Source organism: Mastigoproctus giganteus, chromosome 4 (assembly GCF_048544385.1).
Source record: "Mastigoproctus giganteus isolate SK-2022 chromosome 4, ASM4854438v1, whole genome shotgun sequence".
Taxonomy (NCBI): Eukaryota; Metazoa; Arthropoda; class Arachnida; order Uropygi; family Thelyphonidae; genus Mastigoproctus; species Mastigoproctus giganteus.
The window spans coordinates 101,075,912-101,220,090 of record NC_143578.1 but is presented as its reverse complement, the minus strand read 5'-3'; the positions used below and the strand labels follow the sequence as shown (position 1 = coordinate 101,220,090).

At 38.5% G+C, this 144,179-nt stretch overlaps 2 protein-coding genes across 2 annotated transcripts in view; both read left to right on the top strand.

Moving 5' to 3' along the window:
- The first annotated feature begins 76,961 nt into the window (after positions 1-76,961).
- LOC150086954 (uncharacterized) lies at positions 76,962-120,081 on the top strand. Its single transcript, XM_090372334.1, has 3 exons — positions 76,962-77,058; positions 93,727-93,974; positions 119,731-120,081. The coding sequence occupies exons 1-3, from the start codon at positions 76,962-76,964 to the stop codon at positions 120,079-120,081; spliced, it is 696 nt and encodes a 231-aa protein (XP_090228460.1).
- Positions 120,082-128,842: 8,761 nt separating this feature from the next.
- Positions 128,843-144,179, top strand: part of LOC150086952 (uncharacterized) — a 232,040-nt gene continuing 216,703 nt past the window's right edge. Inside the window, exons 1-2 of the mRNA XM_090372333.1 lie at positions 128,843-128,884; positions 129,065-129,256. Of these exons, the coding sequence (XP_090228459.1) occupies positions 128,843-128,884; positions 129,065-129,256 (234 nt within the window). The remainder of the gene's footprint in view (positions 128,885-129,064; positions 129,257-144,179) is intronic.

The following is a 144,179-nucleotide window of genomic DNA, read 5'->3' as shown; positions in this document are numbered from 1 at the left end:
TTTCAGTGGCTAAGATCAGATTTTAGAATGAGATTATCGTTATATCTTGAGCAGTGGTTGTAATTTTAAGAGCGTAAGGTTGTTCGCTGATAACTTGTTCTAGGGCCAAATAGATCGGGCAATAATAAAAAAATAAAAAAACCCGTTGTCTAAGAGAAAAGTAAGGGAAGAGGCAGAAGACTGGAGGGTAGGAAACAGAAGGGGCCGACAGGGAAGATGGCCCCTGGTGACAGTGTGGCATGCCCAGTGCCCCACCAGAGGGAGGATTGGGGTGGCGGAGGGGATGAAACCACTTACACAAAAAAATAAAATAAAAGCCATTGTGTAAGAGAAAAGTAAGGGGGGGCAAAAGACCGGATGGTAGGAAACAGAAGAGGCCGACAGGGAAGATGGCCCCCGCTAACAGTGTGGCATGCCCAATGCCTCACCAGAGGAGAGTGGGTTGGTGGGGTTGAAACCCCCCCAAAAAAGAGATACCCCGCAAGCACGTCCAGTCAATAGGAGCAGACAACTTGGTGGAAATTCAGCAGCATGACTGTTGCTATGGTGGATGGGTCATGTTCGGGAAGGTCTAGGCCAGGTGTCGTCATTGGGACTCCATTCGATGAGTCTGTGTCGCATCCAGACTGAAAGCTGGTCCAGTAGTCCATGATAATGAATAGTTGGAAGGTCAAAACCAGGAGTCCAAGATAGGATGGTCAAGTCCAGGGACCGATGTTAGGTCTCTTTTTGATGAGATGTCACATCCTGTGCAGGAAGTTGGTCCAGGAGTCAATGATGAGGAATTTGTTAGGTATGTGAGGACCCTGTCTTTGATTGCACCGCTAGTGTTATCCCAACCAAGTGGGGAGACCAATTGACTACTTGAGATGTGAGGGGTAAAGTTGGGTTCTGTACTCCGGATGGTTTGTTGGTCGAGTTGGTCCAAGGCGTTAGCATCCATGGCTCAGCAATGTGCAGCAGCAATTGGCAGCCATGGTTGTTTTGACCCATTCATTCAGATACTGTGGTGGTGGTGGTAGCGGTAGCGCTTTCTGCCTGGTGAATAGGTCCATTACAAATTAGTGAGGGCTCGGTAAGTTTCTTCATTCTGTAGGGTGATTCTTGAATTTGGTAGTTGAAGCGTAGTTTCGCTATTAGGATCCTCAAGTCCTGGTAGATTTCACAGCTGTGGGCAAGGTGCTCTCATGTCTTATCCTCTCCACAGTGGCAGCAGGTTAAGTCTGTAATTCCGAAGTATAATGCAGTTTATTTTCTAGAAGGAGCCATGTCCAGTGAGGAGGTAGGTAGCATAGAGTCCCGGTGAAAACCAGCCAGGGGTAAGAGGCCCTGACGTCTGGGAGGAATACTTTGGTGACAGCGCCTTTAAATGAACATCTAACAGACATCTTTCTTGCCAGGTATCTGTTAGATGTTCATTAAGTTTCTTCTTTTCAGTGTTTCTATTATTTGATGGGTAAGCGGTGAAACCGGCGCAGGTAATTGCTCTTCCTTTGGCCAATCCATGACGAACAATTTCCATGTCCAGGGGAAGAGATCCAGTGAGGACCTGGAGCACATGGGTGCTGACAGTGCGACAGGCATGCGAGGACAGAAGGAGAGGAAAGCGCTGGATAGTTCCTAGGCGCGATTTGTTTACAACTGTATCGGCCTTCTTGTACCAGACTCCAGAGGCATAGGCGATAACCGGAATGAAATCTGCCTTATAGAAGAAGGAGAACGTTCTCATCTTCAGGTCTGTCCTTCCGGGCAACTCTTGAGACTTGGGCAGCTTACTTCCTCATGTGAATCCTGAGTTGATCTAGATGAGGGGTGAAGGAAAGGTTTTTGTCTAAGATCAAACCTAGATATTTAAGCTCTGTTTTTAGTTTGACTGTGACACCATTGACCTTGATTTAGAGTGGTCTTCTCAGATCAAGGGTACCTTTTCAGTAAGATCGAATTAATTTTATCCGGGGAGATGTATAGGTTGTTATGCTCTCCCCAAGCTTCAAGGGTAGAGATGGCCTGGTTGGCATTCGCTTCCAGTTCGGTTCTGTTATTGACAGAAAAGAGCATGGCCAGATCATCCACCTAGACGTGGGTCTGTACATTGTTGAGTTTGGTATTCATGAAATCATCCAGCACCAGATTCCAGCGGGAGGCACCAGGACAGACCCCTGAGGGCATCCCCTGAAGACTGGTCTGGAGACATGGTGATGGGTAGTGGACACGACAACGCGCCGAAAATTGGAGGTAGGTCGTGATGCATCTATGTAGGTTTTCTGGCAGTTGCGCCCTCTGGAGCCTGCCCAGGACGCTAGGCCACCAGACGGAATCGAAAGCACCAGCAAAGTTGAAGGAGATTAGTTATTATTTTTTTTTTTATGGAAACCCCAAACACGAGAGGTATTAGAACCTATAGTACTTAGTACCGAGCTTGGGTTGGAAGTTGAGAAGACAAAAGAAGATATTTGTTGACATTGGACTTGAACTTCTGTAGACTGTAATTTTCAGGAAATACATATGAAGGAAAAGTTGTTCCAGAAAACGGCAGTTGAATGAATAAATGAGGAAGATAAAAAGTTGGTTCTGTGAGTTTGAAATTTGACAGTAAATGGATGTTGGCTGGTGGCGGCACGTGTTCAGACTGTTTTGAAAGAGAGCAGGAATTATAGAAGCCAATTCAGAAGAACAGTGCCCATGGAAGTATCTGTAGAAAAGGCATGCAGCGGAAACAGTACGTCTATGAGACAGCGAGTGGAGAGAGACTCTGTTAGAGATGAATCATTAATTAACCTAACTGCCCTCTTCTGAATGGAATCAAGAAGCCTGAGCGAGGTTTTGAGGGCACCAGCCCAGATGTGGGAACAATATTCCATGGCAGACCGAATTTGCGATTTATACAGAGTGAGCAGATGTTTGGAAGAAAAGTAACGCCGAGAGCGAAAGAGAAAACCAAAAAATGTTTTTTAGATGCAGAGGAAGCAATATTTGTAATGTGCTTATGCCAAGAGAGATTAGAAGTCAGGGTAATCCCCAAAAGAGATATATCATTTTGCCTAGAAATCGGAGTGTCACTAAACATAAGCATAGGAGCAGAAGAATCCTTTTTTGCTAGATATAAGACAAGACTGAGTTTTAGAAGGGTTGAAATCAACTAAGTTGTCTTTGCCCCACTGGAGAATTACCTGAAGATCGGCATTTAAGGAATTGGTAGCAGATTTTCGAGAAGTTGAAGCTGATTGAGCAGGACAAGGGGTCTCAAAATGGAAAGTGGAATGCAATGTGCTATCATCGGCAAAACTATGGATAGGATTTCCAGTCAATGGAAGAAGGTCATTAATATACAAGAGGGAAAGAACTGAACCTTGGGGGAAGTCGGCATTAGTGGAGAAGTTAGAAGACAGAGAGCCATCTACCGTCACCCTAAGTGAGCGATCAGAGAGAGAGAGAACTGGATAACCAATTACTAAAAACAGTTCGCAAACCATATGATGGAAGAGCCAACCGGGTTAGCCAGGTGGGTAAAGTGCCTGTCTGGTAACCCAAAGGTCGAGGGTTCGAATCCCGCCTCGGGCTTGGATCAAAGTACTGCAAAAACCTTGGGAAGTGCATTATGGCCACAGAAGCCGATGCGTCAACAACTACCAAAAAAAAATAAAAAAATAAAAAATATATATGATGGAAGCTTGTTTAGAAGACCTTTATGCCAAACACGATCGAAAGCCTTTGAGATGTCAAGAGCAATTACTTGTTTCACCGAACCTTTCCATTGAATTAGTCCATGAATGGGTAACATAAGCCAGAATATCACCAGTGGAACGACACTGACGGAATCCATACTGGCGATCGTTGATCAGATGGACTGTTTCTAGGTAGTGTAAGAGTTGGCTGTTAAATGATTTCTCCATTACTTTAGAAAGAGTAGAAGTAATTGCAATGGGACGATAATTAGATGGGAGGGATTTGTCACCCTTTTGAGGAACTGGCTGGATATGAGCGAATTTCCAAGCAGAAGCAAAAACACCTTTGGAATAAGAAAGTGAAATAAGGCGGTAAAGAATAGGAGTAAGTTCAGGAGCACAGGTTTTGAGAACAAGTGGAGAAATACCATCGGGACCGGGAACTTTCTTAGCATCAAAATTCGTCAAAATCCTGGCTAGAACCAGATTTGAGAATGAGATTATCGCTATTTCTTGAGCAACGGTTGTAATTTTAAGAGCGTACGGTTGAGCGTAGGTTTGACGGAAGACACAGGAGGCATTGAATGGAGCGTGTTGGGAAATGTGGGAGGTGTTTTATCAAGATCATTAATACATGAGTTGGAAGAAAAATGGGATGCTAGCAGGTCAGCTTTATCCTTGGTTGAAGTGACAATAGAACCATCTGGTTTGGACAGAGGTGGTAGCAGAGATGGGCAAAAGTTGCGGCCAATAGCTTTGGTAAGAGACCAGAATGCTCGGCTACCATTATGGCAAGAAGCAAGTTTTCTACTCTTAGCCTGTTCAAACTCTAGTTTGGACTGATTAATAACTCCTTTACAATTGTTGCGAGCTTTGGTGTAGGCAGAAAATGAAACTAAAGAATTAGAAACAAGCCAATTACGATATGCAACATTCTTCTCTTGAACAGCCTTAGCATTTATTGGAAAACCAAGGTTTAGGTAAAGGACGAGATTTTAAAGTGGAGTGGGATAAAGGATTCCATTCCTGCAAGAATAATTTCAGACACGATCTGAGCAAACGTTGACATCAGAAGTTTTGAAACAGTAATCCGACCAAGAAAAAGAAGAAAAGAAGTCTCGCAGGTCATCCCATTTTGCATTCTTGTAATGCCAAACAGCACGAGGTTGGGAATAGCCATGAGATAGAGGTTCCTTTGGAGAAGAGACAATCGCCAAGTTGTGATTTGAAGTGCCCAAAGGACCTCTCATTTCGACTGTGTACTTAGAAGGGTTTGTTTGTGAGAAAAAGATGAAGCATATTGGCTGTATGATTAGGATTATCCGTTATTCTTGTAAGTAAATGAACAATCTGTGCAAGGTCATTAGTAATTGCAAAAGCCTCAGCATCTCGACCAGCTGGGTCGGTGTGACTAGAAAACTGAAGCCAGCTGGAATTGTGAACATTAAAATCCCCAAGGAAAATTACCTCACTGTTAGGAAAGTTGGACTGGAGAAAGTCAAGTTGCAAAGAGAGGAAGTCAAAGAGCTCCAAGTGATTAGTGGAGTTGGGAGAAATGTAGAGAGATTTTAAGCCAGAGAAGATCAAAGAGAGGAGTTTCCAAGTCTCTGACAGGGAATATCAGAACGGACATGTGCACCAGTACCACCTTTGAGGCGAAAGGAATCATACAGCGAATAATTTGGGCATCGGAGATGAGCAGTAGTTGAATCAACCAATAACTGAAATTCTTTTAGAAAAAGTACATGGGGTTTGGCAGACTGCAAGTGGAAATGAGAATAGAGACGACGTATATTTGTGAAATGAATTAGGTAGTGCTTGGGAGGTTTAGATCTTTTCGTTCGCAGATAAGCTTGCTCTATTAGTTTGACAATTCATGGTGTATTCAATAGTAAGAAAAAGTGAGTGGGACATGCTGTATGAAGTAATGAAATTTTTGGATATGGCGTATACGTGGTAAGAATATACCTAGATCCTTGACATATCGTGACCTCGACAATGCTCCCCGCATACAGACTACTTGGACTCCCTCCAGTCACTATCTGGTAGAGTAGAGGTAGCAAGATTATACACTAGCTGATCCGGAAGCCTCCTAGAGAGTTAGCAATACGTTCGGTCCGGTGTACTAACTAGCGGCCGGCCTGCGAACACCGTTTTAGAGCTGTACCCTCGAAATGTAAGGAATATTGGATCTCGCCACGATGTTCATCATAACCTCAAAAGTCATCAATCATACTGCATGATGGAAGAGATAGGGAAGGCTTGACCGGAACTTAGCTCTAGAGACTAAACATGGGTTCCACCACTTCAAGCCTCCAGTAAGCAAAGTGGTGATATTGCACCGGTTGAGAAAGTAGTTGGAGTTGCAGTTGGTAGCAGCTTCAATGATTGTTTCCAGTGCATCTACCGTGGAGCGTCCATTCCAAAAACCGTACTGGTTAGGCGAGAAGAGACCAACGTCATTGTAGTTGGCTTCTGTTCTATGGGAGATCATCCGTTTGAGAAGTTTGCTGAAGTCTGGAAGCAGTGCAAAGGACTGGAAAGATTGTGGCACATTATGTGGCTTGGTTGCATTCTTCAATATAAGTCCAGTGGTTGTGTGGGGAAGAATCCTCTGTGGAGACAGCGGTTTAACAGGTTGAGTAGGGTAGTGGGAATAAGTTCAATGGCTTTCTGGACGATTTCTGGGTCGAGCATGTCTCTCCCCTTAGTTTTCTTGTTTCTGATTCTAGATGCAGCTAAGTTGAGCTCGATTGAGGTGAAGGATTCTTCAGTTGCAGTTGTCGATATGTTTCAGTCTCTGTGCAGAGATGTAGCTGTTCCGTTGTGTGTGGTTCAACAGGCTGCTGGAATGTAGCGTCTAGAATATTATTGACAGTGTCTTGCCACGATTTGGTGTAAAGACCGTTCGGTAATTTTGTGGTTGATATGACCTCGCCTCTGGGGAGCTTGTTAGTGGTCACTTTGTACACAACCCCCCCCCCCCCAGGGGTCAGCGTTCCCTTCAATAGTTACCAGGTCTTCCCATGAGCACTTTTTATGCTGTTTTATTGTTCTGGTGTAATGGTTCAGGGTCACTTTATTGCTGCAGCAAAGCCTCTGGTTCTTCTGGAGGCCATGTTCTCCTTGCACAGTGATAGTGTTTTCGTCGGTAAGTGACTTCGCGTCTAAGAGCCTGGAGTTCTGGAGACCACCAGGTGTGAATCTCTTCTTTTTGATAGCCTTGTTTGCAGCATTATTGACGAGCTGTGTAATTGCGCGTTGATGCTGGTCTGGGCTGAGGCCGCTAGGGTTGAAGCAGCTGGCTGCGCTGGTCAATTACTCCTTAAAAAGGTTCCAGTCAGCCTTATTCAGGGCATATCTTCTTGGTTGGTTGAATGACTAGTGAACGGTGCAGTTGGAAGGTCAGTACCCTGTGGTCAGAGGTGGTCCAGTCCTCACCGACTGTCTAGGCAGCAAGGTGCTGGGAAATGGAGCTTGAGGCTAAGGTCACATCTATGGTAGCTTCCCACAGGGTACTAGAGAAGTTGTCAGGCAGTTAGGTTTGTTTAGAATGACCAGATTGCTGTTAGACAAGTAGTCCTCAAGACATTGGCCATTTCTATTTCCCCTGTGATCTTGAGTTTGGCTGTGCCAGACCGGGGACCTGCAGTTAATATCAGCCCCCACAATGAGTTTTGCACTTAGCATTTGTAGCTGGATGGTCTGTAGATATCGGGTGGCAAGAAAAATATATTCTTCCGGTCGACAGTATATCGAAGCTACATAGAATTGTCCCAGTGGTGAAATTACATGCGTGCACACAGCCCAGCTAGTACACAGATCGGTGATTTTGGTGACATTCAGTTCTGGATTGTGAACGACGATCGCTGCCCAGGTTGTGTTACCATCAACGTGGACCACTTTAAATCTCAAAGGGTAGCCTTACCTCCTTATTAGGAGTGTATGGCTCCTGAAGGAGCAGCATATAAGTTCTGTTCTAGGTTTTCTTCATCTGCCCTTTTGACCAGTTGTGCAGCAACAGCTTTGGACTTCTGAGCATTATGTTGTGCTATTTTCACGGTGTGGATATTTAGGTTTGGTCTGTTACTCCTGATATTCTATTCTTGATTTTTGAGCGCTTCTGGCTTTGAGATAAACTGAGCAACTGCTGTCACCTTTAGGGCCTTGCAATCGGCACATGTGGGAGGTTGAGACTTTTTTGGGCATGTAGCGTACTCGTGACCCATTTCGGCACAGTGGCCACAGGTGGATTGATTTTGCCTGCACGTGTGAGTGGTGTGGCAGAAACGCTAGAACCTGAAACATTTGGGGACGGCCACATACTCCCTAAAGCCGTGGCTGCCCCAGTTGATGTAAATTCTTGTTTGCTGGGAGAGGATCTTCCAGGCCTTGGGTGGTAGCTCATAGACCCAGTTAGTGGTGTGCTCAGCTCTGGTTTTAGGGATTATGTGAGAAGTCGGTTCTTCATCTAGGAGTTCCTGTTTTAAGTTGCTGTGGAAAATTACGTTTGCAAGTCCTCTGGGTGGAGATCCTTGACCACGTCTAGTACCAGTATACAAGGGCCCTTTTGTCTGGGGGGGTTCGGCCAGGAGTCCCAGAGATGGTATTTTAGGGTTCTTAACAATCAGTTCAGCATCCTCTTTTTTGGCTGTCTCTATAATTACTCCTGTATTTCGCGTTTTGCGAATTGACTTGATTTTAGTGTTCTTTAAGTCATCTGTCAAGGAGTCCATGACTATCTTCTTGACCTCGCTGGACATACGACCTTCATTGGTGAGAGGTTTAAGTACTACTAGGTTAGATATGGGTGATTGTGTGTTCTTCAGTGTAGTCTGTACGTTGGCACCCGGGTGTTTTTCTGGTAGCCCAGCTCCTGAGATCTGGAAATAAAGTCCAGTAGCAGGTTCCTTAGCGCTTGGGCATATGTGGAGTCGCACTGTCGCATTTGTTTTACTCTACAGTCAGTGTAGGCTTCCAATTTTGCAGTTGCCTTTTCGCTTTCCAGGTGAGTCTGGATAAACATAAACAGCGATTCCCGCTTATTCCATAGGGTGACGATTTCTGCCCTAAGAAGTGTTGTAACCCTGTTAGTCGGCTCTTTGAGAAATTCTCCAGTGCTACTTTGAGTTGTAACGATTGTTGGATAACTGTCCCCTCAGGCATGTTGAGGTCCAGGGTGAGGAAGTCAGGTTGTCTTGTCTGTATACTCGGTTTGGAAGAGGGGGTTCCATGGTCCCTCTGTTTTGAGATTTTGACCTGGTTCCCCGATCAAATTTGGTAGCAATTGGTTTCTTGTTCCTCTTAATTGGTGGGTTTAGTGTGAGATCCTTCATGTTCTTCGTGTTTCTCTGCTATTTCAGTGTTGTCAGTCACTGGCAGGATTGTATTTGCAGCCGATTTCCTCAATTTACCCTCCATTTTGAGCAGATACGAATTGGCGAGTTCACTGTGGATGAACGAGTGGTGAGGCAGTCTCACAGAAGGAGCTCAGAAAATGAGGGCAGATGGTACCCACTGCAAGTTAGTAGGTAAATCAACTTATGAAGTGCCACACAAGAACAGCTGGCAAAACCACTACCTCCAGTGGATGCAGGATTTTAGCGCCCTACTGAGGCGCAGATAGTAGGTAATGTCTGGCTCCACTTGCTTTGGGACGGGCATGAGGCAGCAGTTGCTCGGTGTTGGTTGCTCACATTTCAGATTCTGTAGTCAAGACAGAGACAATTTGTAGAAATGGACCGAGGTCCTGGAGCCGCTACAAACAGGCCACATACATACACGCATACATAAATGTCCTTGAGTCTGCATACATGCATTTCTTTTACTTTTGAGGCCTGAAAGTTTTGTTGCGTTTTACAATTTTGTAAGAGAAGCTCCATTTTCTGCTGCAGTTTCTTACACAGGTTCGAATGATTTTAAATAGTTTTTTTTATTTATATCAATAAATAAAATAAAATAAAATAAAACACACACAAGAACAGCTACCACCAATGGGATTTACAATATAAGTCACGTGCTCTTTGCCCTGGGATGACATCCATATGGTCATTATAATGGTACAGTATTAAGTTAGACCAGTGATCATTATTTATAGCTTGCAAAATTACTCTATTATTACTGTGTCCCGGAGGCACAACATTTTATCCTACATATTCGTACTCATTTGCATATTATGTTGATTGTAGTAGTAGTAGTAGTAGTGGCACATGATACAAAAAAGCAAGTGTAGGAGCTTATGCGGCATCGGCCAAAAAAAAAAAAAAAAAATCACACCATTCCCTCCACATGCCTGTCCAGTTCCTCCTTAAATTTATTTAACCTATCAACTTCCACAACGACAGATGGAAGTTTGTTCCAGCAATTAACCACCCGCTGGCTAAAGGCAAATTTCCGCACATCTATTCTACATCTGTCCTTTCTTAATTTGAACTTATGTCCCCGTAGGTTGGTAATCTGAACAAGTGGAAGGATCCCATCAGAATTCAGCATGCTCAACCCATTCAAGGCCTTATAGACCTTACAGAACTTAAGCCTCTCTTGGTAAGAGAATCCCGTCATTCCCCTCACCAATCGTGTTGCTCTTCTCTGTACACGCTCAAGCAAATCTACATCCTTCCTAAAATGAGGCTTCCAGACCTGTACGCAGTACTCAAGGCGTGGCCTGACCATTGCCTTATACAGAGGGACAATCACCTCCTTTTCCCTGCTAGCAAAATTCCTATATATCATTGACAAAACCCCATGACCGCCCTAGCAGCCTGTCTGAACTGCTCAGAAAACTTCATATCTGACTGCACAATTACTCCCAGGTCTTTTTCATTTTCTACCACCTTAAGTGTAGTACCACACAGTTGGTACGTTTCTCTGGGGTTACTTCTACCCATATGCAGTACTTTGCATTTGTCAAGGTTGAACTTCAGTTGCCACTTCTTAGCCCATCTGCCCAAATTATCTAGATCCTGTTGCAGTAGCACACTGCCATTACTGTCATTAACAACCCTGCCAACCTTTGTGTCATCTGCAAACTTCGACATTAAGCCTGATATACCTTCATCAATATCATTGATAAATACACAAAACAACAGTGGACCCAACACCGAACCCTGTGGGACTCCACTAATAACATTAGTCCACGAAGAGCAGCACCCATTGATTACCACCCTCTGTCTTCTCCCACTTAACCATCCTTTTATCCATTGTAGCAACTTACCCTTAATACCATTCTGCTCCAATTTGTACAGTAGTCTTCCATGCGCAACAGTGTCAAAAGCTTTCCTGAAATCCAAGTATATGATATCAAAATTATTTTTTGCATCCAGTTCCTTTGTGACCACATCATAATAACCCATCAAATTTGTCAGACAAGACTATCAAAGTCAATCGTTATTACCTGGTTTACCTAATTTTCACTGTAGTTATAGTTGGTGATAGATATCAGCCAATGAGGTGTTCAGGTCATGTGATATGACATCAAGAGTTATGACATCAAAACAACAGCAGGGAAAGCCCTTTTGTTCTTGGCACTCGAGGAAGACGATATGGACGCCTCCAAGTGACATAATTATTTCACACATTATTATTATCATTAGCTATATGGTGCAACTAAGCCTGAGGCTTTTGCTGCACCAGCCAAAAAAAAAAAAAATTCCAGAGAGAGAGAGAGAGAGAGAGAGAGAGAGAGAATCAGAAAAAGAAGGGAATCGCAAAGAAAGAGAAGAAAGATGATATCCAGCTCAGGACCCTAGTTGTGCCAAGCCCCATACTCACCAGATGTAAGCCCCTGGGGTGAATATAAGTATAAAACTGAAAAAAACCAGATACAGTATCAATCTTTATAAAAATCATATTTTCAGAATTCGTAAGTTTTTGTCTTCAAATCTGAACTCAATTAAAATTAATTATATTAAAGGAACACAGCCAAAAGCATTTTAAATTCTACAATGTTAACCAATGGACAGCGTATAAAGCGTTGCCATATTGTCTAGCATATGGCGAAATCAAAATTTCGAAATAGTCATATTTTGGTTACCTTTGATGATATAGATGCCTGCAAATAGATCTCGAGTGGAACTCTCAAAACACAATAAAACCAATTCAAACACTTTGGAACACTATTTGACACAATATTCTGAAGAGCAGGGGAATTGTACGTCTGGCCAAGCACCATTGTCAGAGTACTCCCCCGTTGATATTTAGGTGGTGTAGAGTGTATTTAGTGTCAAGTGGCACCAGGGGTTTTCCCCCATCTCCGCATTGCTTTCATTGTAGGTGTGCCAGTTCACTGAAAAGGCCAGAGATTTAAAAGTGTATGGATATTGTATATGTGTAGTGTTATGTACCGTTGTTTTTCTGGCCACTTATCCGCTGGACCCCTGCTCGGCCAAAATTGGCAGCACTCAGCCCTGTGGGGATTTGAAAGGCTGAAACTATTGGCGAACGGTAATTTGGACGTGTAGGGCAATCACTTGCGTACAGATAGAGTAGGGGAGGGAGACTAAAGACTGGGGGAAGAGACAGAAATATGGGGTCAATAGGGAAGGCGACCCCAATAGGTATCAATAGGGCATGCCCCACCAGAGGGAAAAAATGGTGGAAGGGAGGAGACAAGAGAACAGTCTTGTTTAGGTAGGTGGTAGACGTCACAGTGTCTGGCACATGGACGACTGGACCCATTTTCGCTAAAAACATGACACCGCCGCTACCGGCTTGTTTTCGTGACACGGTACATCCAAGCGCCATCACTTCCTCAGGTAAACGACGCACACGTATCCGGTCGTCTATGTGGTGCAACAGGAAACGTGATTCATCGGACCAGATGACCTCCTTCCACTCGCTCAAGGTTCAGTTTCGATGTTCGCATGCCCATTGTAGTCGCTGCCGCCGGTGAAACGTGGTTAGTATGGGCACTCGGAGTGGCCTGCGGCTACACAGCCCTTTTCAGCAGGGTTCGATGTACTGTGTGTTGTGACACATTACTCCCGCCACCAGAATTCCGATTACCGGCGAGTTGCGCCACAGTCTCCCTTCTGTTGCCACGTACCATCTGGGGAGAGCCTTGAGCATCGATGAGCTGTGGTCGTCCAACACCTCACCGGCGGTTCGTGGGTTTTCTCTCCTCGCAGCACTTTCGGTAGATACTAATCACGGCTGACCGTAAGCATCCTACCAGCCGTGCCGTTTTGGATATGCTCTGACCCAGTCGTCTGGCCATTACAATTTTGCCTTTATCAAACTCGCTTGAGTCTGCTGCCTTTCCCATCTGAAGAACAAGAGTAACGCTGATTAATGGAGCTCAGTATCAGGTGTTTTTTATACCGTGTCCCCGCACGCGCCGTGGTTATATGTCAGCAGTTAAAACAACAAAATCGCCGCATTAATTTAATCTTATAAGGATTTGTCTGCATGTTTTTTTTTTTTTTTTTATATATTTTTGGTTAATTTATATTTTTTTTAAACAGTGATATTTCGTCTGAACGTGATTTTTTTTTTCTTTATTTTTTTTCTTTAATAAAAAAATAAAAATAGAAAAGTGAACGTAATTGTTTAATTTCTACAACCATGCAGGTGATTTCTTTACCTATATTATAATCATTCGGTTACCATGCTTTATTACTTTTAAGGAAAATATGGCAAAAAATTTCTTGGCATCCCATTTCGAAAAATTCTGGATACCAGCCTGAATCAAAGGTAGACTATCAACACATTTCTCATAAAACAAGAAAGGATTTCCACAAAAGCACTGCATATTCTTAAATAATTTTGAAAATTAATATGCATAAGTAATGCATATTAATTTTTAATTTAAACAAATTTAAACATATAAACGTATAATTTAAACAAAAACATAACTCGCCGGTGTTTTCAATCGCGGTGGTCTTCAAACGTTACTTGTGCAGCTTTCGTGTTGTCAACATTTGCGGGTTAACGGTATTAAGTCTTCATGAAGATAATGTTGATATTTAAAGGAATTACACTAATAAAATTTAAACAAAATTCATAAATCATATGAACGTTCATAATTTTGCATGAAATTGCGTATTTTGTGCAAGAGAAAATACGTGAATATCTCTCAGTAATGCTAAACCGGTGTGCTTCGCAAAAACTAAAGTAAGAAAACGAAAGGCGGATAGAAGGCACTTGAACTAACGCTGTGGAAGAGAAAGCCTAATGAGTGACCTTGAACCGAATTTTATTTTTCTTCTGTTACAGTGTGGTCGGCGAATTCCTGAAAGTCATTGGTGTAGCCCACGATTACTTCTGAGTTTGGCTTCTCTGCATTAAAGGGGCAAGTCGCAATTAAAAATCGATGCCGTTCGCAGTCAGTTGAGGCTGACAGCTAGAAAAAATTCAAAGGTCAACAGACAGTTATCAACATAAAGAGGGAAGCGTACAATTTTTTTTTTTTTTTTTTGGCGATGCAGCAAAAGCCTGTGGCTTTCTTAAATTATATCGCTAATACTTATAAACCTTGTCTTTTCTTAATGCATATACACTCTCCCTCTCCTGAAAATACAATAACTAGTATTAAGTATTTGTTAATCACATCATTAATCATGCCAACCAACCAGTGACTTTTTACTTTGAGAATAATTGAAACTGTTTTCAAATTTATCAGAGGCTGAACAGCCCCCCACTCTCCGTCTACATTCCATTTTTCACGAAAAATAGGCTCCCATATATGGTGTCCACATTGAGGCACTGTCAATACCAGTACATCTCTCGCACGGGGCTTGCGATTTGGATATCAAAACATGAGGAAGCGGTTCCTACCACTATTTTCGTTCTTGTCTTCTCGAATATTACTAATCACGACAGCGCAGTAAACTTACAGCCCATTCACACATGTTCATCTTCATACCGTTCTTCTACCTGAGTTGTGCAGAAAGCTATAGTACACAGTTAGGGCATCTTACACTTGTAAAGTGGTTTAGTCAGACTTATCTTTACACAGTAGGAGCTAACAGTGTGAAAGGGATGTTTATCCCCGTAATGAAGAAACAGTCGACTATGTTCATAACCGCCAGATCCATTTTTTTTTTTCGCTCGATTCTTTCCATAAGTTTTCATTGGGGCGCAGTGTACGAATATGGAGAGACCATCCTGTGTCATCTCCAAACATATCACATGTTTTTATCTCCTCTTCTCCTTTTCTTTCTGTCTGTTTATTCCTGTTGAATACAGCACTTCTCGTCGGAGAATGTGTAATCTGATAACTCGCATAAACGACCATAGTCACGTTTCTGTGAGTTGACAATTCAACTGTGAAAATGGACAAATTGTTTTTAGTTTTCATTAATGACAAATCTTTGATACTAAGCGGCTAACTTTTCATTGGTTCGAAGTACAGTCGAACCTCCCAAATCTGAAAACTTCTTAAGACCCAATCCTTACTTTATCTTGGAATTTTCTGGATTTCGAGTGGTCGTATTATAGTTATAAAAAGCGAAACTACTTGTACTGCATTTCCAAATGCGCCTTATTCTACGTAGTACTGTACTAGCCTGTTTTCGAGAGAAAAATAACATGCAATATGAAAATGTTTTGGAAGATGATTGCCCCGTGTCGAGCGTCTTTGGAAATAGAACCTTTACTACAATCTATAATAATCACTGTATGCATTTTAAAAAGAATCACATTCCTCTGGGCTAGTGGATGAAAGTTTTCGTATCGGTGTTGTTTACAAACGACAATCTAAAAGTTCTGAAAACATACACTAATTGTGTTCAGTGAATCTCTCCCTTAAGTCGATTTTCACTCTTATGCTTAACGTACGAATCGTTAAATACGAAAAAACTCTAATAATCCATTGGATACTATCAATGAGTCGCTTATCTCGTTCACGAATAGACAATTCCTTAATCTCATAAATTTCTCGATGTAATTTAATTGGCTCTAAGGTGAAATCTCCAACCTGCACACCCTTTTATGGTTCTAAGGTGAAATCTTCACCCTGCACAATCAGCCGAACACTCTGCTTTGGCGATGTCTACTCCGAAAATTAAATTTGCCGATTTTCAGGTGGTTTCTTGGATTCGCCCATTATCTTAGCTGGATAATGGATTGCCAGATCTGGGAAGTACGACTATACCATAAGAGTTGCAGAAGTTTTCCATTGCTTTTCCATAAACCTATGCAGTATCCAGCTGGTCGAACGAGCTGTACACATGTTTGAGTTGACCGAAGTTCTTTACCGCATGACTGCTGAATACGGCGATGTTCTTTTATTCTCTCTATTTTGTAAATTCTTTGCACAGAACATTTATTTTTATAATATTTTGTTACAACCTAAGACAGGGATATTCTTTATTCGTTTTGTACAGTCATCTCTCATCCAATTTTTTTTTTTTTTTTACGAAAACCTCGAAACGAAAGGTATTAGAAAATATAGCATTTAGTACCGTTCATACGGTGGATTTGTAATTTCAGCAAATACATGTGATGGAAGATAGTTCCAGATAATAGAAGTATAAGGGATAAAGGAGGAAGAGGAAAAGTTGGTTCTGTGAATTTGGAATTAGACAATGAATGGATGCTGAGTGGTTGTGGTATATATTCGTACTGGTTTGGAAGAGACTGGGGCAATTACAAATGCTAATTCGGAAGAATAGTCCCCAACGAAGTACAGTATATGTAGAGACTTCATGCAGGAGAAAGAGTGGAGAGATTTTGAAAAAGATGTGTCATTAAAATAGTCTAGAAGCTTTAGAAAGGTTTAGGGGCATTACCCCAGATATGGATATCTGCAGGTCGGCATTTCACGAAGTTAAGAAGTTGAAGCTATTTGTGCAGGTCAAGATTTCTCTAACTGCAAGGTAGAATAGTGTGCTATCATCAGCAGAACTACGGGATAGGATTTCCAGTCAATGGAAGAAAGTTATTAATATAGAAGGAGAAAAGAGTGAGAGAAAGAACTGAACCTTCAGGAACATCGGTATTAGTGTGTAAGTTAAGTTAAAGTCTACTGGCACCCACGGTGATCGGCTAGAGAGAGAACTGGATCAAAAATCTTGCTGAATCTCAGAGCAGTTGTCTTCACATTTCAAACTCTTCCATTCAATTTGTCCAACGATGAGTAACAAGTCAGTATACCGTCAGTACATTGACAGTGACGGAATTTGTAATGGCGTTCACTGATCCGAAGGAAGGGTTCAAGATAGTTTAAGAATTGGCGGTTGATGGCTTTCTCCTCTTACTTTGGAAAGAGTACAAATAAGTGTAATGGGTGGGAGATGGGGGCGGTCGCTCTCTTTAGAAATTAGTTGTGTGTGCCAATTTCCAATCATAAGGAAAAACATCAGTGGGAAAGGAGACACAGAAGAAGAACATAGGTTTTGAAAACAAATGAGGAAATGCCATCAGTACTTGGACATTTCGTAGTATAAAAGATTGTTCAGAATTATTCCAACATCCTTCTGTTGCATTAAGAGGAGTGCGCTGGTTAGGAAAGATTTGCAATAAAAATAGGATGATGGTAGTAGGACAAGGGATAGTAAATGTGCTTCATATTTAGCTGAGGATGCAATAGAGACAACTTTGGCAACTTGTTTCCACAAGTGGAAACGAGTTGTCAAAAGCTTGGCAGAAGTACCATTTGGAGACAGTTTCCGAATAGTCAGTCTGAGACAGTCATTCAAAAGTTAGCATGTGACCTTATCTTTAGATATCGTGAAATACAAATGTATAGTAATTATCTAGAGAATTACTATAAGTATTGTATCGTACGAATTGTAAAAATGGTTAAATTATAGTAGTGTATTTTAAATCCTAAGTCTAGATATGAGGTTTGTAAAAAAAAAAAAAAAAAAAAAAAAAAAGCGTATAAAGGATTTTAATGTAGGCTTTGTTGATCATATAGGCTGCAAATATCGGTTTTAAAAACACCATAATGATAAAATAATGATATATCATCCCAAAGCTTGAATTTCTTAGAATGTTTTAAACAGCTGCGAATATAGAAAATATAACCCAAAATTTATTATCCACCAGGAGTCGTCTTCTTGATATAAACTAATCTTTTGTTTCTTATTTATTTTTTTAGCATTACTTCCTATGCAGCTTAAGGCATAATGACTTATGGGAAGATGGATAACACTGCGAACTGCTGCAATCTGCGAGCAAAGGTTGAAGTCGAGTATAAAATGTGCTAGTAACTGGAACGCCAATTTGCCAGCGAACCCGGTAACATGTGTGGTATGCTTTCAAGTTATTAGTGCAGATATGATTTATACACGGCTAGCTAGTCTCATCAGCTCTTCCCACAGCGATAAAAAGGTAAAGTAAATGTGATAGTTTTCAAACATGAATCCTTTAAACGCCAAGATTTATCTTCAGTAGCAATTCATGACCTATTTAGCTCTTATCTTTTTCATTTATTTTCTACCAGATAGTACACTGACTGAGTCTGTTTTGACTGCAAATAGAAAGATGATATCTTTTTGATTTATAACTAGATATACGAGATTTATATTGAAATAATAGTTAATGTTCATATTCTTCTAAATAAATTGAAACCCTCCTACAACTTGGATATGTATAAATAAGCTACTTCTGCTGCAGCGAGATTTGCACTATCAGCAAGATACATCACGACGAATGGAGCATTGAAGTACTTTTTTCTTCAGTTTCCAAATTACATTTTTACTTCAAATTCAACGTTTTAATTATTTAAACCCTAAGCCTACGCAACAGTCATATCTTGATAAGTTTCTAGTACTACATTGTAATTGAGGATTACACAAATTAAATCTAACCAGAGAGAGAGAGAGAGAGAGATCGACACAAAATTGTAAGGACTTTGGCCTCCTGCTCCGTCTTATATATAAATTATGAGTTATGCTTTTAAATATTTTCATATGAACTAGTGTTACATTTTTTATTTTTTCGAGCCTCTATTTAGGTGTTTTGAAGTGCAGTAGTACTGTTCAGTAGCGGCCTCTGGTGATTTCAACTGGTAGTGCCAAAATGGAGAAAAAGGGGGAATTTTTTTTTTTTTTTCTGGTAGATTATTGCTTTTCCGCATTATTTAAATCAGCTAGAGGTCTACCTGATCATTTAATTTCAAGTTTGTAATCCTATGACAGCGACGAAGAAGTTTTTTTTTTTTTTTTTTTTTTGTCAATGATTTACTTATTTTATTCATTATGTTGAATTCTATGTCCACATCACGTCGTTATGTTGACATAGAATATGAGTAGACAATACCGTAACTACCTATTCTTGCGTCCAGGAATTTTTACGAAAATAAGGCAGGGAATTCAGATATCAAACCATTTTATTAATATTGCAAAAACAAAAAAAAAAAATAATAATAATAAATAAATAAAATTATAATTATTGTACTCTCGTTAATTCTGTTATTAAAAATTGTTTAATTTTTAAAATTATTTCATTGTTGAAATTATGCTTTAATATTTTTATTGAATTTTGCGCCCTGTGCACCTGTCTCACCTGCCTAGTTTCTGCACAGCACATTTAATCATTTATAAAAAGCGACTATAATGGCAATCTTTAATAAACAAAATAAATATAATCAGCAAATACAAAAAGGCGTTTACTTTTATATTTTCAGTGTTGCTGTGGCAGTTCCCTATCTCAATGGCACTTATATATCCAGCCGCCACTGGTAATATTTAGGAAGAGGTATCAAAAAGTTCGTACCCTTACCTAAAAACAATAGTCCTAGAAAGGTGAAACTTCACAGGAACTTTAATCCTTTTCTATGTACTCTCCATGTATAGTAACACATTTCTCCCATCTATGGATCAGTTGTTTAATGCCTTGATCATTGAAGTCCGCACTGTTTGCCTGAAACCGCGATTCCACTTCATTGATGATGTCTCCGGATCATGCTGGTACACCCAGCATTCGTTATTTGCCACCAATCGATCAAAAAAGTTCTCAGCATCGTACGGAGACCTTAGACATGTGCAGATGGTCATTTAAAATGTTGTGGGCAGACCCATAACTAATTCCCACTGCGTTTGCGATGAAATGAATTGTCACACGTCTGTCATTCAACACCAGCTGCTCAACCTTTGCAATCGTCTCACTGTCTGTAGATGTTGGTGGCCTTCCTTCTCTTGGCTCATCAAAGACACTTGTACGACCGCACAGGAACTCCCGTTTCCACTTTTTTTACACTGTCATCAGATGGACCATTCTGTCCATACACAGCTGTCATATCTTGAGTTTTCTTGATTTCAACTTCCTTAGCTTTCTTGCCCTGCAGATGCAGGAACTTAATCACTGCTCGATACTCCACATTGTCAAACATAGCGTCCTTCCTTAGATTCCGGGCTCCACCTCTGGTGTACGATCACAAACGGGAATAAAATTTCACATGTTAGTTATTGAATATGTTGACAACTTATATTAAAAACGGCATAGTATGAACCAGAGCTATAATGCTCAATACATTCTACGGTGATATCAATATTTGTAAAAGAATAATAGGAGTTTACCTCAATATGATACGTAGAACACTTCGGTATGATACTCTCCAAAAATTAAAACGAAAACCATTAAAAAATCGAAAATCTTACATTGTAGGAAATAATTAATTTTGTTCATCATGTGAACATAATTTAGATTTTTAATTGTATTCATTTGATTTTTAATTATTGTTAATTATTTCTTACTGTAATGTAAGACTTTCGTTTAAATTTCTGGAGAGCATGATACGGAAGTGTTCTACGTATCATATTGATGTAAACTTCTCTTATTCTTTTACAAATACAGGAAAATGTTTATTAGACCTATAAGGATACTTGGGGGTCTAATAAACTGATAGATCTTCGACGTGAGATCTATCTCTCAACAATTGAATGTATACATTTGACGCCTTTTTCTACCCCATATCACATATTTAGACGATGTTCTAGTCATTACCGATATTAGCACTATCCAAGAAATTTTACTTTCGTTTAAGGCGCCTCCGTAGCCAAGTGGGCAGGAGCAGCAGTACGTAGCGCACGCTCCTTGATTAGACTAGAGTTCGAGCCCGTGACCACCATAATACGGAGGATGCGGAAAGGTTAGGTAATGACCACAGCCTATCCCTGGAGCAATATGGCCTTAGTTGCTAATGCTCCTAAAAACCAAATAACAACAACATTACTTTCGTTTAATAATATTTATTCTAGACTCAAATTTACATTGGAGAGGGAGAATACGGATACTAAGTCATGAAATTTTTTAAATTTGACGCTTAATCGGGACGCGAATAAAATCCAATTTATCATCTATCGTAACCCTACAAACACCAGTATGCTTTTGCATTATAACAGCTGTTACACGTTCACCTACAAAAGATCGATTATCTTTAATCAATTTCTCAATGCTTATAAATATTCAACGACGGCATCTTTGGAGTCTGAGTCCAAGCATTGGACTCAGAAATACAAACATTAACCAGCAGATTCTTAAACAGGGGTTACTCACTTGCTACAATAGACAGAATTAGGGTACAGGCTAAGGATACAATACAAAAAAATACACTAACCAACAAAGTAATACCAAAAAAATACTTTATTTCTGCCCCATATGTTTAACAGTGGCACAAACAACTTAACAGATTCTTAAAAGATACCGAATTTAAAATTGTAGCCAAGCCAATACGGAAATTATGCACTATACTGAATAATCGCTCAGTCCTTTCCTCGTTCGCAACACAAATAAATGACCTAGGATACGTTTCATGCGGTGATTGAGACGCGTCCTATTAGGGTTCTACGCGATTTCCTCTGAATTTGTGTTCATTAACATGCAGCCTCAGTTCGTGTTTCTTGTTCAGCAACATCAGAATTAGCCTGTCATGCCGTTAATGAAAAACATCCTTTATTTATTTAACGAGGCCTAAATACTTAGTGTCCAACGTAATTATACGAGACTATAAATTGCAGAAACCGCAGAAATGAAATTACATAAGAATTCAGTTAATGTTCTGATTATTGTGTGCCACAGAGCGAAACGGAAAACAATACATAATGACAGGTTTAATACTAATTGTAAAAAACACATACATTAAATACATACAGTATAAAAACTTTCGGTTATTATGGTAACCTTCATCAGTCAAACTGATAGTTAAGAGTGTGGAACTTGAGGGCATGTACTGTCAGTCATGTATATGAAACTGCATGACGCACTAGTTAATTGTTTGATGTTGAAGCATGCGGCTGTGACGTATGTGAACGTTGCCAACGTTTGTCATTCGTCAAAATGGTTGCTTCAATAGCAGGGTGGACACGACATCCACTGCTTCTGTTGACTGAGGTATTATAGCATGTGACGTTAAAACGACTCCAATCAGACGCGTCGCCGGTAGTGGTGGGACCTATCTACAATCACGACATTGTGGCGCGGGTCAATGTCGTGGCGGGTTGATCAGGAGAGTTCTATGTCCGCTAAGCGGATGGCTCTTTTGTGTTCCAAAAAACATTTGCCGAGCCGTCTCCCAGTTTTCCCGAAGTAGCAGCTAGTGCAGTCACGGCAAGAGATGCGGTAGACTAGACCACTTTGTAGTAAGGTGGGAACCGGTGTTTTCACTTTATCCCATGTGATTTTAGGACTCTAGAAACCTGTTGTGATAGGTGTGGGTAGTATGGGATAAAGGCGCTCACGGTTGAGTCATTACCTTGTATTTTCCTGTTGGTTGCTAGGTGGTTACGTATCTGTAGGTCACACCTGTCAATGGTACTGGTGGGATAGCCACACCTCGAAGATCCACCTTGACTTCAGCAATCTCGGTGCACCTCTCATCTACAGGGCTAGAGTGGTCCAGATATGGGTTAACAAGGTCCGTGCAGTGTCAAGAAAGATGGCTGCGTGCGTGTGCTGACCGAAAGTTGGTAAATTGGCCAGTACACATTGGTTTACGGTAGACAGTTGTCTTCAAGTGCGTGCCCTCGCGTCGGACAAGGATATCTAAGTATGGTAGGGTATTATCCGATTCTAGTTCGAAGGAGAATTCTATGAAAGGAGACAGAGAATTGATGTGGTCTAAGAGCCGGTCGCCCAAATCTCTGGGGATAACCACAAACACATCATCCACGTAGAGACACCAAAAGGTGATGGGATCTGGTACATTCGTAAATGCATGACCCTCTAATTCTTCCATCGCGATATTGCGATGGAATATCGCAATATTTCTCGCTATCACTAAAGACACATTCGAACTGTTCATCTTTGCATTTCCCCCCAAGGAACTGGGTTTTTTTCGTCTAGCAAACAGGCAAATCAACCAGCGAACACACGCAATTTACAGACAAAATACATATATGGGTATATATTAGAAATAATGGGTGGCCCTAATATAATAATTTGAAATTTTTTGCTCATCTTTGCAAGTTGCCTTATTTGTGGATCAGTGAAAACGCCTGCCTTAATCTTCTCTGTATGTACGAAGTCTTGTGAATTTCTCTTGCAAGTATGTGAATGCAGGACTTCACTTCCGAAATTTTTAATGAGCTCCAGTTTGATGTAGAGTGGTGGAAGCAAAACTTTATTTGGATCTACCAGAGATTCAAATGCTACGTTCTTCATTCCAGGTGTTAATGATTTTTGTTGAGGGCAAATCCTCTTCTTGTAGTGCATATCCTTGGCACAACTATCCCACTCGCAGAGAAAGCAACAATACTTAGTGTAACCCTTTTGTAGCCCTAATAAAATGGTGATAACCTTTAAATCACCACATATCTGTCACTCATGCTTCTGATAGTGTGCACCTAAGAGGATTTTCGCCATGTTTGCGTATGTTTATTTTTCGTGGACGTATTTCCATTATGTAATAACACAGCCTTAAGGCTAACCTTAGAAGCGTCTATAAATAGTTGACATTCTTCGAACGTGCCGCATGTTCATTGCTGCCATTAGACCAACATCTTTACAAACAGTGAGTTCACCTACTGTTTGGAATTTATCATAGTCTTTATTTCGAGTACGAAATGTCACTTTTATATAGAATGATCTAGAAGATTCCGCTGTTGTAGCCTCGAGGCCAAAAGCTCTGCCTTATTCTCCGGCAGTTCGAGATCCCTGACGAGGTCATTAAGATCACTTACCGTGATCTTATTTGTTCAGGAGGATAAAGGTTTGGACAAAATGGTGGATTCCTTTAACGGCTGCTGTACTTCGTGTATATCAAGTTGTTCATCAGTATCTTCATCAGAGTGTACAGAAAAACGGTCGGGTTGTTTAGGAATAGATGTTACTTCACTGTGAGGCACGGGACGAAATTGCACATGGTATATTTGGATACGTCACTGTCCACTTTTCTTCATTGTCATCCCTTTTCTAATAGGAGGTACCATACAGAAATAAGTCTGTGGTGTGATTTTTTTTTTTTTTTGGCTCCCTCCATATCATGGGCACTGGGAAAGGCATAAAACGTACCTTTCAATTCACCCATGCGTTGAGTTTTGATGAACAGGTAGTGCAGCGTATGTGGAGCCCAGTTCTTGCCCTGGTCGCCTACTAAACACCCCAAGTACAAGAAGTAGGTCTCTTTTAATGGTTCGAGTTAAGGGGCGCTTTCTTGAAGCTAACGTGACTTCTCCACATACGTAACAGAAGTCATCCGGACTATTCACACGACACAAATAATGCGCAAAAAGAAGCAATCTCACAGAGAGCAACCGTTAGCTGAACAAATCACTTAGTACCTAGCCGTATTCGAGGCGACAACTTATCACGTGATGCAGAGCGAGGCGACAGTTCCCGATCACGTGATAAGAGAGCAGTGGTAGTGGTACAGGTGTTGCCATGCAATCTGCTGAGAGCCGTAGTTGATAATGCAGAGTAACCCGTTAATATGAGACCCCAACTGTAATTCGTAAACAAGATCCAATTGACAAATTTTAATGTTATTTTCCTGTTCATCAGCATAAAATTGGTCAAGATTGAGTGGCTCCAAGTGCCAAGCGAGTGACTGTAGCAATTTCTGAGTGATTTTCAAGCGATTTTCTTATATAGTGGCTGATAATTAGTGTTATAATTCTTTCTTTTTTTTTTTTTTTTTTCAGAGTAATTTAATTTTGCTCTTCAAAAGTAAAGGCGTCTTTCCTTTCTGTTAGGTATGCTAACAGAAAGGAAAGACGCCTTTCTTCTTGTGCATAGGACTAACTTACTAACAAATAACCTTACTTCATCGCTTAGTCACTGGTGGCACCGGTCCTGTCTCCACATGTCAGGGCTGGAAACCTGGGAGATGAAAGCCACCCTCCAAGGGCTAAAAGGAGCAACCATGGACAAAAATAAACAGGCTTCGTGTGGATCTTTTGATCCAAATCAAGAAACATAATCCAGATCATGACGACACAAATATATCCTATGCTAAGAGACAATAAAGAAGAAACGGATAATATCACTCTTTTTAATACTACACTCCTCCACAGACCAACCATTGAGTAAGCTGTCCCCATTTTTGATACAGAAATGTCTCGAAAATGTGGCTGGCCTTCCAAAAATGATTCGGCGATTAAGATCCGAAGATTTATTAGTTGAAATGACCGAACATAGATATGCTGAGAGACTATTGAAAGTATCTACTTTTGGTGGAATTCCAACGAAGGTTACCCCACATACCACCTTAAATTCCTCTAAAGGGGTAATAGAATGGGATCTATTAAACGTATCGGAGGATGAACTTGTGCATGAATTAAGAGATCAAAATGTGGAACGCGTCAAAAGAATTGTCATCAAAAAAGATGTAAAGCCTGTCCCTACCCCGACAGTGATACTAACATTTAAAACACCAAATAATAATAAAATTCTTTATTCATAGAAATGTAGGACACGATTCCCGCTAAAAGCAACCAGAAGAATCTTACAATTAACTGGACACATTACATTCAGTACATAAAAAAAAAAACTACGTTGGTATACAGCAAATATCAATTTCTACATAAAATACGTAGAAAGTGCTAATAGATTATATACAGCTTATATTGCATTGTATAGATTTTACCGTTATTATAATAGATTATACAGAGCTTATGTTGTATTATATAGATTTTATAGTTATTATATACAAGCTGCAAATTGAGCAGGAATGCTGGCTGCACTTGACTATGGATTTGCGCTTTTCTTCTCTGTAGGCAGAATCTCTGGACCACACATCCAAATCAATGTTTGCGGAGTTCAGCGCGCCGATGATGCTGTTCGGAAAGTGCCGCTTAAATCTACTTACTACCATAAAAGCTGGTTATCTCAGATGCCAAGTAAGACTATACGTTCCAAATCTAGTCCGGTGCTTGAAATGCCTAAAATTTGGTCATTCCCAAGCTGTCTGCAGAGGTGTAGTCACTTGTGCCACCCGCGGTTCAAAAGAGCATACACACAAAAATGGTAATACTGAAATGCAAAGTTGCCCTAATTGCCATGGTAATCATTCTGCCTTCACTAAAGAATGCCCTCAATGAAAGAGAATCTTCAAAAATATAAGAGCAGAGAAAGTATATCAAGAAGCTAAGAAATATTTTGAAGTATATCAATTAAGTCACCCAACGGCTATGCTCAGTAGCAACTCAGACTGACTGCTCAGTCCCTCTCAATATCTGGTTGGGCTAAATCACTCCTCTCTTCATCAAAGGAACAATCTACTCCCAAATATGCTATTCGGGAAGCGAATATACCTGTAACAATACCTCTAGATAAGAAACCAAAAGAACGAGCCAAGAGCCCTGAAAGAAGCAACAACTAAATTTATATCCGATACCATGGATAAAAGCTCGTCTTTTGAAACACTCAGCCTTTCGGTCCCTAAAATGCAGCACAGAAAAGTATAAACTGAATTTTAATACCGCTCTCCAACGTTCATACAATATGCCACTGGCCATGACTGAATTTCTCAATGCATTCACACGAGAGAAGAACAGTGCTCCAGGTCCTGATGAAATTTATTACGCAATGATTTCCCATTTAGTGAAAGATCGTTAAGTGCTCTTATGACTCTTTAAAAGAATTTTCTTAGAGGAATATTATCCCAATAGCTGGTGCCACTCTTATGTGCTAACCTTCCCGAAACCAGGAAAGGACCACACCGATCCAACAAACTATCGGCTTATCTCCCTAACCAGTTGTTTGGGAAAAAATAGTTAACGCCCGACTAACATGGTTCTTGGAGACCCAAAACATTGAGTCCAAGCCAGTATGGTTTTCCAAGAAGTAGATCGACGCTTGATCTCATTATCAAAGCGGAAGCAAATATTCGGAACACTTTTTTAAGAAATGAGCACTTTGTTATGATATGCGTTGACATCGAAAAAGCATTTGATACAACTTGGCGTTATGGGATTCTTCGTAACTTACATAAATCTTGTCTTCGGGGCCATCTCCCGAAATTTATTCAGAACTTTCTATCTAACAGATTCTTCCAAATTCGATTCAATTCGTCACTTTCTGAAACATGTACAAGAAGATGGAGTTCCTCAGTGCTGAGCACCACACTTTTTGCCACCAGGATCGATTCTATAAACAAGTGTATATACCTAATACAGTTGATGCATACCTGTATGCTGACGATCTTGCCATCTGTCATTCTCAAAATATGCGACTTATTGAGAGACAACTACAAGGCACCATTAATAGAATAAAATAACAATGGCAGTGCACTTCTGTCGTAAACGTACATTACGTCCTGATCCAGACCTTCAGTTAGACTCGCATTGTATTCCATTTCGTATTCCAAGTACTCGTTTTCTTGGTATAATACTTGATAAAAAACTGAACTTCCTAGAACATAAAATATATTCGTACCAGCTGTCTTAAAAAACTAAATATTCTCAGAGTAATCTCCTCTGTCGTGGTTGCAGATCGTTACATGTTGCTACATTTATACCGCTCATTAGTTAAATCCCGGTTAGACTATGCATCTCCTGCATATGCCTCAGCCAGGTCAAGTGTACTGAAATGGCTTGATCCCATACAACACAGTGCACTACGAGTTGCACTGGGGGCCTTTCGTACATCTCCAATTGTAGGTCTATATACGGAATCCCATGTACCGCCGCTAGACCTTCGACGACAAATTCTTCTAAATTATGCCGCTAAAATCAGCAGCCTTCCACATCACCTCATATGGCAATATTTCTTCAGACCAAAATGGGAAGCCTCTGTCGAACTAAATCGCGTCTCAACAAACCATTAGGCTTCAAGCTCTAAACACAAGCTGGGGACTCAACATGAATAACATACTGCAGGATACTAGCATGGAAATCCAGCCATGGCGGCCCGAGTGCCAAGCGTTTTTCTCTGTGCGATTTATAAAGTGCTCTTTGAAAACAATACAGGCTGGCCTCGATTAACGCGATTAATACGTCCCGCGAGCGCATCGCGCAAAACGGAAACGCGTTAATTGAATATATAAATCAATAGGAAAAATTATAATTGGTCCTTGACCTTCTGGAATGTCCATAAAGAATTTTAAAAATACCTTTTAAATAGCTTTTAACTGTATACAATGTAAAAGATAATGAAAATAATTATGGAGTTAAATGTTTATTGCATAAAACAGCGGTTCCCAAACTGCGCCGCGGAATATTTTAAATTTTCGAGAGAAACACAACGATACTCGATATCTGTCGGACACCGCGCGAACTACTAGTTCGATGTAATTCACAGTTTCAGCATTTGGCGCCTCCGTATCCAGGTGGGAAGGAGCAACAGTGCGTAGCACACGCTTCTTGATTAGACCGGGGTTCGAGCCCGTCACCACCAAATACGGAGGATGCGGAAAGGTCAGGGAATGACCACCGCATATCCCGGAGCAATATGGCCTTGGTTGCTAATGCTCCTAAAAACCAAACAACAACAACAGTTTCAGCATTTCTTGGTAAGTTGTTTGGACCTAACTACTAAACGGCACTGTTAGGTATTTCTTTTGGTCTGGGTGCGCCTTGAAAAAATTACTGAGACACTAATTACGTGAACCGAGAAAGTTTGGGAACCTCTGACATAAAATACACAATGAAGAAATGACTGTTGCTGAAATATTTGAACAGTGTTGACTTTCTCTTTTCATCAATCAATTTCCGATAGCCGACAACAATCTTCTCTGGGCCCTGGCGAAATAAATATCGCAGAGAACCTCAAACCTTTTTTTTGAGGTTCTATGCGACACGAAATATTTCATCTAATTCTTTTAACGTCATCTCCTTCGCAGTAACATTTTCATCTGGCTCATTTAACAATTTGAATTTTTATGCAAGTGTGCATTGACTTTATTAGCAGGAGACAAACAAGTAACACTTCTTCTTCCGATGGTTGATGGAACACACCAAGGCGGACAGCAGACAAACGTTTGTTTATTGACCGTACGACTCGCAGTAAGCTTAACGTGCGATTCAAATCTTTTTCAACTATCCCATTAAAAAAAAAAAAAAAAAAATCGCGTTAACTGGAAATTTACATCGTGTAAAGTGAAAAGTGGTATAATTTTTCAAATAGCGTTAACTGAAAATCGCGTTATTCGAACTCGAGTTATGCGAGGCCTGGCTGTATAGTTTTATTTCTTTTCTCGTGTGATTTTCTCCTCTTTTATTCGAATCAAGTGGTTTTTTGCTTGCAAAGTCAGAAGTAAAAACCTAGAAAGGGAATCCACCTTTCTTTTCTTAGTCTTCATATGAAATACTAACCACTCTACTAACTTCAATATCCGCTTGGTCACTGGTGGCACAGCTCCCGCCTCCACGTGGCGAGGCCGGTAACCTGTGGGAAAACCCATCCCTTAGGGCAGAAATGGAAACTGACCTATTTCCACGCTTAGAGCCCAAGAGCTCTGAACATGACAATGACACCGACCATGACTTCTCTCTTTCAAAAAGACTTAAAGACACTAGGAAGCAGGAATCTCCAGCTTTCCTCATAATACACTCTTTGTCATCCCAACCTGTGAGCAAGCTCCCCCCTTTTTTCATCCAGAGATGCTTAGAAAATGCTGCAGGTTCACCAAAAATGGTTAAACGTCTCCAATCAGAAGATTTACTAATAGAGACATCTCACTCAAGACATTCTGAGTTACTACTACAACTTACTTCTTTAAGCGGAATACCGATTCAGGTTACCCCACATAACACACTGAATTCTTCCATGGGAGTGATTTCCGAATGGGATCTATTAAACGTTTCTGAGTAAGAAATTGTCCAAGAGCTAAAGGATCAAAATGTGTCCAAGGAAAACGTATAATGATCAGAAAAGACGGCAACTTAAATCCCACGCGAAATATAATCTTGACTTTCAGTATTTCAAATCTACCGGGTTCTGTCAAAGCAAGTTATTTGATTTGCCGCATTAGGCCATATATCCCAAATCCGCTCAGATGTTATAAATGTCAAAAGTTCGGCCATTCTCAGATAGCATACCGTAGAGACGCTGGATGTCCGAACTGCGGCTGCAAAAATCACACGCAAGCAGAATGCAAAGCTCCAAAACCATGTCCTAATTGTAGTGGCAAACATCTAGCTTACTCCAAAGATTGTGAACTATGGAAGATCAGAAAAATAATATAAAATTGAAAATAGTCTTATCAAGAAGCGAAAAAACAGGTCAACTTAAGTATACCAAAACGCACTTATGCTTCTACCATTCACAGACACGAATCAGTGGCATGTCAGACTGAAGTATCGATCTCTCCAAAAATATCAATATCAGACTGGGCACGATCAGTACTCTTGATCCAGCATCCATCTAAACCAAATTCAGTAGATCAAAGCCACTCACAATTCCATGGCAGAGACCTCCACATTGTCAGGTAGCAGAAAATTTGCAAAGATTGTATCCTGCTGAGACGAAAGAATCATGCCTAACAAGCATGGATACAGATGATACTATCGGTCAAGAAGAACTGCTTGAAATACACGCAGAAGATGATATGGACGATAGCAATGAATCAGGACGTCCCACTTTTCCCCGAAAAGAAAAACCAAAACCAGACCGTCAAACAATCAACTTATAAAAAGTAGTCAGATACATCTTCCACGAACGAAACCAAATAATGGAACACATCATTCAATGGAATTGTAGAGGTTTTCGCAGCAACATCGATGATATCAATGAACCAATTCACTGCTTCAATCCTGTTTCCATGTGCCTACAGGAAACCAACTTGATGCCCCAAGTTTCCACTACAGTCAAAAATTACACTATCTTCAGACAAGATAGATCTGACACTAATAGTGCCCGTGGAGGAGTAGCCATCCTGTTGGACTTAAGAGTTCCCTCCAGATGCATTCCATTGCAAACCTCTTTAGAAGCTGTTGCCACACGCATAGTAATTGGAATCGCTGTTACATTGGTCTCAATTTATCTTCCACCTAATCGTCCATATTCTATTCAGGAAATCGAAGATCTTGTGTTGCAACTACCAGTTCCCTTCTGTCTACTAGGTGACTTTAATGCTCACCACCCCTTATGGGTTCCTCCAGCTTAGACAGGCGTGGAAAGCTTGTTGAAATGTTGATAGATAGATAGGATTTAACATTGTTGAATTCTGGGTCTCCTACCTATGTTCATTTTCCTACCGGATCAACCTCCGCAATAGACCTTTCCATTTTCTCTCCAGTGCTCTATCCACTGGAGAGAAAATGGAATGGTAACTCTTAACGACCCTCACAACAGCAATCATTTCCCGATAATATGCAAAGTTCATTACCAACAGATAATCCAGTAAAATGGAAATTTCCAAAGGCTGACTGGATAAATTACAGCATGCTTGTCTCGTTCGACAACCATATCATACAGTGCTCTTCTATCAACCATGTTACCGAACATATAACAAACCAAATCCTAACCGCTGCAATTCCACAAAACCAAGTCAGGAAAATACGAAAATTAAATTGGTGGAACGAAGAGTGCAACAATGCAAAAAAAAAAAAAAAGAGAGAAAAACAAAGCTTGGCATCAATTCCACAAACATCCAACCACTTCCAATCTTATTAATTCTAAGCGACTTAGAGCAAGAGCCCGTTACATCAGACGGAAAGCAAAAAAGAATCTTGGATTAAATTCGCTTCCTCGGTTAATAAAAATACAGACATCAGACTGATCTGGAATAAGATAAAATTGTTAAATGCAAAATTCCTCCAACGTCTACTCCATTAATTAACTGGAATGGACAGGAACTCTCTACCCCTGCAGAAATCGCAAATGCACTAGGATCTGTATTTTTCTCAGTTGTCCTCAACTGCCTATGGCCAATCATTTCAAAAAATTAAAGGTGTGATTGAAAAATCCAAACTGAATTTCACTGACAGATGTGCACTAACATATAATCAACCATTTACCATGGTTGAATTGCAGCATGCTCTTACCAACACAAGGAACAGTGCCGCTGGCCCTGATGGGATATTTTATATAATGCTCAAAAATTTAGATCCAAAGTCACACTCATTACTGCTATTCTTCTTCAATCGAATCTTCACTGAACATGCATTCCCAAGCTCCTGGCGTTATTCCTACGTTCTGGCTATTCCTAAAACCTGGTAAAGACTATTCTGTTCATAACTACAGACCAATTTCACTTACCAGCTGTCTGAGCAAAACTCTCAAAATGATTCACCACCGTCTGACTTGGTATCTTGAGTCCCAAAATTTAATCAATAACGATCAATTTGGATTCAGAAAAATCAGTCATCATTGGACCTTATGATTAAAGCCGAAGCAAACATCAGAAATGCATTAATCAAAAAGAGCATCTCGTTATGGTCTGTCTGGATATTGAGAAAGCCTGACACCACATGACGTTTCGGCATTTTAAAGGATCTACATTCTCTTGGCCTGAGAGGAAGTTTGCCTTATTTCACGCAAAATTTCTTACAACAAAGATTCTTTCAAGTTCGTTATCGGTGAACTCTCTCCAGAAACTTTGTCCAGAAGGAATCTCTCAAGGGTACGTTCTCAGCGCCACTCTATTCGCAATTAGAATTAATCACTTAACTGAACGCATTCCGAAAACAGTGGACTCATATCTTTATGCCGATGATCTCACAATCTCCTGCCACTCTCAAAACATGAACTATATTAAGAGACAATTGCAGATATCAATAAATCAGATCCAATTTGGATGACACAAAACGGTTACAGACTGTCCAGCCAGAAATCTACTTCCATTCACTTCTGTACCATACGTAAAATGCAGCCTGATCCTGAACTCCAATTAGATAACCATCCTATTCCAATAGCAAATAGTATTTGTCTGCTTGGCTTAATTTTTGACAGTAAGTTAAACTATCAAAAACGCATTGAACATCTCCGGACAGCTTGCCAAAAAAAAAAAAAAAAATGAACATACTCAGAGCCTTATCAGCAACAACCTGGGGAGCAGATCGTTACACCTTGCTTCACTTATATAGATCCATAATTAGATCTCGTCTGGATTATGGCGCACCTGTCTTCGATTCTGCTAGGGAAAGTGCTTTATCTCGCCTCAACCCTTTTCAACATTCAGCTCTAAGAATAGCTCAGGTGCGTTCAGAACATCACCAGTGCAACGTCTCTATGTTGAAGCCTATGAAGCTCCTCTAAACATCAGAAGAAAGATGTTATTACTGAACTACGCAACCAAGATCCAAAGCCAGTCGACCCATCCTCATTGGTCAATATTTAATGATCCGCCACTCACGACCTTTTATAGAAACCAACCACAAGCAACTAGGCCTGCAGGTATTAGGTTAATTGAACTAGCAGAAAACTGGAATATACAACTCAAAGTCCACCAAGAACCTATAGATCACGTTCCTCCATGGTCTGTCATCATTCCGTGTTGTGACAATTATTTCCACCAATGGGGAGGGAAACACTCTTTAACGGGTATTAACATCCAGCAGCTGCACATTTACAATGTTATCCTGACTTCGCTAAAATAGATACTGATGGATCAAAGTCCGAGAGTGGATCAGGTGCAGCAGTGGTATTCCATGACACTATCACTTCTGTATCACCTCCGACAGAATGCAGTAGTTACACCACTGAATTGTATGCCATAAAGCTTGCTCTGGAAAACATTTTCATCTCTCAATCGAAAAGAGCATATTTACACAGACTCGCAAAGTGCCCAATTAGCAATGCAAAAGATTTCCCCACCTACTCATTCATTACTACAGCTAATCAGATCAGAGTTGATTTATCTCCGAGATCATTGGCAAAAGATTGTCTTCTGCTGGATCCCAGGCCATTCTGGAATACCAGGAAACGAAATTGCAGATGATGCTACCAAGCATCCATCCAGCACATCCCCAATGAATTTTCTGGTCCCATTCAGTGATTACAAAATACATATTCGAAATATATGTAAGGAACGATGGACACTACAGTGGCAAACGCATATTCATAACAAACTCCTTGAAATTAAACCTGTACCGCAATTATGGGCCTCCAATTTCCGCACAAACAGAAGAAGAGGTTGTCCTGGCCAGAGCCCGAATAGGCTACACTCATTTGACCCATCTATTCCTGTTATCAGGTAATGACCCTCCACAGTGTTCACATTGCCACAGGCCACAATAAAACACATACTCCTGGAATGCACCTTATATAACAATTCCAGTCTAATTTTATTCACTTCTCTCTCAAACTTACAGGAATTGTCACTTAGCCATATCATAGGCGAAAATTCAAACCTTACAGAATTTTTCTTCTTTCTGAAACGAATAGGTTTACATAACAGTTTTTTCTAACTGCTTCCATAGAAGCCAATAAAATTAGTATTAACTACTATGATAGGTGCAATATGACCTAAGTAGCCTTTACACCAGAAAAATCCAAGCACAATAACCAGCCATGGCAAATACCCACAATACATATTGACAGATATTTTCAGAAATGGGGGAAGAATAATCTTCCATATATTAGAAAATTACATCTGGCCCACTCCACTCAGTTTAGAAGTTAAATACATCTATATACAGATGGATCCAAGACTGCCAATAAAGTTGGTACAGCTGTAGTCTTGCCGGATGCTATCATCGCCAGTCAGCTCCCTTCAGAATGTAATATTTATACCGCAGAGTTATATGGTGTCCTATTAACCCTGGAGAACATAAAAGAAGTCTCATATACTCAATCCACATATATGCCGATTCGTTAAGTGCTGTGAACTGTGTACAATGTAAACGCTCCAGCAATCGTCCTCTGGTACAGAAAATCTGGTCTCAGTTAATGGAAATTCATACACGTGGATACCGCATAATTTTTTGTTCGATTCCTGGACACTTCGTAATCCCAGGAGATAAATAGGCAGATTTAGCTGCCAAAAGTGCTTTAAATCCGATTTCATCCAATTTCAGGACACCATATTCTGACTATAAATCCATTATACAACAGACATTCTAAAGAATGATGGAAACGTATATGGGAAAAAGAAACAAATAATATGCTTTTTGAAATAAAGAACACAAACAGTGGCAGTCCAGTTTAAGAGGAAATAGAAAAGAAGAAACTGTACTAGCACGACTGCGCATTGGTCACACATACATCACTCAGTTACCTATTAAGAAAGAAAGATGCCCCACAATGCAGTAGCTGTTCATGCTCACTCACTGTAAAGCATATCATCATAGAATGCCCGCTATATCTAATAGAACGAAAAACTGCTTCCTCTTCACATTTTAAAAAATTGCAATCAACTAACACTACAGAATGTTCCAAGAGATCGTCAACATATGGATGACTGTTTTGTTTTTCTAAAATCGATTGATAAATATCACCTTGTCTGAACTTTTATATCAGAATCAAAACAAACAAGAAAGATATACTAGTCAAAAATACGTATTTGCATTATAGCCATTGTTGCTGATGCACCAACAACAACAAAATCGAGTGTTTTCATAACATTTTACGTGTTGACCAGTGACTTTTGGAGAACACAATTTTTAAATTAAAAACATTTAATTTTTCGTGTCTCTGCAAGAACTACACGAATGTCTCTACTGACTTGTGGAATTTCATTGAGACTCTCCGGTTCAAAATTCAAATTGCTGCTAACAAGAAATGTATCAAGTATTGTATTATTGATGACCTCATTTTGATGAGCCCAATCATCATCTTGGAATTCTTCATCTTCGCCCATCATTGAGAGGCTGCACTGTTTTCACATAAATCAGGATCACCTAAATGGATTTCATGGTTGTAGCACAACTGAGCCAATTCCAGAATTTTCCTTCCATTTTTACCATTAATGCGGATCCGTCTTCGGTTGATAAGACGAAATCAGAATCCATACAGATTCCAAACTCAGTAAGTCTTTTTTTTATTATTATTATTAGCCATATGGTGCAAGGAAGCCTCAGGCTTGTGCTGCACCAGCCAAAAAAAAAAAAAAAAAAAATTCCTGAGAGACAGAGAGAGAAATAGAAAGGAATCACCAAGAAAGAGAAGAATGATGATATCCAGCTCGGGGCCCTGGGTGTGCCAAGCCCATACTCCCTTCCATTGACTCCAGCTACGGTGGTATAATCACAAGAACCTTTAATAGGAACCAATCCAAAAACGAATTAGATATTGCTGCTGGCTCAGCTGAGTGTACTGTAACATTCGTGTACGTTCAGACATTTACCTTACTCCATTCGTCGACGGAGAGGCTGAACCTTTCCAGTTTTTTTTTTTTTTTTTTGTGAGATGAAACTACTTTCATTTTTCCTTTTCTTCATAGAATTTCATTACTGTTGTTTTGCTTTTAGTCATGTTGTAATTGCGACTTCTTACAAAGTCTCTAATTGCTTCAGATAACGGTATTCCTCTAATGCTAAATCTGCCTTTTGTAGCACATTTCGCTAATATTTAATTCAATGTTTCTCTTCTGACAAAATTCAATATTCTTGCCTGTTTTGGGTTTTTTAGATGGTACCGTAGTATCATCATTCGTTTCGCCCATCTTTTGCTTCAGCAAGGAAACGTTGTGTATTTTTAAGTGGTTAATCATTCCGGTAGTATTGGGTCCTTGACATACACTGTGCTGCCACGTTATTAGGCACACCCCTGCTGTGCACACAAATAGTTTGTCCCACAACGTTGCAAGTCACATCACCACAGTTGTGGATATAAAAGCAGCAGAACCTTTCTAGTATCAGTTAAGCGTACAAACCGTAGCAAGAATGGGGAAAAGGAGTGATCTAACGGACTTCGAACGTGGCATGGTAGTAGGTGCAAGACGTGCTTGACAAAGCATCTCTGAAACGGCAGTTCTCCTGAACTTTTCATACACAACAGTTTCAAGCGTGTATCGAGAATGGTGCAAAGAACAAAACATCCTCTCAACGGCACTCCTGTGGAAGAAAATCGCTTGTTGATGAGAGAGGCCAGAGAAGGATGGCTAGAATTGTGCAAGCAAACAGACGAGCCACAATGTCGCACATCACGTCAGAATACAATCTTGGTGCGCAGAACAAAATATCGCAACTGACCACTAGTCGCACTTTGTCATGAATGGGCTACAACAGCCGACGGCCTTTGTTTATCAGTGAAGAACAAGAGAGTTTGTTCTTCGTTGATAACTCATATTTCGATCTTACGAACTTTTCCGCGACTTCATGAAACATTTTGAAAGTAGAATGTGAGAAAAATGAAATATTTTCAGACTTTATGTCCTGGTTAAATATGTTTAACAACACACACACATACACACGCTGTCAAATAAAGCATATTACAGTATGATATACGCTGGACACAGTTATTCTGAACTGGCAAATGTAATCCCAACTGTTCTTAATCAGTCCGAAAGCGTGCCTCAACCAGGCACGCCGGAAAATATCCATTCATTATCAAATTCCACACTCGCAGAAGGGGAACTAACTTTTCATCTTTCTCGTTTATCTCTTCTACTGCTGTTCTTTGGAGCAACCTTCCTCACATGTATTTCCCGAAAATCACAACCTACAGAAATTCAAGTTTAATGTCAACAAGTGTCTTCTCAACTTTCAACCCCATGCATAGTGGAAATATGAGTTAGAAATTATTAGCTGCATCGAGAACCTAGTTGGAAGTTGATGCTCTAGTATATAAGTCACGAACAAACAGACATTACGTTTAGGTAGCCCTGGTAGATTCAGAGTGCATTTAAGGCACTCGCTTAATTCACTGATTCCCAGCCTTTTTTAGGATAAAATCCATATTCATAATGCATTAAGTTTCGCGACTTAATATGACGATCAATGAAATTATGAAAATATTATATCCAGAGTTAATAACTAAATAAAATTGAACTCCAATTATTTAGAAATGAAAAACTGACAAGCATAGAAGAAACACGCCACGCCATGCATTACTATGATACTTCTGAAAGCAGTAGATGCGCCCATTCGTGATCATTTATTCCTTTTTTCATGGACACACACTGAAACTTTTTAGCACATAAGCAACATAATTTAACTTTTATGATACGTTTTATTATTTGATTAAAATTGTTTTATTTATCAACTTCATATAGGGTTTCAGGCGAATCATTATGAATATGTCGGGGACTCAAAATTGTGTCGCGACTAATAGTTCGGGATACTGCTGTACGCATCATTCTGAATAAATCTTTAGTTGAACAGCGGTGTTGTATAATTTTGGCAGGAACCGCTTAATATAATAAATAATAAATCAGTGGGAAGTCAGCTGCACCAACAGCGTAATGGGTTGCTCGATTCCTATAGATGACTGGAGGAATTTTATAGTCCTTCAATTGAAGCTACAGTAAGTCGACTTGAACAGGAAGGAGTAAGACCCCACAATATGTAAATCGGCCTATGAACACCCAATTCTACAGGAAACTACACTATATACCAGTGGTTTTCAACCGGGGTGCCGCAACAACATTCCAGGGGTGGCATGTAATTTGGGTTTAAGTTACTTAAACTTATTATTTTTTTTAAGGTGTACAGTATCTTTTTAATTTTGTGGTAATCTATAGTTGATGTTTACTTAGTAACTCTATATATTTTTTAATATTTTATATAGACAGAGAATCGAATCTAACAGGCAGAAAATTGAGTAGGGGTGCCCCAAAATAAAATAAATGACTTATGGGTGCCGTTATTAAAAAAAGTTGAAAATCACTGCAATATACGGATATGGACAAGTTCCAGTGCCGTTAAAATAAAATTGTTTGAACAATCCGTGGGCGTTTCATGAGCTTTTATTTCTTCACCTACTGTTCTGATTAGAACAGTAGGTGAAGGTATTGTTCTGAAGGTATCGTTCAGAGCTTTATTTCCACAAAATCTAAAATAAATATTTCAGTGTTTTTAATCTGAAAATATTTTAAAAATTTTATCATCTTAGGCTGTATTTAAAAATGTTAACAAACAAAAAAGAAGCACACGATAATCCTTGGTGTGATCATAATTTATCTTCAAACTGAAGAAACAATTGGAAGCTAGATAAACGTTCGTGTTATTAATCTTAACAAAAAATTAGGTCAAAGTCTGCACAGTTGTATACATTTTCTAGTTCCGCAATCAATACTGTTTGCTTTTCGATTGGAATAATGACTTCATCTTCGTGAAAAATAATCTTATAGTTGCTGTTCAGTTGTAAGGTTCCTTCTCATTGTACGTACAAAGCGTTTAATAACCTCTCACTCAAAAAAATAATAATAAATAAATAGGACGCCAATTCGCTGCTTTTGATTTTAACTTCAGCTCATATCAATAATACTGTACGAGTATGAAACTACAGGCACTCCCCGACTTACGTAATACTCGACTTACGGAAATTCGACTTTACGTAAGTTTTTGCCGGCCGGTGCAAACTTATTTTGCATCCCCTAGGAATAAATGGAGGTATCGTGAAAATATCGTAATGTGAACCCAATAACACAGTTTTTTTTTTGTTTGTAATTCGTTCCAAGTCCTTGGAAGTTAAATTTCGCTATATTACTAAGCTGTTTATCTCTCTAAAAGGTCATATTTATAATGGAAATTGCATTAACCTTTCATCGTTATCATATGTTCCCGTTATAAGAATCAATTTTAAACGCCTTTGTGATATTTTTCTGGAGGTCACGACCATAAAACAGTTTGCACTTTCCGGTTTATTGGGCTTTTCTGTTAGTGCATCTAATTAAAAACTGATAGCAAACTCGATATTTCTGCATTTGCAATAATTCCGATACTGCCACTGTGTGGGTTTTTACGCTATTATGGTGAAATGTGTTCCCCTTCACTGAAATCTCAAACATATAAAAAAATAAATTTTCAGAAACTTCTCTTCATTCCTATTTACATATTACAATGGTGAAGGGAAAGCGACCAACGAAAAAGGGCAAGTGGTTATAGTGTCAGGAAACGAAACAAAATTCATTTAGAAATGATGAAAATGATTAAGAAGTACGAAGCAGGACGACAGTTTGTCATCTATTGCAAGCGAATTAGGTCTCGCTGCTTCAACAGTGAACGCACTTAAGATGAACAGTAATCACAAAACAGCGTTCAGGTGCTATATCGAAGATAGAACAGCTGTTAATAATATGGATGGAAAATCAGATTCAGAAGCGAGTGCCCATGAGTCTAGTTCGTGGCAAGAAACGGGTGATTTAATAGGTTCAAGCATCGCGCTGGTTTTCACTACGTAAAAGTAGGCGGTGAAGTCGCCAGTGCCGATTCTGCAGCTGCAGAGAAATTTTGTGTTGCGTTCGAAAAAATTATTGATGAAGACGACTATTCAAAGCAGCAAATTTTTAACGTTGACGAGATTGCTCTGTATTGGAAAAAAATGCCGGATCTAACATACATTGCCAAAGAGGAAAATACAATGCCAGGTTTCAAGGCGTCAAAAGATAGGGCCACGCTCTTGCTTGGAGCTAATGCAGCGGGAGATTACAGATTAAAACCACTGCTTGTGTACCATTCTGGAAATCCTCTTGCATTTAAAGTCACCCTACCCGTGCATTTCCGATCGAACCAGAGAGTATGGATAACAGTATCTCTCTTTGAGGATTGGTTTAAATGCTGCTTCATTCCCGAGGTTGAAAAATATTGTAAAGACAAATAAAACGTTCCTTTAAGGATTTTGCTTCTATTAGATAATGCTCCTGGACATCCTACGCGTCTAGATGATTTCAATTCGAACGTGAGTCATATTTCTTCCGCCAAACACGACTTCACTCATCCAACCTATGGATCAGGGTGTTATTTCGAATTTAAAAGCATACTATTTACGCACAACATTTGCTCAGGCATTGTCTGCAGAAGACGATGGAAAAAATTATGTTAATTTTATAAACATGAAATTGTAAGATTTCCATAAAAAAAAATTTATGGAAAACTTACAATATTTACCACGCCATCTTAAACATTAAGGCATGGCAAAAATTACTAAAAGTTGTTTAAATGGCGCACGGAAGAAAATATGCCCACGGCACGTAAAAGGCTTCGAAGGATTTGAAAAAGACGAATCATATGAAGCGGTTACAAATAAGATTGTATAGGTTGCAGAGCTACTTCAGTTGGAGGTTGATGCCAAAGACGTGGAGGAGTTAATAGAGGAAGAAGAAGAGAAGGAATTATCTAACGAAGAACTTGTTGACTTTGCAGGCAGCGAAAGTGAAAGAAGAAAATGCTGACGAAGCCCAAGATGAATCAAATGTCCCGAGTTACCCTGAGAGAAAGAGTCAAAAGGGAATCACCAAGAAAGAGAAGAATGATGATATCCACCTCAGGAGGGTGTGCTAAACCCATATTCACCAGATATGAGCCCCTGGGGTTAAAAAAACTTCTCCCATGCTTGCTTGTTACAAAGAAATCTACGATGAAAAGAAAAAATCCACCCATTAATCATCCATTAGTATGATTAATGGGTGATTAATCATACTAATGGATGAATACTATGAATATTTACGAAAGAACATATGGTTAATATATTCTTTCGTAAGGTTGAGCGGCCGACCCCTTCTAAATCTCCGCAGCGGCGTACTTATCAGCCGAAAACGTCGATTCTGGCAAAGAATGCTATAGAGGTAAAACTTATTGACGTTATGTCTGTCTAAATTGCACGTTTTTTTGTAATTATTCCTGCGCATGAGATAAATTAAATAAATACAATAATAATTCTATTTACTTTTCGTCATATATTTATTTTTTGATTCAATCAATTCAGCGAGTGCTGCACAAGCATGGGGGAAATTCCGACTTCCGTAGTGTGCCCCAATAATGGGCACAAACCATAAATCAAAAAGACAGGAAGAAGTAATCCTAGCAAGATTTAGAATGGGACATACAAACATTGTACATCATTGTCCCCGCAGTGCGCTAGGTGTAAGCTATCCTAGCAATCAAGCATATCTAATATAATACCCTAATTATACAAGGGAACGAGCGGTAGCCTTCAAACTACCACCTACATTACATGAATCACGCACACTTAGCACAATCCTATGAAACAAATATAATATAACCGAAGTTTTTCTCTTTCTAAAACAGATAAATTTATACCATCTTATATAGCCTAAAAGAATCCAATGAAATAAAGTGAATTAACAAAGTAAAACTAAATAAAAACAAATTAATACCAAAAGAAAAGAGAGGAGCGAGAAAAAGTCACTTAACACGGAAAAGCAAAATAAATTTATGTAAAAGACTACTCAATCCTAGTGCTTGTGTGTTACATACTTCGCAGTTGATGCGCCGTTAAAACAGAAAGAGAAAAAAAAAAAAAAAAACTTACAAATAATTTTTCTCAGGTGTTATACAAGCGTCTCAAAGTTCCTGCCAATTCTGGAAGTATCGCTGGGAATCTTCGACTGGGAGCTGTTAAGTTCCGCTGTCACATTCTGGGTAGTTAGAATGTCTTAAATCTTCTTCCCTTCAGCTTCATTTCCAGTTTGGAGAACAGAGAAAACAGTCATATGGGACAAGATCAGATGAATATGGAGAACAATGTACTAGAGGAATGTTTTCGGGCCATAATTCTTTGTGTCAAGCAGCTGATGGTGTCTCCTAAATTTTTGCTTCAATCGAATCGGAACCTAATGTTTCGTTTACCATATGACCGATTTGAACAAATTGATACTGAACGATACTCTGCCCCGGAGGCGACGCTGGGGCAATCTTTGACAAATCTTGCTTAGTTAGTGAGTGTGTCAACGCTTATCAACGCTCGTGCGAGTCACAAGTGTTGTGTTGTTCTGAGCCAAAACCAGTGTCCGAGCTCACACCTCCTCGTGGTCCGGGGTGGGCAGGCAGGGGTGATTTTCCCCTGCCTGGCGAAGCTGAGCTAAGACAAGGGGACGAGGTTCTTGTTTTGAGTTTCTCAAAAGGGGGTTTTAAATTTCCCCTTTTGAGGCTTTTTTTGAGCATTTCTGTGCTCCTATTGTGAGTTTGAGTTGAGCTTTTACGCTCTTAAATTAATTTATTGAGCATTTCCGTGCCCTACTTGGAATCGGTTTTGCTTTTGAACAAGGTTGCTCTAGATTACAAAACAGGCCTCTGGGACCTCCTCCCGTTTAACTTGGGCGGAGCTGTTTTTAGAGCACTCATTGAATAGTTTCTGAGTGATTTTAATATTCCATTTTGGCTCTTTGGATTAACGGCACCCTGTTTACTCATATTGCTTGGTGTAAATATTGTAAATAGTTTGCTGATTGTCACTTTGATAATCAGATTTTAATTGTAAATAAATTGTTTTATATTTATATATAATATAATGTCTTCTTCAAGTGAAGAAAATCTTATTTCCATGGATGATAAGGATCTGCTGGCAGCCTCGGGTGAATTAACAGAAGAAGAAGTAGAAGTAATAAAAGAAAAAGTGTTGACAGAAGCACAAGAACTGACAGAATTAGAGTTATTTTGCGGGAAAACCTTGGTAAGAACACCTGTAAAGAAAAGATCATCATCTTTGCCAGATTCTCAACAGAACACGCAAAAAGAATCAAAGAAGAAAGAAAAAGTGAAGAAGGTGAGTGGTAATAAGACTGATAATGCAAGTGATGGCGAAAAAAGAAAGAAGAGAAAGCGAAAAGAAGATAGTGTGGGTGATAAATTGGATATAGAAGGATTTGATTATATTCGACAAGTAAGAAGTGAGTTGCATGCGTTTCTTTGGGACAGACAAACTAGAGTTCCAACAGCTGCAGTAGGAATGATTATGGAAAAGTGGGACAAGTTGGAGAAAAAGGCTCAAGAAGTGCAATTGGAAAACATCTTGTTAAAGGATAGACTAAAACGAAAAGAAGTAAGACAGAGCGAGCAGACATATTCGTCGGTTGTGAAAAGTAACATAATTGACACGGTGCCAAAGGTAATGATAATAAAAGCTGCAACTGACAAGTATAAAACGAGTGAAGAAGTAAAATCGGATATATTGGAGCAAGTAAGACCCATGCTTTCAAGTATTAAAGTGCGTAATTTGAAGCCAATAAGAGACAGAGGTGTGTTAGTAGAGGCAGAGACGAGTGATGATCTTACCAAATTAAAGACTTGTTCAAAAATACAGGAATTGGGATTGAAATATGTTATTCCTAGGCCGATTTTCCCCAAAATAGTTGTGTTTGATGTGCAGCAAGATATAATAAAAGATGATTTTATGCAACAGCTATGGCTCAAGAATTTTAAAGAATCTGGAATTAGTGAACAGAAGTTTAAGGAAGGTGCTGAGTTTATGACTGTTAACATGAATAAAAACACTAAGTTAAATAACTGGATTGTTCAATTATCACCAAATTTATGGCAGGTTGTTAAAAGTAAGAATAGATTATTCATAGGATGGATGGCATACAAATTTAAGGAAGTGTTTTCTGTTACTCAATGTTTTAAGTGCTTAGCTTTTGGCCACGTCGCAAAGTATTGTAAGAGGGATGCTATGTGTGGTCGCTGTGCTGGAGCTCACTTATATAAGGACTGTCCTGATCGTGAGAAAAGTCCTATATGTTGTAATTGTAGAGGTAGAAATAGTGATACTGCTCATGCTGCTGTGGATAAGAAGTGCCCAGAATACAATAAAGCTATGGAAATTTACAAAAGGAAAATTGTTTATGGATAAAAAATTAAAGTTATTACAGTTAAATGCTCAAAAGGCAAAAGCTGTTTCATTACAAATTAATAAGTATATGGAAGAAGAGAATATTTCCGTGGCACTCCTGCAGGAGCCATATGTATTAAATAGTTGTGTTGTTGGATATCCAAAGTCTTATAAAGTTGTCTTGTGGAAAAAATCCTATGACGGCTGTGATAATTAAAGATTTTGATATAGTTGTAACAAAAGTTTTGGTATTGTGTAGTGAGAATTATGTATGTTGTGAAATACAAGGGAAATTTGGTAAATTGTATGTAGTTTCAGTTTATTGTCAGCCATCTGCAAATATTAAACAATATATAGAATATTTGGAAAAGGTTTATAGTATGATTGGCTCTTGTGGGGTTGTAATTGCTCTAGACTCAAATGCTACCTCTCCGCTTTGGGGAGGAGAAGTAACTGACGATAGAGGAATGTTGTTAGAGGAATGTGTAGTTGCCACGGGAATGGAAGTGTTAAATACACCTGGGCATGCACCAACTTATTCCACAGTGCATGGGCAGTCCCACATAGATCTTACCTTAGTAACAAATAGTATAGTGGGAAAGATTAAGAATTGGAAAGTTTGTGAGCAGTGTACCACTAGTGACCACAATGCCATCTCTTTTACTTATGATATGAATGATTTTGTAAGAGTAAGGTATGATATGGATAGATATTTAGATAAAGTTGCGAGGTGGCCAAGATTCGATGATGTATTTTTAAGTAGAGTAAGAGAAATAGATTGGAATTGCCTTTCTTCCAATGATTATGTTGAACAACTTACGTTAATATTAAATGAAGCTTGTATTAAAAGTATGAAAAATAGGCAAGGTGTTATAAGACCTGTATTTTGGTGGACTCCAGAATTAACTGATAAAAGGAAACAGACATTTGTTAGCAGAAGAAAATTTCAGCAGGTGAGAAGGAATGGGAATAACGAGCTGTGTGAAATTTATAAAGAAATATATAAAAATAAAAGAAGGGATTATGTGAGGTCTGTCAGCAGAACCAAACAGCAGATGTGGCAGAAGTATGTGAGTGAACAGGGTTCCAGAGATCCCTGGAAATCAATTTTTAGGCTTATTAACAATAAAAAGAATTTATCAAATATAACGTGTACGATAGGAAGTGGTAATGAACAGACCTTGACGTGGGAAGATTCCGTAAATAAGATTTTAGAGGAGCTCTTTCCAGAAGATAGTGAGCATGGAAATTTATGGCAAAAGCAGGATCCGAGTAATCTAGTTTTGGAAGATAAATTGCAAATTCAAGACATAGATCAAGCAATGGACCAGGCAGGGGATGGCCGGTCACCGGGCCTTGACAAAATAGAAGTGTCAGTTATGAAAAGGACATATGGTATGTTGCCAGAATTGTATCTAGATATGTATAATAGATGTCTGGAAGAGGGAGTATTTCCGGCTGGGTGGAAAAAGGCACGGATATCTCTTTTAATTAAAGATACAGATCGTATGTTAAATGAAGCAAGCTCATATCGACCTATTGCTTTACTTTCTGTGTTAGGAAAAACTTTTGAAAGAATTTGTATTAATCGGCTTATAATGAAACCTAAATATAATGAGATGTCTTCTAGTTGTCAATATGGTTATAAAAAAGAGTTATCAACTGAGGATGCAATTTGTAAATTAATGCAGATGGTAGAAAGAAGTGATGAAAGATATGTGCTTGCTATCTTTGTGGATTTTAAAGGTGCCTTTGACCATCTTTGCTGGAGTAGTGTCCTCTCCAGAATTAGAGATATTAATAATACGAGTTTAAATATAGTCTTTGAAGATTATTTTTGTAATAGGAATGTGGTTGTTAAAACTGGATACAATCAGGTTGTTAAAGAAATAACAAGAGGATGTCCGCAAGGTTCGGTGATCGGTCCCTATGCCTGGAACATTGTGTTTGATGAGTATTTAAACATGGATTCTGATGCTATAAAAATAGCGTATGCCGATGACTTGGTTATTTTAGTGAAAGGAAATGCAAGATCAGTAATTGAGAGTAGGGCTAATGAAGCCCTTGTGATCTTGCAAGAATGGACATTGAAGCATAGACTGCTGATATCAAAAGAGAAGACTGTTCAGATGTTGTTAAAGGGGAAATTAAGTATGAATAGAGTCCCATCTGTGAGGTTGATGGAGAGGCCTGTTCGGTATGCCCGAGTAGTAAAATATTTAGGTCTAAAATTAGAAGAAAGGCTCTTTTTCACCGAGCATGTCAAGTATTTAAAAGAGAAGATCTGTACATTATATGCCAAGCTTCGAAGAGTTATACGGAAAGATTGGGGTATTAAGGGAAGGGCATTAAATTTATTGTACGAATGTTTGTTTGTCCCTATAATATCTTATGGTGCTGGAGCTTGGGTTAATAAATTAAGTAATGTTGTTATTCAAAAATACTTGATACAAGCACAAAGATTCGCTTTGCTTGGTATTACAAGGGCATGCCGGACGGTGTCTTCAGACGCCTTGCAGGTATTAGCTGGAAAGATGCCAGCCTATTATGTAGTACTTGTTGCAGGACTCTCATATTTGACAAAAAGAAATATCAAGAAAACTGTACTTGGTGTGAGCACATGTCCAGATGGTAATAAAGAATATACAAAAGCAGATGTAAAATTAGAGAAGAAAAGATTTGTGAATGAAATTAAGATAAAATGGCAGGAATATTGGGATACATCAGAAAAAGGGAGGCAAACATATATGTTTCTGCCAAGAGTTGATATAGTTGATTTTAGAAATAAGAGCTGGTTACAATTTGGATTACAATCAACATTTTTGGTAACCGGACATGGATTGGCTCATAAACTATATCAACTAAGTCTGCATGATACTGGATTGTGCTCTTGCGGTGAAGAAGAGACATCTGAACATGTCATGATGTATTGCAGTCAATATGCAGATTTAAGGCATACTCTAGAACTATCTTTGGGCATTCTGGAGAAGGAGCTCCTCTATGTTATGTTTAATGACCGGCGTCTCTTTACTTATTTTAATAATTATGTAAATAGCGTATTTAAAAGAAGAATAAGATTGCTGGATAGTAGAGGCACGCCTCCACGTGGCAGGGATGTCAACTCGGGCTATCAAGATCAATAAAGATGAAACTTGAGATTGATTTTCCTAGCACGAGACTAAGTTGCCGAGCGTTATTGTTTTGTTAATATCTTTCTTTATGGTTTATTGCGTTGCAAAATTTAATAATATAATAAAAAGGATTTCAGTATAGACTTTATTTCCCATTTTAGAACTAGCCACGGATGAGCCTCGGCTCAGGTAGTGGTTTCTACAATGGAGGTCAGAATGAACGATACTCTGAATGTCGGAAAAAATGAGCAACATTATTTTTACATTTGACCGAACCTATCGTGCTATTTTGATGAACTACTGGAACTTCGTTTCGGGATTAAACCGTACACTGTTTCATCACATTAAGGCAATTATGGTGGAAAGAAATTCTTTTGGTGGTTGAGGTCATTCGTTAGCTGCCCTCTTTTCTTTCAATATGCCTTTCACCTATATTATTCGTGGTACCGAATGCTTCTGTAAGCAGTGCGTTCCTTCGACCAACACCTTGTTAATGAGAAGGGACGAAAACTATACAATGAATGCGTTGCGGAATGATCTTGGTCCACCGATAAAAATCCTCTACTATAATGAAACTAGGATCCATTTCCACCCTTTACAGCTCCTCGCAAAATTCTTGACGGTGAAATTTGAGTTCAAGTTCAATTTAGAACTAATTTTGCTGGCACTGACGCATGCCAGGTGTTCTGGGCAATGTTGTTGTAGTTTGGTTTTTAGGAGCATTAACAACTAAGGCCATATTGCTCCTGGGATATGCGGTGGTCATTCCCTGACCTTTCCGCATCCTCCGTATTTGGTGATCACGGGCTCGAACCCCGGTCTAATCAAGAAGCGTATGCTACGCACTGCTGCTCCTGTCCACCTGGCTACAGAGGCGCCGTTCTGGGCAAAACGCTTGACATTATCCAAAGGAGATTCTCAGTTCATCAGATATGTTTCGAATAGTTAATCAACCATTAGAACTTGTTTTTTCCATTGCATTTCAGAAACCATTTAATCTTTGCTTGATCTGAACGCTGGTTATCTTCGATATATTTGTCATTCCGGAAACGTCTCATCCACTGATAAACGACAGTCATACTTAAGCAAGAATCACCAAATACCGTTCTTAACATTTGTAGGATTTCCACAGCGTTTTCTCATCCTCGACGCAAAAGGGCATACACAGAAGTTGTTATGCTTTCGTATCCATTACGATTGTAATAAAAACCTAAAGACGTCTTTCTACATACGCTGTTTATTAATGGTTTAGTGTAGTGAGAAACGGCTCGAACCAGATGTGATGACCCTCCCCTCCTGCATCTTGCTTCTTTTTACAAAAGAAGCAGTGGAGGCCCCTTACCTCTACTGCTTCTTTTGTAATATATAAAGTTTTGGAACGTTTTGATCAGATCTCGTATATATTGAACATCCGATTTAGGAACTTTAGATCTTACAAACAAATTTTTAACATCGGACATTCGATCTTACGAACTCCTCCGTGAGTTCATAAATCATTACCTTTGGAAAGTAAAATGGATAAGAAGAAATGCTTCAGCTTTAATGTACTATACTGTACATAAAGGTTATAGTACACTATCTAAACGATATATTTGGAGGAATCACTATTAAGCACACGTAATGAAATTGCCAATTACCAACAGTATAAAAGTGATTTCTGTTTAGAATATTTTAATTAATACATTCTTCGAGAAACTACTACCCATTGCAAAAAACACAGCACTATACTCATTTCTGGCCAAGTCACATCACAGCATTATGGAGTTGAACTAACATTCTGGATTAGCCTTACATATGAACGTCTCCATTCTTAGAGAAACATCTTACTATTCTTTGTGAAGTCATTTCACGTTTCCAGTGAGTTAAAAACGCAAATTTGAGTTTTGTTATATAGCGTCCAGTGTATTATAGCATACATGCGATATCACATCGTCATCTATGCCTACATAAACTTTTAAAAGCGCAGAATCTTTTGATATCTTGTATATTTGTTTAACCTAGTTTTAATTTAAATGACTCGTTATAATATAAAATATCCCATAAATACAATGCACATTTTCTCTGAAGTCGCACTAAGGACCAGTCGAATACTATTTCGTCTCATTTCATATACAAGAAGAAACACATGTAATGTTTTGTTCTCCCATTAGCGCATGGCAGGAAAGATAAATTCTACTCCCCATCTACGAGAGAGAGAGATTTTAGTGTACCACAATGATCGGCGATAATAGATTTTATTATAAGTGCACTCTTGTGTCAGTCACACATGTGCTCTTGTACACACACTCGGTCTCTCCCCCGTGCAAAGAGAGAGAGAGAGAGAGAGAGAGAGAGAGAACGATAACATCTGCTCTTCTGCTGGCAGGGTCCGTACAATCAGCCACCTGCTGCTTAAACAACAATAGGAGGAGAGCTGCTTCACCACGTGTGCGCACGCGGATTTCCCATTACCCCGTGCCGTCTAACCCGTGAAGAACTCGCGATGTGGAGCAGGTCCACGTGATCGCTGCTGAAAAGCTGCAGCAGTTAACAGGCACACTTCGGATTTACAGACAACCTCCACGGTCATGCTTGGGGAGAGTAATGTGACGAAGTTTCAGCGGCGCATTAGCTGACCATCTTTTCAATTCTGTCTGTTCCTGTTCGGAGCTTTAATCGCTGTAATTTTTTTGATAGGGAAGTAAGGGAGAGACAGACTATTGATTCAATGAGAATCGGGGGAAGTGTGCATTGTATGGATGCGCCCTATTAATCTTTCCTGAGCTGTTGACAACTCTCTTCCCGTGTTCCGAGGGTTTTTTTTTTTTTTATCGAATACAGAATATACTAATGAGGAATGGCGCCGCAACCTAGATAGACATCATAACAAGTAATTCACATTTAATTGGATAACCGCTGAGTACAATAAGCATCAAAAATAGCATCTGATTAAATACGGATATTTAATATTCGGTTTTTGTTCAGGATAGAAGATCGCAGGCACGCAAAATGAATTTAAATATGACTGTGTATTTAACACACAACGTTCGGAAGCGTTCATTTATAAAGTATCAATCCGTCTTGTTTATTAAGAGAAATATTTACATGCCACTAACTTTTTCTTCTTTTTTTGCATGTATTTGTGATACATTCGTAGATGAGCAGTAGTTTCTTGTGAAGAGTATCATTTTTAACATCCGAATATCTACTACAGGTTGAAAACTACCCATCATAATAACAGACACATCTGTTCCTCTCTAAGTCATTTTAAATTTCCTTCTTATAAACTTTGTATAACAGTTTCACGTTCTGTTTGTCACTCTCGAAGATTACTTTAACTGATTACTAACATCAACTACTTAACTGGTTGTGAAGCATTTCCACCAGTTACACTTCCTGCCTACATAGCATGATAGATCAAATTATACTCCCCGACCTTATTAAACTTAGTAGCACACATTTATTTCCCTTCTTTCTCCTCCCCTCCCCGGCTCGCCCTCTTTCCCCATTTGGTTGATTCTCTTTTATCTAGTGGCTCGTGCTTTTCTTTGTCTTGCTAGGTGTTAGAAAGACCTGAAATCGAACTATTCTCTGAGGGAAATTCTAATTACCTCAGAGAATATTTACAGTCAAATGACTGTATGCAATGTTTCCTTGAAATAATTTCTATTTTAATTCTAATTGGCCTATGTCACTCGGTTTTGTAAAGTAAGACCAGTGCTTTCTTCAAACCTCTTTCTGGATTTAGAACCGCAACAAAATACTGTAAATGCTAGCCGAAGCAGTTGTCCTGAACTGTACGGGTGGAGTTGCGTAATCAGTAACAGCACCATATTTAGCAGGCCAGGAGCTTGAGCAGCAGTCACTCAAAGCACGTATACTTATTCACCTCTGACCAAATTATACTCATTCAGTTCAGGTTAGAACGGACAACTATTCATCTGGGCCATATTTTAATGTAATTCCTGAAAACTACCGCCTTTAGCAATAATTTTTTCTAGAAAATAGGTTAGGAGGAATAATATGATAAAATATTATGCCAATAAAATATAGTAGGCCCTCGATTTAACTAACTAATTGGGGGAACGGGTGTCCGAAAGTCCGAATGTATTTTAAAAACATATATTAATAACTAGCTTACAATGTACAGGATGTGTTATAATGTATAAGTATGAATAAAATATTATAATGTACATTGAGTAATTTATACACTCCACTAAAACATCTATTATAAAAATTAAATTTACCACAGGAACCAAACTTTATTTTAATTAAACACGTCAAAACTATACAATGTAACTAATGGAGTGTTTCCACCACTTTTTATTTTATTTTTTTCTTAAAGCTCACACAAAGTTGTTTTCAATATGAACATTAGTTTTTTTCATTTAAATCCATTTTAGAGGGGAAAAAATACTTTAAAATTAAACTCCATTGAATAAAAAACATACGAAAAAACGTTAAAGTCAATATTAACTTAATTGAAAGAATCGCAATTTTCAGAGTCAGAAACAACTGTCATATGGAGGAAGAGGTGTTAATTCCTTGCTGGTAGAGGGTTCTGGTGAAACAGGTCCAGTTGAAGTATTCTTGAAGAAATCAAGCTTCAGTTGCCTTACACCTTAGTGTCTTCCTTATTACTGTAGGTCGAAATTCTCTCAAATGTTCATAATAAGGAAGCACATCAGGGTTTGATGATGACTGAATATAATGTATGATGTCATCCATATGTTGTCTAATAACAGACTATTTAGGATGAGGTGCAACTGATTCTTCGTCTTTGTCGTCATCATCGTCCTCATCATTTCCTCCTAGAGGGTCAATTCGCTCTCAATGTAATGTTCCTATTACAATGCAATATCATGAAGTTATCTGACACAATAAAGTCCCAACAAGGTTGTGGTGATCTCCAAGGATCCCGTTGACATGTAGTCCATCATGAAGATTGAAAATAAGAAAGTCTAGACCAGAAATTTCGGTCGCAGTGAAGAGGTCAACTTTTCCTACACTGATGCACGAGTTGCGATTTATGCACTGCTGTTGATTGCTGGAACAAACTTCCATCTGTCGTTGTGGAAGTTGATGGCTCAAATAAATTCAAGGAAGAAGTGGGCAAACTTTTTGAACCAATGGATGGGTGAAATGGGAAGTTTTTTCTTCTTTTTTGGCTGATGCTGTATATAAGCTTGCTTTCTTGCATCATATGCCTCTGCTAATTTAATAGTTACTTAACAGAGAGGTAGGCTATTCGTGAATGAATGGGTAGTTAAGTCATCCCAAAAGTCATCTCTAGTCGTCGTCAGTTAATGCTCAGACCTCTGTCTCTGCTTTTACAGAGATGACTTTTAGTATGATCTAACCACCCATTCACGAATCATTTTCGAATCCTGAAATGATAAAAAGCACTGGGAAGCAAAGAGCAGCGCTACGCACTGTTGAACGAAGCCCGATGTTACACTTTATTTATTCAGTCAACACGGAAGTCTGAAAATACAGTGGCATCGGCATAAATTGCATCGCCCTCTTATCATTTCCTTAACTTCCTCTTATAATTAAAATTTTCAGCTCAAGGCACGATTTTTATCGTCCTGTAAAACTAGTGTGATATTGAATCATTATTCTATAAAATTAGTGTGTTGTTGCATCATTTTTTTTTATAAAAGTATCCACTAGCTGCTATCTGTTTTCCCTTCCTATTCAGCAGCGACATGGCATAGTGCACTCAGAAAGAAGAAAGGCATAATTATTGCTCTATCTCACACTAGAAAATTGCTCTATCTCACACTAGAAAAGTCCTTCCTACCGGAAGGACTTTTCTAGTGTGAGCTTGTATATATGGAAAAGCTGACTGTAAACCAGTCCGGAGATGTTAAAAGAAAATCTGAAACCGAATCGGAAAAGTACTGCAACGCAGTACTGAGTTTTGAAGCGTCTGTGCTTCTGTAATCATCATGCAAGTTGCACAGACCTAAACTCCATGTGGAAGGAACATATTGGGGTAAATGCAAGTGATAGAACTGTTCGACGAAGACTCGTGATCTAAAAAGCATATCGACTTCGTAAGAAACCCTTATTGACAAAATCCATAAGAGGGAAGAAAAAGACTAACTTGGGCTAAAGAACATGCTAATCTTAATCTGTGACAGGGCTGTAATGGAGGGAGGGTATATGCCGTATATCCTCTGGATTTTTTTAGGTGAATAGCATATACCTTTCGGTTTTTGAATGACTTCAAAAAACAAATACAGTATTATTAAAATATTTTCTGAAAATCAAAAAATAAATTTATTACAATTTGATTCTTAGGCAATACTTATAGTTCTATTATTTTTAATATATATTAAATACGGTGTTATACGCCGCATACCCTCCGGAATTCGATTAATAAGTATACTCTCTGCATACGTAACAACATTCATAGAGTATACCTTTTAATTATTTTGCGACTACAGCACTGATCTGTGATATTCTCTAATGAATCCAAATTTAATCTCTACGGATCGGATAATAAATTCTACATTTGGCGTAATCTAACGAAGCTTTTATCACCCCGATTGTAGTCAATCTACAGTAAAACTTCACTGCACATAAATTAGTAGAGCATTATATAATCATGTAAAACGATTTCTAGTATGCCAATTTTAACTTTTTTTTTTCAAACATTGACACTTTCATTTTGCTGAAACCCATCAGACCATGCTGCTGACAGACAACAGCATGGTCTGATGATGGGTATCGGTAAGATGGCTGAAACATCACTTTAAATGTATAGTGGTTTTGGTGATAAGCTTAATAAACTATATTATTAATTTCACGTATACAGGGTGTTTCAGTTAAACGTTTCAGAACTTCTAAGAGGGGTAGGGTACATCCTGACAACTCGAAATCATATAGCAATGTGGGGTCGGAAATGCTTTCCTGAAGCGGTGTTGTACACAGAAGCACCATAAAGAAAAGAGACCGTAAGTGAGAAATCGTTTTAATAATACATGAAAAGAAGCAAAAGGTACATGGATTAAAGTAAGTGTTCGAAGTCTCTTCCACGGGCTACAATGCACACCTCACATCTCCGACGCATGGACATCCGAACATTCTGGAATACTCCAGGCGAATTTCGAATTTCTTCGGCAGCTACTGCGATTCTTGCAACCAGCTCCTCAGCATTGTCAACAGGGGTGTCATAAACTAGCGATTTCATATGACCCCAGAAATAAAAATCAAGACATGATAGGTCGGGTGACCGAGCAGGCCAACGCACGGGACCACCACGTCCGATCCACTGTTGACCAAATGTGACATCCAGGTAGTTACGAACATCTCCGCTATAATGGGCAGGGGCTCCATCGTGTTGGAACCACATTGTCTGTTGCGTCGATGCAGAAATCTGTTCATCTCTCAAAAGTTGTGGCAATACTTGCTGCAGAAAGATCAAGTAGATAGGTCCGGTTAGACGACACGATAACAGGTAAGGTCCGATGAGGTGATTTCCCATAATACCGGCCCATACATTGACCGAAAATCGAATCTGTGCTGCACCACGTCGTATTGCATGCGGGTTCTCGACCGCCCAGATATGGTCGTTATGCGTGTTGAAAATTCCTTCCCTTGTGAAGGATGCCTCATCGGAAAACAACACTTCAGCAGGAAAAAGGGGATTTGTAGCACATTTTCCAAGGTACCACTGTGCGAAAGCAATACGAGGTGCATAATCCTCCGGTTGCTGTGTCTGGACACGCTGCACGTGAAACGGATGCATGTCTTGTTCTCGGAGAATCCTCCAGACGCTGCAATGGGAAACCCCGACTGCGTTTGCTACTCGTGTACTCGTTCTTGGATTCCCCTGTACATGCTGCAGCACATTCTGTTCGACGGCTGGAGTCCGTGCTGTTCTTACCCTGTCCCTGTCAGCTCTTTCAAATGAACCTCTCTCAGCTAACCTCTGGTGCAGTCTTGCAAAGAAATTATGACTGGGAATACGCCTCGTCGGATATCGTTCCGCGTACAAACGCTGTGCCGCTGGCCCACTACAATTTGCAGCCCCGTACGCCAAATGCATATCGGCTAACTCTGCGTTCGTGTAATCATCCATCCTACTAACTTGGTGTTCTTGTTCAAGAAATTCGAAATTCGCCTGGAGTATTCCAGAATGTTCGGATGTCCATGCGTCGGAGATGTGAGGCGTGCATTGTAGCCCGTGGAAGAGACTTCGAACACTTACTTTAATCCATGTACCTTTTGCTTCTTTTCATGTATTATTAAAACGATTTCTCACTTACAGTCTCTTTTCTTTACGGTGCTTCTGTGTACAACACCGCTTCAGGAAAGCATTTCCGACCCCACATTGCTATATGATTTCGAGTTGTCAGGATGTACCCTACCCCTCTTAGAAGTTCTGAAACGTTTAACTGAAACACCCTGTATAAGTGGTTATTAAATATAGTAATTAATCTTCGTGAAAAACAGCCAAGTAATCGTTCGCTAACTATATTGGAATAAATAGTTTATTTTATCGAAAAATCTCTTGGTCTTGCGTGAACAACATATGATATCCGAGTTTGCTATGCTGTAAAAAGTGCAATATAACGCTGAATTATGGCCGAAAGAGAGCTAGCACATACTTACTGGTAGTACAAATCAGCCAAAATTATTGATTAAATTTTGAATTTAGAGCACTCTACTTACCTTTAGTAATACAGTAGACCGTCGAAATAACGGCACATTGAGATCGGATGTGTTCTGGCAGTGCCGAAAAAAAAAAAAAACATCAAGTCACGTGATCACTGCATTTGTCTACGTTCGCAATTTTGAAAGTGAATTCTGTACTGATATCGCGGATTATACTCCTGTTTTACAGTTATTTTAAATTAAAAACCTCTCGCTATAGCTCCTAAAGTTATAAACCTCATAGAGAGAAGAAAAGAACAACCTTAAAGCTTAATGACAAACTTGATATAATCCAAACTTGCATTCGGGTCACCCGGAAAGTTAATTCATATACCCATGTGTGTTATATCTGTAAATTGCGTGTTCTCGGGTCGATTTTCCTGTTTTGTTGGACGAAAAACCTTTATATCTACGCCTGAGACCGACTAACTCATCCACGGAGTGAAAAAAAAGCCCATAAAAGTTCCTTGCGTCGTCAATAGGATTGGAACCTACGCCTTTTCCACCCAGTGTGGGGAGGACGGTGACCCGCTGTGTCAACCGCGCAGACTAGACTTGATATAATAAGAATATAGAACAGGGCATAAGTAGGAGTGTATTAAAGGCAGAAAGCAACATTGGATCGTCAACATGTTTGTTTTTTATGTGCAGTTCATATACATTCTTAATCTCTGTATTTCTTATTTAGCCTCATTTCTACATTAAAAATATTAAAAATAAAACTTTCTAGGTAAATTCGATTATTTCGAAAAATTGAAATAACAGCACCTTGAATCCCCTAAGGTGACGCTATTCTGAAAGTCTGCTGTACTTCATACTTAAATCTTGATTTCACTTCTCTAGTACATGTGCTTCACTTTCCTCCCCAAAAAAAAATTATTATTAAGCAAAAAATTGCTTAATAATAATTTCGAGCCCATCACCACCAAATACGGAGGATGCGGAAAGGTCAGGGAATGACCACCTCATATTCCGGAGCAATATGGCATTAGTTGCTAATGCTCTTAAAAAAAACCCAAATAATAACCTCAGCCAGCGAGTGTTTGATTGCTGGAACAAACTTCCCTCTGTCGTTGTTGGAAGTTGACAGCTTAAATAAACTCAAGGAAGAACTGGACAAACTTTTGAAGCGAAAAGGGCGGTGAATATCTCATTAAACCCATGCACGTTACTAAGTGCTATAGGTTTTGATACCTTTCGTGTTTGGGGTTTTCATAAAAAAATGGGAAGTGGTTGTTTTTTTTTTTTTTTTTTTTGGCTGATGCTGTATAAGTTTGCTTTCTTGCATCATGATATGCCACTACTGATGCTAAATTGCAATCATTGCGAACCAGTGGGCGGAGCTAGATCATGTCTTCACTCTTTGTTGCGAAGATCCAAAAGTAAATTTAAAACTAATAATCTCTGATAACTCTAATGATCTGTAATTGAAGTAGATATCGCATATGGGAGGAAGAGACATAACACAAAAACTGGCAAGGCTCTTCACAAAGTGCATTAGAAAAGGTGTGACGCCTAAGCAGTGGAATAATGCAATCATAGTTTTGCTGCATAAGAAAGGAGATAAATTGGAAATTATAGACCAATTAACTTGTTATCCCACATCTACAAGTTGTTCACAAGGGTCATTACTAACAGATTAGAGAGAATACTTGATGAGAATCAACCGAAAGAGCAAGCTAGCTTTAGGACAGAATTCTCAACTATGGATCACCTTCACGTAATATCACAGCTAATGGAGAAAGCAAATGAATAGAAAACATCATTATGCCTGGAATTTGTGGATTATGAAAAGGCATTTGAGTCCATACAGCATAAGGAAATGTTTCGGGCACTGGAAAGACAAGGCTTAGATACCCCGCATATTATGATTTTGAAGAAAATATATGAGAGTTCTACCCCCTTTATTAGACTAGACAAAGACAGTAGGAAATTTAAACTTGAGAAAGGAGTTCGACGAGACACAATATCTCCGAAGCTGTTTACTGCTGCCCTTGAGGAAGCTTTCAGAAGATCAGACTGGTCGCAGAAAGGAGTCAATGTGAACGGAGAGTACCTAAACCATTTGCGATTTTCAGATGACATTGTGGTCATAAGCCACGATCCCAAAGAATTAGAGGAAAATCTTAATCAGTTATGCACAGTTAGTAAGGATTTTGGACTAAAGATGAATATGGCTAAAACAAAAGTAATGATGAAAAAGTATGCCACAGAAAGGGAAATAATGATTGAAGGAGCAGTAATTGAAAAGGTGGAGTTATATACTTATCTGGGACAAGTTATTAGCTGTAATAATGATAAATGGCTGGAAGTCAAGAGAAGAATAAATTTTGGATAGATAGCATTCAGGAAATATAGTCACATACTGAAGAGCAATATCCCAGTTTGTCTGAAACGTAAAATAATGAACCAATGTATATTCCCCACCATGACTTATGGAAGTGAAACTTGGGCACTCACCAAAAGAATGGAAGAGAAGCTGAGAACTACACAGCGAAAAATGGAACGAATTATACTGGGAATCAGACTGTTAGATAAGAAGAGAAACACGTGGATTAGGCAGCAAACTAAAGTAAAGAACATTCTTATCAAAACTAAAGAACTAAAATGGTCTTGGGCAGGACACATAGCTCGAAGACATGATGACAGATGGACTAAGAAAATAACAGAATGGTACCCAAGAGGAGCTAGAAGAAAACCTGTAAGACAAAGGCGGAGATGGATAGATTAAATTCATGAGTTTATGGGTAGTAAATGGATGGCCAGTGCTCAAAACAGAAGGAACTGGAAAGTTGCTGGAGAAGCCTTCATCCTGCAGTGGATTGAAAATGGCTGATGATGATGATCGCATATCTGTGGCCTCCGTAGCCGAGTGTCAGGAGCGGGAGTGCAGTAACACACGCTCCTTGAGTAGACCGGGCTTCAAGCCCCTGACTGCTAAATATGGTCGATCTGCCAATTCGCACTGGACCAGTGTGGCAGATTATGGTCCATTTCCCTGGACATAAATTGTTGAGGACCCAAAATCTATCTTCCTATGTGGCACAGTTCATCAACAAAATATAGGGTGTGCCAGCTAACCGAAAATTATTTTTAATACTTCTGTTTGTACAACAATTAACAAAAGAAAGTCAAACTGTGCAAATGAAGGTCATTAAAATAATTGATTCAAAACAAGACTAAATGCAATCATTATCATATTTGAGACGCCCAGCCCAAGTTATTATTTTTCATTCAGTTTATTTTGTTGTTGTTCAACCATGGTTTTCGACACGTCTTATTTCCTCCTACCATACACAGTTAAATTTTGTGGCCTCAGGCTGACGTTTTATTATAAAGAACATAAATGAATAGCCTTCTTTATTGCATGTAGTATACTTTCAGGAATCATGTGATAAAAATGCAATTAAGAAAAATTTCTAAATTGTAGTGTTATTCCAACCCCCTTGCTCATCAAAATTCTAATTATAATAGTACGTAAGTAAAATGACAAATGTTATTATATTCAGTTTTTGTTTTGAAATTAATTTACACTGGTCGAAACAATTATCAGATCGCTCAGTGGTATATTTAGATCAGTTTGGTGGCTGGGGTTTTGGATAGCTGCTACAAAACACTTTCTCCATTTAGAATGTATATTTGAACTTTTTGGGATCTCCAAAAATTGGTGGCCCCCCTAGGCGTGTTCCTATGCGTAAATGTGCCACTGGGATTATCGCGTAATCTACTGGACAATCTACCGTATCTATACCCATTCTAGCCACAATGACATCACATGTTTACAAAGTGACGTGCAGATGTAAATTAAGACATTCTCCAAGAAATCCAGAACAACAGAACAGCCATGTCGTGGATGCATCCCATTCGTGTCCTTGTTCTTGTTTCCGTACATTTCCGAAGGATAGCACATCTCTCGATTATAGTGAAGCATCTGAAAATGTCGTGCTGCCCGAGCATACCGATTGGAGAGAGTCATCAGGAGACTGAAGGGGCTTGGGACAGTCACAAGACCAAGTTGTATGATGGCTTGATGTGTCACAGAATCGTCAATAAATTGTGGAATTAGTCTCAAGAAATTGTAACATGATTGTAGGCTATAAATAACGCCACAAACACGATCTCTTCCCCCATCTCCCGTCAAAATCGGTGAACGATACCCAGTTACTCGTACGATTTGCAGCAGCGACAACGATATGTGTACAAACCCAGCTGGAAGTCAAGAGAAGAATAAATTGTAGGAGCTTACACATGGATTTTATGCGAGAAGCCTATGGTGTGGGTTCCATTGAGTGCCCGACAGAGAATAACCAAAAAAGAATACAGTATGGGCATGCGAACATTGTAATTGAATTGACGAGGAATGCTATAATGCTCTCTTCACAGATGAATCAAATAAATAAATATTTTCTTTGATCATATAGACGAGCGAGATCGAACGGAAGTCTCTACAGTAGCTGGAATCTGCAATTATTAACAAGTAACTGGGCAGAGGCATTTGGTTACAAATTGACTTGGAAGATCATAACTTGTTATAAAACAAATTTCTGAACAGAACAGGACTTAATAGCTTGGATCAGGGTTACTGGCACTTTTTTTCAGGTAAAACATATTTTACAATCGGTATTAGGATTTTGTATTCCTACAGTTAACTTTTTTTTTTTGCATATGAATTTTTTTTTTTTTTTCGCATTTTTATTATATGAAATAATATTAGGGTGCCTTAGAAAAGCCAGAGAGATAAAAATCACACTACCCTGACTTTTTGTAGATGGATCTTGCAAAATATTCCTAATTTTTGTTCAGAGTACGTTTTTTTTTCCTCCGATTTTTTTTTCATTCTTCAAGATTTATTTTGTCTCGGTTTTTATCCCAGAAAATCTGTCTCTCCATCCATGTACTTACTAATCTAATTACTAATTGTTCGATAATATGATTCTGGTCGAATTATTTGTCATAATCGAATTCATCCTTGAAGTTTGCCACCGCCTCCTGGCAGGAACACTATGCCCTGTGAGAAGCATGAACACTGCTGAGCCGGTATTGAGTGTTGTGCAGGGATCGTGTTTAGTATGGTGTCATGTTTGTATTGTATGACTGGTCTCTTAGCAATCGTCCAGCAGCAGTTACCAGGAGAGCTGCAGGTTAACTCCCGTTTCTGCCACGAAGAAGCGGAACATCCACTCGACACAGTGAACCTCTGGCTGGAATACCTGCACTCATGTCGAGACAAGAATGCAGGCATTCCAGCCAGCGGTTATGAGAAAGGATGGGATGTTAACATTAGGAAGAGTTTTTGAATGAACTACATATCTAACAAAGATTTCCCATCAGAACGGTGCATAGAAAAGCATACTATACAGAGTACTGTGGTCCAAGTACGAGCATCCGTAAAATTTCTTGCCCAAACCAGTTTTCTGTTTATACTCCAGGACACCACACGGTCAGAGGAGCTTACAAGATAGAGAATACGAGAACCGTCACCATATTTAGTAATCACGCAGGCTCGAACCAATCACTCAAGCGCGTGTATTTATGTACCCATTTGCCTGACCACTCGGCTGCGGTGGCCTTATGCGGGTAATGATCTTCTTTTTTTTTTTTTTTTTTTTTTTTAAAGGACAGGACGCCACACAACTGTATACAAAGGGCATCTGGTTCATAGACCGGGGATCCTTGATATTAAAGATATTGAGGTTAGAACACTGGAAGCAGAAACTTAAAAAATCAAGAAGTATTTGTTTAATTAAGGGAAATTATCAAAACGAGAAATATGAATGAACAGGTTCATGCTTCTACAAAATACTGAGAGGCTACAATTATCCAACTGTGTAATGCGTCCGAGAGCCTGTTACATTTTGTGCTTGATATAAAATGGGAAGTGAAATGACTGGCAGTGAACTATTAAGGTCAATCCTCCGTTGCCCTTCACGGCTGGGAAACTGCAGACTCATGCACGAGTAGCGCTCAAATTGCACACTTCCAGTACCGACCCTGACCTGCACAGAGCCACCGAACTATAACTTAGGTGAGCAAATTATTATCTATGCTTTTATTGTGCTATTTATCTCTGGCGTTGTTAAGTCTAACCTGCGCTTATATTCAGTTAGTTGTCAACAAAAAAATTCAAATAAAATTCAAGGCAATTGTTATTTTATTTATTATTAAAAATGAAATAAGATTACTAGTTTTAAAAAAAAAAATTACAAGCTGTTGAGGTTTGAAAAATTTTTTAAATGTATTTTTTTCTTTCTTTTCAAGATTCTCGGACTGGTAAATTTTGAAAAACGATTGCGCAATGATCCTGAAATAGGTTTTCTTCTGAAACATTGAAAATGCTTGAAAACATTGAAAATACAACATTCAAGACTCATCTGCCCTTCTTGCCAATAACAATTATGCGATTCATTTTGTTTCATCTTACAAATACCCGTGCTCACCTTTTTATAGTACGGGTATTTGAAAATACCCGTATCTCTGGCGTTGTTAAGTCTAACCTGCGCTTATATTTGAAAATACCCGTACAGAAATATTTCTGTTTTCATGTATAGAAAATAAATTTATAAAATGTGTGGAACAGTGGTGTGGACGAAGGGTAATACGGAAGGAAACCCCCTTTCCTCCTCCTCCTGCCGGTTCTTATTTATTTGGTTCGTGGCAGAAATGCGTTTCATATCTTTGACACTGTTTTATTTTCACGTCAGCTTCGTCGCCAAGTTCACGAATATATGCAACAAATCCATCGTTCCTCTGCAAGAAAAATAGATACAAGTAACTCATCTCCTATTACCACTGTAGCACTAGATGCATGTGAACAAATAGGAATTAAGTAAATAAATTTTCTGTTTATACTCCGGCACGACAACCAAGTCAGTAGAGTTTACAATAAATCGTCAATACAAATATTTATCTTATTTAGTAGTCACGGGCTTGAACCCCGGTCCACTCAAGGAATACGTGCTATGCACTCTGGCTCCTGACCAGTCGCTACGTCAGGCCTTATTTGCGTCCATCCATGGGTATCTTTGTCAACATGATCAGTTTTATGCCTGTTCAAAGGGTTCCAAGTTAAGTTCACTCGAACTTGATTCCATGTAGGGTTCATCTGAACTCCCCAGCCTAAAGTGAATTTTAGAAAAGTTTTTTTAGAAAGTTCTCTGAATTTTTGAATTAATTTTTACACTGAAGTATTATTTCTGATTGTATTGATGACAGATTGATTGCCAGTCCTATATAAATATAAATTTGCTGTTTATACTCCAAAACTCCCATAATTTGTAGGAACGCGAAGCGCATGCACATCTGACCCTTTCGCTTGACCATTTGCCTTCAGCGGCCGGGCAAAGCACGTTGCTCATTTGTATTTCATGGGGTTAGTAAAGCACACCCTCCGATAGATTCATCAAAATATTCAGTAAATCAGGAGCACTTTCCGCGCGTCATCTATTTTTTTAAATAAAAAGATAGTTTTAAAATTGTGTACTTCGTGATGTCATTCTTAATTTTAACACTATAATAGACGTATTTAAATCCAAATATTATGGTTTTAAATAAACGTTTTTAAAAATATATAAATACTTTCTTGACACTTAACTTAATTTAAAATAGTTTAATTTAACTGAAGTTATTTTCTATTCCCGAATATACATTATATTTTGGTGTATATAATATAAATTTGTAAATGTTTTAAAAATATTAATAGTCATAAGCAGCTGATAGATAAATGTGCTTTAGATGCAGATGTCTACTCTTGCATTTCGCAATTTGCTATTTAGGCAACGCTTGTGTAACTAAGGTGCCATCCTTAGCGTGTTATAGATTTGTTTAGTTTGATGTTTTTTATATTCTTGGTAATATTAAAACTCGCATTATATATATATTGAACTGATTAAAAGTCACTTTTTCAGACAGAGGTAATTATATATTTAGCTACATAGGAGAAGAATAACTTTAGAAACCAAAAATATATATTTAGGTGTTTATTAGATAATCTGTATTTGCTTTGATGGATCGCGAGCATTGATTGAAATGCTTTTAAAATATTACGAACAATTAATGTGATATTTTCGCTCATATTTAAATACGTATTTTTTTTAAAGCTTAAAGTAGTTCTGTGTAATTTTAAGCAAAATTAAATCATGTAAACCCTAAAGGGTTTCATTTTTAGGTAGTTATACTTGTCGATATACATAAATATTTTCTTGTTTTATTGCGCTGTAGAGCTTGCTGTACAACAGCTGCATAGCGCGAAGTGAATTATCTCCGTAATGCGATTCAAAAGATTAAAAAATGTGAATGCTATTTTGAGGTTTAATGCTTTTACATTACTAACCTATACTTTTTCTCTCTCGCATTGGCGCCACATTGCCAAATGGAGTTAAAGAATAGACTCAGGATAACTGAATTTATACTTAATTTTTAAAATATGACTAATCATTGACCAACTCCATTATGGCACACACAGGGTCCTGAGCTGGATATCATCATTCTTTCCTTTCTTGTTGATTCCTTTCTACTTTCTCTCTCTCTCTCAGGGTAATAGGGAATTTTTTTATTTTTTTGGCTGGTGCAGCATAAGCCTCAGGCTTCCTTGAACTTTTTATATGGCTAATAATAGTAACAAAACCCTATGGTCAGTATGTTTTGATTTCGATTTTTTCTTATTTTTTGTGATCATTGGATATGTACGATAGGTGGAAGTCCAATGATCACTAGTTTCTGGTTTGTTTCGTTTAACCTCGATATACTGCGCTTCGTTTTCAAATCGGGGTTGAGGGATTTTATATCTATCTTGGAGAAGGGGATGCATCACAGGTGCGGCATGAACGTATCTTCAAGACGGATATTAAAAAAAGTATAGTATTTAAAAAAACTTAAGAGAAATTAACAAAAGTAATCTATGCCGAGGGAACCGACGATCTTTTCACCCATAACGCGTGTGTGTGTTTGTAACCACCGCCCTCCCACATCGGTGGAAAAGCTCCTAGTTCGAATTCTTTCAATTATGTGCAGGGCATACAAACGGGGGTCGGAGGCGGGCCATATCTTCAGTGCAAAGGGTGCACTGCACCCGGGCGGCAAAGTTCAAATGGCGCCCGAAAACCTGAAACTTAATGATTTTGTAATAACTGAGAGCAAAGTGGAAGAGAAATTGTTGAAGTTAAACGTAAGAAAAGCACCTGGGGTGGATTGGATCTATCCAGTTATATTAAAGGAGGCGGCAAAGCAACTAAGCAAACCCTTAGCCATAATTATGAGAGCATCCTTGGACTCAGGGGAGGTTCCCATGGACTGGAGATGTGCAAATGTATCCCCAATTCACAAAGGGGGATCGAAGGGTGACACGAGTAAATACAGACCAGTTAGTTTAACTTCTGTTCCGGGTAAAATAATGGAGTCACTGGTTAAAGATGCATTGCAGGATCATCTAGACAAGACTGCAGCAATAATTCAGACACAGCATGGGTTTGTTAAGGGAAAGTCTTGTCTGACAAATTTGGTAAGATATTATGATGTGGTTACAAAGGAACTGGATGCGAAAAATAATTTTGATATCATATACTTGGATTTCAGGAAAGCTTTTGATGCTGTTGCACATAGAAGACTACTGTACAAATTGGAGCAGAATGATATTAAGGGTAAGTTGCTACAATGGATAAAAGGATGGTTAAGTGCTAGAAGACAGAGGGTGGTAATCAATGGGTGCTGCTCTTCTTGGACTAATGTTATTAGTGGAGTCCCACAGGGTTCGGTGTTAGGTCCACTGTTGTTTTGTATATTTATCAATGATATTGATGAAGGTATATCAGGCTTAATGTCGAAGTTTGCAGATGATACAAAGGTTGGCAGGGTTGTTAATGACAGTAATGGCAGTGTGCTACTGCAACAGGATCTAGATAATTTGGGCAGATGGGCTAAGGAGTGGCAACTGAAGTTTAACCTTGACAAATGCAAAGTACTACATATGGGTAGAAGTAACCCCAGAGAAACGTACTAACTGTGTGGTACTACACTTAAGGTGGTAGAAACTGAAAAAGACCTGGGAGTAATTGTGCAGGCAGATATGAAGTTTTCTGAGCAATGCAGACAGGCTGCCAGGGCAGGTCATGGGGTTTTGTCAATGATATATAGGAATTTTGCTAGCAGGGAAAAGGAGGTGATTATCCCTCTGTATAAGGCAATGGTCAGGCCACGGCTTGAGTACTGCGTACAGGTCTGGAGGTCTCATTTTAGAAAGAATGTAGATTTACTTGAGCGTGTACAGAGAAGGGCAACAAGATTGGTGAGGGGAATGAAGGGATCCTCTTACCAAGAGAGGCTTAAGTTCTGCAAATTGCAGTGGCTGGAGACTAGGCACCTGCGTGGTGATCTGATTGAGGTATATAAGGCCTTGAATGGGTTGAGCACGCTGAATTCTGATGGGATCCTTCCACTTGTTCAGATTATGAACCTAAGGGGGCATAAATTCAAATTAAGAAAAGACAGATGTAGAATAGATGTGCTGAAATTTTCCTTTAGCCAGCGGGTGGTTAATTGCTGGAACAAACTTCTATCTGTCGTTGTGGAAGTTGATAGGTTGAATAAATTTAAGGAGGAACTGGACAGGCATTTGGAGGGAATGGTGTGTTTTTTTTTTTTTTTGGCTGATGCTGCATAAGCTCATACATTTGCTTTCTTGCATCACATGCCACTACTACTACTACTACATATGAAAAAAATTTAAGGGATGGCAGAAAATTTCAGTTGGCACCTGGGCACCAAATCGCGATTGGCACCTGGTGCAACATACCCTAGGAATACCCCTGACAGGAGTGCATGGATGCCTGCGCACCAGGTCCCCCAATCGAGGGAGCCATAAAAGTCGCAACATAAATAAACTGTGCCCCTTAACCCCTTTTGCATCCAGGTCCCCCAAGAACCTTTGCGCGGCCCTGATTACTTGAGAACTGTACACTTTTCTCACAACCTGGCGCATAGTGTCCCTTGAGTTTTTCATCCAGCAGACAAAAAAGACCGATTATGTGCAATTACGGACATGATGCCTGATAGACTTAGTTACTGTGGTGTTTAGTGCACAAATAACCTAATATAACATAACCTACCCTACCCTGGGATCAACAAACTGTTTCTGACCACAGAATAACTGTTTGCTGGATGTTATTTGGTTATTGGGACCAATCTTGATATACCCGAGACACAGCAGTATGTGAAAACACCAGCAGGGTTATGTGTCTAAGATAATTAAACTTGTGCATATTGTGCTGACTATTATAATAAGTTCAAAACTATATTGCACTATATCATAACCACTTAAATCTTTTGCCTTGTCCGTTCTCGCACTGAACTGCACATATAAAGGTAAACTGCACAGCCATTATCGATCCATTGCAGGATGAAAACCTTCTTGGCAATTCATGTTGAGGGAAACAGACCATAATCTGCCATGCTGGTCCAGTGCTGGTTAGCAGATCGACTGTATTTAGCAGTCAGGGGTTTGAACCCCAGTCTGCTCAAAGAGCATGTGCTACTCTACCCACCCTGTGTTATATTGCATGGTACTAATGCATGTCACTGTTACTGAAGAAGTGCATCATTTAATGAAAATGGTAGGTGTACCTAATAAAGTGGCCACTTAGTATAAATCTTGTGGATCTGCTTGCACAGCAGCAGTTCCAAGCCAGTATGAGCCATGGCTTAATAATGCTCAATATAAGATAGCTAGATGTTACATAACCAGCCATTTTGTGTGCATAACTCATCTGAACATCCCAGAAGCTACAGTGGCAGATGTTATTCAAAGATAGAAAACCATAGGTGATACTTCGATTTAAAAAAAAAAAAAAAAGCGGAGGGGGGGGGCTGTGCCTTCTGACAAAATTTCAGAACATGTTCAGTGAATCAAGAATATTCGATGATATATCAATTGCCTTGTAGCCTTGCATAGCCTTGGGTGAAATTATCGGGCATCTGCGCATTAGCTCGGTATCACAGTCACCAACGAGAAACACCTTTTGGATTGGTGTTGCTTGCTACGTTCATGGATTCTAAAGCAGTGACAAGGGGGTAGATGGTGCTATGTGGTGAAAAATTAATTCGGTTTTTTTGCCTCGATTGCCAGGTTTTGGTGTAGAATTATTGTTTGAAGAACCAGAGGTGTAACTACCACAGTTCAAGAATTAGCAAGGTGTAAAAACTAATGCGGATTGTGGGAGAGAAGAGGAAAGAGTCTGACCGATGAAATTTTTCATAAATGTTCAAGAAAGAAAACTGTATCCAGTAATATTATATGATGCTAGAAGACTACTATTCATTATCAGCATACCATGCACAGTGGACAGAGCTATAGCATAAAGAAACAAATAACAAACTTTTCCAAATGAAACAGGACCCAAAATTATGGCACTCATGCACTCAGACAGTTCGGCGAGAAGAAGTGGTACTCGAACGGATTAGAATAGGGCATACCCATCTGACTCGCCCCCATTTACTCACCGGCGATGATCCTCCTCAGTGTTCACACTGCTCTGAACATCTAACAGTCAAACATATTTTGATTGACTGTCCATGTTATCAACCACATCGTACTTCAAAATCTGGCTAATCTTCAAGAACCGTGTTGACATTACATCATATCAAAGGAGAGGAGAGGAGGCAAATATTAAGGAACTTTTTTGCTTTTTGAAACAAATTGGAGTGTATAATCTTTTATGAATAGGTTTCATAACTGAAATGAATTTGAACTGCTACGTTCTTAATTATTTTCTGATATAACTACGAATAGGCGCACTATAGCCATAGAAGCTAATGCGCCAATAAACAACCATACCATACCACACCTCACACATTATTCATTATTTCTTATGTGTCTAGTTAGTATTGGCTAGTTGAAAGGTCATTTAGTAAATTAAAAAGAATAATAGACAAGAAAAGTTCAATAGAGCAAACCAGAATAAAAGTGCCAAAATGGGCTTAAAGAACTAATTAATGGTTTGCAAACATAAAGGCAAGGCAGATGACTTTTTACTTAAGAATCAATTTTATAAATTAACCTGTTTATAACATTATAAATTATTAAAATGGTTATTTCAACATTGCCAACTTTGTAACAGTTTTTTTTTAGTGTTTAGGTTTGTTGAATATCACTTAATGTAAATTGGGAGTAAGATTGGCATTTCATGTTAATAAAAATAGAGCAAAGTGTCATTCAGTGGTCATTGCGCAGGGGCCCAAATACTACCAATGCCACTGCAATGACACTTCTTGTCGAAGTGTGAAGTCTCATGAAGTTTGGTGGTCATTTCTGATGGTATTGAGCTGTTTCAGCAGGTTCACTCGGTCCATTTGTTGTAGTAGCCGAAACAATGAAGTCGGTGACCCACTTAGACTTTTTTAGACACTTATGTGCCATAGTACTGCCACATTGTGTCAGTACTATGGAAATGGGCACTGTCAGCACAGTAACATTCATCATACAGCGAGAGTAATATAGGGCTGGTTTGTGGACAGTGATGTCAAAAAGCTGGATCTCAACCCAGAGGCAGACTGGCCATAAGACTTACTGGGGAAGCCCTGGTGACCCAGAGGATGATGGAGGCTGGTGTGAATTTGCCCATAAAAAAAAAATGGCCATAAGCACTAGTATGAGGCTGCTACAGACAGCTTTCCCCAGTAAGAATTTTTGATCCAGTCCGCCTCTGCCTCAATCCCCATTGAACACTTGCGGAATGAATTATAGCAATGGGTTAAGTTGTGGCAAAAACTGTCTTCTTCCAGACTTTGTTTGGCAATAGCTTTGTAGGAGCAATGGAGGAGAAATCCTGTCAACATGTACCAGTAGTTATTAGTGTCCGACCATGTGAAACATGACCCTGAATTCACGTGCACATGAACAAGTTGGCATGGTTGATTTGATGAAAAAGGGTGTTTGGTTAAATGGGTGAATATTTTAAACACCGTTCAAAACTGTACTTATACATACACTCGCCAAAAAAAATAAAAACCTTTATTCAATACTGAATCGGGTGTGAATATTTTAAACACTGTTCGAAACTACTTATACACATACTGGCCAAAAAAATATATAAACCTTTATTCAATATTGAACTGGGCCACCTTTGTTTTGAATAACAGCAAATACACAGCAGGGTATGGAGCAGGTTACAATTAAACCAAAATGCATTTTAATGCATTTTGGTTTAATTGTAATCATTCTTCCAGAAAAATATTGCATATCTGACAAAGTTGAAGGAAGAAGCTTCATTGCTGAATAGCTCTCTCTCCAACATATCCCACACTTTCTCAATTAAACACCGGGGTGAATGTGAGGGGCAGGGAAGATGTTAGAAATCCATGCCACGTTTTCAGAACAATTCTGGCATAACTTGTATTGCATTATCACCCATAATGTGGCTATCACTTTTATTGTAACATTGCAGGGTGCAGTAGATCTGATACAAAATTCAGGTACTCCCTGGATGGACATTCGACTTTCCACTGGTATCAATGCACCCAGCCATTGCCAATAGAATATTCCTATACCATGATACCACCTCTAAATGCTTGTTGTCCTAACATGGTGAGCAGGATCCTTTGCTTCGTATGGGTCTCACCATGCTCTCTGTCTGCCCTCAGTGCAAAACAAAGTATATCGTAATTCTTTTGACCACTTGACTTTCTTCCACTGTCCAATCATGAACTTCTGGGCACCACTGCATGCAGATTTTTCTGTTTTTCTCTGAAACAAGTGATTTCCGAATAGGTAGGCTACTGCCATTTCTTCAATTCCCTGAACATGGTACGGGTTGAAATAGGGCAGTTCTCTGCTTGGTTGAATTCAGTTGTTATTTGTTGCACATTGGATGGCCTATTTTTCTATACAGTTCTCCGTAGAGTACAACAGCTTCACTCTTGAAGTATTCTGTTTTTCTGCCACATTTATGCCTTTGAGATGTGGAAGAACCACTTGCTTTCCAGTCGTTAAAAACCTTTGAAATGGATGTTTTTAAGAAACCAGTTATGTCTTTTGTTTCTTGAATTGTGGCTCTTGCTAAATATTCACTATGATAAGAATGTGTGATCTATTAGACTTTTTCAAAGTCTAATAGATCACACATTTTTCACATTCTTACTTCAGATTGCTGCAGTCGAACAGCTTGTGCAGTCTTTATACTCGAGGAGGAACACATCATCCCACATCAGTTTTCTTTGCATCTATTTTCATTTCTCTGCCTGTAACTGTCTTAATACGAAGGTTCGTATTTTTGTTTGACCAGTGTGTATATGAATGACTGTATTACTGATTCAGTATAAAGTGGACATTTTATTAATAATTTAACAAACATCAGTCTGCTTTTCAGGTTTACAACATTGAATTTCTCATAAATAGAAATAATAGTAGTACCTTCAACAATGGTGTGAATAAATAGACTTCCATTTTTTTCTATTCATCCATTTTATCCTCAGGACTAGTAAGTTCATAAAGTGGGCCGCATAACTGTTTCAGCATAGCATCCTTTCTCCAGTATTCTTATTCCAGATTTGATACACGATCATGATAATTTTTTTAAGTTTCTTCAGCAATCAAATGTATCCAGGATGGTTACAAATGATAAAGGGATGGTTCAGTGGGAGAAGACAGAGTGGTAATCAATGGATACTGCTCTTTGTGGACTAATGTTATTAGTGGAGTCCTCCAGGGTTCAGTGTTGGGTCCATTGTTGTTTTCTGTATTCATCAATCACATTGATGATGGTATATCAGGCTTAATGTCCAAGTTTGCAGACAATACGAAGGTCGGTAGGGTTGTTAATGGCTGTACGCTACTGCAACAGGATCTAGAAAGGTTGAGCAGATGGGCTGAGAGGTGGAAACTGAAGTTTAACATTGACAAATGTAAAGTACTGCATATGGGAAGCAGTAACCCCCGAGTAACCGTATCAACTGTGTGGTGCTACACTGACAGTGGTAGAGAGTGAAAAGGACCTGGGGGTAATTGTGCAGGCAGATATGAAGTTTTCTGAGCAGTGCAGATGGTCTGCAATGATATACAGGAATTTTTCTAGCAGGGATAAGGAGGTGATTATCCCCTTGTATAAGGCAATGGTCAGTCTACACCTTGAGTACTGTATACAGGTCTGGAGGCCTCATTTTAAGAAGGATGTACATCTGTTGGAACGAGTACAAAGAAGGGCAACAAGATTAGTGAAGGGAACAAAGGGTTGGTCTTACGAAGAAAGGCTTAAGTTTTGCAAATTACTGTGTCTGGAGACTAGGCACCTGTGAGGTGATCTGATTAAGGTGTATAAAGTCTTGAATGGTTTGAGCATGCTCAATGCTGATGGGATTCTTCCCCTTGCTCAGAATAATTACCTGAGAGGGCATAAATTCAAATTGAGAAAAGACAGTTGTAGGATGGATGTGTGGAAGTTTGCCTTTAGCCAGTGGGTGGTTGATTGTTGGAACAAACTTCCATTTGTCATAGAAGTTGATAGCTTAAACAGATTCAAGGCAGAACTAGACAAACATTTGGAGTGAGTGGATGGGTGAAATGAGAAGGGTGTGTGTGTTTTTTGGCTGATGCTATATAAGCTTGCTTTATTGCATCATGTGCCCATGGTAATGCTACTTCTCTCTCTCTCTCTCTCAGGATAACTCAGAAAAATTTTTTTGGCTGGTGCAGCATATGCCTCAGGCATCCTTGCAACATATGGCTAATAATAATTACCACAGCCTTTTCTGGAATAAACAAAACAACAGGGAATTAGGTAACAGTTTATCTGATGCCCATTTTTCAAAGGTTTCCAAATTCATCTCAATGTGATAATCCTCTGTTGTTTTGTTTGCCTTGTACACTAAATCTGAATTATGATAAATCCTATTTCTCCCCATGCACATAAAACAATGTCATTTTCAGGCATTTCCTGATTAATAGATGCCACAAATGTTGACTTTGCTAGGATTTACTTAATGCCAAATTGCTATTGATCCAAGTTTCATCAGTACAAATGATAGGCCTACTTTCTCTTCTAATTTGCATTATTTATCACAGATATCTTGCTTGGCCTTTGAAGCATAATTTCATATATATTTTTTTCATTAAAAGCTTTCTTTTGCTTTGAAATATTTTCGAAGACAATCCAATTTAATGAAAAAATTTTCGAAGAGATTCTGTTTTAAATTTGTCTCTTATGTGTTTCAGCTGAGAAAGAGTAAAAATGCTATTAATATTTAGTATAATTAATCCTTTTAAAGCGTTATACATTTCATTTAGGGCACCATGAGATGCGTAGTTTTCAAACTACGTTTTACAGAACCCCCAGTCTTTCTTGGTAAGCTATTTGACCATAGTAAAGTGTCTATGCCATATCTGCACCTAGTAACTACTGCACACTAGGCACATCTGTAAAGAAGTATAACAAGTCAAGCACTGATTTCTGATGTGTTTATTAATTGTTTGTTTGTTTGTTGCATATAGGTATTGATATTTGAAAGAGGAAAATTTGGATTTAAAACAGCCAGGCATTTATAATTAATTCAGAAATGACAATAGAAAGAATGGAAACCTAAAATTAATAATAATTTACATAACAGTCATAAGCTTTATTTTAAAAATAAATTGTAAATTCAGTTATTGGGAGTCATTTCTTTTAAAACTGTTCAGTACTTGGGAGTCATTTCTTTTAAAACTGTTCAGTACTTACATAATTCAGCACCATGGCCAGAAAGTTGCACTTTTTGTACCCAATCGCACTACTGCTTGTACAGGAATAATGTGATCCCATCTCTAGTACCATGTAAAGTATGTATGACCAAAGTAGTCAGTATATCGAGGAACTACTAAACAACCATAACTTATGTAAGTCTCTGGAAGGTGGGTGACAACTCATTTGTTATCCTGAAGCATTCCAGATGGGCTGAGTAGTGGCAACTGAATTTTAACATGACAAATGCAAAGTACTGCATATGGATAGAAGTAACCCCAGAGAAACGTACCAACTGTGTGGTAAATGAAAGAGACCAGGGAGTAATTGTGCAGTCAGATATGAAGTTTTCTGAGTAGTGCAAACAGATTGCCAGAGAAGGTCATAGGGTATTGTCAATGATATACAGGAATTTTGCTAGTAAGGAAAAGGAAGTGATTATCCTTTGGTATAAGGCTATGGTCAGGTAGTGCCTTGAGTACTGTGTACAGGTCTGGAGGCCTCATGTAGAATTGCTTGAGCAAGTCTACATTCAGCGGGTGGTTGAATGCTGGAACAAACTTCCATCTCAATGTGGTAGTTGATAGTTTAAATAAATTGGAGGAACTGGACAAACGTTTGGAGGGAATGGATGTATGAAATGTTTTTTTTTTTTTTTTTTTTTTTTGTGGCTGATTCTATGTAAATTTGATTTCTTGCATCATATGCTTCTACTACTATATATACTTAATTTGGATTCTAGAGAATTTAGGTGTCTACTACTCCATTCAGGAGATATTTTTGCTTTGGAGAAAAGTCCCTATTGGCTATTGTTGCTCTTTGTGTGGGGAGAGAACTGGGACTCTATTGCACACGTGAGAAGTATAATACAGGGTTCAAGGATTCTCAGATCAGCAAGGTCATCTCTCTACCTCACAGCAGTGCAGTCACAGTCCCTCTGTTTAAGATGTGGAAAAACCATAAAGCATTACACATTATGATAGCTCAGACTGAATGTTTATGAACTTTGTGTTGTTATACCAACCAATGTAAATTTATTAAATTTCAGTAGAAAACTTTTTAAACTTTTGATTTTGGAATAGATCACAGAACTGATTAAATGCCAATTTCATTTTAGTAACATGGTTAATTCTTGCACACATTTTTTTTTCTTTTACAGCCTGCCAATAGTAACTCAAGTTGTGGTTTTATGCCTGCCTATAGTGATGCAAACTGTGGGTAAGTTGATGGAATATCATAACTCACTCTGTGTGTAATTAACTGGATTTGCCTTCATGCATAAAATTACATTTTTGAGAGAAATCCCACAGGTTATGCATACAAAAAGTGCATTTTTTTTTTTTTAAAGAGAATACAATAAATGTTTATTTTAAGAATAAACATTATAGGTATTAGAAATTAATTTCAAATTTACTAATAATTGAATTATAAATGAAAAGCAGTAAATATGTAAGATTGAAAAAATATTAAAGATCTTTCCAATTTTTATTTAATTGAATTCAATCCTGGAGGCTATCTTGAAAGTTTCTTCAGTTTTTTTTCAAATGCTATCTATATTTTAATGGCACATCATTTAGACACTTCTAAAATTCAGTTGTTATACACGAAACTGGAACAGATCCCCAAATGTCAGTTATCCAGATATTTCTTTTGTATTCATGTCATCTGTCAGTCGTCCACTGTTCTCAGTTTTCTCTTAGAGGTGATTTAAATGGTTTATTAGTAGCAATATCCAAAGACAATTTCTTAATGAAATTGTGTTTGAATATGATATGCCAACATCAAAAATTTACTTTACCACATCTTTAGTTAAGTCATTTTGTAGGAGTCAATCATTAAAAGCAAAGTTAGCCTGAAAAATTCGCCTTCTCATTCTTCTCCAAACTTTTTCCAAGTTTTTGCATCTACATTTATTTACACCCCCCTTTCATTAGCTTCAATTAGTATTCCCTTTGGAAATGGCTGATTGGCGGTATTTTCTTTTGAAAATAACTATTGGAGATGGTTTAGGGATATCTGACAGTAGATAAACTTACTGTGAAGTGAGATTGTTTTGTGATCCACTGCTTTGACTAACACCACTTTTTACCCTCCTCTCACTTTTGAAATGCACTATTTTTACACAAACAATAGAATGTCAAGCTTTACTTTGACCTCAATCATGTTACTGAAGGGAAGGGTTAAACACCTTTTAAATTTTTTTTCATGTGAAGCCAGAAGCAACATCAGGTCCAGGTTACATGTATATTTACTGATTAACACATTAACTGCATAATGAGACAGATGTGTGTCATGGGATTTTTAATCCACTCGGAGGGAAACTATCTGACTGAGAAAACTATTTCCTTCTGATTTTATGGAAGAAAACAAATATTTTTGTCCAGCAACCTTTATCAGTGGCTGAATAATTCGGCCATAGTGAGAAGAAAGCCAAAAAATGTCTTTACTTTCTGCAATCCAAATTGATTGATCAATCTCAGGTCAGCACGGTCATTAGAAAAGTATGCAGCAAAAGTTTGTGTTTAGTTCCAGTGCAGGTTGAATGATAGTGCAGGATTTCCACCAGAAGATTTTTTTTCCTCTCTTCTTTCCTGTGAGGAAGACTGAAGCAGTCCTGCAGGAACCTCATGATCAGGACCTGAAACCAAATAAGCAATTAGAAAATTCTATGGCAAATTTTTTTCTTGGTAGTGCTGGGAATCTGACATATTAATCTCTTTTGTTAGCAGCAGTACTTTTATCTCCATTTATTCTTTTAAACTTTTTGATGAAATTTATTTGAAATTAAATTAATTAAACATAGCATTCATATTATAAAAAGCAAAATTTTATAGCACCTTCATCTTTGTTACAGTGAAATGTGAATATAGATGAACTTAGTAGGGTTTGCAATTATGAAGCCTAGAATTGATTCACCAGCAGTTGGAGGTGAGAATATAGAAAAAGTTATGGAAGAGGAAAACTTTCTCTTAAAAACAGAGAAATCAAAAGGTAGGATTCATTTTATTAGCAATAAAGTAGAATTACAAATACTGTAGTTGAATTACATTAAGCTGGTAATTCTAATTCCCTTAATAACTAGAAGACAAACAGGACATACATGGCTTAAGGCTACTAATATCAAGATGTAGTCATTAATAACAGTAAGTAACAATGAATATACCTTAATTAGAAATGAAAATGGTTATTTACAAATACAGTAGCGTCAACATTGATTAGCTAGGCACAGAATGCTAACCAATAGGATAGTGAGAACTGAAGTATTATACAGTTATCTCTATGAAGGTTGATTCGATATCCACTTCTGTTGGATCCCCGGCCACATTGGGATTAGTGAAAGTGATTTGGCTGATACTGCAGCCAACTCAGCAACTCCCATGAATAATCTCAGCCTGTCAGTCCCTTTAGCATTAGTAGAGGCATATAATGCAAGAAAGCAAGCTTATGCAGCATCAGCAAAAAAAAAAAAAAAAAACTCTCCCATTTCACCCCTGTGTTCGTTCCAAATACCTGTCCAGCTTAGCCTTAAATTTATTTAGGCTATCAACTTCCACAACAAAGGATGGAAGTCTTTTCCACCAACCAACTACCCGCTGGCTAAAGGCAAACTTCCGCACATCTATCCTACATCTGTCTTTCCTCAATTTGAATTTATGTCCTCTCAGGTGATTATTCTGAGCAAGAGGAAGAATCCCATCAGCACTGAGCATGCTCAAACCATTTAAGGCTTTATACACCTCAATCAGATCACCTCGCAGGTGCCTAGTCTCCAGACTGCTGTAATTTGCAAAACTTAAACCTTTCTTCGTAAGAGCAACCCTTTGTTCCATTCACTAGTCTTGTTGCCCTTCTCTGTACTTATACAGACTACAGGCAAATAATCCATAATAAGATATATTAAGGTATATTTACTGTGGCAAAATTCATAGCATAGGCAGGTAACAAACAAACTGAATCAGATTAAGTCTGTGATCAAACCATGGCAGCTTAGCCTGTTCTTGCCGCCCGGCTGAGCAAACAGTACAGTCATCTGACATATTCCTTTCTGCTGAGAGCTGATGATCCTCCTCTGTGCAAGGAGCATGACACCATTTTTATCTCTTAAGCATGTTTTAATGAAATATACCAATCTTAGAAGTGCATATTTTACTGCTTTTAACCATTTGACTGAACCACAAACACTCAGGCAGATTTTAATTGACAATGACCATGCATCAGTAGTTTAAGTTATTACACACTATTATTCTGTGTATACATATATTAAAAAAAGTTTTTTTTTATTTATGTACCTCTTATTATGTACCTTTTTTGTATGCCTTTTATTTATTTATGTTCATATAACTTTTTGATGAGGTAACATATTTAAAAGGTTACCAAATTCGTTCTTCTTTGGAATTTTGACTTTATCCTGATACATTATAGCTTTAATCATTTTTGCATCATTAAAACAGAAATCCATCTATTCATTAAATTTTTTCTACTGTGGAATATTGTCCCTTCATCTGGGATGGCACTCTCAAACTTATCTAGAACTCTGTCTTTCCCTCTAGAAGAGGGACACTGAAATTAAACAGTGATTTCTCTCTCCTCTCACTGACTCACTCCAGTCCTTATTATGCAAATATTCTGTTTCTGTTTTATATCCCTTTTGTACAAGTATTTCCATGGGAATACTGTTTTCTCTAATTTGCATCTTTCATATATAATCAGTCCAAACATGTTCACAGCTATCTATCCCCTATTACAGTTATATCATAGTTCAGTTCTAAACTGCACAGACTAACTTTTTTCGTTTATAAGTGTTCCAGTGTATAATTACCAAGGGAATAAATTCTTTTGTATTGAGCAGTTTGCTTAATACACATTTCCTGATGCCCCAGGTGCCAAGTGATTTTGTGATCAAGTGCCTTTGCCAGTAATTTTGAGCTTTTATACATTCCTCTGCTGCCTCTTATACATTCCCACCTTGGATACTTCAAATCCTACTGTGTGACCTTTCATTCACAGCATGGGGAAATGCATGTTATCTGAACAGAACCTACTACAAATTTATGCTGCATTGAGAACTCAGCATGAAAATTACATACCAATCTATGCAGATGGATCAAAAACTGACAGTCATGTTGGTGCAGCAGCATTATTTCCAAACATTACCATAATCAAGAAATTCCCTGTTGAATGTAGCAGCTATACTGCCGACCGGGCTAGCCAGGTGAGTAAAGTGCCTGCCTGGCAACCCAAAGGTCGCGGGTTCGAATCCCGCCTTGGGCTTGGATCAAAGTACTGCAAAAACCTTGGGAGGTGCATTATGGCCACAGAAGCTGATGCGCCAACAACTACCAAAAAAAAAAAAAAAAAAAAAGCAGCTATACTGCAGAACTCTGTGCTATCCACATAGCCTTAAATTTTACATGCTAACAAACATTGTGTAGCATTATATATGCAGACTATTAGGGCTATCTAAACTAAACAGCCGAATATGAAGAAAGATAACCCTTCATGCAGACAGATCTGGAATACCCTGACTGAGGTAAATCAGAACAAACAAGAAGTTCTCTTTTGTTGGATCTCTGGTCACATTATAATTGCTGGAAATGAGCATGCCAATCTAGCTGCCAAAACTGCTAAAGATTATATCGATCAATACTTTAGTACATTGGTCTCAGATTACAGTTAATTATAAAGAAGTGATGTGATGTCTTGAACAATGGTAAAGTCAAGTCGAAAACAAGCTACTCTGTATAAAGAAAGCTCAAAATGTGGTAATCTATACGTGAGAACCAGTGATGAGCTGTGAATATTTTAACAATGGGCTCGCAGTTTTTCTGACTTTCTACCGACTAAATTTGATCGGTCACGGAAGTGATGTCATCTGCGGCTTCCACTAGAGGTGCGGATGATGTCACTTAACCATGCGTATAAGTGAATGTGTAAAAAATTCCTAGGTCTATCTAAAAAAAAAAAAAAAAAAAAAAAACTTAAAAACCTGGCTGTCATGCCTCTCGCCTTATGATGATAACTGGATAAAACAGTGTCTGGAGTTCTCACTTTTTAGAATTTTTGAATAGTATGATATCGCAATCATGCTTCCTGAAGTTACTACTGCAGTAAGTATGATTGCAACAATACAAATATTTGTCAATTTCTTTTTTCGTCTCGCATTTTCATTCCATTCCATTGTTAGTTGTCCCTAACAGCTGTGTATGTCGCTTCAACTACAAGATCGCTACATAAATCGGTGCTATTTTACAGAGATATTTAGATACGTTGCACTCGCAAGTATACATCTCTTACTTTAGTTTCCCAACCTCGTATTGTTTGGCATTACAAGAATTCAAAATGGGATGACCTGCAAAATTTATTTTCCTTTGTCGGACTACTGTTTCAAAACTTCTGATGTCAACGTTTGCTCATATCATGTCAGCGAAATTATTCTTGCAGGAATGGAATCCTTTATTCCACACTCCACTCTAAAATCTCGTCCTTTATCTAAACCTTGGTTTTCCAATAAAGTGCTAAGGCTGTTCAAGAGAAGAATGTTAGATATTGTAATTAACTGGTTTCCAATTCTTCAGTTTCATTTTCTGCCTGCACCAATTGTAAAGCAGTCATTAATCAGTCCAAACTAGATTTTAAACAGGCTAAGAGTAGAAAACTTGGGTAGCCAAGCATTTTGGTCTCTTGCCAAAGCTATTGGCTGCAACTTTTGCCCATCTCTGCTCCCACCTCTGTCAAAACCAGATGGTTCTATTGTCACTTCAGCCAAGGATAAAGCTGATCTGCTAGTATCCCATTTCTCTTCCAACTAATGTATTAATGATCTTGGTAAAACATCTCCCACCATTCCCAACATGCTCCATTCAATGCCTCTTGTGGTCTTCCGTCAAAAGGATGTCAGAAGGATTTTGATGAATCTCGATGATAAGAAAGCTCCAGGTCCTGATGGTATTTCTCCACTTGTTCTCAAAACCTGTGCTCCTGAACTTACTCCTGTTCTTTGCCGCCTTTTTTCACTTTCTTATTCCCAAGGTGTTTTTCCTTCTGCTTGGAAATTTGCTCATATCCAGCCAGTTCCTAAAAAGGGTGACAAGAACCTCCCATCCAATTATTGTCCCATTACAATTACTTCTTCTCTTTCTAAAGTAATAGAGAAATCAATTAACCGCCAACTCTTAAACTATCTAGAAACCTTCCATCTGATCAACAATCGCCAGTATGGATTCTGTCAGTGTTGATCCACTGGTGATATTTTGGCTTATGTTACCCATTTATGGACAAATTCAATATGGAAAAGTTTGGCAAAACACAAGCAGTTGCTCTTGACATCTCAAATGCTTTCGATCATGTTTGGCATAAAGGTCTTCTAAACAAGCTTCCATCTTATGATTTGCCAACTGTTTTTTGTAATTGGTTGTCCAGTTTTCTCTCTGATCGCTCACTGAGGGTGATGGTAGATGGCTCTCTCTGTCTTCTAACTTCTCCACTAATGCTGATGTCCCCCAAGGTTCAGTTCTTTCCCCCACTGTTTTCCTCTTGTATATTAATGACCTTCTTCCATTGACTGGAAATCCTATCCATAGTTTTGCCGATGATAGCACATTGCATTCCACTTTCCATTTTGAGAAATCTTGCCCTGCTCAATCAGCTTCAACTTCTCAAATATTATTATTATTATTATTCTAATCCATATGGTGCAAGGAAGCCTGAGGCTTATGCTGCACCAGCCAAAAATCTCCAGTGGGGCAAAGACAACTTTGTTGATTTCAATCCTTCTAAAACTAAGTCTTGCCTCATATCTCGCAAAAAAAGGATTCTTCTGCTTCTATACTTATCCTTGGTGACACTCAGATTTCTAGGCAAAATGATCTCATTTGGGGGATTACTCTGACTTCTAATCTCTCTTGGCACAAGCACATTACAAATATTGCTTCCTCTGCATCTAAAAAAACTTGATTTTCTCTTTCGCTCACAGAGTTATTTTCTTCCAAACAGCTGTTCACTCTGTACAAATCGCAAATCCTCCCTACTATGGAATATTGTTCCCACATCTGGAGTGGTGTCCCCAAAACCTCGCTCAGGCTTCTAGATTCGATTCAGAAGAGGTCAGTTACGTTCATTAATGACTCCTCTTTAATAGAGTCTATCTGCTCTTTCTCATAGACGTACTGTTTCTACTGCATGCCTTTTCTACAGATACTTCCATGGGCACTGTTCTTCTGAACTGGCTTCTATAATTTCCACTTTCTCTTTCAATACAGTCTGTACATGTGCCACCACCATCCAACATCCATTTACTGTCCAACTTCAAACTCACAGAACCAACTTTTCATCTTCCTCGTTTATTCATTCAACTGCCGTTTTCTGGAGCAACCTTCCTTTGTACATATTTCCTGAAAATTACAGTCTACAGAAGTTCAAGTCTAATGTCAACAAATATCTTCTTTCATCTTCTCAACCTTCAACCCAAGCATGGTACTAAGTACTATAGGTTCTAATACCTCTCGTGTTTGGGGTTTTCATAAAAAAAAAAAAAGAAAAAAAAAGTTATAAATCCATTGTATCTGGTCTTCCAGAAATTAAGAAAATCTGCAAATCATCAATAAAAAATTTGCAATAAAAAAGCTCTTATTTTGTAATCGACATATTGGCACATTTTGGCCTCAGCTGCCCTTGTGCCCTTAAACACCAATACCAATCGCAATCAATCGATATATACAAAACAAAATACCTAAAAGAAACGCGAAGGATGTTTTGTATAAACAATCCACCACACGTTGTCACATGCACAACTTTTATATTCGTCTTTTTTTTTTTAACAACTAGGGAAATATAATGGATACATTTTTTTTTCATGATAAAATTTTAATATTGCGAATAAAAAATAACATGAAATATTTCCCATATCACAAATGAACTAATGAGACTCGTGGCAGAGAAGAAAAATTCATGGAATGCATATAAATTATCAGGCAACACAGATGCCTATGGCACCTATAAGCTAGTCTGTAATCAAGTCACAAAGGAGGTTAGGCAAGCGAAGGCAGATTACGAGAAATCTTTGGCAAAGGATGGAAAGAAAAACAGCAAAGAGTTTTTTACTTATGTAAACTCTAGAAGGAAGGTGATGAATCAGATTGGTCCACTTGATATCGATGGTTCAACTGTTGATGATCCTGCTCAGGTAGCTAACAAACCAAATGAATATTTTGCATCTACATTCACACAAAAGGAGTTATTCAGGGAAGGGAAGGCCAGAGGTGTATTCAATTCTGGCAATAACCTAGATAATCTTGTAATAACTGAGAGTAAAGTGGAGGAGAAAAAATTGTTGAAGATAAGCATTAGAAAGGCACCTGGGGTGGATGGGATCTATCCAGTTATATTAAAGGAGGCGGCAAACCAACTAAGCAAACCATTAGCCATAATTATGAGAGCATCCTTGGACTCAGGGGAGGTTCCCACGGACTGGAGATGTGCAAATGTATCCCCAATTCACAAAGGGGGATTGAAGGGTGGTACGAGTAATTACAGACCAGTTCGTTTAACTTCTGTTCCGGGTAAAATAATGGAGTCACTGGTTACAGATGCATTGCAGGATCATCTAGACAAGACTGCAGCAATAATTCAGACACAGCATGGGTTTGTTAAGGGAAAGTCTTGTCTGACAAATTTGATTGGATGTTATGATGTGGTTACAAAGGAACTGAATGCAAAAAATAATTTTGATATCATATACTTGGATTTCAGGAAAGCTTTTTACACTGTCGCATGGAAGACTATTGTACAAATTGGAGCAGAATGGTATTAAGGGTAAGTTGCTACAATGGATAAAAGGGTAGTTGACAAAGGGTGGTAATCAATGGGTGCTGCTCTTTATGGACCACTGTTATTAGTGGAGTCCCACAGGGTTCGGTGTTGGGCCCACTGTTGTTTTGTATATTTATCAATGATATTGATGAAGGTATATCAGGCTTAGTGTCGCAGTTTGCAAATGATACAAAGGTTAGCAGGTTGTTAATGACAGTAATGGCAGTGTGTTACTGCCACAGGATCTAGAAAAATTGGGCAGATGGGCTGAGAAGTGGCAACTAAAGTTTAACCTTGACAAATGAAATGTACTGCATATGGGTAGAAGTAATCCCAGAGAAACGTACCAACTGTGTAATACTACACTTAAGGTGGTAGAAAATGAAAAAGACCTGGGAGCAATTGTGCAGTCAGATATGAAGTTTTCTGAGCAATGTTTTGTCAATGATATACAGGAATTTTGCTAGCAGGGAAAAGGAGGTGATTGTCCCTCTGTATAAGGCAATGGTCAGGCCATGCCTTGAGTACTGCGTACAGGTCTGGAGGCCTCATTTTAGGTAGGATGTAGATTTGCTTGAACGTGTACAGAGAAGGGCAACAAGATTGGTGAGGGGAATGAAGGGATCCTCTTACCAAGAGAGGTTTAAATTTTGCAAATTGCAGTGGCTGGAGACGAGGCACCTGCGATCTGATCTGATTGAGGTGTATGAGGCTTTGAATGGGTTGAGCACGCTGAATTCTGATGGGATTCTTCCACTTGTTCAGATTACAACCTAAGGGGGACATAAATTCAAATTGAGGAAAGACAGATGTTAGAATAGATGTACAGAAATTTGTCTTTAGCCAGCGGGTGGTTAATTGCTGGAACAAACTTCCATCTGTGGTTGTGCAGGTTGATAGGTTAAACAAATTTAAGGAGGAACTGGACAAACATGTAGAGGGAATTTTTTTGTAAAATTTTTTTTTTTGGCTGATGCTGCATAAGCTCACTTGCATACACTTGCTTTCTTGCATCACATGCCCCTACTACTACAAATAACATAAAAACTATCACAAAGCATTGCACAATATAAAAACAAATATATAAAAACAACAGTAATATTACATAAAAAAATAAACCTTCTAGAAAAAGTACACAAAAAAATCAGATTACATAAAAAAAATTATTTCACAAATATTCAAGAAAAATTTATTCTAAAAATTGCCATATAGAATTTACTTCTTTATTGTCGTCTATATATTTGTTGTCGATCTTCTTCTTTGCTCAATAGCTGAGCGATGATTACAGAGGAATGATTTGACATAAAGATCTGGATCAAATTGAAGCAATGGTTTTCCATTTAGATGTATGGTCAACATAATCTGCAACATGTTTAATTGTCACAATATTATTCATTACGCTGAAAGCTCACTCAGCTTCAGCACTGTTAATCGCAATGAATCGTGAAGGGCAATAAAGATTCTCTCTCTCTCTCTCTCTCTCTCTCTCTTGCTCTCTGGTTTCAAAGATATTTATGGCATTCTTAATTGAAAGGGAATTTCACTTGATTTTAAAGATACTGTCTTTGACAAAATCTCTAAAATCATTAATTTTTATTTCATATTTTATCAGAAAACTTAAATTTCTTATTAAGTTTTCACCATCTTGTAACCGAGACGAAAGTTCTTTCGCATTCCACGATTTCAGGTAGCATATGTTTAAAATTTCTTTCAATGGTATCATTATTTTCTTTATTTCATTTAAAATTACCCTATTGCATTAATTACTTATCCTTTAAGGATAAAACAATGCATTTAATAACTTGTCACGAAGTAATTTTTTTACTTTCAATTTTGATTCCTTCAAATTCTTTCAACTTCAACATGCTCTCAATTTTAGCTTATTTTCTTTCAGAATTTTTCAAATTAGCAATAGCATTGAGAGTTCGAATAAATAATTTATATGCTTTTACCATTGTGAATCTGTAAAGTTCCTGAAAGGTAAGAGAGCTCCTGCAGGATGTTGATCATAGTGCTAAATGGTTAAGAAATTCAAAATTTAAAAGTCGATTTAATATTTTACTTCTGATTCAAAATGTTTGCACAAAGCGGGATAATTCCTCCAACCCACAATTGCCGTCCGCAAGCTACAAGCTGCTCATTGTGGCCCGAACACACGACTGATCTTTATAGTCTTCACATCAAGTTCTTTAGCAATCACACTTAATTGCTGTAGTTTTTTGGAGATTGGTGATAGTTTTTTTTTTTTTTTTTTTAATTATTGCCTGTATGCCATTATATTTTAGAACATTTTCTACACAGTGAAAGGCTTAACAAAGTTTCAAAATCTGCCAACATTTCACCTTCGTAAAGTTTTTATATATCTTAGTTGCCTCGATTCCCCCCACCCTCTACATTGCTACTCTCACTAGTTCTTTGAATACAGTGCAAAATGTTGGAATCACACGGATATGCAGCTACTGTGACCATGTAAACATAGACAGGAGAAATTTACTGGTAGGCAAGGATCACTCACTTCTCCGAAAAAACATATGCCCGTTTGTCAGAGTAAAGGGAAACCACAACACAGGTTGACCAGAGGCTATAATCCGTATCAAGAATCTTCTTAATCATCTGACTGGCTATGGAAAGCATAGTGACTAGGGCAACTTCTTGGTATGTGATTGCAGAGGTTTTACTGACACCACTAACATTGTGGAATGGTAATCCCTTTCACCCTTAATTCGCACTTTCTAATTACCTAAATTGCTTAAAGGCCAGAGGTGAGAACACAATGCATACACAGTTGTCTCTCCTGATCCTTTCGTCACATGGGTCTTGGCGCATTATAGCCTTAGTTGCTAATGCACCAATAAAATTCAAACCAAACCAAACCTGATCCTTTCGTCACATGTAAATTTTCTTCGTTCAATGGAAACTATTTAAATTTAATTACCAAAGGGAATCAAAAAAATTAGCTATAAAGAAGTTCGTTAAACAGAGGTCCGACTGTAATTAAATCAAAAATGAAGCAATTTTAATATACATAACTGATTGATTGCGCCATTAAAATGCTGGGAATGGGACACCACTTGCCCCAACATAATTTCGGCTCTGGATACTCAATAATTGCATTCAGGATTTCATTTGTAAAATAAATGATCGTCTCAATAATGGGCTCAAATTTTAAAAAAAAATAACAATGGGCTCTTGCGAGCCCACTATAGCTCACCACTGGTGAGAACAGACGTGAAGAAATCATACTAGCCCAACTACGAATAGGTCACACACATCTAAGACATCTTTATCTGCTTGTGAGCACTACTTCACCATGTTGCCCAAACTGCAACACCCACATTACTGTCCAGCTTGCACCCACTGATTGCCCCATATACAGTAGTAACCAAAAAACTGTTTACTTCACTTCCCACATTAAATGCCTCTCTCCATATTGCTAGATTCCTGGCAGATATGCCACACATGGGCAAAATTTTTACTTTCCCTTAAACGGATAAAAACCCTACCATACAGTCTAAACTATCATGTTCATACAGATAAAACTATGTATTAAGCTGCTTTACCATAATTAGGTTGCAAGGGCAACAAGGCACATTATGGCTTTGTTGCCCTTGAACCTTAAAGTCCATAAATAAACAAACAAAACAAACAATTTCCTAAAATTGCAGCCTACAGAATTCAAGTCAATGTCAAGTGCATTTGATGTATGAGGCTTATTACTTCAGATGATACAAGTTCCATCTGATGCATTAACCCTCATTCATCCCAATCTACAATAATAGTATACATGTGAGTTTTGACATATTTTTATTATTTTATAATAAATTAAAATATTTGGACTCTGTATAAATCCATGTATCAGATTTTCTCTTTAACTCCTTAATAATCTCAACTATTCCTGCTGTATTAATTCAGTTTGTATTCAAAAAGAGTGATCATATTACTGATTTGGGAGTCATTTTCATGAGCATCTTCCAATTTGACAACCACATCAACCATGTATTAATAAAGCTTTTAAAATAATTGGATTCATCAAGAGGAATTGTTTCCACTTTAAAGATTTCAGATCTGCTGCCTTTCTATACAAAACAACTGTTCTTCCATTCATTGGCTATGTCTGGAATTCCTATAGGAAGATTCACTTGAAGAAAGTTCAATTGTTTCGGTATAAGTTTGTAACACGCCTTTCCTCTGGGAATCCTTGTTTTGCCATTACTGTCAGTCACTGTGTTACTATCATCTCAAAACTCTTGATATCAAAAGAACATTAGTTGATCTCAGGTTCCTTTATAAAATTCTCTCTCTCTCTCTCTCTGGGAATTGATTTCTCTGGAACTATTGCAAATGATCAACTTTCATGTCCCTCCTAGGCCAACGAGACATCAGCAGACTTTCTATATCTGTTTATCCAACAGTGATATTAAGAAATATAGTCCTAATGAACAGACTCTCCTCAATTACAAAATAATCATAGTTTAGATTTTTTTGAAAACTCAGTTAATATCCTTAATACAATCAATGTCCTTGCATTTTCCTTTTTGAACTAAGTGATATAGTCTAATTAGACTCCTTTGTTTTTTTTTATTTTAATCCTGATAAGTTCCTAATTTATTATATTCATTACTGTTTTTTGTTTATCGTTATAATTTTCATTCTGTTACACATGCACTGTAATCGGGTTCTCTGTGGTGCATGTTCTGTTTTAATGAAATAAATAAAAATAAAATATTGCATAGCGTAAAATGTAGCATTTAAATTATTAGTATTAGTAGTGGCAAATAAATGTAAGAAATCAAGTTTATTAGATCATCAGCCAAAAAAAAAAAAAAAAAATATCCACATCATCCACCCATTCCCTCAAAGAATTTGTCTAGTTTTTCCTTGGGCGCCTCCGTAGCCAGGTGGGCAGGAGCAGCAGTGCATAGCACACGCTTTTTGATTAGACTGGGGTTTGTGCCCATGACCACCAGATACGGAGGATGTGGAAAGAAAAGGGAATGACCACTGCATATCCCCGGAGCAATATGGCCTTAGTTGCTAATGCTCCTAAAAACCAAATAACAAACAAACAACAGTTCTTCCTTGAATTTATTACAGACTACCAACTTCCACAACACATGGATGTTTGTTCCAATGGTCAGCCACCTGCTAGCTGAAGACAGACTTCCACACATCTATCCTGCAACCATCCTCAATTTGAATTTATGTCCCCTCATGTGTGGTTTCAGCATGAGGAAGAATGCAATCAACATTGAGCTTATTCAATGCTTTAAACACTTCAATCAGATCTTCTTGCAGGTGCCTAGTCTACACACACTGCAATTTGCAGAACTGAAACCTTTTTTTTTTTGTAAGAGCACCCTTTTGTTCCCTTCACCAATCTTGTTGCCCTTTTCTGCACCTTCCAGCAGATCCTCATTGCTGACCAGGCTAGCCGGTTGGATAAAGTGCCTGTGTGGCAACCCAAAGGTCGTGGGTTCGAATCCCGCCTCGGGCTTGGATCAAAGTACTGCAAAAACCTTGGGAGGTGCATTATCGCCACAGAAGCCAATGCACCAATAACTACCAAAAAAAATCCTCATTCTATCTAATATGAGGCTTCCAGACCTGTATACAGTACTCAAGATGTGGCTTAATCATGGCCTTGTGCAAAGGAATAATCACTTCCTTATCCCTGCCAGCAAAGTTCCTATATATCATTGACAAAACCCCATGAGCTGTCCTGGCAGCCTCTCTGCACTGCTCAGAAAACTTCATATTTGACTGTATGGTTACCCCAGGTCTTTTTCATTTTCTGCTACACTTTGTGTAGTGCCGCAAAACTGGTTTGTTAATCTGGGATTACTGCTACCCACATATGCAGTACCTTGCAATTAGCATTAGTAGAGGCATATGATGAAAGAAAGCAAGCTTATGCAGCATCAGCTAAAAAAAAAAAAAAAAAAAAAAAAAAAAAAACTTCCACTTCATCCCTCCGTTCATTCGAAATACCTGTCTACCTGAGTCTTATATTTTTTTAGGCTATCAATTTCCACAACAAGGGATGGAATTCTGTTCCACCAACCAACTACCCGCTGGCTAAAGGCAAATTTCTGGACATCTACCCTACATCAGTCTTTCTTCAATTTGAATTTATGCCCTCTCAGGTGATTATTCTGAGCAAGAGGCAGAATCCCATCAGCATTGAGCATGCTCAAACCATTCAAGGCTTTATACACCTCTATCAGATCACCTCGCGGTGCCTAGTCTCCAGACACTGTAATTTGCAAAACTTAAGCCTTTCTTCGTAAGAGCAACCCTTTGTTCCATTCACTAACCTTGTTGCCCTTCTCTGTACTCGTTCCAGCAGCTCTACATCCTTCTTGAAATTAGGCCTCTAGACCTGTATACAGTACTCAAAGTGTGGCCTGACCATTGCCTTATACGAGGGAATAATCACCTCCTTATCCCTGCTAGAAAAATTCCTGTATATCATTGTTAAGACACCATGAGCTACTCTTGCAGCCTGTCTGCACTGCTCAGAGAACTTCATATCTGCCTGCACAATTACCCCCAGATCCTTTTCATTCTCTACCACTGTCAGCATAGTACCACAGAGTTGATACATTGCTCTGGGGTTGCTGTTTCCCAAATGTAGTACTTTACATTTGCCAATGTTAAACTTCATTTACCACCTCTCAACCCATCTGCTCAACCTTTCCAGATCCTGTTGCAGCAGCATAGCGTCAGTAGTGTCCTTAACAACCCTGCCAACTTTTATATCGTCTGCAAACTTGGACATTAAGCTTGATATACCATCATCAATAATATTTATAAATACAGAAAACAATAATGGACCCAACACTGAACCCTGAAGGACTCCACTAATAACATTAGTCCACGATGTGAGCAGTGTCCATTGATTACCACTCTGTCTTCTTCCCCTCGACCACCCCTTTATCCATAGCAGCAATTTGCCACCAATGCCACATTGCTCCAATTTGTGCAGCAGTCTTCCATGTGCAACAGTATCAAAAGCCTTTCTAAGATCCAAGTATATAATATCAAAGTTATTCCCTGTATCCAGTTCTTTTGTGATTGCATCATAGTATCCAATCAAATTGGTCAGGCAAGACTTCCCCTTAGCAAAACTATGCTGTGTCCGAGCTATAACTGAAGTCTTTTCTAGATGATCCTGCAGTGCTTCTTTAACCAGTGCCTCCATTAACTTTCCTGGAATAGAAGTTAAACTCACAGGTCTCTAATTACTTGTGTCAGCCTTTGATCCTTCTTTGTGAATTGGGGTCACATTTGCACATGTCCTGTCTATGGGTACCTCCCCTGAGTCCAAGGAAGCTCCCATAATTATGGCTAAGGGTTTGCTTACTTCCTTTGTTGCCTCCTTTAATATAACTGGATAGATCCCATCCACCCCAGGTGCCTTTCTTGTGTTATCCTCAACAATTTCTCCTCCACTTTACTCTCAGTTATTACAAGATTATCTAGCTTACTGCCAGAGTTGAATACACCTCTGGCATTCCCCTCACTGAATAACTCCTCATGTGTGAATGTCAATGCAAAATATTCATTTAATTTGTTAGCTACCTGAGCAGGATCATCAACAGTTGAACCCTCGATATAAAGTGGACCAATCTGATTTATCCCCTTCCTTCTAGAGTTTACATAAGAAAAGAACTCTTTGCTGTTTTTCTTTGCATCCCTTCCCAAAGATTTCTCATAATCTGCCTTCGCCTGCCTAACCTCCTTTGTAACTTGGCTACAGATCAACTTATATCTATCATAGGTTTCTGTGTCACATGTTAATTTATATGTATCCCAAGCATTTTTCTTCTCTGCCATATGTCTCATTAGTTCATCTGACATCCATTTAGGCCTAAACCTTGAACAATATTTCTTAGTTGGTATGTAAAGCCTAGTAGCTTCCAAGATAAGTTCTTTGAATGCTTCCCATTTTGGATTTGCTGTTGGTAACATCATCAGTTGGTTCCACCGTGTAGAATTTAAATACTGTCTCAGACCATCGTAGTCGCCTTTACGAAAGCCATAACCCTTCCCTTTACCCCCGATGGTAGTTACCTCTTTGAGTAAATCCCACTTCAGCACACTGTGATCACTGCCACCTAGTGGTTCATTTATTTGCAGATTCTTAATGCATGAAGAATCACTACTGATAATCAAATCAAGAGTATTACTCCCTCTAGTTGCCTCCCGAACATGCTGATGTAGAAAACAATCATCCAATAAATCCACAAAAGCCTTGCTAGTGGGTGAGTGACCAGCCCCCAAATTCCAGTCAATATCTGTGAAATTAAAATCCCCCATTATAAGACTCTCTGATTTACTGGCCCACTCTATTTCCCCGTACAGTTTCTTATTATACTCATCAGAGTCATTAGGCCTATAGCACACTCCTACTCTCAATTTTGATCTCCCAGTGCTTATGTCACACCAAACCGACTCGACACTGCATTGTCCAGCGATGGCTTCACTTCCTTGGATTTTATGTGTTTCTTAACTAATAGCATAACTCCTCCTCCCTTCCTATCCTGTCTATCCTTTCTGTAGACATTGTACCTCCCAAATTCCAGTTCTGCATTGCTTATATCTGTGTGACACCACATCTCTGATATCCCAACAATATCCACCTTTGATGCTTTGAGCAATATCTCAAATTCATCAAATTTATTTACCAAACTCCTAGCATTGGTGTACACACAAGTATACATGCACCTGTTCTTTTTCTTAGGTACCCTAACACAACCCATGTGTTTACTTGTACTGCAATGACTCGCAGCAGTCTCTGAAATATCCTGCATCTTGTTTTCCAGGTTTCTGCTCATTCCAATAGAAGCAGTGCAAGAATCACTTTCACCTCTGGCAGTGGCTACTGTTAATCTATTAGTCCTTGTATCCCCCCAATCTAGCAGTTTTCCGACCCACCTAACACTGCCTCGATAGTATCAGCAAACATTCTTGCACCCTTTATATTTAAGTGTATCCCATCCCTGTAGAAGCAGTCCCTTCTGTTAACAAGTACATTCCAGGCTGAAAAAAATTCTACCCCTTGAGCCTTGCATAATTTTTTCCAGGGCCGAATTGATCGACAAGGCTTGCAGACACTTTCAAATTCAACCGTAATACGTAGCTTTTTTTCAACAGTGACCTGAGCAGGATCGTTTGTCAATGTTAAACTTCTACTGCCATTTTCCAGCCCATCAGCCTAATTTTTCTAGATCTTGTTGCAGTAGTTTTCCTTGATTATTGTCATTAACCACATTGCCAACTTTTTTATCATCTGCAAACTTAAGACATTATGCCTGATATACCTTCATTAACGTATAACCAGGTTTTGGCGCATTATAGCCCGAGTTGCTAATGCATCAATAAAACCCAACCAACCATCCAATCTTCATTAATGTCATAATAAAAAATATTGTAAACAATCAAACATATGTGATATAAATGTTGTCCTAAATTTGTTTTATTAATTTATGACAATGTTTGTTACCTGTTCTCAGTGAGTGTTAAATATCAATAATTATTATTAGATATATATTAATTGAAGAAAAAAGTTCATCAGTCCTTAATTTCCTGCTTATAAGTCTGGACCTTGAGGACTTGAAGGGTAATTTACAACTGTATATGGTAAATTTAAAAAACAATTTTAAAACTAATAAAACTATTGGATAATTCTGTAGAAATATAGAGGTGAGCAAAATAAATCTCAGGTTTAATTTAAAAAAACAACAATTATATGTTCATTGGGAGAAAAAATAAATGTTAATATCATAACTCAAATTATTATTTAATGTGTGTGTGTATATATTATTGATAGCTATACTTATATATTTACAGATGGTCATACTTCAAACACAGAATATTCTCCTCAGTCTAACAACCATAATTCTAAGGAAGATATGGCTTTATCAAAAGAAAAGTGTCACTGTTGCCCTTATGGATATCATATAGATACAGATTTTGTAAACTACTGCAGTTCAGCATGTCGCATTGATAAGAATCAGGAAAGATCCACAAATGATTATAGTTGTAAAAGGTTAGAGTCTGGTCAGTTATCTAGTCGGATGATACCTCACAGTTCACAAGTAAGTTAGTGTTACAATTTTCTGCAGTTGAATTATTCGTGCGCAAAGAGAAAAAAACCCTTCAAATGTAAAAATTCATTAAAGGAACTTTTTAACTAGCTTAAATACATTAGTGTGTATATAAATAATTCCATTTATGTCTGCTAACTATTATAACTCTACCAGCATTGAACACTTTAAGCAAGAGGCAGGTAATTTGTCATCCAAATCTTTTATACTCAGTGGGTGCACAGTCACTGGTAGTACAAGTGAGCCTTCCATTCACGTTTTTTTTCCCCCCACATCCTAATTTCTGTTAAATTTTTAGCTCAATCTAGGTAAGCCATCTTTATTCTAATGTTTGCTTGACTTCAATTCACTTACTCTTGATTTGTCTTTGGGTTGGTTGGTTGTTTAGGTTTTATGGAACATCAGCATATGAGGCTATAGTGTGCCCAGTCAAAAGATATAAAATAGTGTAATTATTATATTATAAAAGAATATATAATATAAAACAGGTGTAATATATAAAATAAAGCACTCTAAATAAAATTACAGTTGGACCTCTCTTTAACGAACTTCCATATAGCAATTTCCCAAGGGGAAATCCAAAAAGTTTTCTTTGTAGAAAACGCCTATGGCCAGACGAGTCGAGGTCCGCACTCCATCAGTCCGATGGCCGTTCCTGGGTGTGGCGAATGCCAGGGGAACAGTTCCTTCCTGATTGTATCCTCCCAACAATGAAGTTAGGTGAAGGCAGTGTCATGGTTTGGCTTGGGCCCATTAGGTGTTATCGACAAAACTATGAATGCTGTGCAATACCAGGACAGCCTAAACAATTATGGACTTCCAATGTTATGGCAATACTTCGGGGATGGCCCCCATACCTGTATGTAGACGTGTATATATAAAGGGCAGCCCCTAGAACAGTTCAACTATGCCTCGTATCTATGCGAAGAACAGTAGTACCACTGGAAAAGGGCTAGGTATGTGGGAATGTAGGTTTGTGTGTTCTGTTGTTCTGTTCTGGCCTCTTAGCTACCCAGAAGCATCAGTCACCTGGACAGATGATTCTGGGTACTCATCCACACAGGAAGGTGTACCAGTTCCAGTAGTGCTCATACTGTCCCAATTCGAGACACTGACCCACCTGATGTAGCCAAAAGGGGGCCCACTCCAGATAGGGACAAACAATTTTTTTTTTTTTTTCCTTGTTCAGTTATACATTATATTCAAAATTATATACAAAACAAATGAGGTTACAATCAGTATCAAATGAGGTCTTAATTGAGGTCCCATTTCAAGACCACAAGAACAATTATGAGGAAGTGATTCCAATCCCAGATGATCCAGAAGATAATGAAACTGTAGATAACAGCTGCCGTCTTTTCTCAAAAACTTCTCTGGCAAAAGTTTGAAATGCTCAAAATCTCTGCATTCTGGGTAAGCAAAGACTCCTGGCTAGGCTGTAGAACACAATTTGTGAGTTCTTCTCTGACCCTCATAGTTAGTACATGAATATAGTATGCGATCCCAACTCTGTCTCACCGCAAAGACAAATCTGTAGTAGCCAACTTGAACCTGAAGAGTCACTGATTTAATGATCCGTGTCCTGTGGTCAAGTAAGACCTGTATAGATCGATGGAAAGCCACAACTGTACTTTTTTTATCGTGAAGAAAAGTCACTTCTGGGAAGAAGCATCTTGTCACCAATCCCAGTGTCCCAGTGGGTCTGCCACTCATTCAACAATTCATTCCAGATTCTCTTTTTTTCACGTTTTTTTTTTTTTTTTTTTTGATTTGGTAGTTGTTGGCGCATCGGCTTCTGTGGCCATATTGCACCTCCCAAGGTTTTTGCAGTACTTTGATCCAAGTCCGAGGCGGGAATCGAACCCGCGACCTTTGGGTTGCCGGGCAGGTACTTTACCCACTCGGCTAGCCCGGCCGGCTTTTCACGCTTGATATTCTGCTGACAGTCAATAGTGATTCCCATAAACTGTCGAGATTTGCTTCTTTAACCTGTAAGACAGTCCGTTAAAGTTCAAATATAGGTCTATACCTATATTTGAACTTTAACGGATTGTCTTACATTTGAATTTGAAGGGCAAAATTCCAGCTAAGACTTGTTATTTGGTTTTTAGGAGCATTAGCAACTAAGGCCATATTGCTCCGGGAATATGTGGTGGTCATTCCCTGACCTTTCCGCATCCTCTGTATTTGGTGGTGACGGGCTCGAACCCCGGTCTAATCAAGAAAGCGTGTGCTACGCACTGCTGCTCCTTCCCACCTGGCTACAGAGGCACCGCTAAGACTTGTAAGGCAGGGGTCGACACTGTACAACATGCTCAAACTATGGATAATAAAATTGTTCTCTGCAAAGAATATAACTTGTTTCTAATTCTAACAATTAATGCTCTGTGAAACCTGGTGCTGGTGGCATAGGTGGCCATTAGGATAAATACTGAATTATAATAAATTTTTAAAGTCCTTCTAGAGTGCCCTCCCCCCACTCAGATCTTTAAATTCTTGTTAACACTCTAGCAAAGTTCTTTATTTTAACTGTCAAGTTAGTAACTTGTCATAAAATTTAGCTTTTGGTCTATTGTTACTCCAAGGATTTTAGTTTCTGTGACAAAAGGAATATGAACATTATTGATTTTAACTTGGAGGATGAGAGATATTTAAATTTGCTCCGCATACCATCATCTTCGATTTCTGAGGCTAATCTTTAGCTTGTTAAGATGAGTCCATTCATATAGGTCCTGAAGTGTACTAGTGGCAACAGATTCCAACTCAGAGTATTGCCACTGAGGAGGATAGTCAGATCATCGGCATAGGCTATAATCTTAAAATTTTCAAAGATTCTAGAAATCCACTGCTGCAGGACCATGTTCCAGACAAGGAGACTCAAGATAGATCTCCGGGGGACATCCTCACGAGACTTGCCTAAAAACTTGATTGAACTTAGATTTTACAGTTATTACTCTGTTGTCAAAATAGCTCTGGAAGAGGAAGTATAGTTGTAGAGGACACTTTGCAATACGAAGACATTTGAGGACACTTTCCCACCAAAGGGAATTGAAAGCATCCTTGAAGTCAATATATATAGCTAAAACAGAACTATTTCATGAAAAACCAGGTCTACCAAAGCATCCTCACAGGACCTGCCAGGACAAAAACCATATTGGTTTGGAGATATTAAATCCTGCAGTTGTAATAGGTTGTGTAGACGGATAGCCATAAGATGCTCCAGTAATTTTCCCAAGTTTGCCAAGAGTCTGCTATTGGTCTGTAACACTTCGATGACAAGATCATTTGCCAGACTTTTTTATGAGTTTGACCAGTGCTATTTTCCAAGCCTCTGGAAAAGTACCCTTCTGAAAGCATTCATTAAACAAAAACAGAAGTATTTCAGGTCTTAGTTTCAGGAGTCTTAATATAAAGGTGCTTTCAACAAGGTCGGACATTTGGCAATGTTAATTTTTTGGGCAGCTCTGTTCAATTCAAGCAGATTAAAAGGTTCACTGTGAATGTCAACACTGTAACTGACATTATCAAGACGAGTCCGTGAATGAGCTAAAGAATCAGAGGCCACGTTATCCAGTGGAAACACTGTCTAGTATAGCATTAACCCTGTCTGCCCAATTTAATGTCTCAGTCGAGTCTGCCAAAACAGATCCATATATATTTGGAGTAAAAATTTTCCCACGTCAAAGCTTATATAGCAAGCCCCAACGATCAGCATTCCCAGAGCATTGCACAAAAGCCATCCAGGCTTCCCGTTTCAGAGTTGCAATAGCCTTAACGTATTTCTTTTTTAAATCTGCATACTGTTGGTAGAATACTCTTACATCATGCTGAGGCCAATTTCGATGTCTCTGATAAAAATAGCGTGCACTGTGAACTTGCTTTCTTTATCAGGATAGCTCCTGGGTCCACCATGGGCAAGTCCTAGAGGTTATCCTCTTTTTTTCTTGAAGCTCGATAAGAAGCTTTAATTATTGAATTTCGAATTTGGATAGGTTTGGATAAAACTATGAAAAGATCACGCGATGATCACTTGCACACCAGTCAAGCTTGACACTCCAGTCAGAACCTGTCAGATCAAAATGTGAATTCGTGAGAGTTAAGTCAATATTTGAAATACCAGTGAAACTGGAGTAAGTAGTGAAATTTTGCAGCCTATTTAAAATAGTGAGATCGTAGCTAATTATGAACTCCTCAAGGAGATGGCCACAAGAATCATTGTAGAAATTAAACCAGAATTGTGATTTGGCATTCATGTCAGATGAGATTAAAATATTTCAGGAAGATCTGAGAAGATTAAAAGCATTCTCCATGTAAAACAAATATTGATCAAAATCAGTGGACGGTGGGCAGATAAAGATATAGGGTAAAATTCAATATTAGAATAAGAGACCATAACACAGGTAGAAAATTAGGTACACAGGCTGTATTAATGACTGCAATGTCTAGATTCTCATTAAAAACAACCACAAGGAAAAACCCAAAATTTTAGAAGAGTGCCCTTGATATAGATGCACGCGAAAAGACTCTTGAATAACCCGCTAAGTCCACCGAATGAGTCTCTGCAGAAATGCTTAACTCATCAGCAACTGTCCAAGAATGATGACCATTAATTTGCATAATCTTCAAATGTACTGGAGCCTGTAGAACTGGAGCCCATACCTGTATCAGCAAGACAACACACCATGCCATACTGTTCGGGTTGTAACAGACTGGCTTGAGGACATGGGTGTGGAAAAGTTGAATTGGCCAGCCCAGAGTCCTTGTCTGAACCCTATCAAGCATCTTTGGGAAGTATTGGATCATCGGGTATGTGCACCTCTAGATTGCCCAAAGAACAAGGTCGAACTGGTGGCTGCGTTAAAGGCAGAGTTGAGGAACATATCACCTGACATTTATAAAAAAGCTGATTGAGAGTATGCCGCGAAGATTGAAGGCTGTCATAAAAGCAAAAAGTTTCAGCACAAAATATTAAATGACACAATAAAAGCTCTTTTGTCTAAAGGCAGGTTTCCAAATATTAATGTTACAACAGTGTGTATTTGAGTGTTTAAACAAATTAGCATTAGTAGAGGCATTTGATGCAAGAAAGCAAGCTTATGCACCATCAGCCAAAAAAAAAAAAAAATAAAATAAATAAATAAAAAATAACCACTTCCACTTCACCCCTCTGTTCATTTGAAATACCTGTCCAGCTGAGCCTTAAACTTATTTAGGCTATCAACTTCCACGACAAGGGATGGAAGTCTGTTCCACCAACCAACCACCCGCTGGGTAAAGGCAAATTTCCTCACGTCTATCCTACATCTGTCTTTCCTCAATTTGAATTTATGCCCTCTCAGGTGATTATTCTGAGCAAGAGGAAGAATCCCATCAGCATTGAGCATGCTCAAACCATTCAAGGCTTTATACACCTCTATCAGATCACCTCGCTGGTGCCTAGTCTCCAGACACTGTAATTTACAAAACTTAAACCTTTCTTCGTAAGAGCACCCCTTTGTTCCATTCACTAATCTTGTTGCCCTTCTCTGTACTCTTTCCAGCATCTCAACATCCCTCTTGAAATGAGGCCTCCAGACCTGTATACAGTACTCTAGGTGTGGCCTGACCATTGCCTTATACAAGGGAATAATCACCTCCTTATCCCTGCTAGAAAAATTCCTATATATCATTGACAATACACCATGAGCTACTCTTGCAGCCCATCTGCACTGCTCAGAGAACTTCATATCTGCCTGCACAACCACCCCCAGGTCCCTTTCATTCTCTACCACTGTCAGTGTAGTACCACAGAGTTGATACGTTGCTCTGGGGTTGCTGTTTCCCATATGTAGTACTTTACATTTGTCAATGTTAAACTTCATTTGCCACCTCTCAGCCAATCTGCTCAACCTTTCCAGATCCTGTTGCAGTAGCATAGTGTCAGTAGTGTCCTTGACAACCCTGCCAACCTTCGTATCATCTGCAAACTTGGACATTAAGCTTGATATACCATCATCAATAATATTTATAAATACAGAAAACAATAAAGGACCCAATACTGAACCCTGAGGGACTCCACTAATAACATTACTCCACGATGAGCAGTGTCCATTGATTACCACTCTCTGTCTTCTCTCCCTCAACCACCCCATTATCCATAGCAGCAATTTGCCTCCAATGCCACACTGCTCCAATTTGTGCAGCAGTCTTCCATGTGCAACAGTATCAAAAGCCTTTCTAAGATCCAAGTATATAATATCAAAGTTATTCCCTGCATCCAGTTCTTTTGTGACTGCATCATAGTATCCAATCAGATAGGTCAGGCAAGACTTCCCCTTAACAAAACCATACTGTATCCGAGCTATAACTGAAGTTTTGTCTAGATGATCCTGCAGTGCTTCTTTAACCAGTGCCTCCATTAATTTTCCTGGAACAGAAGTTAAACTCACAGGTCTATAATAACTTGAGTCGCCCTTTGATCCTCCTTTGTGAATTGGGATCACATTTGCACATCTCCAGTCCATGGGTACTTCCCCTGAGTCCAAGGAAGCTCTCAGAATTATGGCTAAGGGTTTGCTTACTTCCTTTGCTGCCTCCTTTAATATAACTGGATAGATCCCATCCACCCCAAGTGCCTTTTTTGTGTTTACCTTCAACAATTTCTCCTCCACTTTACTCTCAGTTATTACAAGATTCTCTAGCTTACTGCCAGAGTTGAATACACCTCTGGCATTCCTCTCACTGAATAACTCCTCATGTGTGAATGTCGATGCAAAATGTTCATTTAGTTTGTTAGCTACCTGAGCAGGATCATCAACAGTTGACCCATCGATATCAAGTGGACCAGTCTGATTCATCCCCTTCCTTCTAGAGTTTACATAAGTAAAGAACTCTTTGATGTTTTTCTTTGCATCCCTTGCCAAAGATTTCTCGTAATCTGCCTTCGCCTGCCTAACCTCCTTTGTAACTTGGTTGCAGATCAACTTGTATCTATCATAGGCTTCTGTGTCACGTGTTAATTTGTAAGTATCCCATGCATTTTTCTTCTCTGCCATATGCCTCATTAGTTCATCTGACATACAGCTGCGAGTTACAGGCTCCGAAAAAAACGATAAGTGTTGCTTTTTATTTACATAATTGTTATTTTATATTGTACTTAATACGTAGTCTTATAGTTCTAATTACGCTGGTTATTTTTATTTTAATTTATATAAACAGTTTTTGTAGATATATGTAATACTTTATAAAACCGTTATTTCGTTCGAATATTGCAGGCATTGTTTTTGTATATAGTGATAGGGAATTCAAATTTTTAATTGAGGTAGCTAGGTAGCTCTAACGTATAACTATAGAAACAGTAATACGCTTCACTGTTTCTATTAGATAGCGTAGTATTGACATTTAATTTAATTTATTGACCTTATTAATTTAAAATATCATGCCTCAGACTAGACCAGCAAAGCAATGGGCAGAAAGTGGCAGGAGTGCTGTGACTCGGGGAAGAACTGAGGGTGGCGATTCTCCAACGCATCACAGCCTAAAAAAATGTGCAACTTGTGAAATGTTTGCCGAACTCTCTGGAACGGAACATGATATTGCCATGGGGGATGTCTTTGTGTGTGCGCGATGTAAGGAGTGTAAGGAAATCAGGCGACAACTCAGTGTTGTTATGGGCCTATATGAGAGTTTGAAGGACAGGGTGGATGCCCTCGAAAGATCTAAATTGAGGGGCCCATCAGGCTCTCAGCTGCCCACATCAACGCCAGAGCTTGCACTTGGTCATCACGCAACACAGCGGCAACCCCCAAGGCAGATTGCGCTGGTCCCAAAGGAACTAGTAGTTGTTGGTGACTCTATTGTCAGGGAAACGGAAAACATCCTTTGCAGAAAGGATAGGTGGAACAGGACCAGGGTATGTCTGCCAGGGGCAAAGGTTGATGACGTTGTAGAGCAAATATCATCTTTTAGGGGCACAAAAGGTGATATAGTTGTGCACGTTGGCACTAATGATATTAAGAGTAGGAGACCGGCAGAATTACTTAACAAGTACAGGTCACTGATGAAAAAAAGCCGTGAATTAGGGTTGAATTTGAAAGTGTCTGCAATTCTGCCCAGACACGATAGGAGGGAGTATATGATGAGAGCCTTGTCGATCAATTCGGCCCTGGAAAGATTGTGCAAGGCTCAAGGGATAGAATTTTTTTCAGCCTGGACTGTACTTGTTAACAGGAGAGACTGCTTCTACAGGGATGGGATACACTTAAATAGAAAGGGTGCAAGAATATTTGCTGATGCTATCGAGGCAGTGTTAGGTGGGTCAGAAAACTGATAGCTTGGGGGGATACAAGGACTAATAGTTTAACAGTAGCCGTAGACAGAAGTGAAGGTGATTCTTGCACAACTTCTATTAGAATAAGTAGCGACCTGGAGCGAGGGGTGTTGGGGGTTTCAGGGACGGATGGCAGTCATCGTGAAACAGGTGGGTATATGGGATGTGTCAAAGTGGCTGGGAATAGGAATAGGTGCATGTATACCTGCATGTATACCAATGCTAGAAGTATAGTAAATAAATTTGATGAATTTGAAGTGTTGGTCAAGACATCAAAGGCGGACATTGTTGGGATATCAGAGACGTGGTGTCACACAGATATAAGGAATGCCAAACTGGAATTTGGAGAGTACAGTGTGTACAGAAAGGATAGACAGGATAGGAAGGGAGGAGGTGTTATGCTGTTAATAAAGAAAAACATAAAATCAAAAGAAGTGCATCCAGTTGATATAGATGAACAGTGCACTGTTGAGTCAGTTTGGTGTGACATAAGCACTGCGAAAGCAAAAATTAGAGTAGGAGTGTGTTATAGGCCTAATGACTCAAATGAGTACAGTGAACAATTGTACAGAGAAATAGAGCGGGCTAGTAAATCGGAATGCCTTATAATGGGGGATTTTAATTTCCCAGATATTGACTGGAACTTGTGGATTGGGCACTCACACACTAGTCAGACTTTTGTGGATTTATTGGATGATTGTTTTCTGCAGCAGCATCATGTTCGAGAGGCAACCAAAGAAAGTAATACTCTTGATCTGGTTATCAGCAGTGATCATTCATATATTAGGAATTTGCAGATAAAAGAACCACTAGGTGGCAGTGATCACAGTGTACTGACGTGGGATTTACTTAAAGATTTAATTACCATCAGGGGTAAAGGAAAGGGTTTTTGCTTCCGTAAAGGCGAGTACAGTGGTCTCCGACAGTTTTTAAATTCTGTACAGTGGGATCAACTGACAATGTTACCAACAGTAAATTCTAAGTGGGAAGCATTCAAGGAATTAATCGTGGAAGCTACTAAAAGTTTCATACCTATTAGGAAATATTGTTCAAGGTTTAGGCCTAAATGGTTGTCAAATGAACTAATGAGACTCGTAACAGAGAAGAAAAATGCATGGGATGCATATAAATTATCAAGCGACACAGAAGCCTATGGGAGATATAAGCCAGTCTGTAATCAGGTCACAAAGGAGGTTCAGCAGGCGAAGGCAGATTACGAGAAATCCTTGGAAAAAGATGCTAAGAAAAACAGCAAGGATTTCTTTACTTATATAAACTCTAAAAGGAAGGGGATGAATCTGATTGGTCCACTTGACATCGATGGTTCGACTGTTGATGATCCTGCTCAGATAGCAAACAAACTGAATGAGTATTTTGCATCTACATTCACACGTGAGGTTTGAAAATGGCAGAAGGTTATCAAATTGTAGCAAGATACTTAATGATTTTGTAATAACTGAGAGCAAAGTGGAAGAGAAATTGTTGAAGTTAAACGTAAGAAAAGCACCTGGGGTGGATGGGATCTATCCAGTTATATTAAAGGAGGCGGCAAACCAACTAAGCAAACCATTAGCCATAATTATGAGAGCATCCTTGGACTCAGGGGAGGTTCCCACGGACTGGAGATGTGCAAATGTATCCCCAATTCACAAAGGGGGATCGAAGGGTGACACGAGTAAATACAGACCAGTTAGTTTAACTTCTGTTCCGGGTAAAATAATGGAGTCGCTGGTTAAAGATGCATTGCAGGATCATCTAGACAAGACTGCAGCAATAATTCAGACACAGCATGGGTTTGTTAAGGGAAAGTCTTGTCTGAAAAATTTGATAGGATATTATGATGTGGTTACAAAGGAACTGGATGCAAAAAATAATTTTGATATCATAAACTTGGATTTCAGGAAAGATTTTGACACTGTTGCGCATGGAAGACTATTGTACAAATTGGAGCAGAATGGTATTAAGGGTAAGTTGCTACAATGGATAAAAGGATGGTTAAGTGCGAGAAGACAGAGGGTGGTAATCAATGGGTGCTGCTATTCTTGGACTAATGTTATTAGTGGAGTCCCACAGGGTTCGGTATTAGGTCCTCTGTTGTTTTGTATATTTATCAATGATATTGATGAAGGTATATCAGGCTTAATGTCGAAGTTTGCAGATGATACAAAGGTTGGCAGGGTTGTTAATGACAGTAATGGCAGTGTGCTACTGCAACAGGATCTAGATAATTTCGGCAGATGGGCTAAGAAGTAGCAACTGAAGTTTAACCTTGACAAAATGCAAAGTACTGCATATGGGTAGAAGTAACCCCAGAGAAACGTACCAACTGTGTGGTACTACACTTAAGGTGGTAGAAAATGAAAAAGACCTGGGAGTAATTGTGCAGGCAGATATGAAGTTCTCTGAGCAATGCAAACAGGCTGCCAGGGCAGGTCATGGGGTTTTGTCAATGCTATATAGGAATTTTGCTAGCAGGGAAAAGGAGGTGGTTATCCCTCTGTATAAGGCAATGGTCAGGCTACGCCTTGAGTACTGCGTACAGGTCTGGAGGCCCCATTTTAGGAAGGATGTAGATTTACTTGAGCTTGTACAGAGAAGGGCAACAAGATTGGTGAGGGGAATGAAATGATCCTCTTACCAAGAGAGGCTTAAGTTTTGCAAATTGCAGTGGCTGGAGACTAGGCACCTGCGCGGTGATCTGATTGAGGTATATAAGGCCTTGAATGGGTTGAGCACGCTGAATTCTGATGGGATCCTTCGACTTGTTCAGATTACGAACCTAAGGGAGCATAAATTCAAATTAAGAAAAGACAGATGTAGAATAGATGTGCAGAAATGCCTTTAGCCAGCGGGTGGTTAATTGCTGGAACAAACTTCCATCTGTTGTTGTGGAAGTTGATAGGTTGAATGAATTTAAGGAGGAACTGGACAGGCATTTGGAGGGAATGGTGGGATTTTTTTATTATTTATTTTTTTTTTTTGGCTGATGCTGCATAAGCTCATACATTTGCTTTCTTGCATCACATGCCACTACTACTACTACTACTACTACTACTACTACTACTACATCCACTTAGGCCTAAACCTTGAACAATATTTCTTAGTTGGTATGTAAAGCCTAGTAGCTTCCAAGATAAGTTCTTTGAATGCTTCCCATTTTGGATTTGCTGTTGGTAACATCATCAGTTGGTCCCACTGTATAGAATTTAAATGCTGTCTCAGACCATCGTAGTCGCCTTTACGAAAGCAGTAACCCTTCCCTTTTACCCTGATGGTAGTTACCTCTTTGAGTAAATCCCACTTCAGCACACTGTGATCACTGCCACCTAGTGTTTCCTCTATCTGCAGATTCTTAATGCATGAAGAATCACTACTGATAATCAAATCAAGAGTATCACTCCCTCTAGTTGCCTCCCGAACATGCTGATGTAGAAAACAATCGTCCAATAAATCCACAAAAGCCTTGCTAGTGTGTGAGTGACCAACCCACAAGTTCCAGTCAATATCTGGGAAATTAAAATCCCCCATTATAAGATTCTCTGATTTACTAGCCCACTCTATTTCCCCTGTACAGTTTTTTATTATACTCATCAGAGTCATTAGGCCTATAGCACACTCCTACTCTCAATTTTGATCTCCCAATGCTTATGTCACACCAAACTGACTCGACACTGCACTATCTAGCGATGTCGACTGGCTTCACTTCTTTGGATTTTATGTATTTCTTAACTAATAGCATAACCCCTCCTCCCTTCCTATCCTGTCTATCCTTTCTGTAGACATTGTACTCCCCAAATTCCAGTTCTGCATTCCTTATATCTGTGTGACACCATGTCTCTGAAATCCACACAATATCTGCCTTTGATGTTTTGAGCAATACCTGAAATTCATCAAATTTATTTACTAAACTCCTAGCATTGGTATACCTGCAAGTATATATGCACTTGTTCTTTTTCTTAACTACCCTAACACAACCCATGTGTTTACTTGTACCCCAGTGATTCCCAGCAGTCTCTGAAATATCCTGCATCTTATTTTCCAGGCTGCGGCTCATTCCAATAGAAGCAGTGCAGGAATCACTTTCACCTCTGGCAGTGGCTACTGTTAATCTATTAGTCCTTGTATCCCCCCCAATCTTCCGACCCACCTAACACTGCCTTGATAGCATCAGCAAACATTCTTGCACCCTTTCTATTTAAGTGTATCCCATCCCTGTAGAAACAGTCTCTTCTGTTAACAAGTACAGACCAGGCTGAAAAAAATTCTGCCCTTTCAGCCTTGCACAATCTTTCCAGGGCCGAATTGATCGACAGGGCTCTCATCATATACTCCCTCCTATCGTGTCTGGGCAGAATTGCAGACACTTTCAAATTCAATCCTAATTCATGGCTTTTTTTCAACAGTGACCTGTACTTGTTAAGTAATTCTGCCGGTCTCCTACTCTTAATATCATTAGTGCCAACATGTACAACTATATCACCTTTTGTGCCCTTAAAAGATGATATCCGCTCTGCAACATCATCAACCTTTGCCCCTGGCAGACATGTGGACAAATGTGGACACTTTTATGAATGGTACAGTAGCCGAGTGGTCAGGAGCGGGAGTGCGGTAGCACACGCTCTTTGAGTAGACTGGGGTTCAAACCCCTGACTGCTGAATATGGTCGATCTGCCAACCTGAAATGGACCAGCGTGGCAGATTATGGTCCATTTCCCTCAGCATGAATTGTTGAGGAGACTTCCATCCTGCAGTGAGTTGATAATGGCTGCACTTTACCTTTTTTTTTTACAGTAAATCCAGTGTGCAACAAAAAAATAACTAAATATTTTACGACATAATTCTTAAAAGTGTACTAATATATTGTGTGCATCATGTAAGTAGTAGTTCTTAATATATATGTATTTAATAAATTAATTGTTTATTTTAAAACAAATAATTGAGCAAATAAATTTTCAAAAATGTTAGTTAGAAAATTTATTCATTGCCACTTATTTCTGATTTATTTCCTATCTTTTACTATATTTCTGAATTTACAGTATTTTTCATTATTGAAAGAGTGGTTTTTTATAACGAAATTTCTGTATAACGAATTTTTTCAAGGGAACCATAAATTTTGTTATATAGAGGTCCAACTGTATATAAATTAATAAGATACAAAAACTTGAATATATCTGATTCATTGTCCATTAAAATCTGTCTGAGTATATAAGGCTCAGACAGATGGTAAAACAAAGATGGCATTCATTATTAAAAGACATGATTTGATTAAAATGTGCTGAACTGTTAAAATGGTGTGACAGTTTCTACATGTAGGTTGGTCATCAGCAGATAGCAATGCATCAGGTGACATTGTCCTATACAGATCTCAGCAAAGACACTTCCTCCCGGTGAACCCTGCACCTACTAGACTGCCATTGCATAATTACAAGCTTAATTTCATTTAGCTTGTTGGTGGTGCATTCTTGACAAGATTCTTGCCATCATATATATATATATATATATATATATATATAGTTTGTTGTTGATTAAATGCTTGTAGTCTGTATAGGGGACTAACAAGTGAATGTGATTTTTTGTATTGCTGATTTTGCTGCAGCATCAGCTAAGTCATTGCCTATGATACCAACATGACTAGGGATCCAACAAAAGCAAATATCAAAGTTTAACTCTGAAAGGGAGTGTAGCATTCATTTTACCTAACACAAAATGAGATGAAGTGCTTCTCATCTCTGATAAGTCCTGCAATACACTTTGAGAGTTGGTATATAGCTTGCACCTTTGATACTGATGGGATTTTATATGATTCAATGTCAGTTTTATTTCATGTAATTCTGTAGTGTATATGCTACATTCATGTGGAATCTGATTACAAATAGTTTCGCTTAGGAAGACACAAACAGATCCTACAAACACTTCAAGCTTTGAGCCATCCTTGCATACTGGCAAGAAGTCAGGGTATTAAGCTTGGTGTGCTGCCAATATTTACATGGAGAGGTGTCAACTTTCAGCCAGCTCTTAAGAGTAAAATCACAAGACAGAAGTTGCATATTCTGAGGAGGAAGCATTTGCCTGGCTCTTGTGGATATATAAAATGCTATGTGGACTTTCCTATGGAATATCTAGTTATCACTATGGTACTAGTAGATGAATATGTATTTTGTATCACAACATTAGCTTCAGGAACAGTTATTTTGTTAATAAAAGCTCTTCCAATTGGGCAGCCTTTTGCCAAGAACTACAGACACCAGTTTTTTTTAATTTTCTTATCATTTTGAGAAAGGGATTGTCTTCCGAAGTTATATAAATAGTGGTACTCGTAGAACACAATCATTACACAATAGTAATGACAAAACAGTACCACTGTTTTGCTTTGTTGGGAAAATAACTTTCCCAACAAAGCAAACAAGATCTCACAAAATTATGACTGGTTTTTCTATTTTCTATATTAATCTAGCAGTGGCCAAGTCCCCAGTCATAACAAAAACAGTGAAGTTGAACCCTACAATGTCACCCTTTCTTATAGATTTCTGGAAAATTTTGTTTTTATGAATTCTGCTTGGAGTATTCCAATGTTTTATCCTTTTTTTTTTTTACACTTGATCTTTTCAGACAGTTTTTTTTTATTAATTCTGTTAAAAATAAAAAATGTAATAACCATAAAATAAAACTATTAGTTACTTTCATTTAAGTTTATAAAACCAAGCGTACCAAATTACAAAATTATGCATATACAAATAGTTCTGCTTATGAGTATTAAAAAAAAAAAAAAATATATATATATATATATATATATATATAAAATACTAATAGTTACTTCCATTTAAGTTTATAAAGCTGCATTACAGTTTGTGTGCATGCGAGAGAGAAGGGATGGATGACGTGAAACAATTCTGGAAAAAAAAACATGGAAGCTCGTACTGTATATTTTCCTTAAATTACTGGAATAAGTTAAATAATAATAATAAAAAAAAAACATTCTGGGTAGATGTTAGACCAAGGATAAAAAGAAAAGATGGCAGAAACTAACAAGCAACTGCATCAGAAAGCAATGAAAAACATCCAATATATATGAATTCAACCACTATACAAAGCTGTGATGTCAGACTTATGAAAGGGTTTAATGAGCTAATGAGCAGAAAGACAAAAAAAAAAAAAAAAAAAAAAAAATTATTCATCTGAGATCACAGAGAGAGAGAGAGAATAGCAGAAATATTGGCCACATGAGGTAAGAAAATCTAACATAAACAACAATGGACCATCACAGGCAAGAAAATAGGAACGATCGAAAAAGTGAAGTAAAATGACAGAGGTGAATTACAAGAAAAGCCAAGCTTATTTAACACTGTCCTTATAAATAAAAAAAAATAAAAAACAACTTATCTGATTTAATCGAAGTATTTGCCCAATCTCTCTTTAAATTTACATAAGCCCCGTATACTTTAAAAATCTATTGCAGTATATACTCACACACCCAACTCGTGTGTGAGATTACTTCCTATGTGTGTGTAACTGTGTATGCATGAGCAAATAGTAGTAGTAGTAGTGGCATGTGATGCAAGAAAGCAAGTGTATGAGCTTATGCAGCATCAGCCAAAAAAAAAAAAAAAATCACACATTCCCTCCAAATGCCTGTCCAGTTCCTCCTTAAATTTATTCAACCTATCAACTTCCACAACAACAGATGGAAGTTTGTTCCAGCAATTAACCACCCGCTGGCTAAAGGCAAATTTCCGCACATCAATTCTACATCTGTCTTTTCTTAATTTGAATTTATGCCCCCTTAGGTTTGTAATCTGAACAAGTGGAAGGATCCCATCAGAATTCAGCGTGCTCAACCCATTCAAGGCAAACATAAATGCCTGCATGCATGTGTGTTTGCCTAATTTCTGGGTGAGAAATATGTCCACTTATCCTGAAAAATAAAAAAAAAAAAAAAAAACACAGGCACACACATGTCTGCCATCCTGTTCTGAGTGGGTAAATGTGTGAGAATGGTGAGTGCATGGAAATGTCAAATAAGTGTAGATTATTTAAACTGTATTCTGAATATTTAAAAAAATAAATAAAACAAAATAATAAAAAAAGAAAAATATATTTTTTTTCTTTTCCATTCAGATAGGTTAAGCTGTTTAAATGTGCATATATATCAGGTCACCCATGTAAACTTGTGGCAACTGAGTGAATGCTTGTGATCAGTATTACATATATATAAAAAATAAAATAAATTGTCTCGGTAGTGCCTATGTCCTGTCTAATTGAATGGTGATGAATACAAGATGGAAAATGTATGAGAGAATGTAGTGTAATGTCTTTTTAATTAGTCTGTCTCTAAATATATGTTAAAAAAAACAGTAGTGTACTTGTCTATGTGTAAGTATAACAAGTGCGCAGATGAATTGAGTACATGTAGAGTATGTTGTTCTGACAGGCCTCTCCAATTAGACTGCATGAAGAACAACCTGTCGGGAAAACACCCCTTTTCCGAGGCATGTCATGGGATCTGCAGACACTGGCTTCAGCTGGCCTAGTATTCAAAACAGAAAAGTTCTGTACATTTACAGATTTACAGTGCAACCTCCTCCTCCTTCTGGTGGACTCTACCACTACAAAACTTTCTCTGCTGTACGGAGCATGGATTCATTTCACAGGGGGTGCCCCTCTGTCCCCTTTAACTTCTGTTTCCCAGGTGGAAGCCTTACTCTAATCCACTGTCTTTTCTTCATCTGTTCCTTCTCTCTTCAAACTTTTTTCTTTTTTTTTTTTCAGAGGCCCTCTCTGGCAAGCTTTGGTGATGCCAGGGTTTGCTCCAGCCAGAGAACCTTTCGTACCCCTACAACCTGGCCCACCTCCTCATGAAGGATGGGTAATGGGGCACCCTTGTTTCCATGGGGGGGACTGCAGCTAAGTGGCCAGAGGAACAACATACCAACATTATACTACACAGACTACACTAAAACTCACTACCTCTGGCCTTTACAGAGTTTGTACTGTGATACAGAGTATACAACATGGGGTTGAGGTGGACCTCAGTGCCATTTGACAGTAAATACTACACACTATCCCCCTCAATCCAAGCAGCCAGGTCATTTACTCCAAGACTGCCACCAAGTACGTTACAAGTAGCCTTGCCGACCGGGCTAGCCGAGTGGGTAAAGTACCTGCCCGGCAACCCAAAGGTCGCGGGTTCGATTCCCGCCTCGGGCTTGGATCAAAGTACTGCAAAAACCTTGGGAGGTGCAATATGGCCACAGAAGCCGATGCGCCAACAACTACCAAAACAAAAAAAAAACAAGTAGCCTTTACTTCTTGTTCAGAAAATGCTGCTAATTCAAGGTTATTATTAGTGATATGGTCCTCTTCAGTACACTTTTTCCAGCAGTTTTCAGTTGCTGTTGAACTTCCTTTCTCCCGCTTTAATCCAGTATTGTACATAACGACTATCAGTGTTAATACTTTCAGAAATTTTAGAGCTTGAATATAGTAGGCTGAAGGCTCAGATAATGCCCTGATCCATGGGCTCAATTAGTGCAGTTGTGTTCCTCGGCAGAAGTGCACCTTTGATCTTGCTGTCTTTTAATTTCAGGACATCAGCTGAAGGATGAGCTGGGCAATGATCCAACAGTAACAGAGCCTTTTCTTCAAGTTTTTTTGGAAAGCAAGTGGCATCTCACCGATGGTACAAACTCTTTAAAACTATGAAGCAAAAAATATCACTCATCCATCCAAGAGTTGGAACTATTTTTATAAATCAGAGGTAGAAACTTTGTTGACTTGCTTAAAACACTGGGGAATCTGACTTTTACTGATGCACAATGGCTTTAGTTTGTATTTTCCAGTCTTTTTTTTTTTTTTTACACATAGTAACATAGTAATTCTCTTTCTGTTAGTTTTCATGCCCACTTCATTGGGTGCCTTATAGTACAGTGCTGTGTTTTCACCATTGAACAACTGTTCATCTATGAATTCACCATCATGAATCAATTTTGCAGAAATTCAGGAAACACTTCTGCTGCTGTAATGCCACCAAGACTAAACTGGGATATCCCATGACGAGCCTTCCATCTTCAAAGCTACTCTTCAGAAGCTTTAAATATATCGTCATCTCCACTAAGCAGCTTATTAAATTTAAGTGCCTGTGCTTTCAAAATTACCTCATTTATCAGTACTCCTTCACTATGCTTCTGTGGAAACCACTTGTATAAACATTGGTCCACATCACTGTTTTCACAAAGTCTAGGTTTCTTTCTTTGGTAGCCTACATAGTCTTCTGTGATTCTACAAATTAGTGCAATTTTTCTTTTTCTTTCATCCAACCTATGGAATTATTATTATTGGCCACTATATGGCCAATAATAATAATTCCTTTAATACCAAAGAAAAACAAAATGCATGGTTTTCATTTTTGCCTGTCCTGTTTTGTCTGTCTTTTAGTTTCTGGGTCATACAGGAACAGTCAAGTTTCATTGCAAGTAATTACAGTACTCAGGAAATCAGGATCTTCAATTTTTTTCAAAACATTTTCACAAACTTGGGGTCTTCTCATTCTTTGATGTTCATTCAAAATTTTTGGCACCATTTTCTGCCAGGAGAAGAGTGCACACACTCTTCTCATGCCTAAATTTTCACTTAAAATTTGTCTGTTTCTTTGTCCATATTGAGTTCTGATGCATCTATTCTAATGTTTAGATGGCAATCACTTAAAATCAGTATCCTTGCCTGGTGCACATTTTCATCAGTTTTGATGTATACAAGTTGGCTCAGTCATTCATTGTCATCCGCATTCTCTCTTCCTTCTAAAAATCTTTTATGCCATTTAAACATGCAAGGGTTTGACATAGTATCCTTCCCATAAACTAGACATAATTTTCAGTTGGTGTGTTCTTTAGGTTTGTTAAAATTCCGAGGTTGATTTGTTGTTTGATTCTTTTGTCTGTCATTTTTCTGGAAAACTGCAAAAACACAAGGTAACGAAAACCTGTCTCACTGTGAAGCTAATGATTGTATTGTAACATGACTTGGCAGACAACTAGGGAAAAGTTAAACTGCTGTGTGGTGCTTGGTGGGTAGCAGCTGCACACACACACAGTCTTGTTATTTAACAGCCACACCTTGTATATTAGTGGACAATGGGAGTTACAGTAGCAGACCCAACGGCTATTGTCAATACTCTAGGTGAAGCATTTGCTAAAGTCTTTTCTGGAAATTTATACCCTTCAGAGTTCCTGACTTTGAAGAAGCCAGCTGAGAAACACACTAATTTTTTTCTCAAGCAGAGGTGAGCCTTATAACCTGCCATTCATTCAAGTGGAATTAACCATTTCACTTGTTTTCGGCCCCGGGTGCCAAGCGTTCCGTGACCAAGCGATTTCTTTGCGTATCTCAAAGCGTTATCTCTAAAGAGCCTTCAAGTGATAGATTATATTTTGTTTCAACAACCGTTTTCTTTATTTATTAATTAGTGTAGCTCTTTTGCACTAGAAGAAGTAGGCAAAGGCCCAGAAAGGAAAGTTACCTTTCTGTTTTTTATTTCTAATAGTACTAACTAACTAACTTAGCCGCTTGGTCACCTTGTGGCACTGCTCCTGCCTCCCCGTGGCGGGGCCGGAAATCTGGGTGGTAAAACCAACCCCCAGGGCCAAAAGGAGCAAAACATGGACTGTGACAATTTTCCACCGATTAGGACTGCAAATCCAAATACACTAGATTTGCACATACCCGATAATGACTTATCCAATCCAAAGAGACTGAGGACGGATGCTCCCCGAATGGAAAACCCAAGTTTTCTGATTCTGCATTCGCTAACTAACCAATCGTTGGGTAGTTTATCACCATTCCTCATTCAAAAATGTCTTGAGAGCGTAGCTGGCTCCCCTAAAATGGTACGACGACTGAAATCTGGCGACCTGCTTGTTGAGACCACCAACTCAAAACACTCTGAGTCTCTACTCAGACTCACCTCATTTGGTGGAGTTTCAGTTAAAGTGTCCCCACATGCCACTCTTAATTCATCCAAAGGTGTTATTTCTGAATGGGACCTGATGAATGTATCAGAAGAAGAAATTGTTCAGGAACTGCAGGACCAGAAAGTCACACAGGCAAAACGAATTATGATGAAAAAAGATGGAGAACTCCTTCCAACTCGTAGCATAATTTTGACATTCAGCTCACCTAATTTACCTTCATCCGTAAAAGCAGGGTATTTGCATTGTCGCATTCGCCCATATATCCCGAACCCAATAAGATGTTACAAGTGTCAGAAATTCGGACACTCACAAACAGTCTGTCGAGGAGACCCCGTATGTCCTAACTGTGGTTCAAAAGATCATTCCCAGGCTGACTGTAAAGCCCAGGCTCCACTCTGCGCCAATTGTAAAGGTAACCATCCAGCCTTTTCTAAAAACTGTGAACAATGGAAATATGAGAAAAAAATTCAGAAATATAAAATAGAAAAGAAAGTTTCATTCCCAGAAGCCAGAAAGCAAATACAACTAATCACACCTAGACGCACGTATGCTGAAGCCGCTAAAAAGTTTCATTCAGTATCGGTGCAGACTGATACATCAATACCTCCAAATACCTCTATTTCAGAATGGGCTCGTTCCCTACTCAGTTCTGCACCTCAACCTTCAAAGCAACAGATTTCTACTAGAGCTAACAATACACCAGTCACGATACCACCTTCTGCCGGTGCAGATCCCGTAAGATCCGTCCAAGCAGATAACGCAGATTCTAATCGAAAACAGACATTTGACTCCTCCCTTATGGATACTAATGAAATTTCCAATCAAGATGATACCGAAACCATTCTGGAGATCCATCCAGAGGATGAAATAGACCAAAGACCGGTTTTCTCAAAAAGAGAAAGGATTAAAATTGACCGTGCCAAACAGACTTCCAAAAAGCAGTCAGATTCAGTTCCTTCATCTAAATTGAAATAATGAACAACGTTGTCCAATGGAATTGTAGAGGCTTTAGGAGCAACATTGATGACATATACGACATAATTAAGCAGCATAAACCAGTGGGCATCTGCCTACAGGAGACATATCTGACTCCTCAGGTATCTCCTTTGATAAAAAACTATACTCTTTTCAGACAAGATAGACCTATTGCAAATAATGCTCGTGGTGGAGTAGCCATACTCATAGATTCGCGAGTCCCATGCAGACGCATTTCTTTACAAACCTCTATAGAAGCCGTTGCTACCCGAATAGCAATTGGCATCACTCTGACTCTTGTTTCGATCTATCTACCACCCAATCATCCGTGTACTATTCACGAACTTGAAAATCTTATAATGCAGTTGCCAACCCCTTTCTGTTTATTGGGCGACTTCAATGGACACCATCCATTGTGGGGTTCTCCCAATGCAGATGGACGAGGGCAACTCATTGAAATGCTCATTGACAGACAAAACTTAACCATCCTAAATACTGGTTCACCCACTTACATCCATCTCCCAACAGGAACAGTGTCTGCAATAGATCTATCAATATGCTCTCCGATCCTCTTTCCTAATATTGAGTGGACAGCTCTAGATGATCCACTAAACAGTGACCACTACCCATTAATCTGTAAGATCCAAACATCACGCTCTTCAACTGCAAAAAACCAAATAAAATGGAAATTTACCAAGGCAGATTGGGCCAAGTATACCTCTCATGTTTCATTTGATAAACAGATCATTGAATCCTTCCCAATTGACACAGCCACTGATCATATCACCAAAGAAATTCTAGCAGCTGCATCCATTGCCATCCCACAATCACAATCAGTCACCTACAGACCCATAAATTATTGGTGGAACGATGAATGTAAGAATGCCAAAAAAGAAAAAAACCGAGCGTGGAATATATTTCGCAAATACCCTACTACCAACAACCTTATAAATTATAAGAAACTAAGAGCCAAAGCCCGACACATCAGAAAGGAAGCTAAAAAAAACTCTTGGATCCGATTTGCGACTTCAGTAAATAAAAATACTGATGTAAGAACAATATGGAAAAAAATAAGACAGCTAAATGGCAAATTTCCTCCATTATCCTCGCCAATATTCAACTGGAATGGACAGGAGCTCTCTAGTCCTGCAGAAATTGCGAATACTCTAGGGACAATATTCTCCCAGTTGTCTGCCTCGAACTCGTATGATCCGTCATTTCAGAAGATCAAAGCCTCAGCCGAAAAATCAAAACTTAACTTCAAAACCGCTGCTTCTCTACCATACAATCAGACACTTACTATGATTGAACTTCAAAAAGCTATATATTCCTCAAAGAACAGTGCTGCTGGTCCAGACGGACTATATTACATAATGCTTCAACACTTAGACAATAAATCACTGTCATTGCTGCTGACCTTTTACAACCGTATATTCATTGAACATTCATACCCCACTCGCTGGCATCACTCCTATGTAGTGGCAATTCCCAAACCAGGCAAAGATCATTCTATCCCTCACAATTATAGACCCATCTCTCTTACCAGTTGTTTGAGTAAAACATTAGAAAAAATTATACACCGCCGATTAACATGGTATCTGGATTCAAAACATCTAATCTCTGATAACCAGTTTGGTTTCAGAAAAAATCGCTCATCCCTAGATCTTATGGTTAAAGCTGAAACAAATATCAGGAATGCATTTATACGAAATGAACATCTTGTCATGGTCTGCCTTGACATAGAGAAGGCCTTTGACACCACCTGGCGTTTTGGTATCTTAAAAGATCTTCATTCCCTTGACCTGAGAGGTCACTTACCATGCTACATACAAAACTTCCTTCAGTATAGATCTTTTCAAGTTCGCTATAGAGAAGTCTTCTCACAAATCTATATACAAGAGCAAGGAGTACCACAGGGCTCAGTTCTCAGTGCTACTTTATTTGCATTGAGAATAAATCATATTACCAAATGTATTCCCAAGACTGTGAACTCATATCTCTATGCTGATGATCTGACTGTTTCCTGCAGTTCGCCGAATATGAACTTCATTGAAAGGCAACTACAAATCTCACTAAACAATATTGAACTATGGATGACACAGAATGGTTACAGACTATCTCATCAAAAATCGAGTGCCATTCACTTTTGTAACAAACGAGGGATGCATCCTGACCCAGAGCTACACCTAACAAATCATCCTATCTCAGTTATGAGTAGCATTCGCCTCCTCGGTCTAATTTTTGATAGGAAACTTAATTTTTTAGAACATATCAAATATCTCCGGACAACCTGCCAGAAAAAAATGAACATTCTCAGAGTTCTTTCTTCTACAACATGGGGTGCTGACCGTTACACCTTACTTCACCTGTATAGAACTCTAATTAGATCTCGTCTTGATTATGGAGCCCCGGTGTATGACTCTGCTAGGGAGAGTGTGCTAGTACGGCTTGCTCCTGTTCAACATTCTGCCCTTAGGATTGCTACAGGTGCTTATAGAACATCGCCAGTACAAAGTCTCTACGCCGAAGCCCATGAAATTCCACTCTGCCTCAGAAGGAAGATGTTACTTTTGAATTATGCCGCTAAAATTCAAAGCATGCCTACCCATCCAATTTGGCCAATACTTAGTGATCCACAGTTTAAAATGTTCTACAGAAATAAACCCAGAGCAGTCCAACCTACTGGCATCAGATTGCAGGCTCTATCTGAAAGCTGGAATGTGCACCTTGAAAAAGTCCTCCAAGATCCAAACACTTCAGTTCCCCCATGGTCCTGGGTTAATCCATCCTGTGACAATTACTTCCTGAACTGGGGAAAAGATTCCCTTGCAAATATTAACGTGCGACAACTTCATACTTCTCACACACAAAATTATCCGCATTTCATGAAAATATACACAGATGGATCAAAGTCTGATAGTGGAGTAGGTGCTGCAGCAGTTTTCCCTTTTAACACCATCTCTGTATCTCTGCCTACTGAATGCAGCAGTTATACAGCTGAGTTATTCGCCATTAAACTTGCCCTAGAAAATATTATTCATTGCTCCATTAAAAAAAGTATAATATATACCGACTCGCAGAGTACACTAGTAGCCCTACAAAACATCTCCTCACCAACCAATCCTTTAATACAAACCATAAGAAGTAAGATGATTCTTATTCAGGAACGCCAACAAGTAGTCATCTTCTGCTGGATCCCAGGTCACACTGGGATCCCAGGAAACGAATGCGCAGACCATGCTGCAAAACATCCATCTAACCCATTATCTTCAGGCTTTTGTGTTCCATATGTTGATTACAAACCTATGATACGAAGGACATGTAAGGAACAATGGACACTTCTATGGCAAGCTCAAACGGGTAATAAGCTATTGGAAATAAAATCAGAACCACAGTTATGGACCTCTAGTTTTCGTACTAACAGAAAGGAAGAAGTCATCTTAACCAGAGCACGAATCGGCCACAGCCAGTTTACTCACCTATTTCTCCTTACAGGAAATGATCCTCCACAGTGTTCTCAATGCAACTGTCAGCTAACAATGAAGCACATTCTTGTTGAATGCACTCTGTACAAACATGCTCGGCAATGTTCATTCAGCTTCCTTCCAAATCTAAAAGAACCTCTAAAACTCTCTCACATCATAGGCAACGATGCTAATCCCTTGGAGTTATTCTGTTTTCTTAAACGAATAAAACTATATGATCGTCTCTGACTGTTTCCATAACAGTCACCATTGATAACTTTCATATCACTGATAGGCGCAATATGGTCTAAGCAGCCCTTGCGCCAAAAATAACAATAACAACAACAACATAACAACAACACTTGTTTTCTCAAAAGTCAGCACTGCAGGACCAGATAATATTCAGTATGAGAACACTTTTCATCTCGCTCTCTAGAACTGTTGCTATATTTCTATAATCAAATTTATTTGGAAGGTCAGTTTTCCAGTTCTTAGCATATGGCAATCATCCTTGCATTCCCAAAGAAAATAAAAGTGGACCTCAGTGGAACATTTGATGTTCCATTGTAATGTTATTTTTGTATATTAATGAATATTGTATATTTGTAAATATTTAAGTTAAATATTTTAGTCCTGCTCTTTTGGATGCAACAATATTCCTCATTCATTATGTAAACCGAAGCAAAACGCCTTATCCAAAGTGACCTATGTAAATGCAGGTAAATAATTACATAGTGATATTTTTCAACCTTGAAAATGCCACACACTACAAATGCACAGATAAATAATTACATACGTCATTTTCCTGATTAGATATCAATCAGTGCATTTTTACAGGTGTCTTACGTGGAAAACATTTGACTTACTCCACATACCTCTACATTTTACGTAGAAAAGCATGCGTCGGGGGTGAGAGAGCAAAGTGAGCAGGGGGGACGCCCCCTAGCATATATTAAAATAAGTGTAATAACATTTTATATTAAATAAAAAAAAAAAAAATTCCTCTTGAAAAATTTACTTTATTTATTGTTTTCTAGTCTCAAGCTCCCTTTCCTGATTTACTCACTACAAGTCATTTACCTTCAAGTTTACCAAGTGTGAATCACTTTTGTCCCAAGTGTAGCACAAGCAGTTATGTTCACTGTAAATCAACTTCAGTAGAAGCTGATCATTCCATAAGTGGGATGTCACCAAGCATTCTTCACAAAAATGTTACTTTTACTTCTTGTGCAATCCAGCAACCTTCACCATCACTCTCCACCCACAGATATGATAGAAGATATCCAAATGGACAGTGTTTGAGTCCCTTTCCCTCACAGAATGGTTCAGCTAGTTCATTATCATCATTAGGATTTCATTCTTCTGTACTGCAAAATGAGGTATGTTGAAGAAAGAAAATTTACCAAGTTGATGAAACACTTAACAGTATACCATGTATCTATATTAGCTTTAAAAATCAATAAAAAGTCTTAGTTAAATTTAAAAATTGTGCTAATTGGTCTCGGGTGTTGATATTCTTAAATCTCTGCAGCATGGAAAGATTCTGTTGTCATTTTTGTTGGATTTTAGACATATCAGTGATTTAAACTGTATTACACCATTGTACATTATTCTATACAAGCTTGTTTTAATGGGCTGATTTGCATGTTGTGCAGGCTGAAAAACCTATTGAAAAAACTGTTCCCTTCACATTATATCAACTAACTATAGCCTCAATTGAAGAGGACTTCAGAAATTCCTCCAGTTATATACAGGCATTGAAACCTAGACCTCTCCAAATGGGTGACAAATGATGAAACCACTGTATTGTCACAGAGGACTGTTGAACTATAACCAAAAACATAATTCAAGCCTCTTAGAAAATCCTTCATTAAAATCATGAAATTATATTCTGTGTTGGGAAATGGGGGTTATATCATAATATGCACATTCTTTGATTTCATGTTTACTAACAGTAAACATGAAATCAAGAAATGATTGTTCTTCGAGCACCTCAGTCAAGGTCAGCAGAAATTGTCACTATTTCAGAATGTAGTGTGAACTGAACTGCTAGTCTCTCCTGTGTTTGTGTTGTAGAGGGACAATGGAATGAAGAACAAACATCAAGTTTTGTGTTCGACTGGGCAAAAGTGCCACAGAAACATTTCAGATGATGAAGCGAATGTGTGGAAAGAATTGTCTGATTTGTGCACATGTGTTAAGAGTGGAATAAATATTTCGTCCATGGCAGAGAATAACTGGAAGATAACGAACATCTGGGCTCAGCAAAAATGGTTTGAATGCCAGAGTTGATTGAAAGGGTGTGGGAAATCATTAACAATGACTGATATGCGATGCTCTGAATGATTTCAGAAAATCTGTGTATTAATAAGGCAAGCATTTGACAAATAATAACCCAGGATTTGAAGAAAAAGGTCTGTGCATGGTTTGTTCTGCAATCATTAATAATGGCCAATGGGGTGAATACTGCAGAGAACTCATGAGGTAAATACTGGAGAAAACTCATGAGGTAAATATTGCAGAGAACTCATTGAAGCCACTGAAAGCAAACTCAACCTGAATTCGATCATTAAGGGTGATGAGATGTATTCAGTACGACCTCCAACAAGAAAACAGCATGCAGAGTGGAAACTGGCGAATTCTACCAAAGCCAAAAAATTTCATTAAGAAGGCCAAAAATCAAAGCCATGCTCATCACTTTCTACGGTAGCAAGGGAATTATGCACAGAGTTTGATGTCCATTGGCTAAAGTGTTATCGATACTATCTGAATCTTTTGAAACATTTGTTGCAGAGAACCTGTCGTGTGTGGCCTCAGTATGAAGAAGACAGCATTGGTACCTCTTGCATTGCAATGCACTAAGCCACAAGGTTCTCATTCTTTGGGAGTTTTTGGCTAGCAAAGAAGTATGCATACTTTTGCACCCACTGTATTCACCAGACTTAGCCCCATGAAACTTCTTCTTTGTTCCCAAAACTTAAGGCACCACTGAAAGGCTGTTATTTTGATGACATTGACACCATTCAAAAAGCTATGATTAGAATACTGAATAGTATACCAGTCATGGCCTTCCATCAGTCATTCCAGTCGCTTTGTGATTGTTGCATGCAATGCGTGGATGTCGGAGGAAGTTACTTTGAATAAACCAAGGTTAGTTTACTAATTAACAGGATAATTTTTTTTAACGTCAGTCTTGTTTTTCCAGTCACTTTTTTTTTTTATGACAATCCCAAACACGATGTATTAGAACCTATAGTATTTAGTACTGTGCTTGGGTTGGAGGTTGAGAAGACGAGAGAAGATATTTGCTGACATTAGACTTGAACTTCTGTAGACTGTAATTTTGAGGAGAGACATATGAAGGAAGATTGTTCCAGAAAACGGCAGTTGGATGAATAAATGAGGTAGATGAAAAGCTGGTTCTGTGGGTTTGAAGTTGGACAGTAAATGGATGTTGGCTGGTGGCGGCATGTTCGGACTGTTTTGAAAGAGAGAGAGAGTGGGAATTATGGAAGCCAATTCAAAAGAACAATGCCCACAGAAGTATCTGTAGAAAAGGCATTCAGCAGAAACAGTACATCTGTGAGACAGCGAGTTGAGAGACTCTGTTAGAGATGAGTCATTAATTAAACTAACTGCCCTCTTCTGAATGGAATCTAGAAGCCTGAGAGAGGTTTTGGGGACACTGCCCCAGATGTGGGAACAATTTTCCATTGTAGGGTGGATTTGTGATTTGTACAGAGTGAACAGCTATTTGGAAGAAAATAAACACTGAGAACAAAAGAGAAAACCAAGTTTTTTAGATGCAGAGGAAGAAATATTTGTAATGTGCTTGTGCCAAGAGAGATTAGAAGTCAGAGTAATCCCTAAAAGAGATATCATTTTTCCTAGAAATCGGAGTGTCACCAAAGATAAGTATAGCTGAAGAAGAATCCTTTTTGTGAGATATAAGACAGGGCCGAGTTTTAGAAGCATTGAAATCAATGAACTTGTCTTTGCCCCACTGGAGAATTACCTGGAGATCAGCATTTAAGGAATTGGTAGCGCATATTCGAGAAATTGAAGCTGATTGAGCAGGCCGAGGTTTCTCAAACTGGAAAGTGGAATGCAATGCGCTATCATCAGCAAACCTATGGATAGGATTTCCGATCAATGGAAGAAGGTCATTAATATACAATAGGAAAAGATTGGAGGAAAGAACTGAACCTTGGGAGACACCAGCATTAGTGGACAAGTTAGAAGACAGAGCCATCTACCATCACCCTCAGTGAGCGATCAGAGAGAAAACTCTATACCCAATTACAAAAAACAGTTGGCAAACCATAAGATGGAAGTTTATTTAGAAGACCTTTATGCCAAACACGACCGAAAGCCTTTGAGATGTCAAGAGCAACTGCCTGTGTTTCATCAAACTTTTCCATTGAATTTGTCTATAAATGGGTAACATAAGCCAAATTATCACCAGTGAATCGACACTGACCAAATCCATACTGGCGATTGTTGATCAGATGGAAGGTTTCTCGGTATTTTAAGTGTTGGCAGTTAATTGATTTCTCCATTACTTTAGAAAGAGTAGAAGTAATTGAATGGGAGGGATTTCTCACCCTTTTTAAGAACTGGCTGGATAAGAGAAAATTTCCAAGCAGAAGGAAAAAACGCCATGGGAATAAGAAAGTGAAAAAAGGCGGCAAAGAACAGGAGTAAGTTCAGGAGCGCAGGTTTTGATAACAAGTGGAGAAATACCATCAAGACCTGGAGCTTTCTTAGCATCAAAATCCTTCTGACATCCTTTTGATGGAAGACCACAGGAGGCATTGAATGGAACGTGTTGGGAATGGTGGGAGGTGTTTTACCAAGATCATTAATACATGAGTTGGAAATAAAATGGGATGCTAACAAGTCAGCTTTATCCTTGACTGAGGTGACAATAGAACCATCTGGTTTTGACAGATGGGCAAAAGTTGTGGCCAATAGCTTTGGCAAGAGACCAGAATGCTTGGCTACCATTAGGGCAAGAAGCAAGTTTTCTACTCTTATCCTGCTCAAAATCTAGTTTGAACTGATTAATAACTGCTTTACAATTGTTGCAAGCTTTGGTGTAGGCAGAAAATGAAACTGAAGAATTGGAAACAAGCCAATTACGATATGCAGCATTGTTCTCCTGAACGGCCTTAGCACATTTATTGGAAAACCAAGGTATAGATAAAGGGTGAGATTTTTAAGTGGAGTATGGGATAAACAATTCCATTCCTACAAGAATAATTTCATTGACACAAACTGAGCAAAAGTTGACACCAGAAGTTTTGAAAAACGTAGTCCGACCAAGGAAAAGAAGAAAATAAATCTCGCAGGTCATCCAATTTTGCATTCTTGTAATGCCAAACAACATGAGGTTGGGAATAGCCATTAGATAAAGGTTCCATTGGAAAACAGACAATCACCAAGTTGTGATCTGAGTTGCTTAAAGGACCACTCATTCGACCATATACTTAGAAGGATTTTTTGTGAGAAAAAGATCAAGCGTGTTGGCTGTATGGTTAGGATTGTCTGGTATTCTTGTAGGTAAATGAACAATCTGTTGCAAGGTCAGTAATTGCAAAAGCCTCAGCATCTCGACCAGCTGGGTCAGTGTAGCTAGAAAACGGAAGACAGCTGGAGTTGTGAACATTAAAATCACCAAGGAAAATTACCCCACTGTTAGGAAAGTTTGACTGGAGAAAGTCAAGTTGCAAAGGGAGGAAGTCAAAGAGTTCCAAGTGATTAGTGGAATTGGGAGAACTAGAGACAACAGATGGATTTGACAAAATGAGGTAGAGAGATTTTAAGCCAGAGAAGATCGAAAAGAGGAGATTCCAAATTACCAAGTGTCTGACAGGGAAAATCGGAACGGACGTTTGCACAAGTACCACCTTTGAGGTGAAAGGAATCATACAGTGAATAATTTGGACAATTGAGATCAATAGTTGAATCAACCGATAAGTGAGATTCTGTCAGAAAAAGTACATGGGGGTTTGGCAGACTGCAAGTGGAAATGGACATTATTGAGATAAGAATTGAGACCACATATTTGTGAAATGAACTAATAAGTGTTTTTGGAGGTTTAGATCTTTTCGCAGATAAGCCTACTCTATTAATTTGAGAATTCATGGTTTATTCAATAGTAAGAAAAAGTTGGGGGGACATTCTGTATGAAGTAATGAAATTTTGTAAGAATATACCCAGATCCTTGACATAACATGGCCTCGACAATACCCTCCGCATACACACTACTTGGACTCCCTCGAGTCACTATCTGGTAGAGTAGAGGTAGCAAGATTGTACTCTAGCTTATTCGGAAACCTAAAGTGTTACCAATAGCTTCGGTCCGGCGTACTAACTAGCGGCCGGCCTGCGAACACCATTTTAGAGCTGTACCCTCGAAATGTAAGGATGATTGGATCTCACCGTGATGTCCATCATAACCTCAAAAGTCATCAGTCATACTGCATGATAGAAGAGATGGGAAAGGCTTGACCAGAACTTAGTTCTGGAGACTAAACATGGATTTTCACTTCAAACCTCCAATAAGCAAAGTGCTGGTATTGCACCGGTTGATGAGAGTCATCTACAACATTGTATTGCCTACTAACACATAGGGGTGGCATTCCTCCATGTGGTGTGGGCGCTACACCTTGAGCCCTGCTTATGTTGGTTCACACCTGGGTGGTCACTCACAGCGTGCTTGTGTATGGGGGTTATACCCAGGATTACTAACAGTCCCATCATCATGAAGGTGCAAGCAGAGGATTTGGTTGTCACAACCGTCCAGACTTCACCAAAATTGGGTTCACTTGACTTGAATGTCTGAATAGCAGTTCCATCAGCATTTTAGACTCCCAGGTAGCAAGTACAGCTTGACTCGCATATCTGAGAGAATGTGTGCGACAACCTCAAGGTGTATCCTCCGTTCATCCTCTGTAGCCAGGTGGGCAGGAGCAGCAGTGCGTAGCACACGCTTCTTGATTAGACCTGGGTTCGAGCCCGTGACCACCAAATACGGAGGATGCGGAAAGGTCAGGGAATGACCACCGCATATCTATGGAGCAGTATGGCCTTAGTTGCTAATGCTCCTAAAAACCAAATAACAACAACCTCAAGGACCAAATGCTACACTATGCATATTGAATATGCTACACTATATCAATATGCATATGCCACACTACATATATTGAAAATGAAATCTGTATCAGTAATATATAAATAATGAAACTGTAATCTTATTAATCTTCCTTTGCTTTTAGTTTTGTATGATGTCTAGTAATGATAATTAACTTATAGCAAAGGCTTAATTTATTCAGCATTCACTTCTTAATCCATATTTTCTTATTGAAGTTCAAAAGAAGAGGTAAAGATGAAGGTTTAACTGGATTATTAACCAAAACTATGCCCTGAGGAAGGAGTGCACTGCTCTTTACTCTGGTTGTCATCCATAAAATCTCATGTAAACGAGAAAACTAAATATAGGGTTAGAAGCCAAGAGTCCAAACAGAGGACTTTCGATATATTCATCGTCATTTGGCTAAGTGGTATAAATGAAGGTAAGGTTATATAGTAGTTCTAGTTCCCATGGTGTGTCACACCCCCGTTCATCCTCAGCCAATAAACCTTTTGTCAAAATTGTTCACTTCCGCAGAGCTATCCTGGCTCGAGTACAGCTTCAACTTTGCTGTTAATGGTAATTGATATCCCATCAAAGACAGTATAATTGAACTACAGGTTAAGTTAGAGAACCACTCCAAAAAAGGAAAAAAATAAAAACTTTTAATACATGAGATGAATGCTATCGTTAATTCACATATTAGAACACGGCCCAACATTAGTGAGCAACAATTACAGGATCTACATAGACTTCGAAGAAATGATGATATTGTCATTCTGAAAGCTGATAAAGGAGATACAACTGTAATTTTAGATAAGAGTGCATACATAGAGAAATTTTGACAGGTTCCTTTAGATAATGACATGTATAAGATAGATAATACATGCACAGTTTCAAGGTTAAAGAACCAGTTAGACATTATTCTTAGGAAACTTAGGACAAACAAAGAGATAAGTTAATACACGTTACAACATATTGGCATTAGGAGAAATATCTTACCATACATATTCGGTATCGTTAAGTTACACAAAACAGGTTACCCATTACAACCTTTTGTCTCACAACCCTAGGGGCTCACATCTGGTGAGTATGGGCTAGGCACAACCAGGGTCCTAAGCTGGATATCATCATTGTTCTCTTTCTTTGTGATTCCCTTCTACTTTTTTTTCTCTCTCTCTCTCGGGGTAACTCGGGGAATTTTTTTTTTGGCTGGTGCAGCATAAGCCTCAGGCTTCCTTGCACCATATAGCTAATAATAATAATAATAATAAGAAGAAATCAGCTTTTGCTAATTTATCGTCGTTCCTTGTCAAGATAATCTTGCAATTAATGAAATTCTCAGAATTCAGGGTATATAATACCAATCAAGTGGTTGAACACATCAACAACTTTGTCATAACAGACAGTGATATACTTGCATCATATGATGTAGTCTCTCTTTATACTAATGTAAATGTAGATTATATGTTGCAGAAATTACAGGATCTGCTAACAAATAGATACTACACTAAAAAATTGCACTACTCTCAGTATCAAAAGTATTTTGGAATTAAAATCTATATTAATTAGAGCAAAACACTTCCGGTTTGAAGATAATTTATGAACTACCGATGGGGTTAGGCATTTCAGCCCCTCTTTCTGAAATCTATTTGGCAAGTGTTGAAAATCAATTACTTCGGCCATTCCCTTCAGAGATCAAACTATTTCTACAGTATCAGACAACATATTATTAATCAGTAATAAAACAGTTATTGGTAACCTGCTAACCAAATTTAACTCTATACATAATAGAGTTAAATACACCTTAGAATTGGAGGAAGATAACGGTATTATTTTCTTAATTTAATTATATGTAAAAATGATATCAGACTCGGAACAAAGATATATAGGAAGCAAACATACACAGGAAAATTTTTATTCCCACGATTCATATAGTACAAAGAAATCTGTATTGCACAATCAGATATACAATGCAACCCCAGGGACTCGCATCTGGTGAGTATGGGCTTGGCACACCCAGGGCCCTGAGCTGGGCATCATCATTCTTCTCTTCCTTGGTGATTCCCTTTTATCTCTCTCTCTCTCAGGCTTCCTTATATGGCTAATAATAATATATGCCATATCACCATATGGCTAATAATAATAAAATAATAATAAAAAATATAGTCAGTCACAGCAAGACTTAACAAAAACGTTCAGAGCTAGAAAGTACCCTATGCAGTTGATTCAAGGCACTATATCAGCAGTAAAAAATAGTACCAACAATCCTTATAACAATATTAGTACAGATTACATATAATACACCAAAATTGTTCTCCCATACCATAGCCAGTTTCCAAAACAACTTCGTAACGTTTTCTTAAGGACTGACATCACATTAGTCTTTTCTTCCTATAATAAACTGGGAGCCTCTAGTAATTACAAAGAGACAAGTACCAAATACAAGACGTTAGCAATATAATATATCTCATTAAGTGTCAACCAGGTTGTAAAGCCTGTTACATAGGTAGCACCATTATGAAGTACGGGTCATCTAAAATGGAGAACATGAGAGCGTAACACTATCACAACAATTTTAAGACCAACCAAGGGGGCACCGAGCTTACACAATGTGTGCAGTCATATAATCACAACCCGTTAATTGACTCCACTATCACCCTAATTAAATTGAATTCCAATTATAGGATATTTTAATATGAAGCCTTAACAACAGAATGGTTTCGGAAAAATATGTCACTTGAAATATTAAACACAAGACTACCGACTAGTCTTTCACCAATATGGAACCTTGTGCACTTCAAATTCCCACGTGTTTAAACTACTATATAAACCTTACCTTCATTTATACCTTAACTAAGCTAACTGATGATGAATATATCGAAAGTCTCCTATTTGGGCTTTTGGCATCTGATCCTATAGTTCTAGTTTTCTCGTTTACATGAGATTTTATGGATGACAACCGGAGGAAAGAGCGGTGCACTCCTTCTTCCTCTGGGCATAGTTTGTTAATAATGCAGTTAAACCTTCATCTTTACCTCTTCTTTCGAACTTCAGTAAGAAAATACGGATTAAAAGGTGTGTGCTGAACAAATTAAACCTTTGTTATAAATTATGAGTAAATAGACAGCATTTTAAGCTTTAATTATAAATTTTTAACTGTATACTGTCTAGATGATGAAATAGCATTTTATAAAGAAATGCTCATGTTACTAATGATCATATTTTGTTTTCAGAACTGTCATGATTTAGATGCATTACAAACAACAGATGCAGCAGACTGTTCTAGTATTGGAAGTAATCAAAGTAGTAGTAGTGATAAACACTGCTGCCCAAATTCATTAACAAATATACGTGATAAGGTGGCCATAAGTATTCCAAAGGTGCAAGAATTAGAGAAAAAAGTAAAAACAATTCCTCTCCTCCAGGTGAGAAATGGTAGTGATATGCAGTAAATATAGGTAGCCCTCGGTTTATAATGGGATTCATTCCTGTCACAAAAAAAAATCTGAGTGAAATGAACCTAATTATAATGTAAGTCAAATGAGTTACATTCCAGGCTCCTCTCAAAACTGACATGAGCAATATAATATTATTATATTTAAAGCTCTGGAATGAATGCTGTAATGTAAAAACAGTATTTTTATGAATATAAATCAATTAAATGTGATACAATATAAAATAACCAAGCTAAATTTAATTAAATAAAAAAAATTTTGTCCATATACTTTGAAATGTTCAAAACCCAGACTCCAAAGTTTTTTTTTAAGTGCCAATGTAAGGCCTCTGCATTGATCTTTTTTGACAGTGGCATAATGCAGTGATTTTACTTCTTTGATGAAGTCCGTGGTTGAGAATCTTTCCTTTTTTTTTTTTAAAGAAAGCATGCAGTGTTGACTATCAAGATTTCCTCTCTTTCTTTGAGAATCTCAGAACAAAGGCAAATGAATACAATTACACTCCTTTTCACTTTTGTACTTTGCTCCTAGTTGAGGACAATATCATATGCTCATCAGTGAGAGCCTGCATGGCTGAAAGGATGCACTGTAGATCACTTGTATTCATAGATTTTAGAGGAAGCTCTTCGTCTTTTTCTTTGTCCTCCTTTTGTTGGCTTAGTTCTTTAGCCAAGTCTTCATTGGAAAGCTGCTGTCCATGGCTATCCAACAGCTCTGTTACATTGTCACCTGTAACCTTGTTCAGTCTTGCCTCTTGTGGCAGCTTGCTAACGTCTTCAGCAATGTTCTCCACTGGCCTGTGAAGTTGTGCATAAACTGTGGGAGAAGTTTGCGCATACTTCATTCAAACAGTTCGCTGATACTTCCTCCCAAGCTGCGTTGATGTTATTATAATGACCTTCAAAATGTCAAATGAGTGCCAATAATTCTTGATAGTTTTGTTTGACCTGTCCAAAATTCACCATTTCCATGAAGGTTTAGCAGAGGTAATAGGCTTTAAAGGTTGATATTATTCCCTGGTCAATTGGTTGCAAAACTGAAGTGGTGTTTTGGTGGTATGTAAACAACATTGACTTCCAGAAATGTTCTGGCTTCAGCAAGGTGTGCAGGATGGCCAAGGGGCATTGTCCAAGAGAAGAGCCCTGGATGGTAACTGATTCTCTTGACAAAAACTGAGTGTTTGTAGGGCAAAAATAGTTTATGTACCAATCCAAGAATATTTTTTCTGTCACCCAAGCTTCCTGTTTCATTTCCAGTAGACTGGTGGCTTTGTTTAGGTCCTTTAGAGCATGAGGTTTCTGTGGATGGTACACCAACATTGGTTTTAATTTTAAAGTGCCAGTGACATTTACACCCAGCAGAAGCATTAGCCTGTCTTTTGCAGCCTTGAAATCTGATGCAGACTGCTCTTCATGGGCAAAGAAAGTTTGTGATAACTTCTTCCAATAAAGCATAGTATCTTCAACATTAAAAACAAGATCAGGAGAATAATTACCCTTCTCTACAATGGCTTGAAAATCTGCAGGAAATGCTGCAGCAGCCTCACCAATTAATTTTCACAGTGGCACTTTGAGATTTAAATCTCGTGAACCATCCCATGCTACTTTGAAAATGTCTCGTCACCACCCTCTTTTTTTTCTTAAGATTTTAAAAAATTTATAACTGTATATCGAGTTTGCCTTATCGGTAATGAGATCTCAAGTCAATGGAATGTTTTTTTTTTTTTTTTTTTTTTTTTTTATTTTAGTCATCCACCCACCCACACACAATGGACAATAATTTCTCCATTTCTTCTAAAAGTTTACTTCTGCTATAATTCATTTGTACCATGCTTACTGTTGTAGCATTGTTGCATTCACTGTTTTATTTCATCCCATTTTTCATTATGGTACTCACGGTCAATGGAGGAAATTTCATACTTCTACGCACATTAGGACGTGTCTGATCATCTTTCATTCTACGAATTACTTCCATCTTTTTTTCCAATGTGACAGATCTGCGTGACATTTTCACATTCACGTGGCTGTACTGCACTTCTGTTACTACACGTAGCAGCTCTTATTTAATTAAATTATTCAACAGTTTTACCTTTAAACTCACAAATTGACACTGTAGAATGCCTCAACAATAGTACACTAACAAGTGAACTAATTGACATCTCTGATTGACTGTGCTGTTTCTTTACATATCTGGTATTTATAGTAGAGCATCTTTGAAATTTTTTTATAGTTTTTTATATTTTTGGTCTTCTGGTTTCAAATCAGTCATCAGTGTGAATTGTTGCAAAACAAACAGTTGTAAACCGAAGGCTACCTGTATAATTTTATTTTATTTTATAAGAATTGAAGTGTAATAAAATTTTTAGTTAAATGTTAATTTCATTAAAGTGGTTATCAATTTAATTTTCAGTAATATGCATTAATTATTTCAATTCTTTTAATGTATAGCAATAGTAGAGACATATGATGCAAAAAAGCAAACTTATATAGCATTGGCCAAAAAGAGAAAAAAAAAAAAAACCTTCCCGTTTCACCCATCCATTCAAGAGTTTGTTTAGTTCAGCCTTGAATTTATTTAAGCTGTCAACTTCCACAACAACAGATGGAAGTGTGTTCCAGCAATCAACCACCCACTGGCTAAAGGAAAATTTCCACACATCTATTCTACAATTGTCTTTCCTCATTTGAATTTATGCCCCCCTGAGGTGTGGAATCTCAGCAAGAAGAAGAATCCCATCAGCATTGAGCTTGATCAAACCATTCAAGGCCTTATACACCTCAATCAGATCACCTTGTAGGTGCCTAGTTTACAGATGCTGTAATTTGCAGAATTTAAGCCTTTCTGCTCACTAATCTTGTTGCTCTTCTCTGTACTTGTTTCCAGCAGCCCTACATTTTTCCTAAAATGAAGCCTCCAGATCTGTATGGAGTTCTCAATGGTGTGGCCTGACCATTACCTTATACAAGGGAATAATCACATCCTTATCCCTGCTAGCAAAATTCCTATATATTATTGATAAGATCCAATGTGCTACTCTCACAGCCTGTTTGCACTGCTCATAAAAATTCATCTCTGACTGCACAATTAACCTCGGGTCTTTTTCATTCATGAGTGTAGTACCGCACAGTTGGTATGTTACTCTGGGGTTACTGCTACCCATATGCAGCACTTTGCATTTGTCAATGTTAAACTTCAGTTGCCACCTCTCAGCCCATCTGCTCAACTTTTCCAGATCCTGTTGCAGTAGCTACTGTCCTTACTGTCATTATCAATCCTACCAACCTTCGTATGGTATACAAACTTGGACATTAACCCTGATATATCTTCATCAATATCATTGATAAAAACAGGAAACAACAATAGGCTCAACACGGACTCCTGGGGATGCCACTAACATTAGTCCACGAAGAGCAGTGTCCATTGATTGCCACTCTGTCTTCTCACACTCAACCATTCCTTTATCCATAGCAGAAACTTGCCTTTAATGCCATACTGCTCTAACTTGTACAGTAGTCTTCCCTGTGCAACAGTATTAAAAACTTTCCTGAAATCCAAGTACAGTCAATTCCGGTTATTTGGGATTTTGGCCCAATTAAGCGGCTGCCCCAATTATCCGAAGTTTCATGTAAATAGTTAAAAAAAAAAAAAAAAAATACAATGGCCCCCCCACTTTACAATTGGTTCACTGTACAATCAAATCATGTTACAATGGACTCACCATAGTAAAGTACCGTTAACTATACGATTTGTAGTAAGTGCCAGTCATTGTGATCATGTTTGTGAATTGAATTTTAATTCTATTAAACAGAGATTCTAATTAGCGAAAATAGGAGGAATATTATCCACAGACTATAAAAGTAAAGATATATTAAAGCACAAATTTACCCTTTATTACCTTACCAATTAAAAAATTAAATGATACGTGAAAATTGGAAGAATATACATGATAATTGGCATAATTAATACGTACTGTAATGTGTACGTGCTAACTAGTTGACATTTCTGTTCACTGACATTTGTAGGTGGGGGGTAAAATTTAAAACAGTAAAAAGATAAGCAATCAGTAACAAAGAACATGGCACACACAAATTGCAAGTAATACGATACACACAAGTGAGAATGGAGTAACAAGTTAAGAAGCTTTAAAAATAGGAATGAAGAGAAAATTCTGAAAATAAATTTTTTTATATGATTGAAGATTTCATAGAAGTGTGGGTTATTTCACCATAATAATCCACAGAATTCCAGCTGTCAGTATTATCGCAAATTCAATAAGATCGAGTTAAGATTCTTAGCAAAGCTTATTTTCTTAGTACTCGCCTCTAGATCCGTATTGATTAGGGTTAAATTTACATAAAGGAAAGTAAAGAGAGTAAAAGTATAAAGCAAAAGTTATCTATTAACATAAATTAATTTAAAAACGTGTCTCCAGGAAGAGGAAGTGCACCACTTTTTTCTGGTTGTCATATATAAAATTATGATGAAGATTCACATGTTTGAAAAACCAAGAGCTGGACGAGAAGCTTTCGATGCCATCGTCATCAGTTGGTAAATGACATGAGTTGTAAGTATTTATTTATAGTATCGTGGTATCCAGGATGCATCACGTTAAACTCATGGAAATTTGATTAGTGTGAGCTCCTATATTGGTGATAGATTCGTGGGTAATTTAGTGTTTAAAATTTCGTATGAGCTATTTTGGCAGAACCATTCTATAGCTAGGGCTTCGTACTGGAATAGCTTATAATTTGATTTAAGTTTAATTAGTGTAATTGCATTATCTATTAATGGATCATGATTAAACGAGTGTATGTGCTGACTGAGTTCAGTTCCTGGTTGGTCTGATTTGAAACTATTATAATGATAGTATGCTCTCGTGTTGGCTGTTCTGGAAGTTCCATATTTTGTGGTGGTGCTACCTATGTAGCATGCATTACATCCAGATTGGCATTTTATAAGGTATATTATATTGTTTGTCTTGAATATTGTATTTATGTTTCTCTATAAGTGTGACTATTGTGTTTTGTGTATGATCAGTACTAATGTTATCAATGCGAGGATTATTAATTTTTTTCTTTTACAGCTAATATGGTTTCTTGAATTAACTGTTTGGGGTATTTTCTAGCTATAAAAGTTTTTTAATCCTCACATTGATAACATTAGTACTGATCATACACAAAGTACAATAGTCACACTTCCGTATCATAGCCAACTTGCACCTCAGCTCCGGAATATTTTCAAAGAAACATTACACTGATTTTTTCATCATATAATAAACTAAGTACTTTTTTCAGCAAATATAGGGAAATATATAAATACAATATTCAAGACATAAACAATATAATATACCTTATAAAATGCCAATCCGGATGTAACGCATGCTACATAGGTAGCACCACCACAAAATATAGAACTTCCAGAAGAGCCAACACGACAGCATACTATCATTATAATAGTTTCAAATCAGACCAACCTGGAACTGAACTCATTCAGCGTGTACACTCTTTTAATCATGATCCATTAATAGATAATGCAATTACACTAATTAAACTTAAATCGAATTATAAGATATTCCAGTACTAAGGCCTAGCTATAGAATGGTTCCGCCAAAATAGCTCATACGAAATTTTAAAAACTAAATTACCCACGAATCTATCACTAATACGGGAGCTCACACGAATAAAATTTCCATGGGTTTAACGTAATGCATCCTGGGTACCACAATACTATAAATCAACACTTACAACTCATGTCATTCACCAACTGATGACGACAACATTGAAAGCTTCTTGTCCAGCTCTTGGTTTTTTAAACACGTGAATTTTCTTCATAATTTTATAAATGACAACCAGGAAAGGGTTGCACTTTCTCTTCCTGGAGACATGTTTTTAAATTAATTCATCTATTAATATAATTGGGAACTTTTACTTTATATTTTACTCTCTTTACATTCCTTTATGTAAATTTAACCCTAACCAATACGGATCTAGAGATGAGTTCTAAGATAATAAGCTTTGCTAAGAATCTTAATAGATAATCAACAGTACTTCAAGGTTTCAGCTGTAAAATTAGTCAATAAGATAGTTTACTATCAGTTTATGATAGATTGCACTAGCAGAAAAGCCCAATAAACAGGTGACTGCTAATTGTTTTTATTGTTTTATAGTTGTGACCCCCAGAAATCCAACCGAACCATGTGGTATGGTTGGAGGCAATCATAGGGTAATCTCCAGTGCTGTGGTCTCCTGCCCCGATTAAACAGCATGTTGTCCCAATTAAGCAAAGTAAACCCAGGCTATTTTCTTGATTGGGTTCTGTTTTTTAAGATTTGTCCCAAATAAACTGGCTGCCCCGATTAACCGGTGGCCCAAATAACTGGAATCCACTGTATATGATATCAAAATTATTTTTTGCATCCGTTCTTTTGTGACCACATCATAGTATCCAATTAAATTGGTCAGAGAAGACTTCCCCTTAACAAACCCATGCTGTGTCTGAACTATAACTGCTGTCTTGTCTAGATGATCCTGAAGTACTTCTTAAACCAGTGACTCCATTATTTTCCCTGGAACAGAAGTTAAACTAACAGGTCTATAATTACTCATGTCACCCTTTTTTATTATTATTATTAGCCATATGGTGCAAGGAAGCCTGAGGCTTATGCCCTTCCATCTCCCTTTGTGAATTAATGAAACATTTGCACATCTCCAATCCATAGGGACCTCCCCTGAGTAAGAATGCCCTTATAATCAGCAAAGGGCCTTCTTACTTCCTTTTCTGCCTCCTTTTATATAACTGGATTTGATTCCATACACCCCAGATGTCTTATGTGTAACTTCAACAATTTATCCTCTACTTTGCTCTCAGTTATTATAAAATCTTTTAACTATCTGTTAGAGTTTGTTAGAGTTTGAAAATCGAACCATCAATATCAAGTGGACCAATTTGATTCATCCCCTTCCTTCTACAGTATATGTAAGTAACAAAGTCTTTACTGTTTTTCTTTGCATCCGTTGCCAAAGATTTCTTGTAATCTGCCCTTGCTTGCTTAAACTCCTTTGACTTGATTACAGGATATCTTATGTCTACCATAGGCATCTGTATCTCCTGATAATTTATATGCATCCCATGCATTTTTCTTCTCTGCCACGATTCTCATTAGTTCATCTAATATCCATTTAGACCTAAACCTTGAACAATATTTCTTGGTATGAAGAGCCTAGTAGCTTCCTTGATCCTATTTAGAATTTGCTGTTGGTAACATCATCAGTTGGTCCCACTGTATAGAATTTAAAAACTGTTTGAGACCACTGTAGTTACCTTTCCGAAAGCAACAACTGAGTTACATCTTTAAATCCCACATCAGTGCACTGTGATCATTGCTACCTAGTAGTTCCTTTATCTACAGATTCTTAATGCATGAATAATCACTGCTGATAATCAGCAGTGATTATTCATTACTACCTCTGGTTGCCTCTCTTACATGCTACTGTAGAAAACAATCATCCAATAAATGCACAAAACTCTTTCTAGTGTGCGAGAGACCAATCCACAAGTTCCAGTCTATATCTGGGAAGTTAAAATCTCCCATTATGAGACAATCTGATTTACTGTCCCACTATTTCTCTGTACTGTTGTTCATTGTACTCATCAGTCATTAGGCCTATAACATACTCCTACTCTAAATTTTTCTTTCCCATGATGTCACACCAAACTGACTCAACACTGCACTGTCCTTCCATGTCAACTGGATCTACTTCCGTAGATTTTGTTTCTTAACTAACACATGACCCCTCCTCTCTTTCTATACACAGTGCCCCCAAATTAAAATTCTGCATTCCTTATATCTGTGTGACACCACATCTCTGATATCCCAACAATATCTGCCTCTAATGTCTTGGCGCCTCCGTAGCCAGGTGGGAAGGAGCAGCAGTGCGTAGCACAGGCTTCTTGATTAGACCGGGGTTCGAGCCCATCACCACCAAATACAGAGGATGTGGAAAGGTCAGGGAATGATCACCGCATATTCCCGGAGCAATATGGCCTTAGTTGCTAATGCTCCTAAAAACCAAATAACAACAACAACAACAACTCTAATGTCTTGACCAGCACCTTAAATTCATCAAATTTATTTACTATACTCCTGGCATTGGTGTACATTGAAGTATACATGCACCTATTCTTACTCTTAGTTACCCCAACACAGCCCATGTATTTACTTGTTCTGTGATTACTCCCAACAGTCTTTGAAATCCTCAGCACCTTGCTTTTCAGGCTGCTGCTCATTCCAATAGAAGAAGTGCAAGAATCGCTTCACCTCTGCCTGTGGCTACTGTTAATCTCTGAATCCCCCACTCCAAGCAAGCAGTTTTCCGACTCACCTAACATTGCCTCTATAGCATTAGCAAATATTCTTGCACCCTTTCTATTTAAGTGTATCCCATCCCTTTAGAAGCAATCTCTCCTGTTAGCAAGCACAGACCACACTGTGAAAAATTCTACCACATGGGCCCTGCACAATCTCTCCAGGGCTGAATTGATTGACAAGGCTCTCATCATATACTCCCTTCTATTGTGTCTGGGCAGAATTGCAGACACTTTCAAATTTAACCCTAACTTGTGATCTTTTTTTTCCAACTTTGACGTGTACTTGTTAAGTAAGTCTGCAGATCTCCTATTCTTAATGTCATTAGTGCCAGTGTGTACATCAATATCATCCTTTGTGCCCTTAAAAGATGAGTTCTACTCTTCAATGTCATCAGCTTTTGTCCCTGGCAGAAATACCCTGGTCTTATTCCACCTATCCTTTTTGCACAATATTTCCTGTCTCCCTGACAATAGTCACCAACAATAACTAGTATGGTTCTTTTTATGTAGAACAGAATTAACGTTGCTTTATCACTAGCTAAAGCAAAGTTTGTTATTGTAAAATTGCATGTTGTACATGCAATTTAAATTGCAGTTGTGTATTATTTGTTATCTTATTTAGGCTGATATCATTTGTTATTTTATTGGTTCTAAAAAAACCTAAGCCTTGTAATAAAATTTAACAATATATTTACAACTACCCTGACTGTAGTATCAAATAGCTGGTATGTTAATCTGGGATTATTGCCACCCATATGCCACAACTTGCATTTATCAATATTAAATTTCAATTAGCATTAGCATTATTAGAGGCATACGATGCAAGAAATCAAGCTTATGCAGCATCATCCAAAAAAAAAAAAAAAAGACCCCTCCCATTTGTTCTAAATGCCTATCCAGCTCAGCCTTAAATTTATTTAGGCTATCAACTTCCACAACAAAAGATGGAAGTCTGTTCCACCAATCAACTATCCGCTGGCGAATGGCAAATTTCCACACATCTATTCTACAACTGTATTTCCTCAATTTTAATTTGTGCCCCCCCCCCTCAGGTTCTTATTCTGAGCAAGAGGAAGAATTCCATCACAATTCACCTTGCTCAACCCATTCAAGTCATTATTATTACCCATATAGTGCAAGGAAGCCTGAGGCTTATGCTGCACCAGCCAAAAAAAAATTTTTCTGAATCACCGAGAGAGAGAGAGAGAGAGGGGGGGGGTGAAGGAAGGAATCACCAAGAAAAGGAATGATGTTATCCAGCTCAGGACCTTGGGTCTGCCAAGCCCATACTCACCAGATGTGAGCCCGTGGGGTGTACAACTCAATCAGATCATCTCGCAGGTGCCTACTCTCCAGGCACTGCAATTTGCAGAACTTAACTCTTTCTTCGTAAGAGTACCCGTTTGTTCCCCTCAGCAATCTTCTTGCCCTTCTTTGTACTCATTCTACAACTCTACATCCTTTCTAAAATGAGGCCTTCAGACCTGTACCCAGTACTCTAGGGGTGCCTCCGTAGCCAGATGGGCAGGAGCAGTGCATAGTGCTTCCTGATTAGACCGAGGTTCAAGCCCATGACCACCAAATATGGCGGATGCGGAAAGGTCAGGGAATGACCACCGCATATTCCTAGAGCAACATGGCCTTAGTTGCTAATGCTCCTAAAAACCAAATAACAACAACAACAACAGTACTATAGGTGTGGCCTGACGATTGCTTTGTATAATGGGATAATCAGTCCTTGCTAGCAAAATTCCAATATATCATTGACAAGGCTCCATGACCTGCCCTGGCAGCCCATCTGCACTGCTCAGCAAACTTCATATTTGACTCCACAATTACCCACAGGTATTTTCCACTACCCTGGTTGTAGTACCACACAGTTGGTAGGTTTCTCTTTGGTTATTGCTACCCATATGCAGCACTTTGCATTTGTCAATGTTAAACTTCAGTTGCCACTTCTCAACCCATTTTCCCAACTTATCTAGATCCAGTTGGAGTAGCATGCTGTCTTTACTGTCATTAACAACCCTGCCAACCTTTGTATCAGCTGCAAACTTGGACATTAAACCTGATATACCTTCATCAATATCATTGATAAATATACAAAACAACAGTGGATCCAACACCAAACCCTGGGGAACTCCACTACTAACATTTGTTCGTAAAGAGCAGTGTCCATTGATTACCCACTCTCTGTGGATTCCCACTCAACCATCCCTTTATAGTAGTAGTAGTAGTAGTAGTAGTGGCACTTGATGCAAGAAAGCAAGTGTAGGAGCTTATGCAGATTCAGCCAAAAAAAAAAAAAAAAAAATCACACCATACCCTCCAAATGCCTGTCCAGTTCCTCCTTAAATTTATTTAACCTATCAACTTCTACAACGACAGATGGAAGTTTGTTCCAGCAATTAACCACCCGCTGGCTAAAGGCAAATTTCCGCACATCTATTCTACATCTATCCTTTCTTAATTTGAACTTATGTCCCCGTAGGTTCGTATTCTGAACAAGTGGGAGAATCCCATCAGAATTCAGCGTGCTCAACCCATTCAAGGCCTTATAGACCTCAATCAGATCACCGCGCAGGTGCCTAGTCTCCAGCCACTGCAATTTGCAGAACTTAAGCCTCTCTTGGTAAGAGGATCCCTTCATTCCCCTCACCAATCGTGTTGCTCTTCTCTGTACACGCTCAAGCAAATCTACATCCTTCCTAAAATGAGGCCTCCAGACCTGTACGCAGTACTCAAGGCGTGGCCTGACCATTGCCTTATACAGAGGGACAATCACCTCCTTTTTCCCTGCTAGCAAAATTCCTATATATCATTGACAAAACCCCATGACCTGCCCTAGCAGCCTGTCTACATTGCTCAGAAAACTTCATATCTGACTGCACAATTACTCCCAGGTCTTTTTCATTTTCTACCACCTTAAGTGTAGTACCACACAGTTGGTACGTTTCTCTGGGGTTACTTCTACCCATATGCAGTACTTTGCATTTGTCAAGGTTAAACTTCAGTTGCCACTTCTTAGCCCATCTGCCCAAATTATCTAGATCCTGTTGCAGTAGCACACTGCCATTACTGTCATTAACAACCCTGCCAACCTTCGTGTCATCTGCAAACTTCGACATTAAGCCTGATATACCTTCATCAATATCATTGATAAATATACAAAACAACAGTGGACCCAACACCGAACCCTGTGGGACTCCACTAATAACATTAGTCCACGAAGAGCAGCACCCATTGATTACCACCCTCTGTCTTCTCCCACTTAACCATCCTTTTATCCATTGTAGCAACTTACCCTTAATACCATTCTGCTCCAATTTGTACAGTAGTCTTCCATGCGCAACAGTGTCAAAAGCTTTCCTGAAATCCAAGTATATGATATCAAAATTATTTTTTGCATCCAGTTCCTTTGTGACCACATCATAATAACCAATCAAATTTGTCAGACAAGACTTTCCCTTAACAAACCCATGCTGTGTCTGAATTATTGCTGCAGTCTTGTCTAGATGATCCTGCAATGCATCTTTAACCAGTGACTCCATTATTTTACCCGGAACAGAAGTTAAACTAACTGGTCTGTAATTATTCGTGTCACCCTTCGAACCTCCTTTGTGAATTGGGGATACATTTGCACATCTCCAGTCCGTGGGAACCTCCCCTGAATCCAAGGATGCTCTCATAATTATGGCTAAGGGTTTGCTTAGTTGCTTTGCCGCCTCCTTTAATATAACTGGATAGATCCCATCCGCCCCAGGTGCCTTTCTTATGTTTAACTTCAACAATTTCTCCTCCACTTTGCTCTCAGTTATTACAAAATCATTAAGCACACTGCTACAATTTGATAACCTTCTTCCATTTTCAAACTGTAATGATTCCTCACATGTGAATGTAGATGCAAAATACTCATTCAGTTTGTTTGCTATCTGAGCAGGATCATCAACAGTCGAACCATCGATGTCAAGTGGACCAATCATATTCATCCCCTTCCTTTTAGAGTTTATATAAGTAAAGAAATCCTTGCCGTTTTTCTTAGCATCTTTTGCCAAAGATTTCTCGTAATCCGCCTTTGCCTGCCGAACCTCCTTTGTGACCTGATTACAGACTAGCTTATATCTGCTACAGGCTTCTGCGTCGCCTGATAATTTATATGCATCCCATGCATTTTTCTTCTCTGTCACGAGTCTCATTAGTTCATTTGATAACCATTTAGGCCTAAACCTTGAACAATATTTCTTCATCGGTATGAAAAGTCTAGTAGCTTCCATGATTAATTCCTTGAATGCTTCCCACTTAGAATTTACTGTTTGTAACATCGTCAGTTGATCCCACTGTACAGAATTTAAAAACTGTCTGAGACCACTGTACTCCCCTTTACGGAAGCAAAAACCCTTTCCTTAACCCCTGACGGTAGTTACCTCTTTGAGTAAATCCCACTTCAGCACACTGTGATCACTGCCACCTAGTGGTTCCTTTATCTGCAAATTCTTAATACACGAATGATCACTGCTGATAACCAGATCAAGAGTATTACTTTCTCTGGTTGCCTCTCGAACATGCTGCTGCAGAAAACAATCATCCAATAAATCCACAAAAGTCTGACTAGTGTGTGAGTGACCAACCCACAAGTTCCAGTCAATATCTGGGAAGTTAAAATCCCCCATTATAAGACATTCTGATTTACTGGCCCACTCTATTTCTCTGTACAATTGTTCATTGTACTCATTCGAGTCATTAGGCCTATAACACACTCCTACTCTTATTTTTGCTTTTGCAGTGCTTATGTCACACCAAACTGACTCAACAGTGCACTGTCCATCTATATCAACTGGATGCACTTCTTTTGATTTTATGTTTTTCTTAATTAACAGCATAACACCTCCTCCCTTTCTGTCCTGTCTATCCTTTCTGTACACATTGTACTCCCCAAATTCCAGTTCTGCATTCCTTATATCTTTGTGACACCACGTCTCTGCTATCCCAACAATATCCGCCTTTGATGTCTTGACCAACACTTCAAATTCATCAAATTTATTTACTATACTTCTAGCATTGGTATACATGCAAGCATACATGCTCCTATGCCTATTCCTTGTTACCCTAACACATCCCATATACCCAACTATTCCAGGATGACTGCCATCCGTCCCTGAAACCCCCAACACCCCTCGCTCCAGGTCGCTTCTTATTCTAATAGAAGTTGTGCAAGAATCACCTTCACCTCTGCCTGCGGTTACTGTTAAACTATTAGTCTTTGTATCCCCCCAGGCTAGCAGTTTTCCGACCCACCTAACACTGCCTCGATAGCATCAGCAAATATTCTTGCACCCTTTCTATTTAAGTGTATCCCATCCCTGTAGAAGCAATCTCTCCTGTTAACAAGTACAGTCCAGGCTGAAAAAAATTCTACCCCTTGAGCCTTGCACAATCTTTCCAGGGCCGAATTGATCGACAAGGCTCTCATCATATACTCCCTCCTATCGTGTCTGGGCAGAATTGCAGACACTTTCACATTCAACCCTAATTCTCGGCTTTTTTTCAACAGTGACCTGTACTTGTTGAGTAATTCCGCCGGTCTCCTACTCTTAATATCATTAGTGCCAACGTGTACAACTATATCACCTTTTGTGCCCTTGAAAGATGATATCCGCTCTACAACGTCATCAACCTTTGCCCCTGGCAGACATACCCTGGTCCTGTTCCACCTATCCTTTTTACATAGCATGTTCCCTGTTTCCCTGACAATAGAGTCACCAACAACTAATAGTTCCTGTGGGACCAGCGCATTCTGCCTTGGGGTTTGCCGCTGTGTTGCGCGATGACCAAGTGCAAGCTCTGGCGTTGATGTGGGCAGCTGAGAGCTTGATGGGCCCCTCAATTTATTTCCTTCGAGGGCATCCACCCTGTCCTTCAAACTCTCATATAGGCCCATAATAACGCTGAGTTGTCGCCTGATTTCCTTACACTCCTTACATCGCGCACACACAAAGACATCCCCCACGGCAATATCATGTTCCGTTCCAGAGAGTTCGGCAAACATTTCACAAGATGCACATTTTTTTAGGTTGTGACGCGTTGGAGAATCGCCCCCCTCAGTTCTCCCCCGAGTCACAACACTCCTGCCACTTTGTGCCCGTTGCTTTGCTGCTCTAGTTCGGGGCATGGTAGTTTAAATTAATAAAATCAATAAATTAAATGTCAGTAGTATTTGAATAGAAACTATGAAATAGAAACAGTGAAGCGTATTACTATATAATTATGCGTTAGAGCTACCTAGCTACCTCAATTAAAAAATTTGAATTCCCTACAAAAACTTTGAATTCCCTATATACAAAAACAATGGCTACAAAAATCGAACAAAAATAACGGTTTTACCTATCGTAAGTAAAATCCACAAAAACTCTTTATCTAAATTAAAATAAAAAATAACCAGCGTAACTATAACTATATGACTACGTATTAAGTACAATATAAAACAACAATCATGTAAATAAAAGGCAAACACTTATCGTTTTTGCGG

Bases quoted from the DNA above. Each gene is read 5' to 3' on its own strand.
- LOC150086954 (XM_090372334.1), top strand. From the start codon at position 76,962: ATGAAGCCTAGAATTGATTCACCAGCAGTTGGAGGTGAGAATATAGAA. The intron at 77,059-93,726 runs GTAGGATTCATT...ATATATTTACAG, and splicing joins AAAAACAGAGAAATCAAAAG to ATGGTCATACTTCAAACACA. The intron at 93,975-119,730 runs GTAAGTTAGTGT...ATTGTTTTCTAG, and splicing joins TGATACCTCACAGTTCACAA to TCTCAAGCTCCCTTTCCTGA.